The following is a 121896-nucleotide window of genomic DNA, read 5'->3' as shown; positions in this document are numbered from 1 at the left end:
GATGGTATTTGGGGAGGAAAACTGTCAGAGGAAGAGAAGACTAAAGATGGGCCTCAGAGTTGCTTAGCTCGTACCCATTTTCATGGAAAAGTACCTTGTTCTTAATTGCTGGCAACCAGGACACTCTCTTGGTTAAAAATAAATAGCACCAAGTGTGAGGAAACCTACTAAGGGGAAAAAAGTGAGCAGACTAGCTGGAAACCAGAGCGGAGCTATGCCAGAGGCCAGGTCATTACACCAGAGTCTGCCCTCAGACCAGGACGGCAGCCAGGGTTGGCCAGCCTGCCATCACTGGGGCTCAAGGTCAGGACAGTGCTCAGCCATGGGTTCCAAAGTCTCTGTGCTGTTTAGAGTGTCCAGCTGGCTTTGAACCCTGATATTTCTCCCCATAGTCATCCTAGTCTATCTAAACAGATGTGGTCTAATACAATGTTCTTTTTCCTCCTGCCAGCCGGGACTGTGAACCATGGAGCTGTATTTTGGTGAATACCAACACGTGCAACAGGAATATGGAGTCCACCTGAGACTCGCCAGTGACGACACCCCAAAGCCAAGGAATTCCCAGCCCTCAAAGGCAGGCTCCTATGGTGTCAGTATTAGGGTCCAGGGAATTGATGGCCACCCCTATATAGTCCTGAACAACACTGAAAGGTGTCTAGCAGGTATGCCTTTCCCAGAAGATGGGCCAGCGTTTCCATCTTCAATGATAAATAATTTGTCCTTACATCCAAGCAACGGGACGGGGTTGAAGGAGAACCGTCCAGAGGAACTGCAGCTTCCAGAAAACCCATACCTGCAGACCAGCCCGATTAGAAACCAGAAACAGTCCTCGCTCCATGAGGGCAGGAATGGAGTTGTAGAACGCAAAGATGGGCCCCCGAAACTACCCCACGTGCTCAACTTTCAGAAGCACCCCGAGCTTCTGCAACCCTATGACCCTGAAAAGAATGAGATGAACTCGGAAAAGCATCACCCCGCGGAGAGTCCCTGGCTGAGAAATGCACCGGAAGAAGGGACCAACCACAAGAAGCCCCGGAATTACTTTCCCAAACCTTGCAGTTCCCAGCCCAACAGCCCTACTTTGGAAGATCTAGCCAAGACCAACACGACGGCGATCCGTCTCTGCAGCTCCGTGGTCATAGAGGACCCCCAAAAGCAGACCTCAGTGTGCGTGAATGTTCAGAGGTGCGCCAAGGAGGGGGCGGGAGAGGAGGCCCTTTCCCCTCGACGGAAATCCCCAACCGCCCCCAGCCCACAGGCCTACCCTGAAACCAAGAAAAGTAGGCCAGATGTACTACCCTTCCGGCGACAAGATTCCGCAGGACCCATTCTGGATGGGGCTCGGTCACGGAGGTCATCTTCGTCATCCACGACTCCCACCTCAGCCACTTCCTTGTACAGATTTTTACTTGATGATCAGGAATGTGCCATCCATGCTGACAATGTCAACCGCCACGAAAACAGAAGGTATATCCCCTTCTTGCCAGGAACTGGGCGGGATATCGACACCTGCTCCATTCCCGGGGTGGACCAGTTAATCGAAAAATTTGACCAAAAGCCTGGGCTTCAGAGAAGAGGACGGTCTGGGAAGAGAAACAGGATCAATCCAGATGACAGGAAAAGATCTCGAAGCGTAGATAGTGCCTTTCCGTTCGGTCTCCAGGGAAATACAGAGTACCTCACGGAGTTCAGCAGGAACCTGGGCAAGTCCAGCGAACACCTCCTCCGGCCGTCCCAGGTCTTCCCGCAGAGGTCGCAGGCCCCGGAGCACCGTGGGAAACACAGTCCCAGCTCTACCCTTGCAAAGCTGCAGGGTACCACTCAGGGTGCCCACCCCAAGCCTCCCCTCCAGAACAAAGACGGGAAAGCTCTGAACAAAGGAGGTCAGGAAAGTGTGGTGGCTTGTGCCTCCTCCCTTCCAGCACCGAATAAAAAAGAGGAAGAAATCAAAATAGCCACCGCCACGCTGATGTTACAGAACCGGGCCGTGGCCGCCACACCTGATTCTGGGGCCAAGAAAATTTCAGTGAAGACATTTCCTTCGGACTCTAATACACAGGTAACCCTTGTGTTTTGCCTTTTCAAAGTGGCCTAGGCAATGTGCCTTCGGAATGAGTGCCCTAAGTCTTGAATCAGTAATGGCACATTTGATGATTGTGTGTGTGTGTGTGTGTGTGTGTGTGTGTATGTATAAGCGCACGCGCACATGTGCATACACGTGCACATACATAGGTGTGCAGGTGCATATGTGTGTGTGGAGGCCACGGGTTGTCGTCTGGTGTCTCTCTCCACCTTTCTTTTTGAGGTGGGATCTTTCACTGAACCTGGAGCTCACTGATGGAGCCACACCTCCCCAGGGCTGGGATGACAGGCAGGTACAATGCATGGCCTTTTCACGGGTGCTGGGATCGAACTCGGATCCTCGTGCTTTAGAACAAACACCTTCCCAAACTGAGCCGTCTCTCCAGCTCTTGCACATTTTGTTTTATTTTGTTTATCTAATTTTTTTTTTTTATTTATTTGGGTTTTTGAGACAGGGTTTCTCTGTGTAGACCTCCTGCCTCTGCCTCCTGAGTGCTGGGATTAAAGGCATGCACCACCATGGCCCAGCTGTCTTATTATTATTATTATTATTATTATTATTATTATTATTATTATTTATCAGATTATGTCCTACTGTCAACTGTATAGTTTTCTAGATTATTCTGAGTGCTGCCAGGTTCACTTTTTATGAACTTCTCTGTCAAATAGTACACAGAGAGACTTCATTTCTCTTCACGTGTATGAAGTCTGGATGTATACAGAATGAGTTTTAACACACAGGTTCTGAGGTTAGGTTTGCATCTGTATACTTTTATTTTTATTTTATTTTATTTTATCTTTGGTTTTTTGAGACAGGGTTTCTCTGTGTAGTTTTGGTGCCTGCCCTGGAACTCACTCTGTAGACCTCAAACTCACAGAGATCTGTCTGGCTCTGCCTCCCGATTGCTGGGATTAAACGCGTGCACCACCACCACCCGGCTACTTTTATTCTTGAAATTAGGTGGCTAGGTTGGTTTCTGGTCTGAGAAATCAGGTTAATCTTAATTTAGGTTAATTGCAAAGTTATAGAGTCTAAGTGGCACATTGAGTGTTTTGATAGTAACAGTTAAAAAAATAATAACAGTAATAAAAACAATGATAAGGCTGGTATCGTTCCAGGGGTTATGGAATGATAACATTGCACCAGCTGTGTGCAGCTTTGCTATTAACCTTCATTTACCATTGAGAAAACCCAGGGGAATGAGAAGTCGCTCGCCCAAGGGTCCACAGCTCACGGATGTTGGGATGAGGAGGCTGGCCAGATGGATTGATTTTGGAAAGGAGTGTGCTGGCCGCTTCTGCTTCAGGGTCACTGCCATCTTCCTGGGGTGTCACCGTCTTGGTCTAATAACAAACTTCATTATCTTCCAGGCCACACCAGATCTGTTAAAGGGCCAGCAGGAGCTCACACAACAAACCAACGAAGAGACGGCCAAGCAGATCCTTTACAATTACCTCAAAGAAGGGTGCGTGGTTTTCCTTGGAGAACAGAGTCATTGCCGTGTCTGGTGGGGCTCTAGACTTGTATTTGAGGCTTTGTATTGAACTTTTCTTTCCTGTTCTACCTGAACCAGGTTCGTCTCTATGGAGGCAGTTTCCTACTAGGTATAGCGGGTAGGGAAGGATGTTCTTTGTAAGTCAATTAAAAACATATAGAGTTTATATTTGTGTATGTGTGTGTCCGTGAGAAATGCATATGTGTGCATAAGTGTGTACAGGTGCACTTGACGTTCATGCTCATGTGGGGGTCAGAGGTCAAAGTCAGGTATCCTTCTCTACCGTCCTCCACTTGATTTTCTTTCTTTCTTTTTTTCTTTTCTTTTCTTTTCTTTTCTTTTCTTTTCTTTTCTTTTCTTTTTTTTTTTTTTTTTTGAGACAAGATCCCTCACTGAACTTGGAACTCCCAGTTTCAACTAGCCTGGCTAGCCAGCAAGCCCTTGGGATCTGCCTGTCTCTGCCTCCAACCCCCGGGGCTACAGATGTGTGCCACCATGCCCAGCTTTTGTGTATTTAGGGTCCTCACTCAGCGTTTACTCTCCCCTGCTTTAAATCAATGTTTTAAAAAAGGACCTTTACTGCATCAAAACAAGTTCAGGGATGGGAGGTCTATTGGTCAGCCCCACTTGAGGTCTCCATCAATCCTTACTGGAAATCACAAATGAAAGCTCTTCCTTTCTCCCAGAGGGAGGCCTGGCCGGAACCCAGGCTTCCATGATTGTCAAGCACTCAGGAGGCATCTGAGAGCAATGTTTGCCCTGCTTATCTTGGAAATTCAGTTCCAGCCACTTGGGTTCTTCTCCTCCATGCCGCCATGCTGAGATTCTGGAGCAGGAATCTGAAGCTTCTACCGCTTTCCTCTTATGGAATGGTTAGAAGAAAGGCTTCCAAGTATGATGTGAATGGAAGTCAACGCTGGTGTTTGTGTTCTGTGATTTGTGATTGACTTGTCAGCCTCACAGAGCTGGCCACGTGGGTTCAGAACACAACACAGGGCCTTAAAAATGGCCGCAGAGTTTTTACAGGCTTCCCCCTGTGAAATTAAGGTAGAAGACTATGGTTTTTAAATTCTCTTTCCTTCCTCTCCCCCTCCTCTGAGCCTTCTCTCTCTCCCACCCCTCCCCTCCTCCCCCTCTCTTTCCTGTCTTTCTCACTTGATTTGTTGAGAGACAGGTGAGACCAAAGTTAATAGTAGGTGCCTGTTTAAGGAATTTTATTTTAAATCCCTTAATTGCCAGGGGTGTGGTAAAAGGAGCTGATTAACCGTGGCAGTCGAGACAAAGGGCTGCTGTTGGACCGTCTTGATATTGGGGCTTCTTTTTCTTAAACAGGGGCTAAATCAGTTAAAAGTCCTTGAACGTTTCAGTAGCTTGAGATTGAAAAGCATGAGTGCGTGTGTTTAATTCCCTCTGGGACAAATGTGAGCATTGAGTTGAGCGACAGCTTACCGCATTTTCACTGTGCGTGATCCAGATTGCGTCTGTCATGCTCAGATACTCAGGAATGAACACCGCTGTCCGAGATGGAGTGGCAATGTCCTTCCATCCTGCCCATCAAACACGGGTTTTGTCTGCAGCCTGGACTCACTCAGTCCGCTTTCAGTCTGTCTTCAAGGGCTCTCGCTGTGAGCGTAAGGGCGTGCAGAAGATCTTGCGGCCGATGGCTTCGTCCTGTAATGCCTTCTCCGCTGCTGTTTTGCAGAAGCACAGACAACGAGGATGCCACCAAAAGGAAAGTCAACCTGGTCTTTGAGAAAATCCAGACTTTAAAGTCTCGCGCAGCAGGGAGTGCGCAAGGAAGTAATCAAGTAAGCTGTGGTGTTTGTGTTCTGGAGAGCGTGTTTAACGTGAAATGTGGAGAGGGACCGGTTTCTTCAGCTGCTGCTGGCAGCAGCAAGTGGGATGTCCCCCTCAAGGAGAAAGCAGTGCCTCAGATGACCAGCCTGGCTTTAAACACAGGTTAAACAACCTAATCCAAAACACCTTAAAAACCCCAAACTTCTTGAGTGTTGACACGGCATGTGTGGAAAATTCAACACCTGACCACATACAGGAACATGAACACAAACTCCTTTTCATGCAGAAAGTTGTTAAAACCATCAGATCAAATCACGTCTGAGCTCTGTGTATTAGAAATTTATGTGATTTAAATGAATTTTGCATTTCTTTTCTTTTCTTTTTTTTTTTTTTGGTTTTTCGAGACAGGGTTTCTCTGTGTAGCTTTGCGCCTGTCCTGGATCTCGCTCTGTAGACCAGGCTGGTCTACACAAAGATCCGCCTGCCTCTGCCTCCTGAGTGCTGGGATTAAAGACGTGTGCCACCACCGCCCGGCTGAATTTTGCATTTCTACTCGTGTTTATAGCATATCTCATTATATTCGTGCAGATATTCCAACCCCAAAGTAATGACCCCAAATCTGAAATACTTCTAGAGCCAACCATCTTGGAGTTGACCAGCTGAAACAGAGAATGTTTTTATTCATCAGCTGAATGATTGGCTAGAAGAGCACTTGTGGCTATGACTGTGACTATGCTGTGAGTGTGACGGTGTGGTGGAGGGTGCACGTGTGTATGTGTGTGTGCAAGTTTGCACAAGTGTGCAAGCACTCAGCATGCCCGCAACTATGCAGTCAGTGTGAGTGAGGGTGGTGGTGGATTGTGTGTATGTGAGTGTGTGTGCAAGTTTGCACATGTGTGCAAATACTCAGCATGCCTGTGACTATGCTGTGAGTGTGAGGGTGGTGGAGTGTGTGTATGTGTGTGTGTGTGTGTGTTGTGTGTGCGGTATGTATACAGGACTGTAATTCTGATTTGGGAACTTAAAACTATAATTTGCTTGTACACAGCTTTCAGGAGCTGTACCTAATACTCCTTTCCATTAAAAAAATTTGTTGGCAATTTCATATGCGTATATAATAAATTTTAGTTGTTTTCACAACCAATCCTCCTCTCTGATAGTTCTTGTTTTGAGACAGGGTCTCACTATGTAGACCAGGCTGGCCTAAAACTTACAGATACATCTGTCTGTGCCTCCAGAGTGCGCTGGGATCAAATCTCTCATATTTCTTAACATTAATTTAGTATTTTTTAAATTTAAATCACAACTACTATTTTTGCTTTTTATTTACTTGCATGTTCTGGGGAGAAGACAGCCTTTGGACTTGATATTAAGATTGTCATTATGGATTATGGACTTGGAGCAATCAGCCAGAACTGAGGAAGTCCATGTGTCCCTTCTGCAAATAGGATGTCTAAGGTCAGAGCGGTCTTTGTGAGGAGGCAGGGAGGCAGGATATTCTAGGTTGGAAGAATGGCACAGACACTATTAAGAACTGTGAGTCTGCCATGTTTGTGTTTCTTGAAGTAATTTTATGTAGTTGCTACACGAAACCAGGATGTGGAGAGAGCTAGATAGGACGTTTCCATTCTAGGCTACTATGAAAGGCATTTTTATTTTCTTTTGAGACAGGATCTCATGTAGCTAAAAGCTGGCCTTGAACTTGTGATTCTCTTGCCTCCAGCTCACGAGTGCTGGGTTTACGGGTGTGTACTGCCACACCCGTTTATATGGTTCAGGGATGGAACCCGGGCTTCCTGTGTGCCTGGCAAGTGGTCTCGACAGACACAAATGCTGTTATTGTATTGCAACAGTTCGTTCCTTTTGCTGCCTTTAGAGAGAGGTAAGATTAGAGAGAGGCCAGTTAAGAAGCCCGGCTGGCTTGAGAAAGGCAGGATGAGATCTCTGGCACCATGCACAGTGTCCCCCTTCTCCTTCTTATGTTCTGAATCTGATCCTTTGCTGGCAAAATTTTAGACTTTTATCTTTTGGTGTGTGTGTGTGTGTGTGTGTGTGTGTGTGTGTGTGTGTGTGTGTGTGTGTGTTATGTGATTCCCTAGGGGAGAACGTTAGAGTGTTTTCGTTATGGACTGAGACCATCTTGGAAAGTGCAAAGGGATAGAGTTTTGTTTTCCTTTCGTCTCTCCTCCCTGCCTTCTTCCCCAGCTCTCTCCCCTTCCTTCCCCTTTTCCTCTTTTGTATGTGATTTCTCCCACTGGGTTGGATTTAGGTTCTAAGATGGACTGCCTTCATTCCGTGGGGAAAACTTGGCACTCCTGCACTTTTGCCGCGGGGCTCTCCTGCCGGTCCCCACAGCCCATGAGAAGCGCCTCTTGCAGGTTTATGATACACAACCCTCACCCGGATCAGTGACTTGTGAGCCTTGACTCTGCCTCTTCTAGCTTAGATTTCTGCTTTTATCGCTTCGCCTGCCACTTAACTGCAGGATTTTAGCCAATTCCTCTTGAGAGCTTCATCCTGTTATCATTTCCATGGTAGAGAGGAAACAGGAGCCCTTGATATTCACACTCAGATGAGACCCCAGACCTCCTAACGGACTATTTTATCTGGCCCCTCTCCTTGGTGGGAACGCAACGACTGGAAGGAGAGCCAGTTTGGCCCTAATGTGTTTATTTGCCCTTGCTGACAGGCCTATGCTGAGCATGGGGGATGAAAGTCTGCCTGGCCATAGGGAGTATTATCCCCCAGGGCAAGGGAGGTTTGGAAATGGAAGGGCTGACTGCTCAGACACACAGGTTTCTGGAGAATGTCACGCAGCAGGTGTTTCTTCAACAAAGACTTTTATGCTGGTTTATTGGAGTTGAACTTAAAGTAAATAGTGCGGATCCTAACTGTGTAGTTCGCTGTGTTTTTAACACAGATTTGCATCTGTGCAAATCCTACTCGGACAGGGTGTGCCCTTCACCCAGAACTTTCCTGAATGTTCTTTCCCTGTCAGCCATGTCCCTTCTTTCTTAAGGTAATCCTATTGTGACACCCATCACCTGGGTGAGTTTTACTTAAATTTCATATAAATAGTCACCTGATTAGCTGTCTGTCCCGCTTTATTTCTTCAATAGTGTATCAGCAAAGTTCATTAATATTATACTTATCAGTAACTATTTTTTATTACATATTGATTTGTGTGTGTGTGAGTGAATGTGTGTGTGTGTGTGTGTGTGTGTGTGTGTGTGTGTACACACTTGTGTATTTCTGGTGACTATTTCCAGCTTGGGACTCTTAACAATAAAGCTACAGAGGACATTGGACATTATTTTTTGCGCCCTTTTTCAGTGGACACACACTCATTTCTCTGGCATAGAGGCAGGAGCGAACTCCAGGTCGTACATTAGGCAGAGGTTTTGCTGTGCATTCTGTGAATGGTTCCAGAAAGTGGTGGGACAATTAACACTCCTACCAGTGGTGTACATGAGGCCCCAGTGTTACACCCATGCTAGGACCCTCTGTTCTGTTGCATGGATTCTGCATCTCTTCCTCTGCATCAGCTCCGTGCAGATGTGTCCTGGATCTTCACAGTAGGCTCTGACATCTGGTAATGTCTGCCTTCCACTTTATCCCTTTCTTCTTTTCTTCAAGTTGGCTGCTCTAAGTCTCTCACCTTTCCATACAGATGCTGAACTCCCAGAGGTGGGGGTGAGGTGGACAGAGCTGGAGAGAGGGCTCAAGGGTGAAGGGTGGGCTCAGGGAGAGGACCCGAGCTTTGTTCTTAGCACCCATGTCGTGTGGTTCCCACTGTGACTCCAGCTCCAGGGGATCAGACACCTGTGGCCTCCGTAAGCACCTGCACACACTTGCGCACGTGTGTATCATACATACACATACACATAATTAAAAAAAATAATAACTCTTTAAGAAAAAGGAGAGGGGAGAGAACAGCAAGGACTGTTGTCTGGGGCTGACACTGGCTGTGCATATCACTTTGTGCAGGTCTTCATGGGTCTGGTCCCCTTCAGAAGCGTGGCCCTTCTCCCCGTTCATTCGTTCGTGCCCTCTGTTTCTCCTTGTTTTGGTTTATTCCGGTTGCAGCCTTTCCTCCCGTGCTTCTGTGTTTCCCGTCTTGGGCTGTGTTCTTCCGTCCCAGGGCACTGTTCTGTTCTGTCCTGCCGTCTGTTCAGCTGGCAGTGAGCTCTCTCCCAGTTTGCTCAGATCATCCTTTGTCCACTCCCATGTCTGAGGCTCTTTAGTTCAGGGAGCATTGTTTGATCTGATCACTTTAGAGACAGACACGTTTGTCTTCTGGCCCCCGTGGCTCCCCTGGAAGGCAGGCAGCGTTCTTAGTATTGTTCTGCTGAAAGCCGCACATCGGTTCTCTGTAGCTGCTCTGAACATTCCATCTTCCGGTTTTTGGAAGTTTGAGTGTAATGGGCCTGAACGTGCTTTTCTTGGGTTTAACCTGAATTCTTGACTTTGTCGTTTTCTGGCGCTCAGCAGATCTGAAACACCTTGGTCATTTGTTTTGAATATTTCTTTCACATTCTGTTCTCCTTACATTCCAGTTACATGTATTTTACTTTTTTTTATGGTCTCCCTTGTTCTGTGTGTGTCTGCATGTGTGTCTATGTGAGTGTTCGTGTGCCTCTCTGTGTATCTGTGTGTGTGTGTGTGGGGGGGGGTTTCATTTGGCGTATCGTATACTCTGGATATTCTTCTCTCTCCCTCTCTCTCTCCCCCCTTCCCCCCCCACTCTCTGTAACAGCTCTGGCTGTCCTGGAACTTACTCTGTAGACCAGGCTGGCCTGGAACTCACAGAGATCCGCCTGCCTCTGCCTATTGAGTGCTGGGATTAGAGGTGTGCACCACCACTGCCCGCCCCGCCCCCTCTCTCTTTAAGACAGGGTCTCACTGTGTAGCTCTGACAGTTTAGGACCTCGCTTTTTAGATCAGGCTGGCCTTGAACTCACTGGGATCCACCTGCCTCTGCCTCCTGAGCACTGGGATTAAAGGTGTGAGCTTTTCTCTTAATGTTTCAAATTCATTAATTTTGTTTGCTGGCTCTGTCTTTTTTTTTTTTAAAGGTTAAAGGTTTATTTTTTTTTTAATGTCCTGAAAACAACCCCTCCATCATTCTTTGAGAATGATTCTTTTTCCTCTCATATGTGTGTTTGTGGTGTGCCTGTGCACACGAGCGCATGTGTGTGGAGGCCTGAAATTGATGTAGAGAGTCTTCCTGGATCCCTCTGGAGCAGGGTCTCTCATCAAACCCAGAACTTACTTGCTACGGCTCATTTTACTAGTTAGCTTGCTCCAGGCACCTAGTCACTTTCCCAGGCTGGGATTACAGGTGAGCCACCACACTGACCGGGTACCTGTGTGGGTTCTGGGGATCTACGCTTGGTCCTCTTGGACCCAGGCAAGCATTAACTCCTGAACCATCTCCCCAGCCCCCAGGGACCAGTGTTTTAAGAGCCACATAACGAGTTCTTCAATTTCAAGTATCATGCTGCCGTTCTAAAACGTCCATTTGACCATATTTCTAGATTCTAACTCGCTGGCCAGCGGCTTACCCTATTGAGTCATTCCCAGGCCAGTGAGAGGTGGTGGTTTTTCTGTTTGTGTTTAAGGTTCCTCAGGAACAACACCTGAGGTTGTCCTTGGGCTCCCACATGCACACACAGGCAGGTGTTCTAAATTTAGTACCTTCATATTTCATGACATGTTTGCAAGCTGTCCCAGAAGTCTACCACCTCCCTCAAGTGTCAGTCATGTTGGAAGTCTGGTGAAACAGTCCCTGGACTGTGGCGGGAGATGTAAAATGCATCGTGAGGAGCATCCCCGTTATCTCTGGGGGAGGGTTCTGCTTGGTGGAGTCTTAAGATGGTCGGTCTGTGTTGCATCTGTGACATCCCCAATCTTACTGTGGGGGAGGAGAATCCAAGCATCTCAAGCATTTAACTGAGGATACCTTTGTAATTAATCGCAGGCTTCAAATTTTTCCTCCGAAGTCAAAGACCTATTGGAGCAGAAGAACAAACTGATCTTAGAAGTGTCAGAACTCCAGAGGCAGCTGCAGCTGGAGACGAAGGTATCTGGCTTTCTTATATTTTCCCATTTCCGTCTCGGCGGATTAAGGAGTTTTAGAACACATTGGGATGTCCAGGTGAGGTGAAAGTCAAAAAAATTTTCCCTCCTAAAAGAAACATTCCTCTCAGCCCTGAGCACATTCCTTTGGATTTGGTGGCTGCTAGCCAAAGAATTTCTTAAAGCAACCAGAGCACACAGAAACTGTTTGCTTTGAGCAAAAGAACTCCTGTTAGAGACGGGCAGACCAATGGGAACCAAGGTGTACTGCAGCTGCATAAAGCATTTAAACTGAAGTAATAGAAACAGCAAAATGAGGTCTAGCTGTGTTTGTGTTTTTCTTTTAGAAGTGTCCAATTCACTAAATCTGCATAGTTCATATTCTTTCTGGAACTTCTGAACCTTAATTACATGATTTGATTAAGTTGTTTAATAATGAAGGAACAGTGCATTAGTGTTCACAAGTGGGCTTCAGAGCTGGGGATGTCGCTCATTTGGTAAAGGGCTTGCTCAGTATACATAAAACCCTGGGTTCCAGCCCCAACCTCATAACCCAGGCATGGTAGTGCACCCCTGCTTTGCCAGCACTTGGGAGGTGAAGGCAAAAGATCAGGAGTTCATTGTCCTCCTTGGCTACCACAGCCAGTTTGCTGTTAGCCTGGGCTATGTGAGACCCTCTTATAGACGGACAGACAGATGGATATATAGAGGGTAGGGGTGGTGTTTCAGTATTGATAGACAGCAGAGTGTTTTAAAATCACACTTCGGGGCTGGAGAGATGGCTCAGAGGTTGAGAGCACTGGCTGCTCTTCCAAAGGTCCTGAGTTCAATTCCCAGCAACCACATGGTGGCTCACAACCATCTGAAATGAGATCTGGTGCCCTCTTCTGGCCTGCAGGGATGTGTGCAGGCAGAACACTGTATACATAATAAATAAATAAATAAATCTTAAAAAAAAAAATAAATAAAATCACGCTTCTTCCTGTTAGAACCATCAGAACATTAAGGAGGAGAGAGAGAGGATGAGAAAGGACTTAGAAGAGCTACGAGGCCGGCACCAGAGCCAGGTGGAGGAGACGGCCGCCCTGCAGCGACGGCTGGGCGAAACCGAAGACGAGCTGCGGAAGAACTTGGAAGAGTGAGCGCCCGCCCGGAGCCCCTGCCCTCCCTGACTTCTGGAGTCATATGTTACCAGAACCTCCTGTCCTTGTCACACCTCCTAGCCCTCCAAGTGTTTATCAAGGCCGCTCACCTTTCTGTCCCGCTTACAAAATCATGCAGTTAGAGTTATAAGCAGGGAGGTTAATAATTATTAAAAACTCTTTGCATACCTTAAGTGTGCCTTATATAGCTTTAGCCCCAACAGGGGATATTCTGGCAGGTAAGTGAGAAGCAGGGGGCCCTGAGGGAAGATATCTAATGACTAAGGTTTCCAGAAGCCTGGGTCCAGCCTCCAAAGTGCATTAGCCTGTGGGGTTCACAGCCTGAGCACTTTCTCCTCCATGGGTTGGTCTCTGTGATGTAGACTCACACTTCTGCTCAGCCCGTAGAGAGGAAAAGTAACTCTAAGACCTCATCTGCCTTGTTATCCTGTGAAACTTGGAGGCAAAGGAATCTAAAATCAAGGTCTGGTTTCCTTTCTAGAAACAGCTTTGCAAACACACCCAGAGATGTATTTTTCTAATCCCCTAGGTGCTTCTCAGTTTAATCAAACTGACAATCAAGATTGACCACAGACATTAACTTGACGGTGCTCCTGTTTTATAGTCCTGACTGACGGGTTCTCCTTGGTTTTAGGCATTTCCTCATATTCTATGTCCAAGTTCTAGTACTTCATGGCCTCTTTCTGATAGAAAACTTCCCTGCAAATCTGTCCCATTTGGTTGGTTTGAGTTCTCATCTAACATCTTGGCCAAATTAGACCATAGTCCTGAGGAGGCTTCTTGGGGCTGCAGATGACCATGTGACAGCCCGAAAGTGGGGACTGGGGATCTCAGGGGCCTCTCTGATGGACCTCCCCTGTTCCCCCCATTAGGCTGTTCCAGGTGAAGATGGAGCGCGAACAGCACCAGACAGAGATCCGAGACCTGCAGGACCAACTGTCGGAAATGCACGATGAACTGGACAGTACCAAGCGGTCCGAGGACAGGGAGAAGGGAGCCTTGATCGAGGTAAGGGGCTGGGAGCCAGGGGTCACCCCACCCGCTTGGGAGGATGGAGCTTCGGGAGCTGGGTGCCACAAGCCGCTTTCTGTTGTGTGCATTCATTCCACTGGTTTCTGCATTTAGATTCTCGGAGTCCATCATTGTCTTAGGAAAACTTTTGACCGTTATGAACAACAAGTATAGGAAGAATAGCATGTTAGGGACTAGGGAGATGGCTCAATCGATAAAGTGTTGGCTGGGCAAACATGAGCAACTGAGGTTAATCCCCAGAACCCATGTTAAAAAAAAAAAACAGAAGCTGGACTCATAATCCTACTGTGGGAGAAGTCAAGATGGACAGGTCTCAGGGGTGCACTGGTCAGCCAGCGTGGCCTACTCAGTGAGCCCCTAGCCCAGAGACCTTGTGTCACAAAACAAGGTAGATGGTGTCCGAGGAGCGACATCAGAGATGACGTCTGGGCTGTACTCCTGCCTCACCCCCAACACTACACACGCTCACGTGAATTCTCTCTCACACATATAAACACACACTCTTTCATGCTCACAGATGCTCTCACACACATGTTCACACTCATACACTCACATATAAATACACACTCTTACACACTCACACATGCTTTCATAGACACACACATGTTCACACTCATACTCACACACTCATATGTAGAGAATAGCTTATTAGCACTCATCAATTCTCAACACAGATCAAGGAGTTGTCAATGTTTTGTCATATTTCTGCATTAGTTTTTCTGTTCATCTACTCATCTTTTTGTGTGGCTGAACTATTTTGAATTAAATTACAGATAAGATTAAACTTTTTTTTTTTTTAATTTAGTGAACTTTCTGATGAAGTTACCGTACCGTTGTAGTAATTAACACGTTTATGGTTTCTATAATATAAATACAATGAGTCTGAATACTTAACCCTTATTATCTCTGAGTCTATTTACAATTGATGTAGTGAGTTCAAGGCCAGCCTGGGATGGATGAGCCCCTCCTTAAAAGAGTTTTTCCTAAGGATAAATTCCCAGCAAAAAAATGATGTCAGTGGATAATTTAGGCTTTCAGAGGCACTGCACCTTGAAGCCCAGAGGACAGAAGATGTTCCTGAAGTCCCTGCTACCATGCCCTGGTTGTGAAGTCCCTGCTGCGATGCCCTGGGTTGTGTGGTCCCTGCTGTGATGCCCTGGGTTGTGTGGTCCCTGCCGATGCCCTGGTTGTGTGGTCCCTGCTGTGATGCCCTGGGTTGTGTGGTCCCTGCTGATGTGCCCTGGGTTGTGTGGTCCCTGCCGCGATGCCCTGGACTGTATCCATCCTCTCTTCTCTCCATCCACTCCACCTTGCTCTAGTTTTGCATATTTTCCTTCGACACAGTCAAGTGTCACCTGGCATCTTTCCTTTCTCCCCCATTTCATGTGCAGCGCAGTTCTGAGTGACAGAGCAAAAGAATACTTTCCACAATTTAAATTATTTTGAAAAGTTACCACATTTTTGTAAAAATCAAGCAATTCTAAGATGACCTGCCTGCTATTTTATTTTATTTTATTTTATTTTATTTTATTTTATTTGAGATAGGGTCTCATGTAGTTCAGACTGGACTCAAACTTGCTATGGAGCCAAGGATGACTTTGTGCTTCTGACCCTCCTGTCTCCACCTCCTGAGTGGGGGGATTTCGGGCGGGTCCTGCCACTCCTGGTTTAAGCTGTGCAGAGGATTAAGCCCGGGGCTTCCTGCAGCTAGACAAGCACTCTATCAGCCGAGCCACACCCCCAGCCCACATCTTTAACTCCTTAAGCACAGCCTATTGACTGTTTATTCTGAACTTGATTCAGTGATAGATCTGTAGCTTTGTTTGTACTGGTGGGAGATGAGGACATAGACTCAGGCCGCAGCTGGAATGGGAACAGAGCACATCTCCTCATAATCATCCTGCAGTTGGGGTCCTAGCTGCTTGTCACTCTCCTGACATGACCCGTGTCATCGCAGAAGGAGGCGGGTGGAGAGGCACTGTTAGCAATTACGCCTATTACGTTTTGCCTGCCCCGGGAAATCCCTTCCCGCTTTCCTTTGACTTTCTAGCAACTTTTTACAATTCCATCTACAGTTTCCACAGCACTAATAAAGAAGATCCCATCTCCTAGTCACTTTCAATTCATTCTTTGTATCTTAATAAGAAGTAGCCTGGAGAAATCTGATAGCAGATTAGAATTGGGGCCAAGTTTTCCATGACTTTTGCCTGAGAACAGACTCTTAAAACACAATGGACATTGAATCTATGAGCTTTTGAATGTTGGAAAACTGTTGACGCCTGGATCTCGGTGAGCCTGTGGATCAGTTCAGATTTATCATGAAACCTCTCTCTTCTTACCAAGGTGCTGGAGACTGAAACCAAGGCTCTGTGGCACTGGCTTCATCCCAGCCCAGAAATCTATCACTTTTTGTTAAAGAGCATCAGACCTCTACATGGAATCTATAAGATAACATTGGGGGATGGGGAGCTGGATATACTGGCGCACGCTTCAAATGCCAGCACTTAGGAGGTGGATCTTTGTGAGTTAGAGGGTAGCCTGGTCTACATAGTGAGTTCTAGAGTAGTCAGAGTTACATACTGAGACTCTATTAAAAAAAAACTAGTTTGAAGGAAAGCATAGTAGAGAATTTTGTTTTTCTTAGCTTAAGCACTGAACAATAGGAAAGAGCTGTTATTTGTTGAACTCCTGGGTCTGTGAACCTTTTTTTTTTTTTAAGTCAGGGTCTCTCTTTTGTAATTCAGGCTGGATTCAAACACTCTAACTCACTATGTGGCCAAGAGTGGCCTTGAACACCTGATCCTCCTGCCTCCACCTCCTACATGCTGGCATTGTAGATGTGTACTCTGCCTGTCTTTTTTTTTTTAAATGTGAGGCTGAGGATAGAACCCAGGGTCTCATGCATGCAAGTAAGAACTCTATCAAATGAACTACATCCCCAGGACCCGAGAACTACATATTTTTTTAATTAAAAAAATTGTGTGTGAGTGTGTGTGTGTGTGTGTGTGTGTGTGTGTGTGTGTGTGTGTTGTAACATGTGGGGTCTAGAGGGGAACTTCAGTTGTTATTTCTCAAATGTCAGCCCTACCTTGATATCTGAGATGAACCTAGAACTTGCCAAGCAGATTAGCAAGGTGTCAGGCCAGGGATCCCCAGGAATACTTGTCTCTGTCTCCCCAGAGCTGGGACCGAATGTACCTGCCACCAGGCCTGACTTTCACTTTTTAAGTATTTGTGTTCTGGGAATTGAGCTAGGGTCTTGGTGGTAGCAAGGCAGATGTTTTACTCATTGAGCCGGCTCCCCATACCCAGATGTGTGATCTTGGAGGTGTGTCAGCATCTCAGAACGCCTGACTTTCTCATTTATGAATGGATCTTGGTCTCTTTGAATCGTCACTTGCTTGGATCTTTAGAAACAGCATTATTCTCATGCAATAAGTGCCACACATAATGAACATTTTTAGCTCTTCCCTAACTTGCTCCCCATCTACAGTACTGCTTTTTTGTTTTATTTAGAATGTTTTATTGCATTTATTTGTTTCTTTTGTGGGTGTGGGTATGGGGTGCCCTTGCCACTGCATACTGTGTGGAGGTCAGCGGACAACTTGTGGGAGTCAGTTCTCTGCTTCCACCGCATGGGTCCTGAGGACCAGACTCAGTGCTTAGGCTTGGGAGCTGGGGCCTTCACCTGCTGACCCAGCTCACGGGCCCCACACTAGGCATCCATTGGCTGCTTCCTTGTCACATGGGGCCTATCTGGACTGCATGAAGGTTTGGGAATCAGTGACTCTAAGTAGCCAGACTTCCCCTCGTTTCCTTTGATTGTAGTTTCTAGAGAGGTCTCTACTGTAGATTTGCTTATGTTTTGAAGTTTTCCTACTTTCCTCTCTCTTCATTTGATATAATTAAGCCTTCATATTGAAGTGTAGTTTTTGGAAACTCTATGTGCTCGTTGGTCTCCCTTCTGGAAACTGCTGTGTGATATGGCAAGGTGTAATCTGATTGGATTTGTGCGGCACGGTCCACTTAAGTGACAGCCCCAGCCGGAGATAACACCCTGTCAGTGTAGAATGGACTGCAAAATCCTCGGTCCTTGACCCGCCGTGGCGTCAGCACAAACACAAGTATATCCTGCAGGAGCTAGGGGAGGGGGAGGAACTGCCCTATCTAAAGACAACTGGAAACTGTGGGAGAATAAAAGCAGGAAGGGGCCGCTCTGGAGTCCCTGGCAGGAGACGCTGTCAAGTCCCAGAGAGGTTGCCAATGGCAACAGTGATTGGTGAGCTCTGCTCTTCTTCAAAGAGAGATGAGCAGGGACACCCAGGTGGTCCCTTTACTGACTGTTAGGACAAGCATTCTTAGATCTCAGGGATGGGTCCCCAGGCTTCCTCGGAGCTCATTGGTGCCTGCTGGTGGCATTCTGGCAGGGCTGGAGTTTGGCCTGTGCCATGACCTCTCACCTATTTGCCTGATCTGCTCATCCTGGAGGAAAGGAAAGACATCCTCGTCAGTTGTTTTTAAATGAAACTCATTATTTAGTATGCTAACCTGAAAAAATAATTTAGGGTTGCTGATATGGCTTCATGGGTGAAGGCCCCACTGGGTAGCCTGCTAGTCTGAGGTCATGGAATGAATATAAAGATGGAAGGAGAGAACTGACTCCACAAATTGTCCTCTGATTTTCACATGTGCCACAGCACCCCCCTGGCACATCACACACACACACACACACACATCTATATCTATATCTATATCTATATCTATATCTATATCTATATCTATATCTATATCTATATCTATATCTATATCGCACGCACACCCCATTAATTTAAAATAAGTGATCGAAAGATTTCTCTTCCCCCAGCAGTGACACACCTCTTCAATGCCAAGTAGCCTGTTCTCTCAGAGATCTTGGGGCCCAGTGGCAGTTACTGCTCTGAATACCCCAGGGGCTCAGGAAAATGGACTAGGGTGTGTCTGTAGTCAGAAGGCAGGGTGAAGGGAGAGCTGGTAGAATCCTGGCCTCTTGAGGCTCCTGCTGTAAGGAGCAAGGTCACTTATTCACACCCAGAATAGACAGTACCGCTAGTGCTCTTGATCCAGTCAAAAATGTCAAAAATCAGATCTATGCTTTTCTAGAAGCTTCTTCTCTCACTAAGGATATATGATATACTATATCAAGATATAAGAAAGAGCACAGGGCACAGTTTGGGGTGGTGGCTTAGTTGGTAGGGTGCTTCCTTAACATGCACATAAGCCCTGGCTTCCACCCCAGCACTGTATAAAATGGCTGTGGTGGCACGTGCCTTTAATCCCAGCACCCAGAAGCCTGAGGCAGGAGGATTGGAAGAAGTTCAAGGCCACGCTGTATTGGGAGTTTGAGGCTAACCTGGGATATGTGAAACCTTGCCTGAGACAAACTCACAGCACACAGATTACAGAGTTAAAAGTGCAAACGGTGAGAGGCAGGGTGGAGGTGACTGTTCAAGAAGGGGATCCCAGGAAGACTTCTCAGGACAGGGGAGGACCAGGGATAGGGGGATGAGGGGCTATGGTGGTTAATTTTAACTGTCAATGAGACAAACTTAGAATGACCTGGGAAAGATCTCAACTGAGGAACTGTCTAGATCAGGTTGTCCTGTGGGCATGCTTTGTCGGGGATTACCTTGATTTTCAAATTGAGGTGGGAGGATCCACCATGGATTGGGGAGCACCATTTCATGGGCTGGGCCCTGAATTTTATGATAATGAAGAAAGCTGACCAAGAAAGCAAGCAAGCGAGCAGGCAGCATGGGGCATTCATCTCTCTCTGCTGTCCACTGAAGATGTGATGTGACAAGTTACTTTGATTTCCTGCCTCGCCTTCCCCTCATTGATGGGCTGTGACTGGGAATCGGAAGTCAATCAACCCTTCCCTCTTCCAAGTGGCTTTGGGCAGGGTGTTTTATCACAGCACCAGACATGGAACCAGGAGAGGAGGACGCTGTACGCTCTTGTCTTGTTAGGGGAGCCACAGAAGCCACACAGCAAGTGACTAAGGAGAGGTGTGAGCTGGTGAGCTGAGATCATGCTTTGAAGAAGTTTGGTGGGAAAGGTTACAGGTAGCCAAGACCCCAGGAAATGGGAAGGAATGAGGTCTGAAAACGTAGGGCGGCTGGCAGGACTTCAGTGGAGTACTTCGTGGTAGGGGGAAAGCCTGGTGCAGAGTGAGCATCTGAGGTGTGGGAAGTCCTGGTTATCAAGGCATCCAGGACAAAAGAAGGCCGAGCCTTCGGCAGGACACCCTTGGGCTTAGGGAATGTGGTTTGAAATGGAAGCTTGGGCCTCAGTTTTGTGACTCTTAGTGAGCTCTTGACAGTGAAGGAGAGGAAAATGTGAATGCCATGCCCTCCTCGGGCAAGAAAGATCGGCAAAAAGTTGTCCTGAGCACTAGGAACCCGGATGGGGTTGGCCCATGTGCAGCATCCTCGAGGCTGGGTACCAGATGAGGCAGCGAGGCTTCAGAGCAACAGCAGCACATAAGGGCTTAGCAGGGACACTGGGTCATGGCACAGATGTGACATGAGTCACGAGAACAGGTCAGGCTGGGGGTGCTCATTGGGTAGACTGCTTGCCTAACATGTCCGAGGCCTTGGGTTCGAGCCCCAGAACCACATCCACCAGTTGGTGGGGGTGCATGACTGTGACCCAGCACTTGGAGGGTGGAGGCAGGAGGGCTAGAAGGTGAGGATCATCCTTAGCTTCATAGCAAGTTTGGGGCCAGCCTAGGCTACATGAGACCCTGTCAAATAAACAAGAAACGACTTTCTCCCAAAGCCATGACAGTGAACCCAGTCACATTAAATCTCAAACTAAGTTAGGAAGCCCCAAAGGAATGATGGCCTCTGAGAAGTACAATTTGTTTCCAAAGGTGTGTGGTATGGGAAGGGGAGAGTAGGCAGGACAGGTTAGGTGGTGGTAAACCTGCTGGTCAATCTTGAGGGGCCATGCTGGGCCACGGGCAAAGATGTCTGTTCCTCACCTCTGTGATTATGTCTCCCCTAGGAGCTCCTGCAGGCCAAACGCGACCTTCAGGATCTGCTCATTGCCAAAGAGGAGCAGGAAGATCTCTTGAGAAAGCGGGAGCGTGAACTGACCGCCTTGAAGGGCGCCTTGAAGGAGGAGGTTTCCAGTCATGACCAGGAGATGGACAGGCTGAAGGAACAGTATGATGCTGAGCTGCAGGCCCTCAGGGAGAGCGTGGAGGAGGCAACCAAGGTGAGCTCACCATCCATAGAGGGTGTCAAGATGTGACCAGATGAGATGCCATGCCGACTCTCCCATGCCAACTCCCCTTGGCTTCATCTCTGATGATGGTGATGAGCTTGTTGACAAGGGGTGACTTGATGCTCTAGCTTCTGTACTTGAGTCTATCAGCTTGAACATCAGTAAAGACTAAATGCTTTTTGCAAGAGGTGCAATTTTAAAGCCCCGAGTGTACTCAGCTTCTGCAGGCTTTACGGAGTAAAGAGCTGTACCCCCCTGGGGGTATCCTCAAGGCTCAATTCCTAAGGTACCGTGTGACTTTTCTCATGCTCAGAATTGCAGATAGGACCTACATTTCTGGAAGCCTTTATCCCCTCCCAGCTGCTTCCTTTGGGCTTTGTTCAGTCTTCCATTAGATAATTCATGTTCTTTTCTCAGCAGAGCTGAAAAAGGGCTAATTGGCCAAATCACCCCAACTCTTCCAAGATACATTTTCCTCTTAATTGAATTCTTGGCTCTTACAAATAGATTGTAAGTTATGTGGCAGTCTCTGGGTGCCGGGTGCACGCTGGCCGTTGAAGGGAAAAATGCTTTGAAACACCACGCCATCTTTAGGGAAGGGGGATTACAGAGTGGACATTTTTCAGTGTCTGAAACAAAGGGTGGAAATGCTGGAGAGAGAGTTCTTCATACCGCTCAGTGTCTGCTGTGATGACAGAGGCGGCTCCCCACCCCCACCCCGCTAAGCCCCGTGGTGGTTCACTGATTTTCAATGATGTCATGATAATTGCTAATGACAGGAAGTGAAAGATAGGTTTGTTTGTTGTTCCAACAGGGAACTCTGGGAAACTGGTTGTTTGGGGTGGGGGGTGGTTATTATAACTGTGAGATACTTAAAAGGCATCTTGTTGGTCTGCCCTCCCACCCTCACCCCACCCCACCTTTTAGATTTGAGTTAACTGAGGGGCACAAGTAGAACTGACTTGGCCGTCCCCTGAGTTGAGGGGAAATATCTTTTGTGTGTGTGTGTGTCTTTGTATGTGGCCAATAGCCCAGTGTCCTTGCTGTTCTCTCAACAGGTCCAGACAGACTCAGGTGATGTGTCTCTGAACACGGTTTCTTTATCACTCTTACAGCTAGCATCAAAGTACAAGTTTAATGTGGAGTGTGCTGGGAGACTCATGTAGGGGTACCTAGGCAGCAATTTGGGCTTAAGTTTGTGGCTGTGTGATTAGAAGATGAATCAAACTTGAACCATGTGTGGAATGGAAACTATTCAAGCTTCTAGGTCTCCTGGCACAGATGTGTGGATGGGGGAGGGAAACATGGTGGGTGGAAGGCTCTATTTGGTTATATGGAGTTGAGGGTCACCGGCAGGGACCTGGGCTATTGCATTGTGACTTTCCTGCTCACAGAATTTTTTTTTTTGCACAAATTCACAAATAACTAGGGAGTGGGGATATGGCTCAGCGATGCAGAGCACATGTTGCTCTTGTAGAGGATCTGAGTGTGACTCCAAGCACCTCCATGTGGCTTATAATCATCCACAACTCTATTTCCAGGGAGTCCAGTGACCCCTTCTGACCTCCACAGGCACCAGGCATGTCCTTGGTGCATACACGCAAAGACACAACATTCATACACATAAAATAAAATAAATCTTTAGAAAAGATAACTAGGTGAGCTCATGTCAGCCTGTGAAATAAAGAAAGGGAAAGTTAGTTGAGACTTGTCATCTCTACCAGAGAATGTAGGAAGCCGACCCAAAGGAGCATTCCTCCACACCTTATGTGGGTTAGCCTGAGCTCTTTGCCCCAGACCATATTCTATATCACCACCAGTATCTTTGCCCAAAAAAATAATAATTTCCAACTGGTCTTTGCTTAAATATTTGCCTGGCACTCGCTCGTCCCAGACTCAAGTTCACATTGTTTACATGGTGGGCGTCAGGTTCCTTCTCAGGAATCTATCCTGCTAACGTCACTTCCTTGCACATGAGGAACGACTGACAGCCGCTTCCCCGCCCTGCCCAGTATCCTCTCACCTGTGAGCTGCCTTTGCTGCCTCTGTATCCACGTCCCCATGCCCTCTCCTACCCCTAGACACACACCTAAGAGTGAGTCACATCTTTGGGTTTCCACTAAACCCTGGGCTCCCATCATGCCCTGCTGTAATGCATGCTTTTGCCTCCTTCTCCTTTAGGATAGTTTCTTTTTTTCCTTTTTTATTAAAAAAATTTTCTATTCACTTTACATACCAAGCACAGATACCTCCTTCCCTCTTCCCACCCCCCATCCTTCCCCCTCACCCCTACCCCCCATCCCCACATTTCCCAAGTCAAGGTCTCCCATGGGGAGTCAGCAGAGCCTGGCACACCCAGCGGATGAGGCAGGTCCAAGCCCCTCCCCCTGCACCAAGGCCATGCAAGGTGTCACACCCTAGGCACTGGGCTCCAAAAAGCCCACCCATGCACTAGGGATGGATCCTAATCCCCCTGCCTGGGGGCCCCCCCAAACAGTTCAAGCTAAACAACTGTCTCCCATATCCAGAGGGCCTAGTCTAGTCCTATGGGGGCTCCACAGTTACTAGTCCACAGTTCATGGGTTTCCATTAGTGTGGCTGGTCACCTCTGCACGTCTTCCTGGAGAGATGACTCAGCTGTTAAAGGCTAGGCTCACAACCAAAAATATAAGTTGGTTTCTTAGGCACAAGGGCTGTTTTTAGCTAGACCTTTTCTTTCTGTTGAGATGAGGAGCAGCAGACTCAAGTGTTTCTGGAGCCAACCAGGAAGCACTGATGAGTGGAGCTGAGTGCCGCCCGCGATGGTGACAGGAGAGGCTGATGGGGAATATGGCAAGCTGGAGAGTGTGCCCTCTGGTCTAGTGGCCAGCTGCATCTCTGACCCAGCCAAAGTAGCTAGTGAAGGAAGGCTGGGTCCATGTTGTTAGAGCTCCCAGCTTTTTATCTTATTTTTATTTTTTGAGAATTTTGTATCTGAGCGCATGATATGGACATAATTTCCACTCCTCTCTCCCTTCCAACTTGTCCTGTGTTCCCCTCTTGAATCCATGACCTCATCTTCTATAATTATTATTGTTACATGTATGCGCATACACACAACATACTAAGTTCAGTTAGTGTCGCCCTATGTACATGTGTTTAGCGCTGACCACTTGGGAATGGAAATCTATTAGGAGGCTGTTTCTGGAGAAAACCGATCCTCCTCACCTAGTAGCTATTAACTGTCTGTAGCTTTTCACCCAGGAACAGGCCCTAGTGAGATTTTCCCCTTCCACAATGGTACATTGACTGGTACGGTCTTGTGCAGGTGACCTTATTGCTGAAAGGTCATGGGTGACGCTTCCTTATCATGTCGAGAAGGCACTACCTACAGCAGTCATCTCTCACAATCTTTCTGTCCCCCACCCCCAATATGTTCCATGAGCCTTAGGAGTCGAGGTGTTGTTACAGATGTCCCCATTGGAGCTGGGACACAGTCACTTATTCTTTGTCTTTTGACTAGTTATGGGCCCTGGTGTAGCCTCCACCTGCTGCAAAAGGAAACTTCTTTCTTGAGCAGCGAGAGCTGCGCTCATCCATGGGTAGGAACTTTGGTATTTATAATACTGCTGGAGGCTGGATTAATTTAGGAAAGGGCAACAGCAGATTCTCCTATTTCAACTTTTAAGGATGAGTTGGATGTCTGCATATTGATGTCAGATCTCTAGACTTTTAAGTGTTGTTTAAAAACAACAGCAACAACCAGCCAGGTGGCGGTGGTGCACGCCTTTAATCCCAGCACTCAGGAGGCAGAGCCAGGTGGATCTCTGTGGGTTCGAGGCCAGCCTGGTCTCAGAGTGAGATCCAGGACAGGCACCAAAAACTACACAGAGAAACTGTGTCTCAAAAAACCAAAAAAACAAAACAAAAACAAAACAAAACAAAACAAACAAACAAACAAAACCCCAAACAACAACTCCTCCAACCCCACCTCAAATTACAAAAGACGTACAGTCCAAGCATAACCCATCTGCGGGTTTTAGTCCCTGAGCTCCGCACAGTGCCCGAAAGTCACAACTGTGGTATCTTCAGAGTCGGAGATGGCAGAGGACGAACTCCCTCCCAACTTGGGTCATGTCCTTGCTGCTGGGTTCCCTGGGGTTTCCCCAGTGGCAGTGAAGGAGATCTTCGTGAGGGTTCCACCGCTGTGTGAATTCCTCTGCAATTTCTGAAAGAGGTTTAGGAGTTTGTTTGCATTTCTTGGTAATTTTGCTTCTAAAGTGTCTGCTGAACAAATGTGACCCAATCCTTTTTTATCAAAATGTATGCCATCTATTTGTGTGTGAAGAGGGGGTTGATGCCTGCTTGACAAGAGTGTAGAGGCCAGAGGACCACTTCTGGGAAATCGTTCTCTCCTTCCTCCATGTCTAGGATGGAACTTAGGTCCTCAGGCTTGGCAGCAAATGCCCTTACCCACTGAACCATCTTCCTTGCCTGCCCCAGCCCTCTTGTTATAAATGTAAACTTAGTAACAGATAATATCGTTCTGTTAGATTATTTAGAACATGCTTTACAGAGAAGATTTGTAAGAATATTCTATTAAGTGTTTGGATATGAGGGGATTAAATATAACCTTTTAATCTGGTAAAGTGTATTGTTCACTAGTGTTCAGCCTTTTGTGGGCCCCAAGGGAAGCCCTCATCCTGGACGGTGACTGAAAGCTGACATTTCTGTAAGAAGTAGACTGCATGACGGAGTTCATTTCCTTGGAAGGTCTTAGGAGAGAGCACAACCTTCTCCCATCAGTTTTTCTAACTTTTGCCACTGCCTCAAGCCAAAAACCTCTGAAAGGCTGTTTTATACTGCCAAGTACCAGGCACCCTATCCGGCCTGAGCCCAGGCACAGAATGTCTTAAATTACTGGAACACTTGGTGAAAACTGGCAAATTACATTAAGAACCTTTCACTGATATTCCAAACAGATCCTTGGTAATCTATTTTTTTTTTTTCATAGACACCAACAGCCATGTGGCTCAGCAGACAGGAATTCACCAATGCCTTGGTTGTGTGGGGCTTCCTGGCTCAGCAGAGTGAGCTGGACCTCCCCTGCAGAACTGTGGAGTGTCCCTGGTCCTGATGGAGAGGGGTCTGCAGAGGTGGTTAGCAAGGGCTTTCTTTCAGTCTTCTACAGAGCGCCCCAGGTCTTCGCCTCCTGATTTCTCTACAGTTTTCTCTGATAGTTCCTTTATAGTTTTTCCATCTTTAAAAAGGAAATGCCTCTTTCTATTTGATTTGGTGTGATGGAGATTGTCAGGGGGATATGAGTCACGGCCATCACGGGATTACAATGAGGACTGTCCCCTGGTGACGGTGTTGGCTTCTCTTTCTCATCTCTAACCCTTCCCTTCTCTATTGAGAATGCAGAAGGGAAACAGCATCTTAAGTTTTCTTGGAGCATAGGGTCAGCTCAAACCCAGCTCCCCCAGGGAGACTCTCTGGGGCTGGAGAGGCGGCTCAGTGTGTAAAGTGCTTGTTGTGTGCAAGAGTGAGGACCTGTTGGCTGTCAGAACCCTGTAAAAAAGTTGGGCATGGTAGTGTGTGCTTGGAATCCCAGTGCTGGTGGGATAGAAATAGACAGATCCCTGGGGCTTCCAGGCCAGGAAGGATACCTACTTGGTGAGTTTAAGACCCATGAGAGACAAAGAAGTTAGCTCCCAGGGAATGACACCTGCGCTTGACATCTGGCTTCCATGTTACATACATGTGTGCTGCTATGCACTTCAGCACGCGTGTACATGCGTGCGCACACACACAGACATAGACACAGACACACACACACACACACACACACACACAGAGTTCCTGTGTTGCCTCCTGGTCTTCACAGTATGCAAAGAGCTGGCACTGTTGGAGATTTAATTCTTGGTTTTATCTTTCCTGACATCTTAGAGACGCTCTTGTTTTCCACTTACTGTCCCCACAGGTTAAATACTGTGGGTTGGAGGGATGGACCCACTAAGGGAAAGGTCAGCCCTTGACTATCCCAAAGTGGCATTGAACTGTTTGGGGATTCCATTTACGTAGAAAGATTATTCCTTATGAGAACAAATCTTGTCTACTAGCATTATCATGTTAGTAGTTCATCTTGACTAACAGCATCTAAGTGCTTCAGGTATTTTGAGGATGGTAAAGAGACATTTTATGTTTGGGTCAGGGAACATGATTTCTTTGGTCATTAGACTCTTTCTGAATGCTTAACACTTAGCAGGGAGGCGAGTGAATGGACAAGGGGGAGGAAGGACTGAGTTGAGTGAACGTGCCCTTGGCATTCCCGTTATTTTTAGTTATGCTATTTTTAAATAGGGAACTTGATCTTTATATTGACATATTTTTAAAGATTTATTTATTATTTTGTCTATGAATGTTTTGCCTACATGTATGTATGTGTACCATGTGCCTGTCTATGTGCCCATGGAGGTCAGAAGAGGCCATCAGATTCCCTGGAACTGGAGTTCTGGATGGTTATGAGCTGTCACGTGGATTTTAGGAATCTAACCTGGGTCCTCTGCAAGAATGACCAATGCTCTTAACCTCTGAGCCACTTTTCCAGCTCCTATTTGTATTGTTTTTAAATACAAGATGGACATATTGATTTACTGAACAAGGGCAGACAATGGTGCTTGGTTCTGTGATGGCTGTAAAGACTCTATTCTACTGGGAGACTGGAGTTGAGAGGGTAACACTCAGGCCAATCTAGGAAAGAGTCAACATCCGGGTAAGGTGGAGACAAAACACTATAGAAGATGGTGTGAGACCCAGAGCTTGTGCTGGGAAGGGGGAAGGTTGCAGTTGAGAAGATTTCACGACAGGACAACGTCCAAGCTGTGTTCTGTGGAATGGAGTGACAGACACCAGGCCATGGAGGCTGAGAACATACTGGTGCTGAACAGAACATCAACAATGTGTGTGGAAAGGGAGGTGCGTGTCTGGACTGGGCCTGGGAGAAGTGGCGGAGGCTATGGGTTAAGAGTGACTTAAGAGCCGGGGGGTGGTGGTGGTGTTGGCACACGTCTTTAATCCCAGCACTCGGGAGGCAGAGCCAGGCGGATCTCTGAGTTCGAGGCCAGTCTGGGCTACAGAGTGAGTTCCAGGACAGGCACCAAAACCACACAGGGAAACTCTGTCTCAAAAAAATCCCCCCCCCCCAAAAAAAAGAGTGACTTAAGAGGTAGGGACCATTCTAATGCAAGAACTGGGTTTGGATCCCAGTTCAGTGGAACCAACCATCAAAAGCACACAGCATGTCTGAAATCACCAGAACTGTTTAAATGAGGTCTCCATCTTCACAATATTAAGAAGTGGTTCAAATAGTCATAGAGGTGATAGCGCTGATATTAATTACTTACACCCTGTACTTACGTTCGTTACTTTTGTGTACTTAAGAGAATGACTTAGATGAGGAAAGAATTCTTGTGGTTTGGTCCATGGGCCCCACGTGCTTGGGGAGAACATTGCGCCTGTGGAATGGATGAGTGACCAGGGAACTTCTTCACGTCCTGGCAGACGGGAAGAGGAGGAAACAAGGAGGAGTCAGATATGAGGTCCCTCCAAGGACCGGCTCTCAGTGACTGACTTCCTCTGGCTAGGCACCCCCTACCGTTTCGGGATCTCCCCAAATAGTGCCACCAGCTGATGGCCTGAGCTTTACCAAACAAGCCTGCAGGGGAGATCTATTCCAACCACAGCAGAAGTGTCATGGTGCTTCTGTGCCCTGGTTTCTCCCACTGCAGCTTGGGGGGGAAAGGGTTTACTTGGCTTTTGTGTCCTGGTCACAGTCTACTATTGAGGGGAGGCAGGAACTCAGGGTAGGAACCTGGAGAAATGAACTGCTGCAGAGGCCCTGGAGGAACCCTGCTTACTCTCCTGGCTCTGCTCAGCTAGCGTCTTATATAATCCAGGACCACCTGCCTGGGGGTAGCATCATCACAGTGGGCGGGCTCTCCCACATCAATCAACAACCTAAAAAGTGGCCCACAGACTTGTGTACAGGCCAGTCTGACAGAGGCGTCTTCTCGATTGAGGTCCCTTCTTCCCAGATGACCCCAGCTTGTGTCAAGCTGACAGAAAACACATTATTACACTCTGCTTCTTTTAAAGAAATACACCAAAGAGTTTATGGATGAACTAGTAGGTTGTCTGGGATGTACTTATTTAAAAAAAAAGTATTTAAACTATCTTTTATTATCTATTTTTGTTGAATGTGCTTTGATTCATTCGGGGGATAAATGAGTGGCATGTGGGTAAACAGTCAGCCATGTGTTAGAAAGGACTGAAGCTGGGTAATGGGTCTGTAAGAGATACTTAGGGGAGTCTCTCTACTTACGTAGTGTTTGAAGTCTTCTGTAATAAAAAGCTGTGTGCTGAGGCTGGGGGAGGGCGAGGCTGGGGAGAGCTTTCTGTCAGTCAAGTGCTTGCCTTGTAAGTATGTGGATCCTAGTTAGTCTCCACAACAGAAAAGCGTGGTAGCGTGTGCTTACACTCCCACTGCTGGGGAGGAGGGCACAGGGGGCTCCCTGGGCTTCAGAGTACTTTAGGGCCCTTTTCCATATTGCTTCTAGATGTTTCCTTTCCCTCTTTCCTACCGGCCTCTGAGCAGGTTCTTTCAAAGCGGCGGGTCAGCCAAGGGTCACGTGGGAAATCTCGTGCTAATCTTGGGATCAGTGGACTGGCCTCCCTTCAGATATGACTACAGTTTAGTGTAAAAATTTCGCTGCTTCCTTCTCCAAGAGAGCCAGGTTAGCCAGGGGGAGCCATGAGAACTAATTTCCTTCACATTTTAACTCCAAAAAGATTTAATTTATGTTGAATGACAGTTTTTGAGCGGTGGATGCTGTGGAGTTTCTAAACAAGTGCCCGGAAAAGAGAAATCTCTCTTTACAGACGCAAGAGTGCCTAGGGCAGCTGTTCTCAACCTGTGGGCTGTGACCCCTCTGGGAGTCGAATGACCCTTTCACAGGAGTCACATATCAGTTATCCTGCATATCAGATACTTACATTATGATTTATAATAGCAACAAAATTACAGCTATGAAGTAACAACAAAATAATTTTGTGGTTGGGGGTCACCACAGCATGAGGAACTGTACTAAAGGGTCACAGCATTAGGAAGGTTGAGAACCACTGGCCTAGAGAGACACAGGAGCAGCCCTTAGCAGAAGTAGGAGGGTAAGATTCTTGTTCAAAGGCATCTTTGGTAAACTGAGCGTGGTGGTGCATGTCTTTAGTCCCTGCGCTTGAGAGACATAGGCACTTGGAGTTCTAGGCCAGCCTGGTCTACATAGTGAGTTGCAGAACAGCCAGTACTACATAATGAGACTGTCTCAGCAAATAGTCTCTAGAGTTCTCACTTTCTTTTTCTCTGAATCTTTGAATACTTATACTGGCTTTCTGCCTCTTGTATTGATTAAAAGGTACATAAATAAGGCACCTATATGGATTTCAAAAGCCTTGTTCTGGGCCTTTGATCCTGGGTAATCATTGTATCCTGAAGTTCATGCCCATCACAAGGAAACCCCTGAATCTGCTCATTGACGTGTCTCAGTACATGGTTCCTGTGAGTCACTCTGGTATATTGACTGAGATGCCCAGGTCATGGGCTGTGGATTCTAGAAGACAGTGTAAGGAAGTCCCAGATGTGGGTATCGTGTGTGTGTGTGTGTGTGTGTGTGTGTGTGTGTGTGTGTGTGAGACTGCCAGTGTGGGATCATATGAAAGTCAGAGGACAAACCAAGTATCTTCCTCAATCACTTCAGCACATTTTTTCTTTTGAGGCATCCCTTACTGAACCCAGAGGCCACCATTTTCTCTAGGCTTGTTGGCCAGTGAGTCCCCAGGAGCCTCCCGTTCCTGCCTCCCTAGTGCCAAGGTTACAGGTATAGATGGCCATGTCCAGCCTCTGTGTGGGTGCTGGGGGGTCAGACCCAGGTCCTCATGCTTGTTCAGCAAGCCCTGCCCCCGCTGAGCCGTCTTTGGCCCCATGTCCTCTTCTGAGGTACCGATTCATCTGTCATCAAACATCTGGGTGTGTTTCATGTGTAGGCATGGTGCTGGTTCTCAAGGCTAAGGCAGCAAGCCATAGTCTGGAGCTCGAGGATCTTCTGTGGTCTTGTGGGAAGGGGAACGTGTAGATAAAAATGACCTCAACATTATAGGTGCTGCTGCTGCTGCGGTCTTAGCTGGGTAGGAGATTAAGACAGGAGGATTGTTCTTGACAGCAAAGTTCCAGAAGCAGAGGAGTCCGCTCTGTAATTTGGTACCTAACGTGCCTCACTGGATACATCTCAGAAAGTAGAAGTAAACAGGAATTGTCCTCTCTGTGAGTCTGCGCTGTGTGCTCAGCTCCTTCAGTGAAACAGAGTCATGGGAAACATTGCCACAAAGTTTAAATCATCTCAGCATATGATGGAGAAAATATATTGGCCAGGGAAATGAGTTAAAATATATTTTATTATGTAAAAAAATAAATTGAGGACCTGGGAATGTAGATCAGTTGGTGGAGTGTTTGCCTAGCATGCATAAAATCCTGGGGTTAAATCTCCAGTCCTGCATTAACCCAGAGCATGCCTATAATCCCAGTACTTAGGAGGTGGAGGCAGAGGATTGTGAATTCAAGGTCATCCTTGGCTTTGTAGTGTGTTGAGGCCAGATTAGGCTAAATGAGACCTTGTGTCCAAGAAAAAAAGAACAAAAATTCAAAACTCAGTAGTTTCCTCTCCCAGTTAAGATTGTATGAGGTGGGCCCTCAGAGAATGAAGTATTTCTGAAGATGTCTAGGAAGACACATAAAGGGGTGTCCTCTAGGTCTATTGTTGAGACTTTGGGGGTTCATTGCTGCTGCTGTGTGGGGATGATGTTGGCCTGGGTGTCACAGTGCAGGAGGAAGAGCTGATGAAGTGTTTCATCAAGAGGACCTGTCCAGATGGAGGTGGGACATTTGATCCCTTCTAGTGTCTGTACTGAAGCATCATGAATGTGGCTCAGGTCAGCTAGCATTTGACAGAAGCTCCAATGGGGTCCTGGGGACAGGGCTCTCAGGACACACAGCCTTCAGCTGACCCAGAAAACCATGACAAATTCCTATGCAGTGTGAAGAGAAAGTGTGGAGACTTAATTAGATAGGGAAGGAGGTCAAAATCCAGAGCTGGCCTCAGAAGAACAACAGAGCAGGCTGGTCTCAAAACACATGGTGTGTCCCTCACTTTACCCTTACACTTGCTGGGTGGGGAGGTGAGTGTTTGCCTACTTCTCCTTTTGATGGGAGGGCTGAGGAGGTCAGGACTGAACAACACAGCTGGTTTGATGTTAAAAAGTTCATGTCAATTTCTAACCCCGTATCTGTTCAATTAATAATCCACTTATAATCATTAATTTGTTCCAGACACTGTGCTGGGTTGTAGGGATAAAGTGAACTAAAGCGATGAGACAGTCACTGATTATAAAATCATACACGCAAATATGTAATTCCATTATAGTAAATGCTTTGCAGTTGATGGAGAGAAGGGAGGAAAATGTCCAGAGGAAAAATGATGGGCATCTAAAGGGCAGGACAGGAGTTAAATGGATGAAAATCAGAAATTACAGAATGGCCCCACCAAAGAAAGTAGCGTGTGCAAAGGCCGGCCTGAGGAGGGATGCGGGCTGCTAGGATGTTCAGTGAAGTCACTGAGGCTGGGATCGGGCCAGTGGCAAGTCTGGGGTGAGATGGAGTGGGGGTCAGGTCATCCAGGTCCTAGCGTGCATCTTACTGATTCCTTCCTTATAGTTAGTGGGAAACATTAAAGATGGGAAGGAGGAGAGAGAGAACACTGAGCTGAGTGGGGAGATGGGGGAAAGAAGAGAATGAGGAGAAAAGGGGAGATGAGAAGAGAGGGAGAGAGAAAGGAGAGAAGAGGTAGAAGGAGGAGGAAGAGAGAGAAAAGGAAAGGGAGACAGAGACAGAGACAGACAGGTAGATGCGGAGGGACAGAGAAGCCGAGACTCTTGGATGGATTTGGGTATATTTTTTTGGAGCAGCAGGAGCCTGCTTTATCTTTCCAAGTGGCAGTGTTGAGACACGGCTGTTCGTGCTGCCACCTCACACAGAGGCCTGCACGAGTCCCTTCAGCTCGGTTTTTAGTAGGATTATTATCCATTTCCTCTCCAAACAGAATCAGGGAGGGTTCCATTCTGCTTGGGAGGCTTTGCACTCTTTTTTTAATGGTCATGCTGGCTTTGTAAAATGTGGGTGCATGAGAGTTTGCAGGGTTCAAGCATGAAGGGAAAGCTTTGGTATGTAGGCGATGGAGGCTTATGGAGGTGAGCTGTTGTTTACTTAGCGTCTGTTAAGTCCGTAGTAGTGGATCTGTGAGGAAGTCCTGATCCTCCAGCTTCCATCTCTGGAGCAGCTGGGATTACAGGCCTGTGTAATCCACCGCTCCATTTGAGGTGCTGCTGGGGGACTGAACCCAGGGCTTCTGGTATAGCTAGGCTGACCCTCTACCTACCGAACTACATCCCCAGTGGATCTATATTTAAATCCTTCCAATATTTCAAAGTCTTCCCAAGTGGGATGGGCATTCTGAGATCTCTGGATTATCACAAATACTGCCTGGAGTCCAGGAGCGTGAGTGAGGCAGAAGCCACGGCCACTCATGGGAGTTGTCATGTATTTCCAGGTGTGGGAATGGTCAAACCACAGGAACTGGGCAGCCCGGTGAGAGGGCGTGTTTAAACAACTGAGGACCCTGAGGACCATCACAGCCATCTGAACAACACTGCTGTAGAATCCTTAACATCTAGGAGGGAAAAACTTTATCAGAACACTTGCTTAATTTGCCTTATGCCCTCTCTGACCCTCTAAACCCTGCCTGGTCATTGTTTTTCTGAAGCCTTGCCAAGATCATTAATTAGGTTCCTATTTGGTGGAAGAATTTGGAATCATTATTTGATCATTTTAAGTGGAAAATGGAACCTGTCATAGAGTCTAAACCCATTATGTGGGAAAAAGCACGGGCATAGGAATGGTCAGCAGCAGAGGCAATCAGGCTACAGTGGCCTCACGGGATCCCACTTCTGGGCTGGCCTCCAATGGTGGCGCTTTGGTGATCTTGCTCTTTGGAGGCCCCTTCACACTGAGGGCTGTTCTGGGTGACCAGTGGATGTGACAGCAGGAACAGTGTGGCTTCCTAGTAGATCTTGGAAGACATGGTGGCTTTTCCCCTTGATTTCTCTCTGCTCTCTTGCTCTGTGGAAAGTCAGTTCCTATTGTTTCAAGGCTATTCAAACAGCCTGTGAAAAGACCCAAGCTGTAAGAGACTGAGGCCGCCTGTCAGCAGTCACGTGACTGTGCCTTCTTGGAGGCAGAGCCTCTAGCTCTGGTCAGTATCCCTACCCCGTTTCGTGGTGGGTGGGAGAATACTACAGACTTAACCCAGGGCCTTGTGTATGCTAGGCAGATTCTACCACTGAGCTACGTCCTCAGCTCCTCCCCCCTTCCTTTTCGAGACAGGGTCTCACTAAGTTGCACAGGCAGGCATTGAACCCACTGTAGCCTAGGCTGACTTTGAGTTTTCAGTCCTCCCACCTTAGCCTCCTGAGGAGTTGGGATGACAGGCCTGTGTCACCAGGCTCAAGTTGGCCAACATCCCGGCTCCTGTCTCATCTGAAACTTTGAGCCGGCACTACCCAGCTTCATCACTTCTACTACCTCAGAAACTCAAGGAGGCAACTAATGGTTGTTGTTTGGGGCTGAATTTTGAGGAAATCAGTTCTGTAGCAATAGATAATTACTACAACATTTTGACTTCTCCTTGACAATTATGGTTTTGTTTATATTTATGTATTAATCCAAAAGATTGTATGTGTGTGTGTATATGTGTGAGTGTGTGTATGTGTGTGTGAGTGTGCATGTGCATATGTAGTGTATATATAGAGGTGCCTGTGCCAAGCCCAGAGGAGGACACTGAGTACTCTGCTCTAGTACCCTCTGCTTTATTCTTCTCTTAAGACAGGCTGGCATCCAGCAAGTCCCAGCAATCCTCCAGATTCTGCACACACACACACACACACACACACACTGCTAGGGTTACAGACGCAGACAGCTATGCATGCCTGACTTCTTATGTAGGATCTGGGGATTTGAACTCAGTTCCTCTTGCTTGCTCAGTGAATGTTCTTTTTTTTTTTTTTTAATATTTATTTATTATATACACAGAAGAGGGCACCAGATCTCATTACAGATGGTTGTGAGCCACCATGTGGGTGCTGGGAATGGAACTCAGGACCTCTGGAAGAACAGTCAGTGCTCTTAACCTCTGAGCCATCTCTCCAGCCCCTCAGTGAATGTTCTTATCCCCCAAGCCTCCTCCCCAGTCCTGACAGATAATGTTGAGTGCTTGGAACTGGACTGATAGGAATTATTTAGGTGCATTATCGGTGGTGGACAGATCTCAGTGGCAATCATTACCACGGTAAGTAGGTGCCCTGAGAAGTGCTTAGATGTGCTTTAGTGAGTTTGGAAGTGCAGAGTGAGTCATGTGTTCAGGATTCTGGAAATGTGTAAGAACAAGTTACTGTCACACACAGTGGAAAACTCCTTCTGCCCTGGTCACCTCTGGACAAGGGAACTTGTTTGAACCAGCATCGTTCAGCTAGTTCAAAAGAGACAAACTAGAGGGCAGGTTGTTGGTTGCATTATTGGTGACTGGACAGAGACCCAGCTGCACACCGTCGCCCTCAGCAGCTAGAGGAGTTCCCCTCATCTTTTAGGGTCCTCTGCTTAGGCTTTGGTGCTGAAAAAAAATCAGCCAATAGGATGAAGCAGAGCTGGAGACTTCATTAAAGATGCTTTCAATACAGGCCTAGCGCTAAGAGAAAGAGGTGCTCAGGGAGTAAGGCTCATGCTAATGTGAAGGGAGAGTCATAGTTGGCTTGCATTAGCCATTATTATTATTAGTCTTACATTATTATATTATGTATACACACACACACACGTGTACACACACACATACACAGTCAATTGGTGGCTCTAGAGAAACTTCCCCCCCCCCCCTTTTAAAAATATTTCATTAATAGTTTGAGAATTTCACACGTGGATATGGTCTGATAATCTTCACCCCCCTCCTCTCCCAACTTGTCCCTGATCTACCCCACAGCCCCTTTTTTAATCCTCTTTAAAATAACCTTTGAGTCCGGTTTGTGCCGTCCATAAACTCATTGGCGTGGGCCATCCGCTGGAGCATGGTTGGCCTACCAGGGACCACACCCTCAAGGAAAATGCATTCCTCTCCCTCTGCCGCCATCACTTCCCCATGGCTCTTCAGCTCGGGGTGGGGGCTCATGAGCTCCTTCCCACTCCATGCTGGAGTGTTACCTGGCTGCATCCCTTGCAGGCCGCCGCCGCCGCCGTGAGTTCGTGAGTCCTGTGGTGTCCAGAAGACACTGTCTTGTTTTGGTCCTCTCCAACCTCTGGCTCTTGCCATCTTCCCACACCTCTTCCACAGTGGCCCCTGAGCCTAGGGAGGGGGTGATATCATTGTCCAGTTTGTGTTTGAGCATTCCACAGACACGTCTTCTCTGCACTCTGACCAGTTGTACTTTTCTGTATCTATCCACCGTGCAGAGAGACTTCTTTGATAAGGTCTGAGAGCTTCGCTCATCTGTGCTTACAGGGTTGGAGTTTAGGAGGTGTTTTTTCTTTTTTCCTTTTGTACCACAACCCTTTAACAAGATAGTAGGAGGAGGCTCATCCCTGGGGCTGATCTTTCACTTTTGATAATTGAGGTAAGTGAGGTGGCTCTGGAGATGAGTTGCGTGGAATTATAGCCTGATGAGGTGAAGCCAGGGCCACCGGAGTTGCCCAAGGAGTTTAGTGCACACTCTTTCCTCATAAATGGGATTCGGGTGAGCATCTTCAAAGCCTGCAGGTATACATCTGGGAAGGGAGAAAGGCCTTCCATGGTGGTTCTATGGTTGGATTCTTATTCCAACTAGGGCTACCATCTCTTCTCAGGCTCGCCAATTTTCCTCTGTTTTTCTGCCCTGCCTCAGTTTCCCAAGGGGACTACAGAAGCTTCCAGAGCAGCAAATAAAGTTAAGTTGGGCCTTTTAGTCGGCCAGTGAGTGGGAGTGGGAAGGCTAGGGAGTGTTCCTTTCCTCCGGAAATTCCAGAGCTGTGGATGGGCCTTTTCCTTGGGGAGACAGATGCTGCGGAGAACAGGGCCAACTACACATATTTTTGCCTTTGAACATTTCCCTTCCTTTATTTTATTTGGTAGATTTCTGTCCATGTTTCTCAAGTGTGTGGTCTAGAGGGAAGAAATCCTGGCTGTGTCTGGATTTAGGGAAACTCTGAGTCCGTTTACACTTAGCGGGAGGAAAAAGCCTGGATTTGCTTCAAAGACTCTCTCTTTCTACAGAACTGAGTATAAAGAAGTCAAACAAAGGACAGGACCAGCAAAGGTGGCATTGAAGAGGGTCTGAGCACATCTGGGATAGGGAAGGACATTAAACCCTGGTCTTTCCCACCCCAGGTTGTCCAAGAACCTGGAGACATCTACTTGAGCAGGCATTACTGGGGAGAGGACAGTGTAGGGAAGACCAAGAGGTGGTGAGGTGAGATGGGAACACTGAGTCCACTCTTTGTAGCAAGAAGCAAGGCTCTGGAAACTGGCAGTGGGCTGATTCAGTAAAGCCCACATAGGAGAATCTTCTGAGGCAGGTAGGCTTATAAACATGACCCTGAACTTGAGTGTAGCCTGGGTCCCATTTGAAGGAACCCATGCTTGGAGCCCTTCACCTGCTCTCCAGTCTGCAAGGACTCCTACCTGGTCTAGACGTCTTCCTTCCAGTTCTCTAAGCCATGACCTTGGGTGAGAGGGTTCCATTCCCTTGTGATACTTGGTTCCCGAGACCCCAGAGTGTTGAGTCCCTGCCCCATGCTCTGCTCTTTCTTCTTCCCATCCTGGTATCTGGTGTCCTCGAGGGCCCCCCCATGCTGCTTCCGACTTAGTCACCTGACTTAGTCAGCCTGGATGTAAGCGCCATCACTGTGGACGTTGCCCTTCCTGGATGAGACAGAAACCAGAGCGGGCAGGCAGGGAGCTCCGTGGCCGGTGTCTGGCTCGGTGGAGATCCGGAGTTAATGATTTACTCCTGCCCACTGTGGCCACTGGTAATGACCTTGACAAATGCTGGTAAGATCTGGGAGTCTGGCCTGGTGTTTAACTAACATCACACTGGCCCAGAGAGAACTTCTGGTTAATGCCCCGAGTTTACACTGGACGTTTTTATATACCCATCCGGTCCTGTTTGCATCTGGTGTCGGAGTGGTTTCCTCATTGTGTCTAATGTCCAGAGATGTCACACAAGCGCAGAGCCTAGCTGACATGGAGCTGCTCCCCAAGGCAGGAGGACAGGGGCACAGTGGTAAAGACATGCTATATGAAGGGCGGGATAATAGCATTTGGGCCCGGGATGTGCAGCAAAAAGGCTCCTTTGTCCCTGTGGCCCTATTATTTTTAAATATATCTTTCTTTCCTTCCCTTTCATTTCCTCTTCTCCCTCTTTCTGTCTCTGTCTCTTTGTCCCTTCCTAGATTGCCACAAACTCACTGAGTATAAATAACCTTGTAGCTGAGCATGACCTTGAACCTCTGATCTTCCGCCTCCACTTTCTGTGAGCTGTGATTATAGACATTATAGACACGCTGGGCCGAGAATTGAACCCAGGACACACATGTGTATGGTGTATGTGGTATGTGGATGTAGACGTGGGTATGTGTGCAAGCGCGTGAGACCCGAGGCTGATGTCTGGAATCATCCTCGAGCACTCTTCCACTGTATTTGTTGAAACAGGGTATCTCAATCAAACTCAGAGCTAGTCGCACTAGACAGCTGGCTCCTGGGATGCCCCGTCTCTGCTTTCTGAAGCTGGAATTGCGGTGGCCTGCCTGATCCGGGCACTTCCGTGTGGGGATGTTAAGTGAGCACTCTCTCAGCTGAACTACACTCCCTACGCATCGAATCCTTTACTTCTCTGAGCAGTTCTCAGTGTTTACCTGGAGTGTAAGCTGCTAACCCTTCCTGTGTAATGTCCACAGAGCCACTCTTTCCAGAAGGTACGTTAGGTGGAAGTGACCCTTTCATGATAGACATCATCCACCCCTTTCTCTGAAATGCCTTCAGCCCCAGGGCAATCTCCACTACGGAGATTGTGGACCCAGGCAGGCTACACTTAAGTTCAAGGTCATGTTTATAAGCCTACCTGCCTCAGAAGGTTTTCCTATGTGGGCTTGGACTGCTATGCTATAGGATGCTTGGGGACCTTACCTTACTAGGAAGTCACTTGAGTTTGTGAGAGCCCTCAAACATCATAGCTGCCTCTTTTCCTCAGGCTCCAAGAAAGTGTTTCCCCATTCTGTTGCTTTTTCTGGTATACCAACGGAGACTTTCATCTAGCCAGTGTGCACATACTCCATATACGCACATGTGCTTAGGGAGCAGGCAGTTAGCCCAAGACGAGAGGCTGCAGTGGAAGGTAGTGGAAGAGAGCGAGCCAGAAAAGGGGAGACGTGGAAGAGGAAGACGGAGCTGGAAGGGAGATGCTTGCAATCGAACAGTCCTCAGGGGCAGGAGCAGCGTCAGAAGTAGGTGGGGAGGGCCGGGGAACTGGCTCAGTGGCTAACGCCCTTGCCACATAGCATGAGGACCAGTGTTCAGATCCCCAGAACCCTCTAAATGCTGGGTGGGAGTGGAGGTCTGTATGTAACTCCAGCCTTGAAAGGAGACAGGGGGTCCCCAGAGCAGCAAGCTGGCTAGCGAGATTTGTTGGTGCCAGAGCTGTGTGTTCTGTGTTCGAGTGAGACACCGGGCTTACTGAGGAAGGTGCAGAGCTGGCCAGGAAGATTCTCGACATCAACCTGAGGTGCACCTGCGTGTGCAGCCGCACACGCACACAAACACAAGGGCACACATGCGTGAACATAGGAAAAGAAGTGGGTGGGACGGATGGGAGCAGTTGGCTCTGCCGGGAGTGATGAGGTAGTTGGAGGCAGGAGGAGAAGAGGGCCAGAGGGGTGGAGGTTGATAGGTAGCTTGAAAACTGGTAGCACTGGGAGGTAAAAGACAGGAGTTGGGGTTGGAGCCAAATACCTACTGAGCCAGGGACAAAAAGATACCCCGGAAAGGTGCAAGAGGCCAGTGAAGATGGAGAGGAAGGTCACGGCCTGCCAGGGGGGACTTCTTCAGAGACGCTGGAGAGCTTTGACGGGCAGGGTTTGTTCTGTTAAGAGATTGGAAATGCGTTGTTCCTGGGTAAAGGCTTAACAAGTGTGAGGGTCTAGAACAGGACAAATGAATCTTTGCCACCTCAGAGGGGTGGTCTTTGTGGTTCTCATTTTAAAAGTCTCTATCTATGACATTAAACACACTGTTTATCGGCCTATGGAGAAAAGGGCCAATGTAGTGGTTCTCAACCTTCCTCATGCTGCGACCCTTTAATACAGCTCCCCATGCTGTGGTGACACCCGCCATAAACATTGCTATGCTACTTCATAACTGTCATTTTGCTGCTGTTATTAATTGTAATGTAAATATTTTTGGAGAGGGGCTTGCCAAAGGGGTCATGACCCACAGATTGAGAACCACTGGTTCAATGTCTTGTGGCTGTGACTTCTAGACATCGGGCAGGAATTTGAGGAGAAACCATTAGAAAGACATCAAGGAAATTAAGTAGAGCAAACCCCGCCCTTGGCTTACAAATGTTTTCCCCGGCCAACAGTTTGCTTTTTTTCCCTTAAGTGTCTTTGAAGAGTGAAATCGTGCAGAGTATAACTTATTAATTTCTCTTTCTAGATTGTGATTTTGGTGTCCTTTAGGAACTCTTATTATATTGACTTATATCCCAAAGATTTTCTTCTTACATTTACATTCCAGTTTGGGGGGGGGGGCTGGAGAGATGGCGCAGCTGGAGGTGATTAAGAGCACTTGTCCTTGCAGAGTTTATTTTCAGCACCCACATCAGCTCCCCACTGCCAGCAACACCAGCTCCAGGGGATCGGACGCTGTCTGGCCTCTGCAGCTACCTGCATGCACATAACGTGGCACACATACATATAAAGTTCACGGTTCATTTTGAGTTGAATTTGATATAAGGTAAAAGTTTGTGGATTTTGCTATGGACTTCTAATTCCCCTGGCACTACATACTGAAAAGCTATTTATTCTTTTAATATCGAATGCTTTAGAACATTTGTCCCAGTGAGTTGGGCAGCACCTTTGTTTGGACCTGTCTCTGGGTTCTCTGATCTGTTTCACTCACATGCAAATGCCGTAGTCCTGGTTATTGATGTCTTCATTCTGGTAGATGGATTCCTTCTATTTTACTTTTCCTTGAAATTCTGGTTACTTTATCTTTTCACATAACTGATAGAGTTAGTACTATACATATTAATTTTCACTCAGGTAGGTGTATTTAAAATCTTTTCCATGAAGCATCTGCTGTTTGACCCTTGAGTTACTTAGAGAGTTCTCAAAAGAACTAACAACAATGGCTGAGAAGTAGCTGAAAAAGTGTTCAACATCCTGAGCAGTTATGGAAAGGCATATTAGCTGCCTTGAGATTTCACCGTACTCCAGTCAGAACAGCCACAAAACAATTGTCGGCAAGTGCTGAGGAGGACATGGAGCCCCTCATTCATTGTTAGTGTCAATGCAAACTGGTCCGGCTGCTCTGGAAATCAGTGTGGAGAATTCTGAAAGAGCTAGAAATAAATCCATGGTGTGACCTAGCTATACTGTTCCTTGGTATTTGCCCAAAGAACCCCACATCCTACTCCACAGATGTGTGCTTAGTCATGTTCATAATAGCTTTATTCACAATAGCTAGGAGATGGGAACAACTTAAATACCCTTCAACAGATGAATGAATGAAAACATGCTATTTATACACTATGGAATACTATTCAGCTGTGAAGAAAAACAAAATCATGAACTTTGCAGATAGATGGATGGAACTAGAAAAAAAATCAGATTGAGTGAGGTAACCTAGACCCAGAAAGACAGATGTCACCTGTTCTCTGTCATCTGCAGTTCCTAGTTCCCAGCAACTGAAGAATTAATTTCTAAATGCTTGAGTGTTTTACTATTTCTAGTCTGGTTATATTTTGGCTACAGAACACATGGTTTCAATTTTTAAAAAACTTTTGTAGAGATTTGTTTTACTGTTCAGCATTTAGTTTATGTTGGTTCAGATTTCCTGAGCTCTTGAAAACAATGTGGATTTTGCTAAAGAGAGATTTAAAAAGCACTAACTGTGGGTGTACTTCCGTGATGGAGATAAGGATTTTCTTTTTCTCCACATGGTAGAGATGTCGTTACTGGCTGGACAGGTGATCTTTCACTATTCCCAGCCTCAGTGCTCCATATAGAAAGTGGGGCTGCACCCTTTTTATGCCTTATCAATCCAGTTATATTTCACAACGAAAGAAATTGGTTGGAGATATGTGAAGTGTCATATTTGCTGATGAGAGTTTTCCTACTCAACTTGTAATTTTGGGCAGTTTTCTGTCTTATATCACTTTATTAAAAACAAAACCGTGAGGAGAGAATTACAAAAAGAACAACCCTATCTAAAACAAACTGTTCAATGCGTGATCACCTAAGGTGAAAAAAAAGTTCATAGTTTGGTGATGTATTTCCCCTCCCCCCAATATATAAAGGATCTTTTTAGATGAACATGTAAATGTCCCCGTGCCCTTCAGTCATTAAGCGTGTGCAGAGGTCATTTACGAGTTTAGCCACCTGTGAGCTCCTTTTGTCCCAGTTTCATTGAGCATGCCTTATAGTCTAGGTTTTGCCTTCTAGAGAAAAAAAAAAAAGAAAAGAAAAAAAAATTGAAGATCTGCCAAAGGAAGTTTGCAAAGTAGGTCAGAGCCAGGAGGGTTAAGAATTCAGGAATTCATGAGCAGCTGAGTCAGGGGACTGGACGCAATAGGGAGAGTCAGAACCAGAGCCCTGGGTGACTCAGACAACCGAGGTGGTGACCTCCTGGAATCAGCTGTCTGCCTCCTGCTCTGAATCAGGCCAGGGCTCCTTCAGCTACCCCAGGGCTCCTTCAGCTGCCCCAGGGCTCCTTCAGCTACCCCAGGGCTCCTTCAGCTACCCCAGGGCTCCTTCAGCTACCCCAGGGCTCCTTCAGCTACCCCAGGGCTCCTTCAGCTACCCCAGGGCTCCTTCAGCTGCCCCAGGGCTCCTTCAGCTACCCCAGGGCTCCTTCAGCTACCCCAGGGCTCCTTCAGCTGCCCCAGGGCTCCTTCAGCTACCCCAGGGCTCCTTCAACTCCTAGAGCTCAGGCTAATCGGCTTGGCCAAATAATTTGGCCTCATTTGATGTTAAGTTATCTGTCAGAAACAGGTAAAGCAATTTTGGGGTCCAGTGACTTTGTTTCTCTGAATGACCATGAGAATGACAGCAGTCCAGGAGGTTGGGGAGGATTCTGCGGACCAAAACGAAGAAGGAGCTGACTGAGGTGGAGAGCGAGCTTTCGTAAGACAAACAGGACAGCCTGGTGTGGTGGTGTCCACCTTTAATCCCAGCCTTCAGAAGGCAGGGGCAGGCGAATAATATCTGTGAGTTCAGAGCCAGCCTGGTCTACATAGAGAGCTGTAGGACAGCCAGGGCTATATAGAGAGACCTTGTCTTAAAAAAAAAAAAAAAAAAAAAGCCAGGACTGGGGCTCTTCACAAAGAAACGAGCGGTTCTTATCAGAAGCCTGGTTGATTTTGTCTCCGGCATGTCTGTCCACTCTTTCCTGTCTCATTCCTCACCATTGTAGTCTTTTAGCTGAAGATCCTGTGATGTCATAGGTGTGACTTTTATCTTTTACACCGAGTGATTGCAGAGGCGAGCCATGGGGCAGTGGGGTGATGGTGACTTCCATTTTGTCCATATTGAGGGTGTTGAGTTTGAGAGGGCACTAAGGATGGGCACCTAGAATCGGAGAGGGTCTGGGCTGGAGCTTCAGTTTGGCCAGCCCCAGTGGGCACGGGCAACAGTTGAATGATCCTAAAGAAGAGCCTGGCCCCTCCCAAGCCCCTTGCTTTCTCTCTGGCTCGGTGGCCTTTTATCTCTCTTGCACATACTCCTTCCATGTGATCCTGTCTTCAGTGAGGCCATCAGAAGCCAAGGCTTACAAGGCAGTCCTGGATGCAGAACGGCACATGTGAGCCAAGCCAACCTTTCCTTTAAAAAGCATCTAGTCTCAAGTATTTTGTTATAGAAACATCAAATTGACTAAACTGAATTCCTTGATGTGGTAAAAGAGGGAGATGCCTACTCTGTCTGCAGGAAGCCCACCATGAAATGATGCCAGCAACAGTGCCATAAAATGGTCTGCCCTGGAGTGGGCTTTGGACCAGCTTCCCCTTCTCTGGTCTCCATTGTGTGCTTCCTGGTGTCTCTAACCTCATGAGAAGCTTCCAGTCTTTGGAATCCTCACTTAATGGGGGCTAATTTAGAGAGTACAGTTTCTAGCTAACCCTTGGGTTCCTTAGACCCATGAAGATGGACCTAAAGACCTTCAGTGAACATGGTGCCTCTGCATGGGGACAGTGGGAGAATCTCATCTACCCCACTGCCTCAGAAAATGAGATTGAAAAGATGAGGTGCTCTGACTGGATCGTTCTTCACATGTCACATATATTTCAGAATGGATACCACAGTCCCATCAGACAGTACCGTGTGGAGAGCAAGGAATGTCAGTTCCCATTTCGGGGGATAGGTTTTATGACTTTGTTTAGTACATTGATGTTTTTAATAGGTTGGATCTGAAGCTACTCACAAAAACATGTGTTGCAATAAAAATACGTATAATTACGAAAGATCTTGGAAAACAAACTGTAATAGACTCAACTTGTAGTCTAGCAAAGACAAAATACAGCACAAAGATCCTGAAGGTATCTAGAAATACATATTGCTCCTGGCAGCCCCAGTGAAACGGAAATCATGGTTATGGCTTCTCTTGTTTAGAGACAAACAAAAGCCAAACTCAAACCATTTACTCCAAGAAAGCTCTGCTGGACATGGAAGTTTAGAAATACACCCAATTCTCGTTCTGGTATGAGAGTGTGAGTCCCTACAAGCAGAGAGAGTTCAGGAAGATGCTGGGATCCCGTGTCGCTTGCATGTGCTTGAGGCACACATGTCACCAGAGGAAAGCAGATTGTTGTCCCAGAGAGTTGAACTGCTGCTGAGTACAGCTGTTTCACTTCCAAATCTTACACACAGGAGTTAGTCCCGAGTTCTGAATGTGACTGAAGTCAGATTTGACAATATTAGCAAGGCAGGGGGGGATAAATATATGAGACCAGAAGTAATGCTTGAGGGGGGGGGAGGGAGGGAGAAAGAGAATGAACATGTACACGAGGAGGTCAGAGGTGGATAATCTCAGTCTGTCTTACTTTATTAAAAAGTGATTTTTACGTGTAGCATGTGTGTGTGTGTGAGTTTGTGCCCACCACATGTAGGTGCCCACTGAAGCCAGAAAGAGTTGGATCTGCTGGAACTGGTGGCTGTGAGCTACCTAATCTGTGGGCTCCTCTGGAAGAATGCTCTCCACTACTGAGCCATGTCTCCAGCCCTTCCCCCTTATTTTGTGAGACAGGGTCTCCCCGGCTGGCTAGGCTCCTCCTGTCCCTGGGATTACAGAGGCACCCCATCGCTCCTGGCTTTCTATGTGGGTGTTGGGGATCTGAACTCAGGTCCCCACGCTCATGCAGCTAGGGCTCTACCGACCAAGCCATCTCCCCAGGCCTCAGTCTAATGTGATTAATGATAAGTGCGTGATCTCAAGTGTATTGTGATATCAGAAGTGACGGCGTTCTGTATCGTACTATTCTTTCTTTTAAAATATAAATCATTCAAGTGAGAGCCGAAGAACAGATGGTCCATAAATGTCAGCAGAGCCTGTTGAGAACTGCTCAGATTGTGCTCTCCTCCTCTGGCAGAGCTGCTAGGGAAGGAGTTGGGGGTATGGACAGCTGTGGATGGAACTTTGCTGTGATGTGTGGCTGGACACTGGGTCCTGTCCTGGTAACTTGTTTCTCATGACAGAAAGATATAGAGAGCAGAGTCATCAAGGCTGCCGGTGACCCAAAGCAGCTGGAGACAGACCAAGTATGAAATGGCACACCAAGATTCAAAATGATCCCAGAGGGTGGAACGTGGATTAAAAAGTCTACATGTTAAACAAAACAAGAGAAGAAACACCTGCTGTTTTCCTTAAAAACTTTTTATTACATGAAACTTTTATTTAGTGTATATATGTATGTATATATGTGTGTGCACATGCTACGGCATACATGTAGAGATCAGAGTGCAAATCAGCACTTTGTAGGGGTTGGTGTTTTCCTCCCCCGGGTGGGTCTCAGGAATCGCACTCTGCTCATCAGGTTTAGTGGCAAGTGCCTTTACCCCGGAACCATGTCTGCCTTTATGTTTTCAGGGGTTAAATACAGTCTGAGAACCGTAGTCACGCACAATTCGGAAGGGAACCTTAAGCCTCACTCTCTGGCAGGAGCATTTGTGTGCATAAACAAGCATGCTGCCAGGTTTTAGACTCCTCCAAGGTACCACTTAGTGGATTTAATGGGGTGCCACGATCTTCAATCCTGGTCTTTGTTCCAGCGGCCGTGCTTGTGGTCGGTACTTGGTAAATTCCCAGGGGCGTTCGGCAGATGGCTGCTATCTACCGAGCTCCAACTACATGCATATTATCTGTCCAAGTAAGAAGCTAATGGAGACCTACACTTCTCTCCCATGTGTCTGGACCAGGGACAGAGTCACGTGCCACTGTTGCAGCCTGCAGTCATTGGGAGTGTGGGGTGAACACCCTCACTTAGAGCTGTGTGCAAACACTGACTGGCATTTCCAAATCCAACTCTCCGAAGCCAGGGTGGAGGTTCCAGAGCCCATCATTCCCACATGTCTGTGCTCTTTCCATTTCAAAATGGCACATTTACAGCAGGCTCATCTAGAGACACGTTGTTTGGAAGGCATAGCCATCCAATGAGTATTTGTAACTGGATAGTGTGGGAAGGCCGTGGAGGTGGCTGGGAGGCAGAGTGGGGCCCGGGAAGCCTTCCTCACAGTGAACAGAGGTGTGGAATTCTCTCTCCCTTCTTCTGGTCTCTAGGCCCTGCTACGGTCCTCTTAAATTCCTGGGTGTGACGGAGTCCACCTCTGCCACTGCCCCCTTGCTTGCTTCTTGCCCTCTGTACCTGGAATCAGCATCTCCCCTCCTCCCCACCGTGAGTCTCTGAGACTGTACCACTCCTGTGTCGTTAGGCCATTAAAATGGGAACAGGTCATGCAAAGGCATGAAGGGGGGGGTGGATTTTATTTGGGGAAAGGACGTACTCCTGTGGACTTTCTGTTCTTTCTCTTGTAGGTTAAGTGGTTCTCTTTCTTCATCCTAGGCTAACTGCAAGCGGGTGTCTTGCATTTTCCATTCCATTACAACTGGCCCACGCACCCCTCCTCATTCCTGAACTCCAGCCACGTGCGATGGCGCACAGTGTTCAGCTGGCATCATCCCATCCCACGGATCTTGGCCAAGGGTGTTCCCTGGAAACTTGAGTTGTCTAGGCATGAGCTCAGACGCTGGCGTGTTTGCCACCCCTCAGAATAGCTCCATGTGCTTCCTATAAAATGCTGAATGTAAAGCCAGAAGGTAGCTCTTCCCGGTCTCTGCATGCCACAGCTTTCCTTTGTTTCTTTCGAGCCTTAACACCCGTTCTTTGTGCAGCAACAGCTGCCATTACTTCTCAGCATGGCTGGAAGGCAAGTCTTCCTTCCATAGATTTCATTTCCTTCCAGGGGCCCTGGAGGGTGGAGAATCAACTTCACGCGATCCAGCCAGTTCCTCTGGGTCCTTAAGCCAGGAATGTTTCCAGTAGTTTCTGTAGGAAGAGTCTCCTGCTCCATCCACGAAATAACTTGCATGCATGACTCCCATCAGCTGTCAGCACTTACATGGCTTCATCTCTTCCTTGCCTCTCCGACTGGCCGTTTGCCACCAGACCTTCCAGTCAGGGCTGGTGTCATCACCAGCTTCCACAGGGACTGTGAGATGCAGTGACTGAGAAGCCACTGCCACGCCTCACCCCTCCAGGGTGCTCTGACCTCTCCTGTGGGAAAGGTGTCCCTTCTGGGTTGAATTTCTCAGGCTTGTTTCTTTCGTGTCCAACCTCTTGTAAAACCTGAACTTCTGGTTTCATATCTGTGATGACTCAAAAACACAGCCTTCGTTCGCCTGTTTGACCCAGCGAGCATCCCAGGGGAGAGAAAGGGGGAAGGGAAGACGTGGTCACCCCAGGACTCTGTCCAGGAAAATACAAAAGCACAGCTACCCTTCTCTTCTCAGGTTTTACGTGGTGAGGGTGAACTACTGAGGGACGTGGTTCAAAACCCCAAGAAAGGGCGAGGGCTGTCACTCAGTGGTAGAGCACTTACCTAGCATGTGTGAGGCCCCTAGTTCAAGTCCCAGTTCCACAAAAGTGACATCATCAACCCAAAACCAAAGCCTGAGAAAGCACTGGACCAGTTCCCTCATCCTGGGAGGTAATTGCCAGGATTTGGGTAATGATCAGCATGTATTCCCAGGATTGATGAAGACGGCCTGCAATGAAATGTTACTGTCTGTGCTGGATAGTTTTATGTCAACTTGACACAACTAGAGTTATCTGAAAGGAGGGAACCTCAACTGAGAAAATGGCTTCATAAGATTTGGCTGTAGGGCATTTTTTAAAATTAGTGATTGATGAGGGAGGGCTGAGCCCATTGTGGGTGGTGCCATCCCTGAGCTGGTGGTCCTGGGTTCTATAAGAAAGCAGGCTGAGCAAACCAGAAAGCAGCCCTTCTCCATGGTCTCTGCATCAGCTCCTGCCTCCAGGTTCCTGCTCTTTTTGAGCTGCTGTCCTGACTTCCTTCAGTGATGGACTACAATGTAGAAGTGTAAGCCGAATAAACCCTTTCCTCCCCAACTTGCTTTTGGTCATGGTGTTTTATCGCAGCACTAGAAACTCTAAAACACTGCCCTATATCCATTTTAATCTAGGATGCCACGTGGATTGGGGGAATTGGAAAGCATCCATTTTCATATGAAAGCATAACTTTTTGGAAGCACATTAAGGGACTAATTGATGAGGAAAACGAAGGCTTCCCCCCCCCCCCCAGAAGTCCAGGAATGTCTTAGCAGGGCAGATAAGCATTGCTTCTTAAAGCAGAACTGATAACCAGGAGGACTGTGGAGCGCAGCCTCCTGAACTCTGGGGAGCAATGATAAGATAAACAGAGAAAGAGCCCAGGAAGAAAGCTGTCATCGAGAGCAATGGGGTGGGCTCAGAAAGCAGCAAGCATATTCAATAAAAACAAACCCCGGGCAGCTTTCTCTTTTTCTCCTTGTCAAGTCTTGAAACCCAAGTGTGACTCTTTCCAAGGAAACCATTACAGTTATTAACAGTTATGTGTATCAGAGATTGAGAGCTGTGCTTGGCCTGGTAGGAGGAGCAGGACGTTTTTCCTTTAACCCAAGTCTGTTACAGAAAAGAATTGTCAACAGCCTTCAAGAAAGAGACCAGTTGTCTTGTGTAATCGGCCCGGAATTTAGTGTTGCAGTGGATTTGGAGTCGCAGTGGATTTGGAGTCATAGCGGACGAGAGGCCTGTGCTCTGTGGCAGAGTAGACACGGCTTGAAGCCTGGCTATCTGATTTGAAGCAGACCACTGAGGATTGCCACTTTCCCGATAAGGAATCTAACAGAGCCCACCCCACCAGGCTTCCCTTAGGATAAAAAGCAAGGAATCTAACAGAGCCCACCCCACCAGGCTTCCCTTAGGATAAAAAGCAAGGTGGGTACATTCCCACCTGGGGAGATAGGTCAGATAGAAATGCTTGCTGAGTTTAAAACTGAGAACCCCCCCCCCCAAAAAAAAAATACGGTGTGTGAAGCATTCCTGTAAACCCAGAGTTGGGAGGTGGGGACAGGTGGGTCTCTGGGGCTCACTGGCCAGTCAGCCCAGCTACTTGATGACTTCCAGGCCAGCAAGAGGGCCTGTCTTTAAAAACAAAGGGGGATGGTGTCTGAGAAAAAACACTGAGCCTGTCTTCTGGCTTCCATATTGACACACACACACACACACACACACACACACACACACACACACACGTTCACATGTGTGCATGTACACACACTTCCTTTTGCACATCTCTGCATGCAAACAGAGTGCTGTCTGGCAGCATGTCCCTGCCACTGTGGTCATGCGTAGGTAGCTGCCCCAGAGATCAGAGAGGAGGGAGAGCGAGGGCCACCCACAGCTGCTCTCTGTAACTTCCACGCTTCTCAGGTCTGAGAGGATTGGGGGAGTGCGGTGTACATTCTTGGGACTCGGCAAACAGAACAAAGCAGCACACCCAACCCCTAGAATGGGAAGTCCTGTGACGCCCTCTGCCTCCCCTTGGGCCCACATCCCGCTGTGTTTGCTGGTGTGGGGGTGACACTGGAACCAGAAGGCTTAGAAGTGATTTTTGCAGCCAGTGCAGGCCTAAGGATCATCTGGCAATGCCCTATGGGTGCCTGGTGCATCTAGTAACTTGAAACAAAGGGCACCCGTGACATCAGTGCAACAGGAAAGCGTGCCCTTGGCAAGAGGCCTCTGTTTGCTCGTGTGTGTGTGTGTGTGTGTGTGTGTGTGTGTGTGTGTGTGTGTGCGCTCACCTTGTCTGCCATGGCAGGCGGAACTGGCTGTTTGCTTTGTGGAACAAAGAGCAGGCTTATTTGGGCTGGAGGGGGCCAGCAGGAGGTGGGGATGATGGGAGGCCTGACAAGGTTCCTCTTGGTTAAAACATACTCGAGGAGGAGCGTCTGGCATCCGTCTGTCTCCCTTTTTCAGATGGGAAAAAGAATGAAGCCACAGTCACAAGCTTAGACTTTGATCCAGCAAACAAAAGCCCACACAAAAGGGTCACGGGAGACCTGACCCTCTTAACCTTAGGCTTGTTGGGTGTCTGAAATAGGAAACAGACCGGGGACAGCAGCTAATCAGAGTGTTAGAAAAGGGTCTGCAGGTTGTAGAAGTGGGGTAGTTCTACAAGCGTGGACACAGGGGTGGGCCACACACGGAGAGGGGGAACATAGACCCTCATAACATGTAGCCCAGGTTGGCCTAGAATGCCCTAGGTAGCCACAGATGACTTTTAACTTCTGACATCTCCTGAGTGCCTTGTGCACGCTAGGCAGGCAACTCTACCAACTGAGCTACATCTCCAGCGTCTCACATGGTTTTAAGATTAAGGTCACGACCAGCCAAGCATGTATGCCAGGCCATGAAGATGTGGGTCAGTGCACAAGTATGCGTGGAGATGGTGACCTCCCCTGTTGAGGAGAAACATATCAGTAAAGAGAGGTGCCTCTCGGTACAGGGCACTTCTAGGGTGCCATTAGCAGAATGCCAGAAAGAACATGAGTGGCATTGTACTAGTTAGCTTTCTCTTGGCTGTGAGTAAATACCGAGAAGAGCAGCTTAAGGAAGGAACTCACAGGTTGAGGGTGGGGGTCCATCATGGTGGGGAAGACGCGGTGGTGGGAGTGTGAGGCGGCCGGTCACATCACATCCAGTTAGGAAAGCAGGGAACAATGGACACTTGGGCTTAGCACATCTTCTCATTTTATTCAGCCGATGACCCTACCCCAAGGGATGGTACCATCCCACAGATAGGGCTAGCTTTCCCACCTCACTGAACCCGATCTAGAAACTCTCTCCCAGACATTCCAGGAGATCTATCTACTAAGTGGCTCTGGATCCTGTCACGCTGACAGTATTAACCACCGTAGCATGCCCCCTGCCATTGAGGGTGAGAGACAGACAACAGAATGAAAAGAAAGGAACTGGCCTTCCCAAGCCCTGGGCTGTTCTCACAAGAACCATTTTCATCAACCTGTACTACCTCCTGTGCCTGGCTAACCCATCTCCCCTAAACAGAGTGAAGACTTCTTGCCTGGGGGACGCCTCTCCACCGTCAATACCGTGTGAGTTGCTAGATTTTTCCCACCACAGTCTCTCAGCTCTAGAGACGAGCACAGCAGTCTTGTAGGTGGTGGTTTGCTTGCTTGCTTGTTGTTGTTTTTAAGTATTTATGTGGGTTCAGACGAATGAGTAAACACTGACAAGCACTGTCTGTTTTCAAAAGGCTGAGTGTAGTGTATAGGTAATATAGCCCATCTGGTGGACATCCACAGAAGTCAGTGGACCTGCATCTGTGGCAGAGTCATGGAAGAGAGAGGCTGGATGGTCAGGGACTGTCTCCTTGAGATGACAATGGGCTGAACAGGAGCTAATGAGGTAGGGAAGGTGACAGGATCCTCTAGGCAGGTGTGCAGAGTCCCTGTGCTAGGAACAAGTGTGACGTACCAGAGACTGTAAAAAGGAGATGATAAAGGAGAGAGTGGAGGGCAGCGTGAGTGGTGAGGAAGAGCGAGAGGTGATGTGGGCTGACAGGTAAGTAGGTCACCGAGGGCCTGTGGACCGAGGGAAGTGAAGGAAGGCTTGCAAGCCGTTATCCTGTCAGCGTGAGGACGTTGGTGAAACAGCTAAGGCGTTGGATTAAAAATCATCCCTTAGGCCAGTGTGCTGGCTCAGCAGGTAAAGATGCTGTGTGAGCCTGAAGATTGGAGCTCAGTCCCTGGGACCCGTGTGAAAGCGGCGGGAACTGACTCCATAGAGTTGTCCTCCGACTTACACACTGTGGTTTATGTGCCCACACTTAACAACCACCACCACACACACATACAGTGTACATTAGTTATTACTTTTCTGTGTTTTCTCCTCCTGTTTCTGCAATGAAACGCCATTACCAAGACAACCTGTAGAAGAGTTTATTTGGGTTTATGGTGCTAGAGGAAGCTTCCAGAATGGCAGGGGAGGCATGGCACTGGGCCACTTGAGCAGGAAGTTGAGAGATCACATCTTCAACCACAGACAGAAAGCTGAGAGGGTGGACTAGTAGTGGGGTGAGGAGGAATATCCTCAGTGACATACTTCCTCCAGCAAAGCCACACCTGCCCTAACAGTGCCTCAGTTGGGGATTTAGTGTTCAAATCTGTTAGCTAATGGGGAGCAGTCTCAATCAAACTACCACATTAATAATAATAATAATAATAATAATAATAATAATAATAATAATAAATCCTTTGCTCTACTGTATGGGGATGGATTCTAGAGGGGAAAAAAAGGCTAGAGAGAGACTAGCAAGGAGCTCATGCTTTTGTCTAGGAAGAAAAAGTTCGTAGCTCAAACTGTCATGCAGGTAGCAGAAGGTAATCAGATGACTGGAATAACATTAAATGATTTTTTGTTACTAGGCTCTCAAAGCCTTTAATACATGGACAACAGTCAGGTTTCATTCTCTAAGGAAGAATTCCAACATGAGAATTTTTCAGAATTATATGAACCGATCACAAACTTTTTTTTTTTTTTTTTAAAGAAAGGGTTTCTCTATGTAGACCTGGCTGTCCTGGAACTCACTCTGTAGACCAGACTAGCCCCGAACTCACAGAGATACACCTGCCTCTGCCTCCTGAGTACTGAGATTAAAGGCATGTGCCATCACTGCCTGGATCACAAAAATTTTAAAAGAATCATTTATGTGTATGAGTGTTTGCCTGTATGTGTATGTGTATGTGCACCACATGCATGCAGTACCCATGGAGGCCATAAGAGGGCATCAGATTCCCTGGAACTGGAATTACATGTGGTGCTGGAGAACTGAACCTGGGTCCTCTGAAAGAGTAGCAAGTGTTCTTAAACATTGCACCCTGGCAAACTTTTTTTTCCCCCAAAGAATCTTCCACAGTATCTGTGGTCTGTGAAACACTTCTGGGGAAATCTGTTACATAATTCCTGGGTGTTTTCTACAGGGGGTACTACAAAGATGTGCAGTTGAAGATGAGCCCAGTACACTGGATAGGCTGCATTTGATACAGGGCTTGAACTGAAGACTTGGGTGGTGTTAGGTGAATGGGTAGGATGAATAGATAGACAATGTTAGGGTGAATAGGTAGACAATGTTAGGGTGAATAGATAGACAATGTTAGGGTGAATAGGTAGACAATGTTAGGTGAATAGGTAGACAATGTTAGGTGAACAGATAGACAATGTTAGGTGAATAGGTAGACAATGTTAGGGTGAATAGGTAGACAGTGTTAGGTGAATAGGTAGACAATGTTAGGGTGAATAGGTAGACAATGTTAGGTGAATAGGTAGACAATGTTAGGTGAATAGGTAGACTGGAGTCATTTTGGGAAGGCTGTAGAGGCCAAACTAGTTGGTGTTTTGATTCTACTTGATATATGCTGAGAGTGACCCTGGGCTTAGAGCTAAGGCTTGTCATGGTAGATGTTTAATTCCAGCAAGATTGTTCTGAAAGACCAGTGCTGATGTGTGTTAGAATTGAGAAGTTGAGCTTTTAGAGATGGTGGGAAGCTAGACTTGGTGGTGGTGGTGGTGTGTGTGTGTGGTGTGGTGTGAGTGTACACACACACCACACACACACACAAACACACGCGCGCGTGCGCGCGCCTCTTTCAGGTTGAGAAGGAAGCATTATGTGTTTTTCTTCATACCCATTCCCATTGGTGGTTAGCCTCTGCAGCGAGCCTGTAGCTCAGTTGGTAGAGTGCTCACCCCAGTATGCAGGAAGCCCTGGGTTCAATTCCTAGCACAACATAAATTGGACATTGTAGTCACACCTGTAATCCCATCACTGAAGAGAGAGAGTCACAAGAGTCAGAAGTTCAAGGTCATCCTGGGTTACATAGCAAGTTCAAGGCCAGCCTGGATGACATGTGACCTTGTTTCAAAAACAAAACAAAAACCAAAAAAGAGTATTTTTGTGTTTCTGGGGTCTGATAAGTTGAGCCTGGGTTCACAATCAGGGATGGTAGAGAAGGTGCTTTGACCAGAGGGTTATGGAGCAGGACAGGCCTCACCCCCCACCCCACCCCACCCTGCCCTGATACAAGAGTTAAGTTGGGGGTAAGGCCCTTAAGATCTCACTGTAGTTTAAATTGTGTCACTGTGAACAAGCCATTTCCTCTCTCTCTAGACCCTGGCTTGCTCATCTGGAAAATGAGTGACTCTGTAAGCTGTAAACTCTGAGAGCTGTGGAGTCATTAACTGGGGCAATCACTTCTCAGTTAAGTGAGACCATAAGCCTCCCAGCAAACTACTGATTTGCCAGAAGTCTCTAAGGGAAGGAAGCCTTTGGGGGCGGGGGCGGGGGGGGGGGAGAAAGAAAGAAAGAAAAGTGCAGAGTGTTTGATTCACACATTCCTCTGAAATTCAGGCGTCCTTTCTGAGGTGACAAGACAATCAGGCAAGAGCCCTTTCAGTGTATGGGGGACTGATTAGCGATGCCAAGGTAAACAGCACCCTAATGAAGGGATCTGCTAATTGAGACCTCCATTTAGGAGTGAAGTTTATTTTTATAGAGGGCATTTAGAAGTTGAAAGAGTTTTCTCATAGAGACAGTATTACAAATTGAGGTTAGGTTCTCAGCTCAGCTTAGCCAAAGGAGCTTTAGCTCATGACACAGCAAAAATAGTGCTTCTTACCCAAGCATAGTGAAGCCCACAGGCCTGCCATCCCAGGGAGGTAGAGGCAAGAGAATCGGGAGTTCGAGGCAGGCCATCTGAGACCCTGTGCTGCATAGTTTCATATCAACTTGACACAAGCTAAAGTCTTCTGAGAGGAGGGAATCTTAATTAAGAAATTGTCTCCATAAGATCAGGCTGTAGGCAAGCCTGTAGGGGATTTTCTTAATTAGCGTTTGATGTGGGGAGGGCCGAGCCCATTGTGGGTGGTGCCATGCGTGGGCTAGTGGTCCTGAGTTCTAGAAAACAGGCCAAGTAAGCCAGGGGAAGCAAGCCAGTAAGCAGCACCCCTCTATGGCCTCTGCATCAGCTCCTGCCTTCAGGTTCCTTCCCTGTTTGAGTCCCTGTCCTGGCATCCTTCAATGATGGATTACAATGTGGATGTGTAAGCCAAATAAACCATTTCTCCCCAATTCCTTTTGGTCATGGTGCTTCATTGCAGCAATAGGAGCCCTAGCTAAGACAGACCCTGTCTCAAAAGACAAACAACAACAACAACAACAACAACAACAACAAAAAAAAAAAAAAAAAAAAAACAGGACTAGGGATAGCTCAGCCAATAATGTGCTTGCCTGAAAAGATAAGGGCCTGAGTTTGATCCCAGCACCCATGTAAAAAGCCAGATGTGGTGGCATTTGCTTAAAATCCCAGTGTCAGGAAGATAGAGACAGGAGGATCTTTGGGGCTCTCTGGGCAGCCAGCCTACTAGAATCAGCACGTTCCAGGTCAGTGAGAGATCCTCCAAAGATAAGATGGATGACTCCTGAGAAGTGACAGCCCAGGTGGTCCTCTATGTACACATGATCACTCCTAACAAAAACAAAACAACCAAAACATCGGAAGTAATGTATCACACACACACACACACACACACACACACACAGACACAGACAGAAAGACAGACAGACACACACACACACAGAGTGTGGTGAGGGAATGTGTTTGCTGGATGAAGGTGATGCATCTAGATAGACCTTTATAGACTTCTATCATGACGATTAATTCCCTGAACCTAGACTATGGGTGATCAGTGTACCAGTCACTGGACAAGCTTGGATGTGGTCAGATCCCAACCTTGCTCTGGACTCAGAGTCTAGTTTCCATTTTGTTGACTCTCGGTCAGGCTGCCTGGGGTTGTATATTTGTGCCTTGGCTAGTCAGTTTGGCAACTGATTAAGTGATTTAATCTCTCAGAGCCTCCATTTCCTTTCTCAAAAGTCAAGACATACTGTGCAAGCATAGAGACCTGAGTTTAAATCCCCAGCGCTTACATAAAAGGTGAACATGGCCATGCGTGCCCACAACTCAAGGCTTGGGAGTAGAGACAGTGGATCCCAGGAGCTCTGGCTGGCCAGCCTAGCCAGAACATGGGGTCTCAGGGTCAGTGAGAAATCCTGTCTCAAGGGAATGAAACCAAGAACAGAGGAAGACATAACCTCCCCTGACTTCTTCATATACATACATGAGTGTGTGCACCCCTACACATACATGTGCACAGACACACATATACCACTTACATACACCACACAGAAGGGGGGAAACACAGAGACTATTAATAGTTCATAATATACCTCTCTTGGTGGCACTCTGGGAGCTACAGGCAGTGTGACCTGAGCATCATGCCCGGCTCAGAGCTTTGCCCTTCGGTAGTGCAATCAGCAGCTCATCCTGGGCTTGTGGGGAGCTAGGACCCTCATTTAGATTCCCCAACACAGGGTGGGGTGGTTGATGAAGGGCATATAAGGAGGGAAGATGTGTAGCGGGATTTCAGGTGCAAGGATGGCATCTTATTTGTCCCTAGAAGTCAAGTTTAACTTAACTGCAAAGGGGCTGTGGTGGGACTTCCAGGAGCTCTATGAAAGGTATTTGAGGGCCAGAGGGGTCTTGGAGAAGAAGGAAGGAGAGAAGACTGACCTGGGAGGCAAAGGGGGATTGGGAATAGTGGTGAGATGCTATAGGGATGTCCTGATTGTCCCCACAGCTTCTGCAAGACTGTTTACAGAAGTCTGCATGCAAGAGGTAGATGTAGCTTTTAGTTTGGACTTCAGTTCAAGCTCCAAATTTGATTTTTTTTGGCTTCACTTACGTCTATGAGGGATTGGACTGTTTTGTTGATGGAAAGATTGTCTCATGGGAGTTAGTTGGCAGTCAGGATGACAAACCACACTCTTTCAATTGTTTTGGTTTGGGGATAGATGGTTGTTTTTGTTTGTTTGTTTGTTTGTTTGTTTGTTTAGGCAGAGTCTCCCTAAGGTTCCTGGCTGGTCTCAAAGTCACTGTGGAGATCAAGAAGACCTTGAATTTGGGATTCTCCTGCTTCAGCCTCCTAAGTTTTATAGGGATAACAGGCTTGAGCCCTACACTTTGAGAAATAGTTAGTACCGCACTCTCGTGAAGGAAAAGGCACCTTGGAAAGTTTAGATAAAGATGGTGTGATAGAGTGACCTGAGGGAGTCTCAGGGTGGGCTTCTAAAGTTAGAATCCCCCTTCTTAGTTCCCAGTGGCACAGCAGGGTGCAGATGTTGGCTCAGCATGGAGGCATTTCTCTGGTAGAGAGGGACAGAAACAGGAAGGTTTGTTTTCAAAGGCTGTCTGTATGTCCAGCCCCTGGAAGCAGAGGCCAAGTAGCTGTTTGTTCATCTGTCAGAGGTACGGCAGGACGTAGGCACATATTAGAAATTCCAATTAGGGCTTGAACTTGAGAAATTAGGCAGCTCAGATAACTGACATTTTCTGATTTTGAGATGAATGCATGGCTCTCTAGATCTGGCTTAATGGACCTGCAGAAACAGAAACTTTGGTAGGTCAGAGAGAGGGAATAACCTTTATCTGCCGTCGTCTTAAGTAGGGTTTCTATTTGCCGTGAAGAGACACCATGACCTTATAAAGAAAACATTTAATTGAGGGGCTCACTTACAGTTTTAGAGGTTCAGTCCATTGTTATCATGCAGGGAGGGGGAGCATGGTGGTGTGCAGGCAGACATGGTGCTAGAGAAGTAGCTGAGAGTCCTACATCTTTCCAGCAGCAGGAAGTCTATTGAGACACTGGGCAGTATCCTGAACATAGGAAACTTCAAAGCCTGCCCCCACAGTGATACACTTCCTCCAATAAGACCATACCCACTCCAGCTGGGCAGTGGTGGTGCACGCCTTTAATCCCAGCACTTGGGAGGCAGAGCCAGGCAGATCTCTGTGAGTTTGAGGCCAGCCTGGTCTACAGAGCAAGATCCAGGACAGGCACCAAAACAACACGGAAGAAACCCTGTCTTGAAAAACAAACAAATAAAAAGACCAGGGGGTTGGGGATTTAGCTCAGTGGTAGAATGCTTGCTTAGCAAGCACAAGGCCCTGGGCTTGGCCTATACCCACTCCAACAAAGCCACACCTCCTGATAGTGCCACTCCTATCAGATTATAGGGGGCCAATTACATTCAAATGACCACAGCCAGGTTGATGCCATCTTCTCTATCATATAGCCATGACCTTGATATTGTTAGACAGTGGTAACCATATTTAAATTTAAAAAAATGTATAGTTTATTTGTGTGAGTGTTTGTTTTCGCTTATACCTCACAGCACACATGTGGAAGTCAGAGGAAAGCTTTCAGGAGTCAGTTCTCTCCTTCCACCATATTGGTCCCAGAAGTGGAACTCTGGTTGTCAGGCTTGGCAGTTAGGGCCTTAACTTGCTGAGCCATCTCACTGGTCCATGTTTAATTTTCTTGTGTGAGTTTATGGTCTTCAAGAATGGTTCTGGGGGTTGGAGAGATGGCTCAGAGGTTTAAAGCACTGTCTGGTCTTCCCGAGGTCCTGAGTTCAATTCCCAACATCCATATGGTAGCTCACAACCATCTGTAATGAGATCTGGTGCTCTCTTCTGGTGTGCAGACAGAACATTGTATACTTAATAGATAAATCTTTTAAAAAAAGATTCTGTGTGTTGTTCAACTTTAGTTTTCAGTATGTGTAGAGAGACACTCAGTGGCGGGCACTCGAGTCCCTTCTCTCACATTCTGTGATTGCACTAATGAGGCTGCTTGCTTCAGGTCAGTCAGTCCCAGAGGCCACCTAGGACCAGGCTAAGGGGGCTCACTGAGCCTCCAGTGCTCCTTGAGGTCACCTCCAGAGGCATGCTTGGGTGGCCTTAGGGCAGAGATAACCCTTGTTAAGCTGCTACCTCAGGACTCAGCTGGAATTGCTTTACACTTTGACCAGGGATTCTGTGACCAGGGATTCTTGGTAAAGGGCAGATGATCCTGTTTGGTCTCTGTCTCCTCAGAGCCCCGCTGTGACACAGTCATTTTCAAGGCTGGGGCCCAGAGGGGCTGCCAGGCTCTTGGGTCCTCAATAGTAAGTCAGTTCAAGTTTACTTGAATAAGGACTATCTCACCAACTGGCCTCAGGGATGGGCTAGGTCCCTGCATATGATATCTAAGAGGTCTCCTCAAGCAACAGCTTACCTTCTAGCTACTATGAGGGTCTCTGAGGTTATGCATTATGCTGATGTTCAGTGTCCCCGAGGAGGAGTGATGTGGCCTGGGACATCACAGAGGACCCCTGTCAGATGAACCTAAGGCAGAGGGTCATCACAGTCTGGTCCCTCCATGCTTCTTTGGGACATCACAGAGGATCCCTGTCAGATGAACCTAAGGCAGAGGGTCATCACAGTCTGGTCCCTCCATGCTTCTTTGGCCCTTGAGTGTTCTAGGACTGGCTAGGACAGACTGGACACAGAGCTCTAAGCGGAACAGTGGAGTGTGTGCTTACTAAGCAGCCCCCTCTGCCTGGCCATGTTCTGGGTGCCTCCATGGACCCTAACATGGAACATTTGAATCCACTCTGCGAATAGACGTTGTTCCCTGTTATGTAGAGTGAGAAAAACAGCCTGTTTTCCTACAGCTGGCACAGGACAAAAGTGGGGTGCTGACAGTGACAGGGGTGGGGGGAGCCATAGCCACGCTGTTCATGTGTGCGTGCTGCACAGCTGTTCACTGCTTCATCCTTAAAGCACATCCTTAAAGCACATACTTAAAGCTCATCCTCACGGGACTCTGCTGGCAGGTGATGTCAGAGTCACTTCAGGGTGGCAGTGGTGACTCAGTGAAGGAGAGATGACTGACTAGTTCCAGGTCACGTGGCTCTGCTAAGTGACAGAGGCTTCGAACCCAAGCAGGACTCCAGAAGCCCATGCTTTCTCCTTGTTCTGTTCCTCTGGCTCTGGGGGATGAAGCTTGTAAGGGACTTGAGTTTTATTCTCTGTCAACCTGGGACAGGCAGGCTGAGCCTGGGTGCAGAAGGTCTTGGCATGGCTCCATAAGCTAGATTATCCTGCAGTAACAAATGGCCCCACGCCTCAGCAGTTTAAGTAAGAAACACAGCTTGCTCTTGTGCCACATTTCCAGTGTGTGTCAAAGTGGGTGGGGGAGGAGCTCTTTTGCTCGTTAGAGTCCCTGGGAGACCCACGTGTCTGTGATCTCTGCTGTAGTGGGAGGGAATATTGCACTAATGGGATCTTGGAGTCTGCACCAGGGTATGATGTATGCCACTTCTCATGTGTTCGTGTGTGTGTGTGTGTGTGTGTGTGTGTATGGGGGCGGTATGTGTGTGGGAGGTAGATATGTGATGTGTGTGTGAAGTGCATATGAAGATGCATGCGTGTGTGTGTGTGTGTGTGTGTGTGTGTGTGTGTGTGTGTGAAGTGCAAGAGTGTGGGTATATGTATGTGTGAGAAGTGTGCTGTGGGATGTCTTTCTGTATGCTGTGAATATGCATTGCTCTGATTGGTTGACAAATAAAGCCATTTGGCCTATGGCAAGTCAGATTATAGCTAGGCAGGAAATTGAAGAGAGAGATAGGAAGAAGAAAGGCAGAGGAGGAGGGGACACCATCCCACCATCCAGGGAGCAGCATGTAATGGCACACAAGTAAAGCTACGGAACATGTGGTGACATATAGATTAATAGAAATGGGCTGAGTTTAGTTATAAGAGCTAGCTAGCAAGAAGCTTGAGCCATAGGCCATACAGTTTGTAATTAATATAAGCCTCTGTGTGTTTATTTGGGTCTGAGCTGCTGCGGGACCAGGCAGGACACAGGAAAACTTCCAGCTGCAGAGGTGCATATGGGTTGTGTATGGAAGTACATGTGTGAATGGGACTGTGCGTATGCATGCATGAATGTATGTAGGAGATGCTGTGTGTGTGTGTGTGTGTGTGTGTGTGTGTGCGTGCATGTGTGTGTAATTGCTTGTGTACATGTATATGTGTGCATGCATGTGTGGGTATGTGTGTGGATGCACATGTATGGAAGCCAGAGGCCAAACTTGTATTCCTTGGGTACTGTCTTCTTTTCATTTGAGACTTACTGGTCTGGAGCTCACCAGCTAGGCTGGTTTGCCCGGGAGCCCCCAGCGATCCTCCTGCCTCCACCTTCCCAGTGCTGGGATTAGGGTTAGAAGCACTAGCATCACATCCAGCTTTAACATTTTTTCATTTATTTTTAAGACTTTTTATTTTTTAAATTCACATTTAAATCCACAAGTTAGTGGATGTTATTTTGGTATTTAGGAACAGTGTGTGTTTCACTGACTCTCCGAAGATCCCCTGGAGCTAGAGTTTCACGTGGTTGTGAGCCACCTGATGTAAGTGCTGGGAACAGAATTCATGTCCTCTGGAAGACACACAAGTCTTCCTTAACCACTGAACCATCTCTCCAACCCTGGTTTCCTTTATTTTAACTGGTTTGGGGGACCAGACTCAGGGCCTCATATTTGGACAATAAGCACTTTATACTGACTGAGCTGTCCTCTCAGGCCCACTTTTATGTTCGGGGCCAAAGCTAATCCCATGGTCACCCCTGACTTCCAGAGGACAGGTGTTGCACCCAAAGTCCGATGTCCCAAAGACCACCAAGAGACCAAAACTGATGCAAAAGCAAAGAGTCTTCTTATTTACGAGTTAACCCAGGTCTCTCCTTCTATCTGATGCAGCAGCTGAGCAGGAGAGACCCTAAGTAGCAATCAAGCAGGGTTTTTATAATGGTTAGGGTAGGGGATCTGGAGGAATTCCAACTCTATATAGTCACAAACTCAGGATTGGTGCTTAATTCAGGTTAGAGATGCTTGGTTTGAACTGGTTGGAGAGTTGCAGCTACAAGGAAATGCCCATCTCCTCTAGCAGTTTATGTCATCGCATCCATATCATCAGCAGACCCATCTTCTCTGACAGGAAGACATCCCATTTGTTATCTGCAGGAAACTTGCTCCCTCTGACACTATGGTATATAATCTATCATGTCCTTTAGGTTATGGCAGGAAATGTCTGGAACTCTTTTCTATGTGGCTCTTATTTGTCTGGGCCTAGGGGCAGCCCATCCTCTGGTGGGTTTCCCAGGGCCTGCTGCCCCCAGTCTGACCCCTCTCTAAGATGGCTGCAGCCCTGTCATCCTCTCAGTCCCCCCTCTAGAAGTAACTCAAGAAGGACCCAATCATGGGCTTTCTCTGAAGGTCTTTAACAGGTGATATTGGGACCTCAGTACCATCAACTGCACCATATTTATTCTTTCTTTAACAAAATTAATTATCCTGTTTAGGAAGCATGGACCAAAGGTAAGGATCAGCATTAAAATGATTAAGGGGCCGAGTAGAGTGTAAATCACAGTAGTCAGCCAGGGGGTCCTGGTGAACAATGATTCAAACCATCCTTCTTGTTCTTTTTTATGCTTTGCGAGACCCTCTTTGACCTTTGCCATGGATTCTCTAACCACCCCAGAGTGGTCTACATGAAAACAGCCTTCTTCTCCCAGAGCAGCACATATCCCTCCTTGCTGTAAGAATAGGAGGTCTAGCCCTTGCTTATTCTGTAATACAACCTCAGAAGGGGAGGTGAGGGATTCTTGCTGGTAAGAGATAGACGTTTCTATTCTTTCAATGTCTATATCTATCGCAGCTCTTAGGTTAGAGTAGTACTCGTTTTGCAGTGCAAAGGGCGGAGATCCCTGATCCTGCCCCTCGATAGACCTAATCCAACAAGAGTGGCGATGCTAAGAGCCGTCAGAGGCTCTCTCTTTGCTCGGATGGAGGGGGGGTAGATAGATAGATCTCTTCTTCAGGGTGGTAAATGAGTTTAGGGAAAAGCTGTACCATCGCACAGAAACTCCAGGTATTATTAAGTGCATCCCCATAAACGCAGGGTGCGAGCCCACCATCCTTCAGCTGGTGAGAGATAGTACATCTGACTTATGGTGACTTCAGTCCGATTACAGAGATGTCTACACGGCTTGGAACATGTCCTAGACATATCCCTTGTCCTGTGATGGACTGCATGGTCAATCGAACAGCTCCCTTCTGCTGCCAATGGCACTGACTGACATCTGTGGATGTACTGAAAGGTTTTATCATAGCTATGCCTTCATGGTAATAAAGCAGGATTGAGTGTATTCTGGTCTGGAAGCATTTAACATTGACCAACGAAGCCCAGAGGGGATCCTTAGTCCCCAAGGGAGCAGGTGTGGTGGGAATAAGTGAAGGAGAGAGGGGAGCTGAAGTGGAGTTGGCGGATGGCATGTGAGTAGGCGTGGGTCTAGGCTTGCTTAGTTTGATTGGAGGCCGGACAAGTCTACTGGGTTTGGCTGGGGGCCGGACAACTCTACTGGGTTTGACTATATAATTGCCGCTATCAGGAGGTCATCCACGTATTGCAGAAAGGTAATGTGTGGGTGTTCAGCACGATAGGCCCCCAAATCATCATGAAGGGCTTCATCGAATAATGTGGGTGAATTTTTAATCCCTGGAGCAATCGTGTCCAGGTTAATTGTCCATTGAAACCTTTCTCCGGGTCATGCCGTTTGAATGTGAAATAGGCTTGACTCTGAGGGGCTAAAGGCGGGGTGAAAAAAGCATCTTTCAGATCAGGCACAGTATACCACTATTGGTCAGGTGGCAGGGAACTTAAGAGAGTATACAGATTTGGGACAGTGGGGTGTATGTCCATGACTCTTTCATTGACTTCCCTTAGGTTCTGGACTGGCCGATATTCAATGGAGTGTGGCCTTTTGACAGGGAGCAAGGGAGTATTCCAGACCGCCTGGCAGGGTTTTAGGATCCCCTGATTGAGTAGGTTTCAGATGTGTGGGGCAATGCCTGTCCATGCTTCCACTGCCATGGGATACTGGCGGACCCGTGCTGGGGTGGCTCCTGGTTTTAATTCTACTAATATGGTGGGGGTGGCAATGCTTAGCAAACCCAGGCCCCCTTGTTTCTACAAAGACTTCTGGGTATTTATCCAGCCGGGGGCCTATTTCTTGGGGCCTAAGGGGGTGGTCTGAGAAGTCTATATTCATCCTCTAATCGCACTGTTAAGACCTGTATTGGCTTCTCTTCTGGGTCTGTCACAGCAATTTTGTCCTTTTCAAAGGACATTTGGGCTCTAATTTTTGTAAATCTCTCCCCCAAAGAGGATAAGGACAACTGGGCATGATCAGAAAAGAGTGGGATACCCGCCCAATCCGAGATCCTCTTGTCTTCAGGTAGTGCTAGTGGCTCCTTGTACACAAACTTTTTTCTTTGAGACTGGCCCCAAGGGCTCTGTCAGAACTGAGTGTTGGGCGCCCACATCTACCCCGAATTGAACAGGTTTCCCCTCCAGCCCTGAAGTTACCCTAGGTTCGGGGAGGGGCTCCGAACTCCGTCTCCTTCAGTCACTTTCTTCCGCATTCCCTCACCATGACATGGTGGGACTTGCCGCCTCCCTCCTTGGGGCATTCTTTTGTCCAGTGACCTGTCTTCTTGCAATGCACACATTGGTCTTTTTGAAGATGGGGTCTACTGGGTCTCTTTCCACCTTGGGGATCCTTACCTTGGTCCTGAGCCAAGCGGTGCAGCTGCCTGCATTTTTCCTCTGGGTCTGAGGCTGTGGCGCCAAGAGAATGGGGGCCACGTTACTGGTCTGTTTCTCAGTCACAGCAATCATTGCCTTCCATTGTTTCTCGTTCTCCTCAGCTCTCTGCCTAGCCTGTCTGTCTTCTGACATTTCTCTACTGTTATAAACCCCATTGGCAACCTCCATCAGTCAGTGATTGACTTGCCTGCCAAGTCATCTACCTTTTGAAGCTTCTTTCAGATGTCTGCTGCTGCCTGGTTTACGAATGTTAGGACTACAGCTGACCTATTCTCTGTGCCTCAGGGTCCATAGGGGAATATGCCCTGTAGACTTCCATCAGTCTCTCTAGAAAGGCTGATGGCAACTTGTTTGTCTCCTCTTGAACATAAATTTTAGCCATGTTGGTTGGGCGCCTGGCAGCTGCCTTTCCTTAGACCCTTCCTCACCTGGTGACAGATTTTGAGGCTTTCCCTACCTTCTGGCAAGTTGACATCCCAGGTGGGTGGAGTCAGGAGAAATCCTTGGTTGATGCCTGCCTGGTCATTTGTAGGGTTCCCATCTACTCCCAGGACCAATTTCCAGGCCTCAACCAGGATTTGCTCTTTCTCCTCTGTTGTAAAGAGGATGTCTCCTGGGCCTTGTGCCTTAGATCTCCCAGCATGTCTGCCTACATCACCTTGGGCTAACAGAATGAGCTCAACAGAAGCAGATCGAGACAGATAGTTACCTGGTTGCTGGCTTGTAGTCAGACTCACCAGAGGGTGGTCATGGTGGGCTCGGGGATCTCAGTGGAACCTCCAAATATTGCACCCAAAGTCCAATGTCCCAAAGACGACCAAGCAGCCGAGCAGGAGAGACCCTGAGTAGCAATCAAGCAGGGTTTTTTATAATGATTAGGGTAGGAGATCTGGAGGAATTCCAACTCTATATAGTCACAAACTCAGGATTGGTGCTTAATTCAGGTTAGAGACGCTTGGTTTGAACTGATTGGAGAGTTGCAGCTACAAGGAAATGCCCATCTCCTCTAGCAGTTTATGTCATCGCATCCATATCATCAGCAGACCCATCTTCTCTGACAGTAAGACGTCCCATTTGTTATCTGCAGGAAACTTGCTCCCTCTGACACTATGGTATATAATCTATCATGTCCTTTAGGTTATGGCAGGAAATGTCTGGAACTCTTTCCTATGTGGCTCTTAATTGTCTGGGCCTAGGGGCAGCCCATCCTCTGGTGGGTTTCCCAGGGCCTGCTGCCCCCAGTCTGACCCCTCTCTAAGATGGCTGCAACCCTGTCATCCTCAAACAGGGAACAGGGATTTACATGTACCTGGTGAGCAGGAAAGAGCTGGAAATGGTTGTGGGGATAGCACATTTATGGGGTCTCTCTGATCAACTTTCAAGGTGGCTTTCTGGAGAGTGGCCCTGGGGGGGGGGGCTGCCCTAGAAAGGTCTTGCAGAGCCACACTAGAGTGACCCTGGGTGCTTTGCCTGCCCTCTGTCACTGCACCCCTCTGGGAGGGAAGGTGGCATTTTGTTCCCCATTGAGAAGCAAGGGGACAGGATAAGAATCATGCCTATTGCCTGGGTGAGAACAGTTGATCCAAGGGGCCAGAAGCCAGAGAGTCACCTGCCTCCTACAAGGCCTGCCTAACAGGAAGTTTGTGATTCATGCTCCATAGCTTTGGGTGTGCACAGTAATTCCTTCCTGGACACTGTGGGTTGTTTACACAGTGACTAGTGGTTTGACACTTGGCACTCTTATCTTCCATTTCTCTTGATCCACACAGGGAATAGAATGCCACCTGGGTTTTTAAGGAAACCAAACTGTGACTCTGAGGCATTGACATGTAGCCCAAAACCTCAGAGTGAGCCGGTGGCCTTCCCTGGGCCAGGAGAGTCCTATTGCTGGCCCTGTTTTCCAGGCTGGTCAGCCAGAGTGGGCTGTTGCCCCCTGCAGGTTGGCTTGCAAGGAGTTCAGAGAACCTCTTTAGGCTCGTTGGCTTTCTCTTCTCCCAGGGAACAGTCACTTTAAATTAAAGGAGGAAATAAGTAAAGGTCACTCCAGTGTGTTAACCCCAGGCATTGTAGGACTCAGCCTTCAGGCTTGCTAACAGCCTTGGTCTAGCCTCTTGATTCACGATGACTTCGGTCAGTTCCTTTCCTCCAGCCTTGGAGGTTAAAAGACAATTTCGTAGTTTCCTGAACAGTCATTTGTCCTAATTTGACAATGCTAAGAAGCCCTCATAAAAAGTGAGGTCATTGGTTTAAGAGCTCTTGGTGCAAGCACTTTAGATTTAGATTTTAGTGGTGGGGGGAGTGCTCCCATGCAGCCCAAGCTGATCTTAAACTTCTGACCATCTTGCCTCCAACCTCCTGAGTGATGGGATTAAAGGCATGCACCACTATATCCAGTTTAGAAAGTTCTGGGGATGGAACCCAGAGTTCGTCAGGCAGGCACTCTATCAACTGAGCTACAATCCCAGCCCCGCATTTAAAATGTTAACAGTTCTAAGATTTCTACCACTTTGAGTTGGCTCTCAGCGTTTGTGGACATCTGGTAGCAACAGAATAAGAAGGCAGAAGCTGCATTTTCCCAAGTAATAGATATTTGGGGAGGGAGATGTGTAAGTGGTAGCTTTGGAGACCTGTATGGTTCCTGGCTGAACCTTCAGTTTATTTTGGAGGGGTATCCACATCAGTATGGGGACAATGTGCTTGCTTATCCTCTTCAAAAATCCTGTTCGACTTGTCCAGCCTGGGCGCTGACAGCAAGACGTTTTGTGATCTTCTGTAAGGTCCTGTGGAACGTCAGTGACCAAGCTAATCTCAACCGGGAGTCTACCCCGTTTTATTTTCCTGGTGACGCAAGCTCAGGAGCAGGGTTGTCTGGGTGGAGTCTCTTCCGCAGGCAGCTCCTTGAAGCTAACAGCAGGGGATGTTGGATTCTATAAACAGATATTTCAGATGCGGGTCATAGGTTAGCTTAGGGAGATGGTGTCTTGTAAATATGATGTGAGGCTCTTTTTATCTTCAGGAAACTGAGAGAACCCAGAGAAACTGGAGAACATTCAGCAAGTGTTTCTTTTTAAAGAGGTGATGTTAAAAATATTAAATCTGGGAGCACAGAAAGAGTACTTTCACGTTAGTAAAGTGCTTTGTCTGCAAGCGTGGGCACCTGAGTTAGATCCTTTGGAGACCACACCAAAAAATGGCAGGGTCCCTTCCCTTACTTTTATTGAGATGCCTTTCACATAACACAGATCCACCATTTTAACTAGTTGAAAATGTGTAGTTCAGGGTTTTTATGTGATCACAATGAGAGTACTCAATGCCACACTTCACAATAAGAGCGTCCAATGCCACACCACCAGCTTAATGCTGAAGCATCTGCTCTTCGTCTCTCCTCTCTCCAGCCTCTGTCAGCCACCAGCCTGCCTTATATCTCTATGGGGTTTTCTCATCTGGAAATCTCACATGAACAGAATCATATGTCTAGGCATGAACTCCTGAGCACATGGCGTTGGGGGAAAATCAGTGTCTTCCCTTTTTAGTTGAGAGAGTTTTTATGGGAGTTATTCTTGGGTATCTGAATATCTTTATTATGTTGTTTCAATGACAGCCCGTGTCAAGCACACTCTGTGAGCAGGTGTTGGGATACATATATATTGTACAGGGTGTTTGCCTGCATGAATATATGTGTATCACATGCATGCAGTTCCTGTAGAAGACAGCATCAATTGGAACTGGAGTCACAGACAGCTATGCGCCTCCATGTGGGCCCTGAGAACCAAACCTGGGTTCTTTGCAAGAACAACCAGTGCTTTTAACTGCGGAGCCATCTCTCTAGCCCAAATATTAGGATTTTATTATCATAGTTTTTGTCTGGATCTGTGTCATAATTATGGGCCTCTCTGAGAATGAATCTTGTAGTTTCTTAACCTCTTAAAGTAAAACATGACTTATTTATTTTACAAGGAAACTATGAAGGAAATGAATTGTGTATGCATATGTGTGTGTATATATTCATTTATCATTTTATGTATATGTGTGTTTATTATGTGCATGTGGGGTGTCTGTGTGTCATGGTGTGTGCATGGAGGTCAGAGGATAACATGGTATTGGTTCTCTCCTTCACCCTTTACATAGGTTCTGAGGTTGAACTCAGGTTGTTGACACTGAACCATCTTGCCAGCCCCAGGAGACAACTTACATTTTTACGCTACATAATCACTGAGTTACTATGGGGGAAAAACAGATTAATTAGTAGGCTCTAAAGAAGGAGCAGGAAGTATCTTCTAGGTAATTCTGTATGCAAGAAAATGACCACTTCAGCAACAAACACACAGAATGGAAATGTTTTTTTTCTGGAAGCTTTGTCTATTTAGCCTGAGGTGTGGTGAATTAGTAACAGGATGAAGGAAATGGACTCACCCCTTTATTCTACTTTAGTGGCAAGAGGTAGCCTGCCTGCTGTCTGCTGCTCTGTGGCAAGGACTCTGAGACCTGGCAGCAGGTGGAAATAACATGTGACCAGGGCATGACAGGAGTGAAAGCCTTAGAAGTTTAACTTCAGCTCCACGATTGCCCAATACTGCCTGGCTTCCTCAGGTTCGAGCTAGGCCCTTAGACTGTTAGAACTGGCAGAAACACCGAAACTCGCCAGACTAGCCTTGTGTGTTACGGAGGAAACTAAAGGCAGATGTGAGCTCGAGAACTACCCAGAGTCATCATAAAAAGACTAGCGGAGGCCAGTCTAGAAGCCACATCTAACAAAAGGAAACTAGAGGGGAGTCAACTCTCCTTTGAAACATCTGGGACTTTGTAAGCAGAAAGGACTGGACCAGGAGATCTCAAGCCCAAGTGGGCCCCACAGGCAGCTGGAGAGCAGGAGAAGCCAGTGAGATGGGGTGTCATCAGTCTGACCCAGGGCTTCTTAGAGACAGCATCTCAGGCCCTGCTCTAGAACTTGAGAGAGAATGAGCCTATATTGGGTGACTCCTGTGCTCATGAGGAAAAAGTACCACAAACTAGAGACCTATGACATCCACAGAGAACTAGGAAGAGAGGGGTGGAGAGAGCCTTAAGACTAAAACAAGCTTTTTATCTACCTGAATAGCTCACTGTCACTTGGGTGGTGGGACCCTGAAGATAGTATAAGGGGCATGACTTCCTCCATCTTAGAGTGAGCAAGAGATTCACTATTGGTCCAAGCTGTCATTAGGCCAAGGAGAGCAACCATGATGCTGTGTTGTGAAGAGACAGCAACCCTCCAGCAGGTGAGCTGGGGGGTGGGAGGCTGCGGGGGTGGGGATGCACTGGGCACCTCTCAGCTCAGCTCTTGCAGTCTCCGCACACTGGAGTGGGGGGTGGCCAGTGGTAGGGAGCTGACAAGCCAGCATTCCATCCCCTGGCCTCCTGGCCTCCACGCCTCAGCTGTTTGCCCTCATTCAGCAGAAAAGGGAGACAGAGAGGGAACAAAAGCTGGCTGTGGCAGAAGCCTTGTTAATTAGTAAAGCCCGAAAGGTCTGTGTATTGGCTCCGCACTAAGACAAGCCCTGGCCGTGTCCGCCGGTTGGCCATCAGGAGTGAGGCTGGCCAAGGTGTCAGACCCGACCTCTGGAAGGAAAGGTGGTCAGCCCCTTGGTTAGGCAGAGCACTCGAGACAGCCACTGGTGTGCTGCGCTGGGGTTCTGTGCTTGTCATAAAAGAACACATCCTCCTGTGTCAGGGGCCAGTGAGAAGATTATGAAGCGCAGACTAACCCGTGGAAGGGTGGTGTGTGCCAGCGGTCGTTACTTGCGACGCATGGTGACATCAGGCAAAGACCTGGGTTTGGTCTTTCTGTGTTGTGGTATTGGCACACCTCCCCCAACTCTCCACCCCTCACCCCTGCCACCGCCTTTTAGATTAGTAACCAGAGCACATGGTTGAAAGGGAAGGGTTTTAAAAGTAGTGTAAACTCAGCAGGTCAGTACATTAAAATATGTTGTTTGTCCCCTAAGTCACCCTCAGTTTACCAGACTGACACTGGATAATGGGTCTAAAGTGTTCATGAATGAGCCAGCCAGAAAACCTGACTGGCCTTTTAAATACTACAGGCTCATCTCTGCCCTGCACAGAGTTGCTCTGGGAAGGTGAGGCAAAGATCTCCATTGTTTCTTCCAAGAAGTGTAGGTTTGGGAGCTGGAGAAATGGCTGGGAGGTTAAGCGTGCTTGCTGCTCTCCCAGAGGACCAGAATTCTGTTCCGAGCACCGACACACTGGTCATTCACAAGTGCTCGTGAGCGTAGCTCTAAAGCAGTGGCCCTCACCCTTCCTAATGCTGTGACCCTATAACACAGTTCCTCATGTTGTGGTGACCCCCAACCATAACATTATTTTCATTACTACTTCATAACTGTAATTTTGCTACTGTTATGAATTGTAAATATCTGATAATGCAGGATATGTGATTATGTGACCCCCAAAGGGGTCGCGACCCCGAGGTTTAGAACCACTGCTCTAAGGGCTCTGTCTTCACTGACATGAATGCATGTGCAGGCACACACACACACACACACACACACACACACACACACACACACACAAATCTTTTTTTTTTTTAAGTGTAGGTTTGAGGGGCTGGCAAGATGTTTCAGTGGGTAAGGGCCCTTGCCACCAAGACTGGGATCCTGAATTCGATCCCTGGACTCAGGTGGTGGAAGGAGAGCCCTGACTACTACCTTGTTAGACTACTCAGTTGTCTTCTGACTGTCATACACATGCCACGGCACAGGCACCACACCAACACACACAATAAAGAACACATAAATGTAAAAAGAAGTGTAGGTTTGACCTGTGGCTGGTGAACATGGCTAGCTATGGCTTGAAGCTAAGGCTGATAAACCCCAGTGTGTAAGCCAGGTGGACTTCTTCTCTTTGGGGAAACACAGGCAGGTATAGTTGGAGTGGTAATAATGGCACCACCCACCCCCTTCCCTCGCACCTCTCTCTACCCTGTCCGGCATTTTCCCAAAGGTGGGAATCCCGTTCTGCAGGTGCTTTCTGACCATGCGTCCCAGGCTGGGGTGTGTGTTCCTGTGGTAAGGGGGTGAGGGAGAGGGTGCTTGGCAAAGATCATAAGGTTTGAATGGTATGTTCCTTGGGTGCCAAACATACATGATCATTAATATAAACAGATACATGGCGGGGCTGGGGAGATGCCTTGCCTGACAAGCGAGCGCTTGGATGTGAGTTTGATCCACAGAACCAACATGAAAAATCTGTGTGGTATCAGGTACTTATAATCCTAGTGCCTGAGAGATGGAGACAGGCAGATCTCTGGGATTGGCTGGCCAGCTACTCTATCCTACTACTTGGTGAGTTCCAGGATAACATGAGATCCTGTTCCCTGCCCATCCCGCCCTCCAAAGAGTGCTTGAGGAATGGCAATGAGGTTGATCTCTGGCTTCCAGATGCACACATGTGCACCTGCACTCCCCCATCTCCCACCCCAGAATGCCATGGCATATAGTTAAAATGTTACAGTGGGAAAGGCACAATTTGTAAAGGAGAAACCTGAACCCCGAGAGGTGATGTCCACAGCCCCTGGGCTTTCTCTCTCCACCCCACAATGGGCTTCTCCACCTCCGAGCTGGTTGTTGTAAATGCTGGAGAACCACTCATGCGATTGCTAAGTGTGGGGCTGCCTGTGCCTGTTCCCCCTCCTAACTGTCGGTGGTGAGAAGAAATCGCTTCGCTGTGTAAACCAGCGTGAGGGAGCTGCCTATGCTCTGTTTGGACAGCTGCGGCTGGGCTCCGCTATCTCTTACTGTGCAGAAGGGCCTGTGAACAGGCTAGGGAAGTGTTTCCAGAGGCTGGAGGAGGTGAGAACTTGCCTGATTGTCCTCCAGGTGCCTGTGGCCAGAATGGTCGAACTTTTAAAAGAAAATGCACATTTATTTTATAAATGTAAATCCACATTGCATTTCTGTGGCTCAGAATAAAAATGTTCTAAGAGAGTTTGCAATGGATAAACTTGCCTCAACTTTTCCCACAGCACCATGCCCCTTGCTCCCAGCCAATCAGCACTGCCAGTACCTAGTGAAGCCAAGCAGACATGTGACCCCCGATCCTGTCCACGGAGTTTGTTCTTCATTCTTACATCCTCACTCCCCACTGAGAACTCCACTGAACTGTCACAATACTGAATGACATTCAGTGTGATTGCAGGCTTTTAGGGTACAGCGCCTCGTTTTGCTTTGTTTTACAGAGACTTGCTTTGTAGCCCTGGACCAGAACTCATTATGTAAGCTAGGCTGGCCTCGAACACACAGAGATTCCCTTGTTTTCTGAGTCCTGGGATTAAAGGTGTGGGCCACACCTGGCCATTTGGCTCATTTTTGTACCATTTTGCACGTGCGTAGGCTGTGGTACTCGGAGAGAAGGGGTTGTGTGAAGAGAACGTCCACGGTAACTTCAATCGCTACGACCACATTGCCTTCTAGGCCCTCCAGCCGGTTTTTAACCCCACCAGCCAAGTTTTCTGACTCTGCCCAAACACTGTTACCAAAACTTTTTACATTGGCTGCCGGATCAATGGAAAAACTATCTTCATGCAGCCTTTAGTCATGGTCCAGGCTTGGAAAACAATGGTGGAAAATGGCCCGTTTGCTCTGTGGCCATGATATAAAGTGTAGGGATTTCAAGTTGCTGGAGTGACAGAGAGCTGGAGTTGATTTTTGTTAAGTGTGACTGCCCGGGTGAGTGAATAAAGATAAAATGCTGAATGACAAGCACAGCTGTGTGAATCAGAAGTGTGTGCGTGTCTTTGGTCTTCTTTCTTGCTAATCTTGCTGTGACATCTGGGATGTAAGGTCAGTGAGTCACAGAAATGCCCCCAGCACTGTGACTATGGCTTCTGTGTCTGTACAGTGACCTTCTGGGTCAGCAGAGCTTTGCCAGCATCTGACATGAACTGAACCCAGCCATTACTAAGAAGCTGGAAAAGTTGATGTGGGAATTGAGGCATTTGGGAGTTGGGAAGCCTTGGAGAACTTTTCTACACCAACTTTCTTTGCTTGGGTCTCGAGTAGGAGAACTTTCATATGGCACTTGCCTTGAACAAAAGAGTATGGGCTTTGTTTGTTTTTAGATGCCAGGACTGTTGTTGAATTAGGTATGGTTCCAGGAAAGGGGAAGTTTGTTTTATGGTCTTTTTATAAAATAGAGAACTAGGGGTGGTGGGGGAACAGGGGCCAGAGAAGGTTTCTGGAGAGACTTGCCAACAAAGGCTTATGTTAAATGTTAAACTATTTGTAAACACAGTGCGGTTTACCACACTGTGAACACAGAGAAAGGCAAATTAGCACTTTGCAAATAATCAAAACAGTACTGTGTCAGGATATACACATGCTCCCCCAGAGCCAAACACAGCCTGTGCCACTGTGGAGGCTTAGGCTGGGGTGACCCTGCCAGCTGTGAACATACAGACCAAGTGCCCTTCTCTAGTAAGCCAAGGTCTGAATTAGTCCAAACCCAGGTTCAATCAGGCCTGGTTTCCAGCATCCTCCTTTTCCTGAGACTTCAGTGGGGAGGCTGACCACGTGTGCAAGTGTTCTTTCCTTCACTGAAAGGTTTGGGCAGACATCAGGGTTCTCTCTCCTCTCGCTTCTGTAAACCCTGTGCCTTGGTCTGGAGAGATGCTCAGAGGTTAAGAGCCCTGGCTGCTCTTGCAGAGTCCAGTTTGGTACCCAGCACCCACATGGCAGCTCACCTGTAACTCCAGGGGATCAAGCACCCTCTTCTGACCTCCTCAAGCACTGCATGCATGTGATACACAGACATACATGCAGACAAACACTCATGCACATTAAATAAAAATAAATCTTTAGAGCAACTAGACCTGTGCTCAGGGGTAAACGAACTATCTCTGTCCATCATCCCTGCTCTGCCCTCCAGGTCTTCCTTGTGTCGGTCAATCTAAAAGAAAAGAAAGACAGCTACATTAATCTAAAATTCACATAATAGAAAACTCTGTGGTTTATAGTGTATTTACAGGATTGTGTAGATTATAGTCAACAGTACAATGTTTTCATTAAGTCTCAAATGAAGATGCCCGTGAGCAGACCCTCCCCACCTCTTCCTCAGCCCTTCCTCTAGCCCTGGCCAACCATTAAGCTATTTTTCCATCTCTCTTAGATTTACTATTCTAGACCTTTCCTTCAGCATCAATATAGGCTCTTTGGTAACATGCATCTTTCACTTGGTATCTTTCACTTGCAGCATACATCAGTATTTCATTTCTCTTTATGACCAGCTAATATTCCATTGTATGGATGTACCACATTTTATTTATGCATTTGTTTGTTGATGGGAATGTAAGTTGTTTCCACTTTGGGGATGAATAATGATGCCCTGAGCATGTGTATATATTTTTTATATAAATGGAAGTTTTTATTTCTCTTAGTCATATAGAAAAGAGTGAAGTAGCCAGGCGGTGGTGGCGCACGCCTTTAATCCCAGTACTCATGAGGCAGAGCCAGGCGGATTTCTGTGAGTTCGAGGCCAGCCTGGGCTACCAAGTGAGTTCCAGGAAAGGCGCAAAGCTACACAGAGAAACCCTGTCTTGAAAAACAAAACAAAACAAAACAAAACAAAAAAAAACAAAAAAAAAAAAAAAAAGAGTGAAGTAGCTGGTCATGGGGAAAGTTGGTTTAACATTGTTTTGAGAAGCAGATAACTTTCCTGCATGGCTACACAATTTTGTATTTTCTCAGCGATACATGAAGGTTTTCATTTTTCTATATCCTCCCTAGCACTAAGTGTGTGTGAATATGGCTCTGATTTGCTCTTCCCTAGTGACTAACAGTATTGAGCCACTCTTCCTGTGCCCATTCCTGTATCATCTTTGAAAACAAATCTATTCCTATCCATTGCCCTCATCAAGCATGGGTGGTTTGCTGGACATTGAGGCACATACCTTTAATTCTAGAACTTGGGAGGCAGAGGCAGGTGGATCTCCGTGAGTCTGAGGCCAGTCTGGGCTACAGAGTGAGTTCCAGGACAGTCAAAACTATGTGAGAGACCCTGTTTCAAAAAAAAAAAAAAAAAAAAAGTGGCTTATCTTTTTATTATGAAGGTGAAGAATTCTTTATATATTTATTTGTAAATATTTCCTCTTGTTCTGTGGACCCTCTCATCACCTTGATGGGATCCCCAGCATTGTAAAAGTTTCTTACTTCTCACAGGCTACTCTCATGGTGAGTTACAGGCTCACAATCACCTGTAACTCCAGTCCTAGGGGGATATAGTGCCCTCTTCTGGATGCCTTGGGTACTTCACACACACAGTACACATAATACATGCAGACACACACACACACACACACACACACACACACACGGATGTCTATCTGTCTGTTCTTTGTCATCTGTGCTTCTGGTATTGTAGCTGAGGAACCTCTGCCTAAACCAAAATCACAGCTATGCACTCCTGTGTCTTCTAAGAGCTTTAATGGTTTTAGGTTTAGAATTTGGGTCCAGGACCCAAATTTGAGTTCACTTTGTGAAGGGGTGCTGTCTTCATTTGCTTGTTTGCTTTCGTTTGTGACAAGGTCATGTGTAGCCCAGGCTAGCCGTAAATTCACTGTGTAGCAGAAGATGGCCTTGACCTCTTCTTTCTCTTGCTTGTACCACCCTAGTGCTGGAGAGGGTGGCCACCGCACCCAGTGTATGTGATGCTAGGGATCAAACCCAGGGCTTCAAGTATGCCAGGCAAGCATTCTACTAACAACGGCTGTGCCCCGAGCCTACCCATTTTCCCATCATTAGGATGGGATGAGGATAGCTCCTAGAGTCCTTAACAAGGTGGAGAGCTCACAGAGGGCTGAGCACAGCCGAGGGCTGGCAGGCTTTCTATGGAGACCGCCCCAGATAATCTTCCAGTGTGTGGGTGTGCTCTCATGGCACTTCACCTTTTCACTTCTTTTTCATGGTTTTTGTATTGCACATCTCATTTAAGAGCAGATGACAGGCACCACGTGGCCTGTAGGCTGTCACTCACCCTGTCTTCTTCCCCTGACATTCAGCATTATTTTTTTTTCCTCAGTACTGGGTATTGAAATGAATCCCGATGCTGGGTGTGATGGCACACGCCTTTAGTCCCAGCCATCAAGAGACAGAAGCAGGATGATCTCTAGTTCAAGGCTAGCCTGGTCTACAAAGCGAGTTCCAGGAGAGTCAGAGCTGTTACACAGAGAAACCTTCTCTGGGATTGTGGGGGAGAGAAAGAAATGAGTCCTTCAGACATGCTAGGCAAGTCTACTGCCACGAACCTACATCTCCAGCTTTTAAAAAATATATTTTGAGACAGGGTTTCCCTAAATTGACTGGGCTAGCTTCAAACTCATCAAATATCCCAGGCTAGCCTGGAACTTCCAGTCATCCTGCCTCCTCCTCCTCCTCCTCCTCCTCCTCCTCCTCCTCCTCCTCCTCCTGTTGCCGGGATGACAGAGGAATGCTAGAAGGTCCCAGCTACAGTACCTTTCCGAAGCCAGCTCCCCTCACGAGTTGGGGACCACCAGTGAACACTCCGTCCTTTGTTCTTGTTTTTAGAATGTGGAGGTCCTGGCCAGCAGGCGCAGTTTGTCAGAGCAGAACCAAGCAGACGCGGACCTGCGTGAGAAAGTGCTGAAGGAGGAGAATGAGAAGCTGCAGGAAAGGATTGTAGAGCTGGAGCGCAGAGTGGCCCAGCTGCAGAGGCAGGTGGAGGACGTGAAACGTGACGAGGCCCAAGCCAAGGAGACACTCCGCAAGAGTGAGGTGAGGCTCCCCGGGCCTTGGCTGAGGTTTGGCAGCATGTGGCCCTCTTTCCTATAGTGACTTCAGAGCTGAGGAAGGGACTGTCGGGATTTATTTAGGATGTCAAGGTGACGGGCAAGCATACCTAAGAGTGACGGGATCAGGGGTAATAAAACCCGGTGGAAAACACAGGCCTGGCCGCACGGTACTGAGGGACTCCTGCATCAGACATACACATCTTTCTGAGGCTCCAAACACCTCTAAACACCTTCAGAGGCCATCTTCACACCACCATTAGGCTGACTCACTAAAGGCATTCTTTCTTTAACACATAGCTGCTATTTTTGGAGATGTTAGCAAACCAGTTATCCAATTTACCAGAGCTTTGTTTGGAAGCTGTTAAGGAAGGAGGCGGTGAGCAACAGTGGTGGAATGACAGAGGGACACACCGGGCACCCATCAGGACACCTGCACACTTTTACAGCAGTGCCTTCCCTCAGTCTATCCCCTACCTGGAGTTTCTGAATCTCCAGGGGACATGGGACTGCAGAGGTGCACACACCCAAGAACCCAGCTGTTCCTTACGTTGATCCTATGCCAGGTACACTGTGACCATGGCCATCTTTTGTCCATGGACACAGAAGGCATCAGAGCACATTGGAGTGTGTCTCTGTGTTTCTTGACTATCTATCTCTCCTTGTAGAGTGAAGTCCAGCAGCTAGAGGGAGCCCTTGTGCACGCCAGACAGGAAGAAAAGGAAGCCACCTCAGCCAGAAGGGCCTTGGAGAAGGAGCTGGAGAGTGCCCAGGTAAGCTCTGAGTCCTGCCTTCCTCAACCATGTAGGTAGACATGGCCACTGGGCCCGTCCTTCCAGGAAATGGCTTCCATCTGTGGAGCCACCCTGAGTTTCAGACTCCCCATCTAGACTGGTGAAGTCGGGTACAGTGGTGCTATCTGGAGGTGTTTCAATTGTCACACTGGGCAGATACTGCAGGCGTGTGGTGAATGGAGTCAGGATTGCTGATGAGCATCCTACCAAACAGGCCAGCTCCACACCATGAGCTTTCTGGCCCAAATGCCACCGTGGCGCAGTTGAGAAGGCCTTGCCCTTGATGTGGAAGTTTTGCAGAGATAAAATACAAATAGTATGTGAAGGCAGGCTCAACCTGTCCCCGAGGCGGCATGGAGTCGTCTCTCTGCAGAAGCCAATTTTCCTCCTCCTCTGGGCAAACATGCTCCACACCGTGCAGTCCTTCAAGGCGGCTATTAAAAGAAGCAGGAAGAAGTCATTTCCTTGAGACCAGATAGCTATCTCCCTTCAAAAGCAGGAGGTTCCTAGAAAATGAGATTTTCCCATTTGGATGTCAGGAAGATTATTTGAAGTCCGCTGTAGTCAAAGCCAGTGCTGAAGTTGTAAATTGACTTTTGCACAGGGGCCTCAGCGGGATCCAGGTTTGTCTTCAGTTCACCTTCCACCCTTAGGTTTTACAATGAAGTCCAAATATCCCTGGGCTGAGTTTCTGGGAAGGTGAGGGCTGAGGGGCTGGCTTAAACTCAAGACGGTTGAAGATTCGCAGTGGGGACCCACTAGTCTGCAGGGTCAGATGGGACAGCACACAGGAAAAGATTCAAACCCGGAGCCATGCTTCAGAGCTCTGAGTGCACGAGGCTAGCTCCCTTAGCCAGTTAGCTCCTGTGGTGTTGAGCAGGATTCACACTGGGACTTTTGCCTGGGTGCTAGGGATCTGCGCTCAGGTCCTCATGCTTGTGAGGCGAGAACATCGCCCACTGAGCCAGCTTCTGGAGTCCCTTTGCAGCACCCCCCGCCCCATCCCCGGGCAATGCTGAGTGAGGTACTTCGTAGCCACTGAGATGATGCCACTAAGGCTAACAATATAAACCCACAGACTGATAGTGGGACAAAATTTGCACATGCACCAGATGGGTCGTTCTAAGATGCCGACTTGGAGGGTGTACAATGGCGTCCTTGAGCTTGGGGACCATTACCTGTTACTGGCTGCGGAGCCTTTGACTATATGACTAAAGTTGGTAACCAATGGTCACCAGGTCCTGGATAAAGGACAGGAGGAAGGTGGCTTCTCAGAGGCCTTGGAGCACAGTAACTATGAGCCAGCTGGGGAAGCGACAGAGCTTTCCCCTGCTGCTGTCTCGATATGCAAAAGCCCACTAGGACAGGAGGGGGAGGGACAGAGGATGAGCACCGAGAGCCTTCCTTTAAATATATATTTTAAGAAAATGAACGCCTATCTGACTGCCTCTTATGTCGGACTCAGGGGACAATAGTGGGATGGAGACCCCTTACACAGAATGCAAATTCTAGCCCTTTTTAGTGGACTCACGGTTTTTGGAACAGATTAAAATCCTTAAACTTGAATTTCAGAGTTATTCCAGATAATTTAAAAATGTCCCACAATTTAGAAACGTCACCTAGAACGATGTTCTGCCAACTCAGTTATCTAAGAAATATGTTCTAGAGCCTGAGGGTGTAGCTCAGTGGTGTGGAGACTTGCTTATCATGCACAGGACCCTGGATTTGATCCCTAGCAAAAAGAAAACACAACATTTACACACACACACACACACACACACACACACACACACACACACACACACGGGAGGCAGTATTGAGAGATTTTTCTAAAAGTCACTGCTGCAAAAACTATGTCTCATTTACCCAAAAAGAAGAAAGCTTGGGACCTTTGGGGTGTGTGTGTACATGGGAGCACACAGGACACGCAGGCATCTGTGAAAGCCAGGTGTTGACATTGGGGTGTCTTCTTCTATTGATTTCCACCTCATTATTTGAGACAGGGTCTCCCATCAATCCTGTAGCTCCCCATTTCAGCTAAACTGCTGGCCAGTGAGCCTCCCCCTCTGCCACCCCCCCCCCCAGATCCTCCTGGTTTCTATCTCTTCCTCACAGGGGTTACAGGTACCCAAGGTATGAGGTATCTTATGGCATTTTCCAGTGTTAGTTGTAGTAAGTATCTCAGGTAGAGAATCCACTCTTTTCCTGTGTGGACTTTACGATCTGCTGTAGTTAGCACACGAGAGAGAGTATAAAGATACAGAAATCGCCTAGCTGAAATGACTGTCCTGAGAAGTCTGCAGATGTTGGGTGGGGTCCTGTGGTCCAGCCACGGAGTGGGTGAAACTGAGGTGCTTGGGTGGCAAAGAAGAAGGGCCTAGGCATAGAGTGAGGCATAACGTGGGGACCATGGGAGGCTGTGGAGCCCCGACTGACATGTCTGCTGGCCTGGAGTCTCTGGATTGGGATCCAGGGGAAGGAGTGAGGTGACGGGATCTCCAGAGGTGGAGCTGAGCTGGATCCCAAAGGTTTTAACAGGGACCCATTGCTAGACCCTCATATTGTTGGTTTGCATGAATTCATATTTTTCTTTTATATTATATATTTTATATAGCCTCAACTATATTATTCTATCATATTGTTACTGAAAATACATTTGGTTGAATTTAGCATGATTTTCTTTGGCAATTTCACACATCTATACAGTGGACTATGATCATATTCACACTCCCTTACTTTTTTTGTCCCCCTCCTGGGCCTGGTGACCCTCTCTACTTTCATGTCTCCTTTCCCCCTGACTTTAATTAAGGTTGCTTGTGTGAGCATGAGTGAGGAGTTTCTCACTAAGCAAGGGCAACTTACCAGTGGCTACACCACTGAAGAAAATGATTCTCCCTCCCAGGCAGGCAGCCATTAACTGCCTTTAGTTCCTCAGGGAGGGTAGGGCCTGCTGAGTCCCCTCCCTGATCCATGATGAGGTGTTGAAAGGGAATTCACTTTTTGTTTTGTTTTATTTGTTTTTGAGCAGTATTTGTGTGTGTGTGTGTGTGTGTGTGTGTGTGTGTGTGTGTGTGTGTGTGTAGCCCTGGCTGTCTTGGAACTCATTCTGTAGACAAGGCTGACCTCAAACTCACAGAGATCCGCCTGCCTCTGCCTCCCAGTGCTGGGATTAAACGTGTGTACTGCCACTACCTGTGGGTAATTCACATCTTTGAGATGTAGTTCTTTAGAGTTCCCTCCACAGGATGGAATCAACCTCACTGGGTGGTAACAACTCCTCCCTAAACCAGAAAACAAACTCCAAACAGCAGCCCCAGGGTTTCAGCCTTCTGTGTGTGAGCCAGGTGTGTGTCCAGCTGTGGCTGCAGTGGGCCGATTACTCCCACACTTGCCTTGGAGTACCTTCCTTTGCTCTCTTTTCCCCAACAGCTTTTCTTGACGTTGGTTCCCTGTGGGGGTGAACTTTAGCAGCCGGGCAATGTTTCTGCTTCCTAAAGCACAGCCACCCCACCAGAATTCAGGAAGAGGAGGACTTCCCCAGGGTTTTTCACGCCCATGCAGTCTGCTTGGCAAGCATACCTAGAGTATACTCTGCAAACTGGGAGTGCCTGGGATGATTCAGAAATAGCTGCAAGATGTATGACTTACTACATACATGACCTACTGCATGTGGCAGCAGGTTATAGACTGCTAAGCACTGTCCCAAGGTCAACCATTGTTCTATACAGCGTCTTGCAAGGACACAGTCTAAGCAGGCCTTAGGAGTTCCTGTGGCACACACCTTTAATCCCAGCACTCAGGAGGCAGAGGAGGGCAGATCTCTAAGTTTGAGGTCAGCCTGGTCTACAGAGCGAGTTCTGAGACAGCCAGGGCTACACAGAGGAACCCTGTCTTGAAGTGTTCCTGAACTAGGCTGGAGACTGAGTCCAGCTGGTAGAGTGCTGGTTGAGTTGGTTTTGGTTGGTGTACGCTATCATTGTCCTGTTTTGAGAACATTCAGATTTAAGGGTCTAGCCTGAGCCACACTGGTCACTGAGGCTGCTTGATGTACTTCCCTAATGTATTCTTCTACCTCTGTTCCTGTGGAGGTTGCTGGTTTAGTCAGTTTTGGTCTCTCTTTTTTTTGGGGGGGGTCCCTGATTCCCTTGATTCTCTCTCTTCTCTGCCCCCCCTCCCCCATTGCATAGAGGTAACAGGTTTCCCTACTTTTACTACTTTTGTGGTGTGGCTGTGAAATTCCCCTTGCCACCTGTGGCAGAGAGCGACCAGGCAGACAAGTGACCCAGCTGTATTTTTCCTCCTGTCTGCAGAGAGCACTGAGCCAGACCTCCCAGGAGCAGAAGGAACTATTAGAGAAACTCCAGGATGAGACCGAGCAGAAGGAGCAGCTGAGAAAGCTCAAGAACGAGATGGAGAGTGAGCGGTGGCACCTGGACAAGACCATTGAAAAGCTGCAGAAGGAGGTGAGGGGGCGGGAGGTGGGGCAAGGGTCAAGCGGGCCCGGGAGAACCCAGCACTTTCTCCCGGGAAGGCTCAGGAAACCCACAGTTCCCCGAAGCACAGACGCACCTGGACCTTGCAAAGCCCCTGCAGCCGTTCTTTGGGCTTGCTGAAAATTCCAGAGACGGAGAAACTTGTCTGAAAATTAAATGCCGAAAGCCTCGGCTCTGAGCACCTGGTCACTTGCTAACAGGAAACAGAGATGGCCTGGCGTGGAGACACACTTAACCAGTGTTCACTGAACTGGAGTTGAGGCTGTAGACAGTCAGTCTGCATAGTCACGTCTCTCTGACATACCGGAGAGTGCCAAAGGCCGTTTCTAAACCCTGAGACTTCTGTCCCTCAGCTCACCTCTGCCCCAAAACACTCACAGGGAAAGGCCCAGAGCTGACAAGCCCCTGCCTTCCAGGAGTGCACACAGGAGGCTGCCATCTTCTGACGCCTACCCTGTACAAGGTATTTTGCTAGTGACCTCTTTAGCTCTAACTTGAATTCTATGTCTGGTATTATCTTAACTCTGGAAGGTAGGTATGATTTCAGTGTTTCCAAAAAGGACGGTGCCAAGGCCCTTAGTGGCTAAGGATGTGCCGCAATCACACTGGTTAGTGAAGAGCAAAGCTCTGACCTCAGGATTACCTGTCCAGCCCCTATTCACTCCTCCATGCTGTCACCAAGGCAGGGTGAGCCAGATCCAGACAGTCCAGGGCCTGGCAGCCTCAGAGAAGGCTTCAAAGGTAGGGAGCAGAGAAGGTGCTTTCCATGTTGGAAGGGGCTCCAGATGGAGCAGGGCTGGGCCATCTCATACCACACTACTTTCTCTAGATGGCGGACATTGCCGAGGCCTCCCGAACATCCTCTCTGGAGCTGCAGAAGCAGCTGGGTGAGTATAAGGAGAAGAACCGTCGGGAGCTCGCAGAAATGCAGACTCAACTGAAAGAGAAAAGCCTGGAGGTGGAAAAGGCCAGATTGGCAGCTGTGAAAATGCAAGATGAGGTAATGCCTGCCGGGTGATCCTCTCCTTTATCTCTCCCTTCAGCTTGCTTTGCGAGGCTTCTCTTGATGGGGCGTGGTGGGGGCAGTGCTTAGGGTAGCTTTGGGGCTTGCATTATTCTCCATTCTCTAGTGATTACAAGCAGATGGCATCCTAAGGCACAAAATGCCCACCATCGGCTCCGAAGTGAAACAGACACATCTTTAATTGGGCCATATTCTGGTTTGGTCCAAAGTTTTCTGGCTGAAAAGATGAACCACTTTTTATGGAGCAAGAATGTTGTGTCCATCTGTGTCCAAACATGTCATCCACATCCGTGTTTTCCTTTATCCCTAGAACAAGATGGCAGGGAATGACTTGATTCTAGTAACAAACATTTATGTGTGAAAGTGTTTTTCCTTGTGTATGTGTCTGAGTGTTTGCACACACGGATGTACGGGTACCCATGGAGGCCAGAAGAGGGTGTTGGATCTTCTGGAGCTGCCTGACTTCAGGTGTAGGTGCTGGGATCCAAACTCTGATCATCATCATTGAGCAGCAAGTGCTCTTAACTACTGAGCCTTCTCTGCAGTCCTGATAATCATCTTTGGACTTTTCTTGGGATGGTCTGGCAGATAAGAATTTGATAGCCACAGTAAAACAGACTAAAAGATGTCCTCGGGGACTGGGCATGTGGCTCAGTAGGAGAGTGCTCTGAAGCACCATGGTTGCCTATTTCTGTCTGTCTGACTGTCATGTCCGTTCTCCTGCCCCATGCTTCCAAGTGCTAGGATTACAGGTGTGAGCCACCACACCTGACTGTTATTCTAGCCTGTGGTAACTGAAGGATGTTATTCTAGCCTGTGCCAACTGAAGGACCCTGAACAGCTGTCTCTGTTTTCTCAGCCTCTCTCTCTACATTAGCGGCCTTATGATAAACGAGATAATGCATGAATGACATGGTGACATCTCCTAGGTCCTGGACACTGGATACACGTTGCTCTCTCTCTTTCTCAAAGCTTCCCCCTCACACACGCAGTGTGAGGAACCCACAGGTTCCACAGAAAAACAAGTTTTCTTTAAAAACAAAAAACTTGTGATTTCTTTGATGATCAAAGAAAGGTTTCCCCTGAGTCAGGGCTGAACCCATCAAAGAACAATGGATATTTATTACATATTTCCAGAACGCTTCTGAAAGGACCCTGATAGCAGATCCTCTTTGCTTCAGGGTTACATGATACAGGACTCCAAGAAAACTGAACTTGGCACATTGGCATCTCAGTTCTCTTTGCTATGAAAAAAATATTTTCATTTTTACAGCAGATGGGTGGAGGGGTTCAACATTTGCCAGAACACAACAAATAACCTGGTCTGTTTTAACTTCAGAAGACCACAGTGTCACTGTGACCCTGCACAGGGAGGGATCCACATGACTGTTTGTATAAAGGTTGTTAGGCTAGACACTTTGGGGGAGAAGGAAACATGAAGATTCTCGAGACAGATAAAGAAGCAGCAGGCCACAAAGATTAAGTAAGGCCAGATGGAGACCAGGGCTCTTTATTTAAGAGAGAGAGAGAGAAAGAGAGCATACTGGGGCTGGAGAGATGGCTCAGCAGTTCAGAGTACTTCCTACTCCTGCAATCCCAGCATCCATGTCAGGAGGCTCACAACCACCTATCATATCAGTCTAGGTCCCAGAGATCTAGTGCCCTCTTCTGGCCACCATAGGCACCTGCCTGTGTACATGCACATACACATACATATTATATATATATATATACACACACACCTCTGTTCCTTTATTTATTTATTTATTTATTTTTTACAGGAAGGTTGTTTTTTATTTTATTTTTTCTTAACATTTATTTTACAGTGTTCTGTCTGCCAGAAGAGGGCATCAGATGTCATTATAGATGGTTGTGAGCCACCACGTGGTTGCTGGGAATTGAACTCAGGACCTCTGGAAGTGCAGCCAGTGCTCTTAACCTCTGAGCCATCTCTCCAGCCCACATATAATAATTTTTAAGCAGAGCACACATATGTGTGTGAATATATATGTATGTGTGTGTGTGTGTGTGTGTGTGTGTGTGTGTGTGTGTATATATATATATATATATATATATATATATATATATATATATATATTTCATCTTCTTAAAAAAAGATTTATTTATTTTATGTGGTATGAGCACTCTATCTGTAGGTATGCCTGCATGCCAGAAGAGGGCATCAGACCCCATTATAGATGGTTGTGAGCCACCATGTGGTTACTAGGAATTGAACTCAGGTCCTCTGGAAGAGCAGCAAGTGCTCTTAACCTCTGAGCCATCTCTTTAGTCGTCTCCTCCTCCTCCTCCTTCTCCTCCTCCTCCTCCTCCTCCTCCTCCTCCTCCTCCTCCTCCTCCTCCTCTTCTTCTTCTTCTTCTTCTTCTTCTTCTTCTTCTGCTTCTGCTTCTGCTTCTTTTTAAGAAGGTGTTTGCTATGTGAAAGCAGAGATACTTTTGAATTTGAATGGCAGACAGAGATTCCTCATCTCTCTGAAGGGAAAGGAGGCAGATGCCACCCTTCTAATACTGAGGTCAGAATGTTTAGAAATGAATTCATACGTCAAGATCCCTCCAGACCCTTGAATGAATCGTTTATCTCTGCTCCTCTCCCTGAGTGAAACTCTAGCTGAAAATTGCTAAGGGGTTGCACAGCGCTGACTACCTGCTGCCTCTGCCTTGAGAGCAGTGGCCTGGGTACCCTTCTGCTGCTGAAGTGAGACACGGAGGTTCTGATGGGGGTGACCGACCTTTAAGGAAGCAAGGCTTAAAGTTCACCATCTCTGGTTCATTTTCGAAATCCTGTACAACTACATAAAGGTGGCACTGACCGGTTAAAAAGTTACTTGCTTACTTTCATTTTCCTTGGCAGATAACAATTACATACAGCAATGGGTCTCATTGTGACATTTCATAGACGTAGCTGATGTCTTTTGATCCTCGTCACCTCACCACTCTCGTCCCCTCCCTCCTGCTGACCCCCTTCTCTCCCCACCCGGCCTCCCCTCTGCTTTCACATCTGTGCGCCCCTGTCAGTTTAGGGGTGCTTTTAGGAAGGGGGTGCGGAGTTATCTACAGGAGCATGGGCTGTACCACTGAAGAAGGTGTCTTTCTCTCCACAAGCAACCGTCGACTATAAATCAGGTGGGGTGGGGCTGTGTGAGCCCCTCAGTGATGGAGTGTTGGTGCGTCAGTCTCGTGAAGCTTAATTCCAGCTGCCGAGTGCAACGGCCATGTCATGCCTGTGACAGTGTTCACGGCACTCCGCTCCTTCCTCTGGCTCATCCATTTTTTTTTTCTGTCTCCTCTTCTGTGATGTCCCCAAGTGTGGGAAGGGAGGATGCAGATATCCCACGTAGGACTGTCTTGCTTACTTTTGGTTCTTGGCAAGTTTCTCTGAGATGCTTGGTGGGATGAGTAGTCCTTATCTGACATGCTTGAAATACTAGAAATACATCTAGCATTTCTGAATTCAGAGATTTTGGAATATTTGTCAAGATTTTATTTGTCATTTCCAGTTCAAAACAAAAAAAAACAAAAAACCTCACAATCCAAATGGCTTTTAGTTTTGGATTTGGAGTATTTGAGTTTTGGCTTTTTTTTTGTTTTTGTTTTGTTTTGGTTTGGTTTGGTTTTGGTTTTTCAAGATAAGGTTTCTCTGTGTTGTTTTAGAGCCTGTCCTACATCTCACTCTGTAGACCAGGCTGGCCTCGAACTCACAGAGCTCCGCCTGCCTCTGCCTCCCGGGTGCTGGGATTAAAGGCGTGGCTGGACATACAGCAGTTGTCTCCTTCCAAGTGGGGCTGTGCTAGAACTGGCTGGGGTTCTGCCAGCCTCCAGTAGAATGCAATGCTGGAGTCCCCCGTCCTCAGGCCAGATTTTCCGTGAACCTGCTGAAGGAGTAAACCTCCTCTTCTCCATCTGCAGGAGGGTTTGATATTGGCAACCAACGAGTCCGAGGTGAGCCTCCCTGAGTCAGCCTACCGGGTTGGGCTGTTTGAGGCTTTCCCACTGGCCAGTGAGGCTCCTGGGACCCAAACTGCGGTTGTACATTCCTCAAAACTATTAGATGAGTGCCACCTTGTGGACGAAAAGAGCACTGTAGCTGTCGCTGATGATTTTCTGCACAGCAATGAGTGTGATTATGTTCTTGGATTTTGTACCTGCTGGTTGCTTAGAGACCATTAATTTAGTTTTTATTTTAAACCTCTCTTGAGATGGCGCCAATACAAGAACACTTAGCTACTTTAGTGACTTTCAAGTAAGTGGTTTTGACCCCAGCCCATAATAAGAAAGGTGTCATTCATGCAACCTAGTGACACATACATCCATACAAATATGTTAATATCTGATACAAAAACATCATAATACTTGTTCATACTCTGATTTTTTTATGTGTTCTGTATAATTGAAAGAGTAGTCAACATCTAATCGGTTGACTTTATAATTTAGCAGTTTACAGCTTACAACTGAAAAACTCTGTTTTATAAAATGGAAAGCCGAAGCCTAAAGAGAGGTGGAATTTGCTCCTCTCTGCTTTGGAGTGGGCCTGTGCACTCTGTCTTCTGGCCTCCTTGAGGCAGGCATGTACCTGGTGTGCAGACATGTATGCAGATATGTGTTATGTATCGAACTCTCTCTCCTTCTAGTTACGCCTCAAGGAGGAAGAGTTGCGGGACTACCAACGAGCTGAGGATGAAGCGCTCACGAAAAGGCAACTTCTGGAGCAGTCGCTGAAGGACCTGGAGTATGAGCTGGAGGCCAAGAGCCACCTCAGGGATGACCGCAGCCGACTCCTTAAGCAGATGGAGGTGTGTGGGTACACATCTGGGCCACCAGGGAAAGGTCTCCTATGTAGGAAGTCTTGGGTTTTCACTCTTTCTAGCTTGATGATTTAAGATCTTTTCTTGTTGGGGCAGGGCGGGGGGGGGGGGCAGTTTATCATGTTGTAGTGTCAAAGCTGGAGGGAGTGAAGGGTACAATTTAGTCTAATGGTTCATTGCTTTGAAGAAGATATAAGCTCATCCCCAAAGAACTTAGCCGATGGTGTTATGTCCCTTCAGCAATGTTTCCCCTACCGAGGCTGCAAGACTCCTGATTGTCCAGTCAGGATGCACACTGTGCCTCAGACCCCAAACCACCCATCCCCAAACCACACAGTCCATTCTTATTCCTGGCCCATCTTCCTGCGTGTGTATGTACCGTTGCTAGAGTTATCGGCAAATTATGGTCCAATTCATTGCTGTTTCTGAAACTGCCCAAAGCAGTCACCAGCTGGGGGTGAGTATTCACAAGCTAATACATAATGCTTGAGGAAAAAAAAAATATAAATAAAATACCAGAAGCCCAGTGTTCATGGTCCTCTGAGATGATGGGAAGAACCTGAATTGCTAAAAAGGAATGACCCTAAACCAGAAACATATGCATGCCCCCCACTCTGGTGGAATTTAGAGAGTAAGAAAGAGACTGAAAAACAAGCCTCAGACTTTTGGGGAGACATTAACATTGTCAGGGTTTGGATAAAAGACAGGCGTGGTGCTCAAGGCCAGCAAGAGATGGCGTTCCTCATTCAGCTTTTTAAATAAACAGAAATAGCTTTTTAAAGTCTCCAGGGTGCTTTGCAGTTTGTATCTGGGAAGTGAAGTTTGAGCCAGTGGAGATTTTATTAGATGGACCTCTCTCTGAGACCAGAGTAGCCTGACGGCAATTTTACTGCTTTGTTTACGAGGCTGCTATATTTTTCTAATATTTTCTTTCTGATCTCTTTAGGGAGCCATTTTCAGATAAGCTAAGGTCAACCTAGTTAACTAGAAATGGATTGTTCTAGGGCCTAGATACCCTGGTTAAAAGCAACCGGATGGGTTAGGGAGCTGGCTCAGGGGGTAAAGCATATGCCTATAAGCATGAGGACCTCTGTTCAGATTCCTAGCACACATGTAAAAAGCCGCTCATGTCAGTGTGTCTCTGTAATCCCAGTTCCAGGGAGGCAGAGACAGGAGGATCCCTGGGGTTGGCCAGGCAGTCTACCCTACTTGGTGAGTCCCAGGCCAATAAGAGACCCTTGTCTCAAAAAATAGGATGGAGAGTGACTGAGGGAGACAACTGACACTGACCTCTGTGGTCCACTTGTCTGTTGTCTGCTTGTCTACACACACACACACACACCAAGTGGAAACCTATCAAGCAGTGAATAAGGAGCTTTGGTATGATGGGCTCTGGCTTAGACCTCATATGTTATCTGAATAGTATGGATTGGGGGCAGAAAAAGAGCCTAAGAACCAATTTTTGGGGCTCTGGAGAGATGGCTCAGCAGTTAAGAGCACATACAACTCTTGCAGAAGGCCTGAGTTCAATTCCCAGCACTCATGTTGGGTGGCTCACAGCTTCCTGCAACTCCAACTCCAACAAATCCAATGAGCGCCCTCTGCTGGTCTCTTCTGGCACCTGCACTCACATGCACATACCCTCACACAGACACCTAACTAAAAATAAAAACTAAGTCTTTTAAATACAAGTGATTTCAGCTGAAATCAGATTGGGTTGTCAGAGCTTCTCCTTTGAGTCCAGGATATTCTGACTAACAAGGCATTTCCTCTGGGCAGCTTCAGGTCTTGAAACAGTAGTGCAGCTTAATACCACTGGAGGTATTTCTCCACTTGTTCTACAGTGATAGCTTCTAGCGGTCCTGCCACCATGAAAGGCACCTGAGGGGAGTTGCTCTAAGAGGTGGCTGCCATGGCCATGTTGCTATGACTCATGCCTTTCCCATTCCTTCATTAAAACGTAACTAATTTTCAAGAACTCACCCATAATGAACATTTTTTTATTTTAATTCAGCCCCAGGTGGCTGAAGCTCTGTGGATATGTTGTGATTTCTGAGTGATCTGGATGGATAGGAAACTTCAGGCAGGGGCCAGCCATGTCCTGAGTTGGTTTCTGGGATCTTCTGCTCCCAGGAGAGAGCTTTGGGGTTTCTTTATAGGTTTTTCAATTATTGTATTTATTATTGTGTGTATGTGCATGCAAGTGCATGCCACAGCATGAGTATGAGGGACAGAGGACACCTTTATTATGTTAGTCCTCTTCATTTTTATGTAGGCTCTGGAGTTTGAACTCTAGTCTGTCTTTGCAATAAGTGCTTTTAATTTTTCAGCCATCTTGCTGGCCCTCCCTGAGGGTTTGATCACTCCCCGACAAGGCCGTTCATTCACCGACGGTTCATCATTCACAGAAGTTATGAGAGTTTCATTTCTATTATTTATGGAACCATTCTTGGTTGTCAGTCAATTCTGGCGGTTTCATAGATCATACATACTTACACACAAGGGCTGCCTTTGAAAACTCAAAAGGTTGGTTTTTAAAAGCATCTGTTGGGGCTAGAGAGATGGCGCAGTGGTTAAGAGTGGGTGGCCGCTCTTCCAGAGGACCCATATGGTGGCTCACAACCCCGCCCGTAACTCCAGTCCAAGGAAACCAATGTCCCTCTTCTGGCCTCCACGGGTATTATACACATGTGGTACACAGACATGCAGACAAAACACCCATATACATAAAATAAAAAAGAATGAAAAAATGTTTTAGAAATATACATTTAAAAAGCATCTATGGCTCCAAGTTTACCCAGACCTGTGACAAATCTTGGAGATAAGAAACACAGGCTCAAGTCCCCCAGCCCCCAGGGTCAGAGCATTCTGAGGTCTGAGTGGGGAAACCTCTTTCTCTCATACATAAAACTACCTTGAAATGCTTCTTTCTTAACTGTCAGTGATATGAGACAGAGACCAGAGGGACAGATGGTTATTCCTCTGTGATGGTGAATTTCCCAGAATTGACCACCACTGTCCTGGGTAATCAATCGGTGTAGGTTTAGGACTGTCCACCACACAGTTGCTCATGGGCACTCTGAAGAAGAGGCAGGCCAGAAGCATGTGCTTGCGCTCCCAGGAGCCATCCTCTTGAGCATGAAGTATTTGAAGGAGTGTTCAGGATGGCTTCTCAGATCTTATGTTGACTTTAATAGGGACCGCTTTAAGATACCAATATAATACATACTAACACAACTTTAGTGTTCATTGGGGCTTAGGGTAATGCCCTTTCTCCTTTTATATATTTTATACATGCCCAATTATATCACAAAAGCAACAAAACACATGTTTTTGAAAATACCTGCTTTGGACAGTACAAGAAATCTATGTATGAGGACTGGGGGTGTCGCTCAGCTGGTAGAGTGTTTGCCTAGCATAAATGAAGCTCTGGGTTCAGTCTCTAGTACCCAACATACAGGCACACTCTTGTAATGCCAGCACTTGGGGGGGCGGTAGAAGCAGGAAGGTCAGGTCATCCTGGACTACATAGCAAGTTCGAGGCTAACCTGGGATACATGAGAAAAGTTCTTGCCATACAGCTCAGGATGAAACCTTTAGGAAGGAAGAAAGGGAGGTGAAGGAGAAAAGAAAGGGATGTCTTGTGTTCCCAAGCCCTAACAATAATCAGCTCTCATTTGCCTTTGGGTTTTTCTTCCATGGGCCCCCCTTGCTCCTAATCCTGTGTAAGTGAAGAGACCTGTTTATGTGTCCCTTTCTCAGGACAAGGTGGCCCAGCTGGAGATTGAATTGGAAGAAGAAAGAACCAGTGCTGATTTGCTGTCTGAGAGGATCACTTGGAGCAGGGAACAGGTACGAGGGAGCTATCGAGGGTGATGCCTGGTATTATGGAGAAAGGATGCAGGAGAGGCTAAACCTGAGGATTCCTTAGAGCAAGGGGGAAACGTTCTTGCCATACAGATCACGATGGGAGATCCAGTAGTCTTTACCATAACAAGCCACTAGGAGGCTTAGCATTGTCTGTTCAACTCAGAGTGACTAGGCTGGAGGTTTGGGGGCAAAGTGCTGTTATCACTGGGCTGGCAGCCCCTGTTCAGAGCTGAAGCTGAAATACTCTCTGGCTTCTTTGCCACCCACCCTTCTGATGTGCGCAGGCTTCCTTGGAAAGCGTGGTACTCAGGGGCTATGGGATGGGTCAGTGCAGGGATTTCTAAACCAGGCTCCTGGACTCTAGTTCTGGTTCCTAAACTATTCTGATGGTGGAATAGCATGCAGAAGCCCAAGCAGCAGAGGTTGAGAGAGAGAGAGAGAGAGAGAGAGAGAGAGAGAGAGAGAGAGAGAGAGAGAGAGAGAGAGAGACTTCCCTGAATGCCAAGATACAGACAGATACCTCAACTTTGACCTTGGCTCCCCAAAGCTCTTACTGTGTTTCTTAAATTCTCTTCCTGGACTTAGAGTTGTTTTGTTAGGTGTTCCTGCCGGTTTGGCTAAGGATCCCGCGTCACTCTGGGGCATTGCAGAACCTGCTAAGCATGCATAATGACAGAAGTGCCTGTGGCTTTGTTTTGTCAACCTTCCTTGTGACACAGGCACAGTGGGAGGAATGGTGAGAACTGTGTCACCTTACCAATATCCAGGCAGTTAAAACCAGTTTCCAGTTCCCCGATTTACACCCAAAACAAAACATAGGCACGCTGAACCAGAACACAGTGCCTCCATAGCTCAGCCCAGGACCACGAGGTATCTGGCCCCAGAATGACTTTGGTCTTTTCCTTTTCTTCTCACTGAACATGGTCACGGGGATGTGACTGCTTGCCTCAATGGTCAATGTTGAAAATTTTCCACTGAGTCAAGAACTTGAGGTCCATACAGGAGGAAGATAAGGACACTAGCCTGGGGGCTGCTGGGAAGGGCACTCCGTGGGCAGTTGCGGGCTTTTCCTGTGCTGCCTCCCATGGAGCTCTGGGAAATTCCCAGATTATTGAGTCTATGAAAATGAGGCTGGGACTGGAGATATAGCTCAGCTGGTAGAGTACTTGCCCATCAAGCACAAAGCCCTGGGTTCAATCCCCAACACTGCATAAACTGGCATGGTAATGTATGGCTGGGATCCTAGGAATGTAGGCAGGAGGATCAGAAGTTCAAACTCATCCATCCTTGGCTACACATGGAGTTCTAGACCAGCCTGGGCTACATGAGACCATTTCTCACACATAAAAGCAAAATGAAGCTATCTGGGTAGAAGGTTCTGAAGGCTCCCCTTTCCCAGCCTGCCAACGTTAGCTCTATTGTCCTCTCTAACACTGTGTCTGTGAGGTAGAGGGTAAGGCCCAAGTTTGCTGTAAATGGAGGAGCTGAAAACCAAGTTTAAACTGATGTAGAAACTGATGAAAAACAAAAGCCCCAAGATAGATGGATGCTTCTCCTTCCTTCCGCTCATGGTTTTTGGTTATAGGGTCTTGCTATGAAGCCCAAGCTAGCCTCAAACTCTCCATCCTCCTGCCTCAGCCTCTGAGTGCTGGGGTTACGGGTGTGTGCCACCATGGCTGGTGAGTGAAACCCACAGATTGAGTTCTTTGACCTTTGATGCCTCCCGATTTGAGAGGGACATTTGAAGGGATGCCCTCCGCCTCTCCAACAAACATTCTTCTCAAAGTGGAGGTTGAGCCAAGGCTGATTTTTCTGCCTTTAAAATAAAGGCCATGTGGAGAGAGCTTTGGGTATAGACAGACAGGCCCTGGCCAGTGGGGACCTTCCAGGGCCATGCACCTGTGGCTGCCTGCCATTCTCACCGCAAGAAGAGGGACACTCAAAAGACACCCTTTCTCCTCTCCCTTGTCAGTTCTGAACTTCTGGTACCCCTAGCAAGGGCGGCCACTAAAGGATAGAAAGTGGCGTCTGTCCCCTTGAGTCCTATGAACAGTGTTTGCCCTGGGTCCCCAGCAGACTGCTACTGGGCACTGATAAGAGAAAGCCTGGGCAAAGATTCTTTTTAACTCTTGCTCTCTTTAAAAAGTTAAAGTTTTCTGTTCTCTACTTAAAACTCATTATTTCTAAGTTCTTCCGAATTTTTGCTTCCTAGCAATATCTCAGACTTTCTCCTAGTCCCAGTGATAGGTAAACAGGCTAGATGAAAGGATTCCAGCAATATTAGATCTGACAAGGACGTCAGAGGTCAAATCTCCTGAACTGTGTAATGGGTGAAAGATTTGAGGCCCACAGCCAGAAAGGACTTTGGCCAGAGGTGTGTGGCAGCTGGCTGTAGAGGCAGCTCAAGCTTCCTCTTTCCAAAGGCAGTGTTTTAACTACCAGGGCCTGCAGAATACAGCAAACAGGACCGCATGCACGGCAGAGCGGTACATCTGCAGATGTCCGACACGAGGTCAGCCTGGCGAAGGAGGTGAACATGTAACAAGTGGTTAGCTAACTATAAAATGGCACAGATACGAAACACCAAGTGGAGGACCCCAGCAGCCAGTGAGGGCAAGGCCACCACGGCAAGAGGGACCAAGGAAGGGTTTTGAGAGGGGTCTCAGCCTGGAGTCAGCTTTGAAGAAATGATCTGGCTGAGAGTAGCCCAGCAGAGTGGGCACGGCCTCCGAGCCAGAGCAGATTGGCAGGTAAGCACGGGATGTTGAGAAACCATGAATGCTCGCACACACTTCCGGTTTCCGTGAGGAAAGCAGAGGCGGCACCTTTGGAGAGGCAGACTGAGGCTTTTGAATGGTGGTATCCTCAAGGCGGTGGCAGGTATGGAAAGTTGTTCAGTATAACAGTAAAGCACATACAGTGTTCTATAAGGTCAATACCAGAGCTGGGGGTAAGGAAAGGTACCCCGAGAAGACCTTAACTGGGCTGCTCCTAGGGGCGGAGAAGGCAGCTGTGAGAACACTCTATTCTATGCCTCTGGCTTTGCTCATTATCCCCCCTCCCCCATACTTGCTGGCCCCATTATTTACTTTCCGAGTCTTGGGGGTTTTCTTCCATACATACTCAGGATAATAAATAAACTCAGAGAATCCTAATCAAGATAAATGTTTTCCACACCTTTGGAGGCTTAGACTGGCTTTCAAACGTGGCTGATATTGAGAAGGAATAGATTTGCTTTGGCAGAAGGCCATATTTATAAAAGGGGCGGAGTGTCTGTCTGTTTTCCCACACACAGAACAGAAAGGCTTCCATCTGACTTGTGTGTGAGCTGAAGAAAGACTCTCTGAGGAACTGTTTTATGGGCTTTGGGTCTGTTTAAAGCCCAGAGAAGCCTTTTTACCTTTCTTTCTCCAAAAACTATGTTTCTCTGCTGGATCCAGTAGCAGAGACCTATAAACCTAGCTACTCAGGAGGCTGAGGCAGGAGGATTGTCATTTCAAGGCCGGCCTGAGTTACAGAGTGAGTATAAGGTCAGCCTGGGCAGATTACTAGTGAAATTCTGTCTCAGAACAAGAGCCCTGTGACACTACACTTTCCTACATCCGGGAGGCCCAGATTCAACTCCCAGTACCATAAAACCAAACTCAACATTTCCATCCATGACTCCTGCCCACCACACTGAGGACTTTGAAGGATTTTCTTGCATGCTTTCTTGGCTGTTTTCATGGCTTGGAAGGTATAGTCACTGCCTACAGTCACCTAACTTGTAAGAAGTAGGGCCACAGTGTGACTCTATCCTTGAATCAGATTCTAAAGGTCTTCACGTTAAGAGTAATATTACCCGGGTTGGGGATGTGGCTCAGTTGGCAGGGTGCTTGCTTAGCACACACAAAGCCCCGAGTTCATTCCCCAGCACCTCATAAACTGGATGTAGTGGTGTCTGCTGGTCATCCAGGTGTGGGTGAGGGGGTGAAGGCAAGGAGTTCATGGCCATCCTAGTTACATAGCAAGTTTGAGGCCAGCCTGGGCTACAGGAGATCTTATATCAAACAACAACAACAATAATAGTAATAGCACTTAAAAAAAATAACCCTTGTGTATCTTATTTTTTTTAACCTCTGTCTCTTCTGACTCTCATTTGTGTAAAGGGCTCAGGTAGGCAGAAAGAGATCTAGCCTGTTGAGTTTTTAAACGTGCTTGATAGGCTAGTATCCTGGCTCAGTGGGCATCACTGCGTATACTGCTGTTGGTAGCTGAATGCACGCAGCAAGGCTGGGCTTACCCAAAGGCATCCGCTCAGCCTTGAAAGCCAGGATGACACAGCACGGTGGTAGGTTGACTCATCCCATGCCACAGCTGGCGGGCAGGGGGAAAATACCAACTTCAAAAATTGGGAAGCATCACCGTCTTTGCAGGGGCCTTGTTGCCTTGGAAACCGCCACACACATCCCAGTGGGTAAAGCTGGAGGCATGAACAGTCCCTTTCAGAAACTGCTCCTTTGTGGCTGGCCCACACCTGCTCCTCAGTTAGTACCTGGGGACACAGGAATGAGTGAATGAGACTCCAAATAGTCCCTTTTCAGGAGCAAAGTGACAGACCACAGTGGCGTTTCCTCTTTTAAAGAGACTTCAGGCTCAGAAAGGCCTCTTACCATATCAGCTACTCAAAACTCCACTGTGCAAGCTGGCTGATGATAATTCTTAGGATATAATTTCTAATCCCAGTCCAGGAGCATAGGCTTGCCAACCTCTTCACAGACCATTGACAAACCCAGTCCAGGAGGCTGCTATTATTAGCAATCATAAATATCTCTGGCTTTTCATTAGCCCAAAAGACTACAGCTTCTAATCCTGAGAGCGAGCTCGGGTCATGGGTATTCCAACGCTGCAGGCTGCTAAAATCAATCATATCTGCTGTTTCCCATCAAAATGCTCCATGGTTAGCTTTCATCCAATCCAGCTGCCATAGGCTGCTGCCTTCCGTTCCTGTTGGTTTTAATTTGGCTGCAGAGTTTTGGTTCCGTCTAGTTAATAGAGCATGTAAAACACTAAGCTTACATGAAGTATTTCTCCACCCTCACAATTACTTCCCTGGGTCCAAACAAGGATAAGAATGTGACCTCAGGCCTTGGGCGCGGTTCTGAAGATCTGGGTGCTGAGTTGAGTCTCTGAAGCGGTGACTCCTGGCACTCGCCCGGGTTTGTGGTGAAACCAATCCTCTTGGGACCTTTTCTGTAACGCCACGCAGAACTCCTTGAGGTTCCTTCCCCAAGGTGGATTTATTTTAGAGTATAGTGTCAGGCTGTTGTTTGGAAGCATGGAGAGGAATCTGTCCTGTTTTCCAGGGCTCAAGAAACACAGCATGCCTGGCTACTGTCACTGTTGAGATTTTTATGGCTGTGTTTTATTCTTTCCTGTTCTTCTGATTTATTTTACACTTCCATTTTAATAGCCCTCTTTTGAGGGGACATGGTGGGGTATGAGGAGTTACTATTTTATTTTTTTCATTTGCCTGCAGCTCTCTGGGAAGAGGGGACTTGAACTTGCAGAGACCTTCAGAGATGTCCGTGTTTGCCCATGCCCACCCTGTCCTCCCCTGCCCCGGTCCCATCTTAGAGCTCTGCCATATGGGAGGTCTGTTTTCTGGCAGATGCCCCGCCTGAGGCTGGTGGCTGCTGCTGTCATCTATGCTCGCAGCTGGGACCCAGCACTGGGACGTGGCAGTCCCCATGCCCTCCATGCCCTCTCCACTCACTCCCCTGTAGACATTTCCTTTGGAACTCTACAGAATTCCCCACCGACACTCTGCTTCCTGTAGGGTTTTTCCATACATCAAGAACTGAGGGATTTTTGTCAGAAGCCTGAGGGTAAAATCCCCAAGCTGCTTCCATCCAGATCTGATCCAGGCATGGTCCTGACTCTCCCATCAGAAAAGCAGGGAGATGGCACCTGCGTGGGAGTTTCCAGAAGGCTTAACAGGCTGAAGCAGGGCCGTTCCAATTACCCTAGTTACCTGCACAGCTACAGGGAGAGGCTGTCCTCTGCCTTTGATACATTTTTATTACTTCTGCTCTTCTCAACCTGGGACCCCACAGCAACTTGATTTCTCTACTAGTATCTGGGTCTTCTGTATCCCTGCAATTTGGGGGACCAATTTCTCTTTTCTGCAGGATAGGGCAGGGACCTCTGGCTTCCTTGGAAGGCTCCCTGAACATCCTAAAGGATAGGGCAATCACCAAACACCTACTGTTCCAGGCAACTGAAAGGGCCCTTGGGGGCTGCTTTGCTCAGGTACATGAACCTGCAGCCCCAGTTCTGTGAGCAAGGGCCCAAGCGGGAGAAGCTGGGCCAGGCTGCTGGTCTGTGGAGTTCCCTCCCACACAGTGTCCCTTAAGTGCAGGTCTGTGCCCCAGGGTGTGAACAGTATGGCTTCCCCTAGGAGGCACACCTGTCCCCCTGTGTCCAGAGCAGCTGTGAGCCTGCATTCATTACCCAGCAGTCACAGGAGTAAACCCAGGGCCTTTCAGTGGCATGTGACTCTTGAGGGCTCTGGGGTAAGAGGAAGGAATGGCCAGTGAGTGGCCCGTGTTCTCTGCTTGCCCCTGTGGTGTTGGCATTTTTACTTGGCTCTGTACAAGGATGACCTAAGGGAACTGGACTTGAGTGTTTTGGTTTTGGTCTTAATATTTGAATACCTTTAGAGGGCACATTGTGGTCACTTGACACATGTGTACAAGTGGGTTATTTTCTAGTTAAGGCAATAAGTACTACCATCTCTTCAACAACTAATAATTTTTAATGCAATACTACTTATTCTTTGAGAATTTTATACATGCATACGTTTTTTCACCCCACACTTTCTCCTAACTTTATAGTTTGTTTTAATTTTTATTCTGATAAAATTGCATACAGTATATTTTGATAATATTCATTTCCCTTCCTCAACTCTTCCCAGATCCTCCCCCATATCCCTATCCCACCCAACTTAATGTTCCCTCCCTCCCTCCTTCTCTCTTTGGTTTCTCTGTGTAGCTTTGGCTGTCCTGGAACTAGCTCTGTAGACTAGGCTGGACTCAAACTCAGAGATCTGCCTGCCTCTGCCTCCTGAGTGCTGAGATTAAAGTCGTCTGCCACCACTGCCCGGCCAATGATGTTCTCTTTAAAAAAAAAAAAACACACACACACATAATAAAACACAGAGTCCTGTTTGTGCTGGCCAACTACTCCTGGGCATTGGGCCTCTCTGGTGTGTGGTCAGTATACCAGTTATCATGCCACTGAAGAAAACTGACTTGCCCTCAGCCAGCAGCAATTAAATGCCAATAATAGCTCCTTAGCTAGGGTGGGATTTTATGCCCACCTCTGCTCCTGCATGCTGGGATTTTATCTGAGCTTGTGGAGGTTTGTTTTGTTTTTGTTTTTTTTTTCGAGACAGGGTTTCTCTGTGTAGCTTTGGCACCTTTCCTGGATCTCGCTCTGTAGACCAGGCTGGCCTCGAACTCACAGAGATCCACCTGCCTCTGCCTCCTGAGTGCTGGGATTAAAGGCGTGTGCCACCACCGCCCGGCTTGTGGAGGTCTTATACATGCTGTCTCAGCGAGTCTGTGTGTGCATCTGCCCTGTTGTATCTGAAAAACACAATTTTCTTGAAGTTATCGACCACCTCTGGTTCTTACAATCAATCGTTCTATCTTCCTCTTCCACATAGATCCCTGGGCTTTGAGAGGAGGGGTGTGCTATATCCCATTTAGGGTTGAGCATTCCGAAGTCTTTTGTTCTGTGTGCACTGACCAGTTGTGGGTTTGTGTGTTAAGTGCCCCCTTTTTATTAATACCCTATTGAGTCCGATTAGTGCTGCCCATGTATGCATGGGTGTGTGGTCAACCTACCAGGGACTATAAACCCCCAAAGCAAACCAATGCTCCTTCCCCAGGAGCGGTCACCATGCAATGGTGTCTCAGCTAGGAGTGAGGCATTAATCATTTCTATGTGTTGGGAACTTCATATTTACCTAGTCATTTTAAAATGGACCGTTTTTTATTTTTTGGTCTCTTTGAGATGCTCTTGCCATGGAGCTCAAGTGGGCCTTGAACTCGTAACAGTCCTCCTGCCTCAGCTTTCCAGGTGCTGAGATTACAGATGTTTTGATTGATAGTCACTATATGTGCCAAAGAAGAACCAGAAGTAGCGACTGCATTTTTGTGGTTTTGATGTGTCTCATTGACTTTTTCATCCTCTTTGCCCACCGTCCTTCCCAGAGTCTGACCACTTTTCCATTCAGTTCTACAGACGTCGCCACAAAAGTGATAACCTGGTGTTTGTCTTTCTGGCACCGGCTTGTTTCAGTTAGCAGCATGAAGTCCAGGTCCTCCATTACAAAGGCATAATGAATCTTATCAAATGTTTTGCCCCTATCTATAGAAATGACCTTATGGTCCTTGTCCACCCATGTGTCCTGTCATGCTGATCATATGGTCTTGGGCCAATCATTCTGTGCATCCTGTCAGGTTTATACTGGTTGCAATGTCTTGCTTCCTTTGCATGTATCTTGCTCGTGGTATATGACCTTTGTGATGTGCCGTTGAGTTCTGTCTGCTGGTATTCAGTGGAGAGTTTTTGCCTCATGTTCTGTGGAGGTATTCAGGATTTTTTAGAGGTTATCTCTTTGTCTGGTTTTCTACAATGCTGCCTTCATGAAAGGGCTTGTTCTGTAGAATACAGTGACAAAGCCTGAAGGCCCAGGATGTTTTTAGATGGGAGATGTTTCATTATTGCTTTGAGCTATTTCCCGTGTATTTGGTTTGCATGTATAATCTGTATGTGGGTGTCAGGTACCCTGGAACTGGGGTTACAGTTATGAGCTGCCATGCATGTCTTGGGAATTGAACCCGAGGCCTCTGGAAGAGCAGCCAGTGCTCTTAACCACTGAGCCATCTCTCCAGCCCCAGTTTAGATTTCCTAGTTCTTCTTGATTCAGTTTTTATGTGTTTAAGAATTCTAGGTTTTCCAATGTTTTAGTATGTAATTATTCATAATGAGCTACGATCGTTTGTATTTATGTGATGTTTCTTTTTTCATATCTGATTTATTTGAGTCATCTCTTTTTCTCAGTTAATCTAGTTAAGGTTTGTCAATTCTATTCTTTAAGACTTATTTTATGTGTATGAGTGCTTGCCTGTATATGAGTGTACATGTGATGCCCACAGAGGCATCAGATCCACTGTGGCACTGGAGTTAACAGACCACTGTGAGCTGCTGTGTGGGTGCTGGGAACCGAACCCAAGTCCTCTACAAGAGCAGTCAGTGCTCTTAACTGCTGAGCCATCTCTCTAGCCTTGTGGATTTGTCAGTTAAAAAAATTATTGGCCATTTGTATTATATATATTTATTGTGGGTGAGGTTGTGGGTGCCATGGCATGTGTGTAGAAGTCAGTTCACTCCTTCCGCCATGTGGATCCAGACAGACAGTGAACCTGTCAGGACTGATGGCAATCCATTTACCTGCTGAGTCATCTCACAGGTTTGTCATTTTATTTCTGATCTTATTTTCCTCCGGCTAATTTAGGGTTTGTTGTTGCTGTTCTGTATTTGAGGTGCATTGTTAGGTAGATATCCAATTTATTTAAAGATCGTATTTGTGTACAGGTGCCCAGAGGCTAGAGGAGAGCATCGAATTCCTTGGAGCTGAAGTTGCAAGAGGTTGTGGACTGCCCGACATGGGTGCTCCGGAGTCCTAATGACCGATCAGCCTCCCTCTCCAGCCCCATTGTTTTAGTTTTTCAGACAGGGTCTTATGTAACCCAGGCTAATAATGGCCTTCAACTCCCAACTTTCCTACCTCCACCCCCCAGTGCTGGGCTGGCCTGTGCACCCACCCAGATTATGATCTATTTTCACGTATACGTCTATTGCTATCAACTCACCTTCAGTGCTGCTTTCGCGTTAGTCCACAGATTTTGGGGTGGCTTTCATTTTCGTTTGTAAAACTTTAGGAATTTCCTTTTCAGTTACCATGGGTTGTTTAGGAGTGTTATCTACTTTGTGTTTGTATACTTTCCATTCTCTTTCTCGGCTTGTAATTTTATTCCATTATCATCTGTCTTAGCTTAGGGCTTTATTGCTGTGAAGAGACACCATGACCATGGCAACTCTTACAAAGGAAAACATTTGATTGGAGCTGGCTTATAGTTCAGAGGTTTAGTCCATTATCAACATGGCAGGAAGCATGGCGGCATGCAGGCAGACATGGTGGCATGCAGGCAGACATGGTGCTAGAGAGGTATCTGAGAGTTCTACATCTGGATCAGCAGGCAGCAGGAAGAGAGTATGCTACTGGGCCTTCTGAAACACCAAAGCCCACCCCTAGTGACACACTTCCTCCAACAAGGCCACAATTCCCAATAGTGCTGCTCCCTAAGAGGACACATAATATAATTTCAAAACTTTCAGTCCCTTGGGATCTCATATATGGGCTAATGTGAGTTACTGTTACCCTAGAGCGGGTGGCTCTCAAATCAGGTATTTACACTACGATTCATAACAGTAGCAAAATTACAGTTATGAAGTAGCAACAAAATTTTATGGTTGGGGGTCACTACAACACAAGGAACTGTATTAAAGCAGCATTAAGCCGGGCGGTGGTGGCGCACGCCTTTAATTCCAGCACTTGGGAGGCAGAGCCAGGTGGATCTCTGTGAGTTCGAGGCCAGCCTGGTCTCCCAAGCGAGTTCCAGGAAAGGCGCAAAGCTACACAGAGAAACCCTGTCTCAAAAAACCAAAAAAAAAAAAAAAAAAAAAAAAAAGCAGCATTAAGAAGGTTGAGAACCACTGCCCTAGAGGGTGTCCCATATGGTGATACGAATATATATTCTGTGACTGCTGATGAAATGCTCAGTAAGTGTCCATGGGGTTCTGTCTTAGTTAGGGTTTCTATAGAGCTGTGGTAACTCTCATAAAGGAAAACACTTAATTGTGGTGGCTCGCTTATAGCTCAGAGGTTTAGTCCATTATTGTCATGGTAGGACATGGGGGCATGCAGGTAGACATGGTGCTGGAGAAGGTGCTGAGAATTCTTACATCTTACATCTTGATTTGAAGGCAACAGGAAATGAACTGAGACAGTGGGCATGGCTTGAGCATATATGAGACCTCAAAGCCTGCCCTCATAGTGACATACTTCCTCCAACAAAGCCACACCTTCCTGTGCCACTCCCTATGAGCTTATGGGGCCCAGTTACATTCCAACTACCACAGGGTCCTTCTCTATGTAGTGCAGCTCAACTCAGGTGTTTGTTGGTTTTCTCTCTGGATGATCTGTTGAATTCCTACTACTTTTGTCTGAGAGCTCTCTTTAGAACTGATGATATTTGAATCTACATGTTGGGTACATACGTATTTACACTGGTTAGATCTTGCTGAACTGGGCCTTTATCAACATTCCGTTTAAAATCTGTTTCATTTTTATATCATGTATTAAATGGATAATACATGATATAATACTAATGAGTTTCATGACACTTCATACATGTGTATGCTTTGATCATCTGCAATCTCCTATTATCATATCCAGCCCCACATTGTTCTTCCTCTACCCTCAAATCATTCTACTTTCATGTTTTCTATAATTGTTAAGTGTATACATACATGAGTCCATTTAATGTTGCATGGATGTGTATATTTTTAGGGCTGGCCACTTGGTTGCTTCATGTTTAATTGCATGATAAATCTCATCTAAGCTCTTTATTCAATATCCCTCTATCAGTGAAGTCAGTTTCTTGTAGGCAGTATACAGTTGGGATTTTATTTCTTTCTCCATTTGGCTAATCTTTTGATTGGTGAATTTATCATATTCACATTTGAGGCTGTTATTGATATACATTCCCATCTGTCAACTACATTCTGCTTATTTTATATGTATTTGTTCTTTCCTACCTCTTATTATTTTTGTGATTTGTTTTTCTCATCTGTGTATGTTAGAGTCCCCTTCTCTTTTGCATATCTGTTCTTCTACTGGGTTTTATAGATGTTTTCAGGATGATAGTTATCTTTTCATTTCTAGTGTTGGCCTCCTTGAATATTTCTTGTAGGGCTGATCTGGTTCTGATGAATTCTGTTTTTGCTTATCTGGGAAATACTTTTACTTTCAGTTATTAAGACTACTTGTGGGTATAGTACTGGGTGTCTGTTATTCCTTTCAGTATTTTTGAATATAGTCTCTAGCCTATAAGATTTCTGTTAAGAAATATGCTTTAAGATTAGTGGACCCTCACTTACAGGTGACTTGACACTTTCTTCTAGCTACTTTTATGATTATGTCTTTGTACAATGTTCTGTCTGCATGTATGCCTGCATGCCAGAAGAGGGCACCAGATCTCATTACAGATGGTTGTGAGCCATCATGTGGTTGCTGGGAATTGAACTCAGGACCACTGGAAGGACAGTCAGTGCTCTTAACCACTGAGCCATCTCTCCAGCCCCCCTATCTTTGTCTTATACTTGTGACATGTTGACTACAATAGCTCTGGTGATCTGTTTTGAGTGAATCTGTTGGGATACTTTGAGCATCTTGAATCTCTTCAGATTGGGAAATCTGGGGCTATATTCTGTGAAATAGGGTTGTTCGTGGTGGTCTAGCCTGTGGTGGTGTCATCTTCTTTCATGTCAGCAGTGTCTCTGTGCTGTAGTAGACTTCGGTGGTTCCTGAAGGAAGCCACAAGACTGTGCAGCATACATGGGCTTGCAGAGCTGCACCGAGGCAAGCCCTCATGGAGTGGGGCTTGAACAGCTGCCAATCTGTGGTGCAGATAAAGAAAGGACTGTCCCTACATTCCTCAGATCAGGCAGAGCTGACAAATCTTGTGGTCCCTGAGTCATAGGACATCCCTGGGACCCACAAGATGAATATGGAAAGAGAGCAATTCAGTATGTAGTAGCAGGTTTGGCTACAGTGACTATTGTTATTTTTAGTTAACTATTATTACAATTGTCAAGGGATCAAGAGTAGCTAAGAAAACGATCTTATACCCAAGAGCAAGCAGCACGGTGGGCACCCCTGCGTAGGCCTCCTTCATGAAAACCATGCCAGTACAAAGAACATGAGAACCAAGTTTTAATCCTGTGGTTTTTGCTCTGCTTGTTATAGATGGAGCAGATGAGGAACGAGCTACTTCAGGAGAGAGCTGCCAAGCAAGACTTAGAGTGTGACAAGATTTCCCTAGAGAGACAGGTGAGGACAACCACTCCATGAGTTCCTGCCTCCTCGTCCTTTATGCTGGGCTTCCTGGTATTCTCCTATAGGGATGAGGTAGAGGCTTTCCCCACCCCAGGGTCAGTACGTGGGACACTGAGGTGAGGGACTGGATGAAGTTCACGTTCACCCACAGCATCAGCCTTTCTTGGAGGTTGACTCTGAGGTTCTCTGCTGAAGGGCCAGGTCTTTCTCATGAATGGACAGAAGGCTCCAGTTCAGTGACACTCCTAACTGACAAGGTGACTCACTGAGAAACTGGCCCCAAGTAGGGTGCAACATTTAAGGAGGACTCAGCATCAAAAGATTTTTAACACAATATTTTAAATGACTGACAATAATCAGTGATGAGAAAGCCATTAACATGGGAGGGCACAAGTCCAGCCTAAAGGGGATGGAAAGTAATCATACCCTTAAAAAAGTAAAGAGCTAAGAAGGATCAATAAGACCAGTTCTTCCACACACTATTCATGTCAGTCTGTCATTGAGAAAACTGGTAAAGGGGATGCCCATCCCTCCATGCTCGGGAGTCTTGACACATGCCAGTCCTTTCATCCAGGCTCAAAAGGCAACATCTTAGAGACTCTCCTTTGACCCGTAAGACCTGAGTTCAAAGTGGTTTCCTGGTACAATCTCTGGGATTCCCCTGGTGTCTAGGCACTGACCAAATCCCTGACTCCACTCAGTGTGCTTCTGCCTGAAAAGCATGCCCAACTGAGTCCCTCACAGGCCCCCTGTCTGATTCCAGAACAAAGACTTAAAAAGCCGGATTATCCACCTGGAAGGTTCCTACAGGTCCAGCAAAGAGGGCCTAGTGGTGCAGATGGAGGCCAGGATTGCAGAGCTGGAGGACCGACTAGAGAGCGAGGAGAGGTGAGACCAGCCTGGTGTGGGGTAGGGGGCCAGACAGGCACTGGTCATTCATTAGGGCTGGCGGGTTGGGGGTGTGTGTGTCTCCTCCCAGCCTTACAGTCACTTCCATTTCTCAGATGAAAATGGTGAGCTCCATCAAGGTAAGCCATAAGGTGGCCTGGCTGGGCACTGTGCCTGGGCTGAAATTTAGGAGTGGATTGCAGCTGGCTACTGTCTGTCTGCATCCTATTGAAGAAAGTGGGATGCATTGTAAGCTGTTGAGTTTGAGCCAGATTGGAGGCAGGGGGCTGCTGTGGCCCTGAGAGCAGGTGCATTCAAAGAGAAGTTGCCAACTATATACTAGGTCCTTCCCCAGTGGGTAGGGAAGATGTGGGACCCCTTCCCAACAAAATGATTTTTAGATAACAACATAGCCCAAGGATCAGCACCACAGTGAACTTGATCAGCCCCTCCCCAACCTTCCTTGAAGGTTCCCTGCATATATGTGCATAGTTTCAGTAAGATTTCTAGGTCCGGCTGGCACAGACCCCAACTACTGGTGGTCTGTGGTTCTTTGCTTCAGAAGTTAAGCTCAGTAGTGGAAGAACTCAGGACACTTCTGAGTTCTGGTCTTGCCACCTTGGGAGAGTCTTGCCCTTCTTGGGGCCCCATTTCTCCTCCTGTGACACCAGCAGCCCTCTCTTTTCACATAGGTGCTTTTCTCTGACCCTGAGCAGACCAGGCACCCGTGGCTGGGGAGTCCCATCTCCTCCTTGCAGCCTGGGCTTCCTGCGGAGCCGAGCATAAGAGGTGGTGTTCTGTTCTGCTTTCTCTACTCCCAGGGATCGGGCCAACCTGCAGCTCAACAACCGAAGGCTGGAGAGGAAGGTGAAGGAGCTGGTGATGCAGGTGGATGACGAGCATCTGTCACTGACTGACCAGAAAGACCAGGTAAGAGAGCCTCTGCCTCCTCTCAGCTGAGAGCCCGTGTGCCGGGCTGGGACAAGTGGAGTGTGTATGCCAAGTCCCCGGCTCCGCTCCTCCCACAGGATGCTCCCACTTTTTCTGTGAGGCAGGGTGTCTGGGGAAGTAGCCAGGTCCCTGGCATCTCCTGCTCTGGCTTTTCCAGCTCAGCTGGACCTTCAGTCAACACTCAACCTCCACCTTTCCTCACGCAGCTGAGCCTGCGCCTGAAAGCCATGAAGCGCCAGGTGGAGGAGGCTGAAGAGGAGATCGACAGACTGGAGAGTTCGAAGAAGAAGCTGCAGAGGGAGCTGGAGGATCAGATAGGTGTGAACGAGCAGCTGCAGGGGCAGCTTAACTCCATGAAGAAGGGCTTGAGGTGGGTAAAGGTGGTGGCCCACCCACAGCCTCCCCGACAATGGTGGAGTGCTTTCAGAGTATTCTTACTCCTATGGCCTCAAGACAGGTTTCCATTGTTGTCCTGTGGTGTTGTCCCATCCTTTGAGGTGAAAGCGGCTGTGTCTACCGAGTCACATGTCACCCCACATGTTCAATAAGGTCTCACATAAGTCATCCTCACACCGGTGCTCAGCAGAACCCGAGGCACAGAGCGGGTCAGGGTATCCCTGCCATGGAGGGACATCTCCTATCTGACTGGAGAGTAAAGTTCTCATTTATATATATATTTATTATACCCTTCTAAAAATGAGGATCTTCTAAGCTGCTATGAGGAAAACTGAAGGATGGGGCTAGAGGGGTGTTTTCCTACCCCAGGACCAATGTGGGGGATATTGTGGTGAGGGGTGAGCACAAGTTTATGCTCACCCAGAACACCAGCCTTTGGGGGAGGCTGCCTATGCCGCTGATCCAGGTCACTCTCACAAGCTGACAGATGGCTCCAGCTCACTGAGAATCCTACCACCTAGGACTGGGAACTGGCTGCAAGGTCGGCTGGAGGATGCAACAGTTAAGACAGACTCAGTGGGCAAAAGATAATGTTTTGCCCAACTGTTAAGACATTATTGTGTGAGGATATGGCTCAGTTGGTAGAGTGCTTGTCTCCCATGCAGAAGGCCCTGACTTCCAACCCTAGCAACCCATAAGGTAGGTGTGCTGACACATGCCTGTGATCTCAGCACTTAAGAGGCAGAGGCAAGAGGACTCAAACTTCAAGGCCACTCTTGGCTGCATGCTTAGCTTGAGGCCAACATGGGCTACATAAGACCCGGTCTCAGAAATAAAAAAGTGTTTGAGATTCATAGTGAATAAGAAGCACCCTGACCAGCCATATTGGAGTTAGGAAAAAGGAGAAATCAGTTATACTGTCCATGGCTCACCCCATCAACACTGATCAGGAGTAATAGACAGTTTACATCTGTTGCTAAGAAAAACATCTGGTGTTTTTCATGTATATGCATGCAGTGGGGTGGAGGTCAGGAGTCCGACAACCCTCTCCCCCATCTCCAACTCAGAGACAAGCCCCAGCCAGGGTCAAGAAACATGTCCTTTGTGCTTTTGCAGACTGAAGACGCTGCCTAGTAAAGTTCTGGATGACTCTGACGACGATGACCTCAGCAGTGATGGCGGAAGCCTCTATGAAGCGCCACTGAGCTATTCTTTCCCCAAAGATAGCACCATCACCAGCCAGATCTGAGTCCGCTTCCAGGCCTGCTGATCCTGACAGGGCTCTGCAGCCATCCAGAGCAGGAGGCACCAAAGGGGGCTTGTGAAAGGCGTCAGATCCACCTCACATTCCTCCCCAGGGCCTCCGTCATGTGGCTGAGCGACCTTGGATCTTAGCTAGGGAGCCATTGGAGTTTGAAAGGACCTAACTGGGACATTTTGGAAAATGCAGCTAAGATGAAGCCCTGTGTGCACCGCTGTCTGCCGTCACCCCTCCTCCTGTCCCGAGAAAGGTCCCCAAATGCCAGCTGTAATGAGATAGCCTCAGTAGGGATGGAATGGATAGACTGTACATATTCTAGACCAGACCTTCTCAAGGACTGCTGCTGTTCTACTTTAGAATGTTCCAGAGCCTTTGGAGTTCACACACTGATAGGGATTAGCTTTTAAAATATGAAGGTACCAGATCTCAAGTATTAAAAAGCCGAGGCAAAGCAGGGAAGAGGGAGGGATACTCTGGAAATCAGAGGGGGTCAGACAGGAAAGTCAGCCCTGGGAATCGATACTTTGGTCGTATGGGAAAACCACTCATTGATGGTGGTGGTGGTGTGTGTGTGTGTGGGGGGGACTTTAACCTAGGGCTTAGTCTGTGGCCTTGGTTGCTTATTTTATCTAAACCATGCTAAGAGCACTTGCACTCCCCAGTTCCTTTCAAGCAGGGGGAATGGGGGTACAGATGGGATTTTTAACAAGTGCTGTTTCTCTCAAAGGACAAGAGCCATGCTATTGCGTCTCGTTGGCCCTTTTTCTCCACAGCAGGCCTCCAAGGGATGCTCGCTCAGGCCTGGAATTGGAGGGGTAGGAGGGAGGGGCTGTGAGATGAGGTTTATGAGCTTAGATGTAGGATGAGGTGGGAGGCAGCCAGTAAGTTCATAGGGAAAGGGATAAAGGGAGTCGTGGGTGTGGAGCTGGTGTAAGAAGAAATACGGAGAAGTTCCTGAAAGCTGGGGGATGTGCAAGGGTGGGTGAGGGGTGTTGAGTTGGAGCTTGGAATGATGGGAAGAAAAGAATTGGGGGTGCTGGCCATCTGAAGGTCTTTTCCAGGAACGAGGTGACATGAATGATATCCTAGTGCAAGCACGTGATGCCAAGGTGGCCTTGGGAGGATGCTGGGCATCCCTGCCTATCTCCTGGCCTACCCATGTCACCCACTAATGAAAGACCCTTGTAAGTTGGCTATGTGTGTAAGGCAGAGGTGACAGGACACTGAGGCAGGGTCCCCAAGCTTCCCAACCTGGGGGTCAGGTTGCCATGACCTGCCCAGTGCAGGTCACAGAGTTCACCCAACCAGATTTAAGGTGAAGGGAGCTGAAAGATGAGCATTGGCTACTAAAGAACTAAGCCCTAGTACACCTCATGAGGGTCACTGTCCCCTTGGACACAGCCTGGCATGGCCCTTGCCTGGTTCCTCACTGGGTATGGAGAGCTTTCTCCTTCAGCCATTCCTCCATTTAACAAGTACTATCCATCAGTGTGTGTCAGGCCCAGACTGTGGCACTGGAAACATAGGGAGTGGAAGGAATAACATCAGTCGGGCTGGGACGTGGCTCCACCGGAAGAGTGCTTGCCTAGCATGCATGACGTCCTGTGTTTAATCATCAGCTCTGTAAACAAGGTCTGATGCCACATGCCTATAGTCCCAACACTCAGGAAGTGGAGGCAGGAGAATCGAGGTCAAGGTCACCCTTGGATACATTCAGTCCCAAGCTAGCCTGGGATATAGGAGTCCATAGGAGACCCTGTCTCAGAAAACCCCCTCTGACCTCCCGTAATCCAGGAGAGAGTGGCAGATAGATTGACTTACAGGCAGATCCCCCTCCATCCCCAGCCTTTGAGCCCGCTGTCCTCTTGGGAACTGGATAGCCTGCAGTTGCTTGGCTAGCCCCCCAGAACTCACAGGAATTCTGTGGCTCCTGGAATTTCCCCATGCCTGCCTTAGATACTTGCAATAAGCCTAGAAATGCCACAGCCTGCTTACCCCAGAGACTCAGGTGAGAAACGTCGAGACATTGAGGAAAGGGTGTTTGCTTTCGGGTTTGACAAAGTCAGCCAACCCCCCATTTCTGGTAGCCATGGGGCTAGCTACATGAAGGAAAACAGCCCCTGGAAACACAGAGACACCCCCAAAACAGGGAGGCTGGGCAGGGTCAGGCACCTGTTCTCCTGTGTTGTACTGGAGTGGGCAGCAAGTGGGGTGTGTGACACCAGACAGATTCAGAGAGATGTTTGTAAGTCCCACGCTCCTCTCTTCCCTGTGGTCTTGACAGATGCATCCTGGGACAAGGTGAGGAATAGGGTCCCAGGTCCTTCTCAGCTTCACCCTGTGACCGTTCCTTGGTTTTCTTATGTATACATGTTTTTTCTGTTTATTGCTTTAAGAACTAATCCTGCTCAAGAGTATTTTCTTTAGCTAGCTTACAAATACTTTGTGTAAACACATGTTGCCAATGCAATGCTGAGAAGACAATCACTGTATGGCTTTTATAATTTTTTTTCTGCTTCAGAGTGTCATTCCACCATGACAATTGGTATATTCTGTTGGTTTTTTTTTTTTTTTTCCAAGGAGGGTTTGGTTACTATATGTTGTCATGGGGGAAGAGACATTTTTATCACAGCTACCTCCATGCGAGTGACTTCCTGGATAAAGCAATATTTCCTTTCAATAAACTGACAGGAATCTTGGCTCTTGTATTTATTTTCTACCCCTTGATTTCTATCCCTTGTTTGGATGTTGTGTGGCTCACTTGCTGTGTAAGCATGAGGCCCTGAGTTCGATTCCCAGAACCCACATGAAAAACACAAGTGTAGCGGCACACACCTGTAATCCCTCGGGCAGGCGATGGAGGTAGGTGAATCTGGGGGCTTGCTGGCCAGCCAGCTGAGCCGAATTAGTGAGTTACAGGCCAGAGAGAAACTACCAGTGTGAATGCTGGCAACTACAGTGGTTGTCCAGAGCCACTTTGTGAGACAGAAGGGTGTGGGGTGGTCAGCAGTGAATGTTGGTGAAACATTAGCCATGGATGACTGTGAGGCTCTGAGATCTCCAAACGGTTCATTCTAGAAAAATCACAAAGGGAAATGACTGCAGCTTGACAACTGAGAATCAGATACTCCCTTCCCTACAGTTGGCTAGCTCCCCTCAACCACAGTTTGTGTGGTTCCTCTTGCTCTCACAATAGGCCTCCCATGGTCCCCGTTTCACATGGAGCTCAGGCCACTTCTCCCTAGAAGGGACTCACCGATCACATGTCAACTCTCCTCCACGCTGGCTTCAGGGAGCTGATCTCTAGACTCCAGCTTCCTGAGATGATTGGTTTGGCTGGGCTGCAGGTGGAACTCTGGGCATTTCTCTGTATGCAGCAATCTTGGGTGTGCTCCCTGGGCCTCGGGTGACCCACCTTTTCTAAAGGTAGCCATGGCTCTCTGGAGTCCTCAGTGTCCTTCCTGAGTTTTCTGGTACTGCCTGCACTCTGTAGCTGCCCACTGTTGAACCCTCCATCGTCACGGCTGGTCCCCATGGATGTGAACAGGTCCTTCTAGCTAGTCCGCAGGACTGCTCCCCCTCATTCAAAGCAGGAGCGACTCCAAATGTGAGGTGCTTGCATTTTGTAAGTTCCTAAAGCCTTCACCTAAGTTATATCTGATTTTGCGAAGTCAGATATTGAGACATAGTTTTATAATTTGTAAATGAAGTCTTCCTGCCAGCGTCTAACTTTCAGGCTGGATGTAGACCTCTTTCTCTGCCGCCTCCTCTCAGTAGCCCCTGGGTGGGAGTAAGACTCTGTGCCTCCTGTCGGGAGCTGTCGGGAGGAACTTGTTCAGGAGGCCCAGAGTGAAGGGGAGAAGTCCTCCCAGAACCCACTGCCCTGCCTCCCTCCACGCTCTTCACATTCCACCCTTGACCTTGTGGATATTACCAGTAATCCCGTCTCTCTTGGACAACTCCGGAGAATTTTTTTTTTTCTCTAATTAAAACAAAACAAAGAAAAATCCCAACTTAATAGCAAATTCTTTTTAGGGGCTTAACAGTTCCCAATTCAGAAATGCCTGGCTTTCCAGAAGACTCCACACACCTGGCCCCTGTTCTCAGCCCAGCTAAACATGCCCTGCTAAAGTCTCCACTAAAGTTCTTGTTTGTTGACCCAAGACCTGGCCCAAGTCTCCATCAAGCAACAACAATGAGAGGGAAAGAGGGGGAGAAAAGAGGGGAGGGGGGGAGGAGAGAGAGGGAGGGGGAGAGAGGGGGGGGGGAGAGAGAGAGGGAGGGAGGGAGAGAGAGAGAGGGAGGGAGAGAGAGAGGGAGGGAGGGAGAGAGGAGGAGGGAGGGAGAGAGGGAGGGAGGGAGGGAGAGAGAGAGAGAGAGAGGGAGGGAGGGAGAGAGGGAGGGGGAGAGAGAGAGAGAGAGAGAGAGAGAGAGAGAGAGAGAGAGAGAGAGAGAGAATAACAAATGTGTGTCCTGGGTTTATAAGGATGAAGGAACATGTTCTGAAAGTCAGCCAACGCCAACAGCTACACTATACAGGAAGGGCACAAGTTGCCCATAGGCAGACTCTGTCACTCGGTCTCACCACAGACGGTCAACATCTTGTCAGAATGACTGGACCTTTGCTGTATAAACACAGCCCTTTTAGGAGGATGGGAGAGACTTGGGAAAGTTGGGAATCCTGATCTGGGGGAGGTTGTGCATTTTGCTGCTAGTGCACTTGGAAGCAGCAGCTGGTGCACCCACAGGACCTGCCAGCAGAGGACAGGCATCAGGGCTAAACAGTCTGTCTGGGGCCCCGGGAGCTTACTTACTGGGTAATTAAAAAGGGGGGGGGGTAGAAGTTAGACAGTCATTTGTTACACTTATGTCATGCGGAATGCCTCTTTATTCTTTGCTAAGCCCTCTGCTCAGCACCCAGTTTTCCCCAAGTCTGGGTGCTGTGCAGGGACTGGTGTATGCCTGGCTTACCCGCCATTCTGTGCCTACTCACCTACAACCACCCTGGAGTGTGTCCTGGTGGGGCAAGTGAGATGACCTAGACAGAGGCACACAACCTTGCCAAAGGCACAGGGCAGGATGTGGACACTTAGGACCAGATCTGGGTCAGGCTCTGGAGTACCCTCTGCTCATTCACCAACATCACAGGCCTGAGAAGACAGAGGCCATTCATGTCATTCCTGTAGTAAGGGCTCCCATGCCCTTCCAATCCACCTGCACCTCAGTCACCCCTACACCCTTTGGATCTCTTGGCCACCTGCTGCCTGCTTCCACTTAGCACAGCCACCAGAGGCCGCCAGAGATCACAATGAACCGTTGACCTGTTTTTTTAACTGTTCTAACTAGAAGTCTGGGGTGGTTGACAGCTGCCATCTTTGGAGTTATCGTTTTATTGAGATAGTCCCTGCTGAAGCCCTAACCTGGCTTCTCTGAGCCTGATCTGGGTGGCAGGGTCACTCTGGGTTGTCACCGGACCCCTTATCATCTCACTGGTGGTCTTTAGGCAACCTCAGCAAGTCCGTGAATGTGGGTGGCTCTTGCAGAACTTCACAGTGTATCTCTAGAGTGACATAGGACAGTGAGCACGATGTTGCAGCCTGACATGCACAACTGCACTTGCAAATTAAAGCCAGGACACAATCCTCACAGATCATTTCCTGTCCACTGAGGTCAGAGTCCAACCTCTCCCTGCAGGCTGCAGTCTCTGCTAAGCTGGGGGAGTAGTCACGCGGGGGAGCTCTGGCTCCCTGAGAAGGTGGGGACTGACCTGTGTAGAGAAAGGCTGAATTCTGCAGAGCACAGAGAAAGCATGGGAATTTCGGAATGCCTATGGCAGCTCATCTTGGGTGGAAATGCCTCTGCCCTCAGCCTTTCCCAAGGGTAGTGAGACTCCACCTGTGGAAATAGGATTCTGGCCTCAGTGTAGCGTGCTGTGGACAAGGAAGTGAGCATTGTGTGTAGAGTTTGGGAAAATGACAGGCGCACCTCTACCGTGACTTACAAAGTAGAAGGGACCCCTTTGGAACCCCACAGTCTGATCAACTTTGCCACAGTAGTATTTTGGGGCAGTGAGACTAATTTTTTTTTTTTCTAGCCAGGATCTCATGTGGCCCAGGCTGGTCTTGAACTTGCAATATAGCCAAGGATGACCTTGAACTTCTGATCCTCCTACCTCTACTTTCCAGGTGCTAGGATTATAGATACGTGCCATGGTGTCCTGTTATTATGTGACACTAGATAGAAGCCATGATCTTGTAATGCTCTACCAACTGAGCGGCCTTACCATTCTGGGAATGATTATTGACAACTAAACTCTCTGAACAGGGACGAAGCTGCAGTTAGGCAAAGCCTAGATTCCCGTTCACAAGCCTGGGAACAGGCCCAGAGAGAAAGTTCGCCCACAGTCAACTAGTGCACAATGGGTGAAATCACAGGGCTGTCGCTCTTACCAGCCTAGAACGTCCCTGTACAGGGCCTGTGCTCCTTTTATTACCCCTCCTTCCCCAGTGGTACTGCTAACTTTCCTTCCTGGGCACAAAGGCTGGGTGGTTTGTCTGAGATCTCCAGCCCCTGACCTCTGAATAGAAGTCTGTATTTGGAGCCTGAGGCCTTTGAGTGCAAGGCAGACAGCCTGCTCTCTCTCTCTCTGAAAATCTCCTCCCTACACCCCTGCATGCTTCCCTCCCTGCACCCCTGCATGCTCCCCTCCCCGCACCCCTGCATGCTCCTCTCCCCGCACCCCTGCATGCTCCTCTCCCCGCACCCCTGCATGCTCCTCTCCCCGCACCCCTGCATGCTCCTCTCCCCGCACCCCTGCATGCTCCTCTCCCCGCACCCCTGCATGCTCCTCTCCCCGCACCCCTGCATGCTCCTCTCCCTGCACTCCTGCATGCTCCTCTCCCTGAACTCCTGCATGCTCCCAGCCTGCCTTACTATGTTCTGTTTGGCCTGTCTAGGCCAGGCTTGTTTTCTAGAAATGGGCTTGGAGAGTGAGATAAACTTGAAGCCTCTAATTAAATCTTCTCCTGTTTGAGGGGACTGGCTGATAAAATGGCCAATCCAGCTCTTCGGTCAGCTTTGTTTTATCTTGGTGGCTTAGGTTACCTCAGGTTTCATCTGTCCCTTTCCATCACTGAGCATGCATCCTGCAAATCTTTGGAGACAGGCATGAAGTTCCACGAAAAGCCAGGGGAGAGCTCTGTGACACCAGCCATGCTCCCTCTGGGACTCTTGGCTCCTCCTGTCCCTGTCTTCTCTTTCCAGAGAGGATTCTCCAGGCTTCTCAGAAACTAGAAAACAACTCTACTGTCGTCTTTAGCCCCCGCTTTGGTACAAGAACAGTGTCAACCCCTGAATACTAGTTCCTGATTTACACAGGGAGAGCTCGTTAAACGTCATGCCCTTTCTGAAGTTGCGTGTAGAGGAATCAATCACTCCACTGTCTCTCAGAGTTCAGAACAACCTGATACCTTATATCTCCATGCTTCGTTGCTTCTGAATTCTTTGGTGCTTACTAAAGTCCAGTGACTTTCTCAAGGTCGTGTGAAAAGGTCTAGCACGTTCAAGGTAAATATCAGGGCTTTCATCACTTGTAAGAGTCAGTGATGAGGAGGCTGGAAGCCTCACAGCTCCCCAGTTGTCACCTGGGGCGTGTGCTTTTGAGGGGTGCCAGTGGGTACCTAGAGCTTGTTTTTTGCACATTAAGAATCCCAGGAACTTTGCCCTAACTGCAGGAACAGACTTTTAGGGCTCCAAATACGAAGACGACAAAAATAGGTACCATAACAGGGTTACATCAGATCACTGGGCATTTTTAAGGAAGGGTTTTGGGTTCATTCTGTTGAGGTATCAACCACTAACTACACTCAACAGCCGCTAAGCTGGGGAAGGTGGCAGGGACCCGAAATCCCAGCACTTCAAAAGCTGGGGCTTCCAAATCACGTATAAGCCAGGTCCAAGCAGAAGCAATGACCTTCTGAAGTATGCAAACATTGGAATCACTCATCACTAGGTTCATCCTACAAGAAATGGTTAAAGAAGTCCTACATCTGGAAGCTACCATTATAAAATAAGGCACAAGAGACTAAAAGTGACTGGGCAGGACACATACACAACTGAAAGAGAAAGGGATCAAACTGCATCACTACAGACACAAAATATAAAATATTTATATATAATATAATCCAAAGCACAAAAATACAATAGTGCAAAAAAAATCTACAAAACAACCAGCAGACAATCAAATTTGCAGAAACAAATACTTACATGTTATAATAACCTTGGAGGTACATGGATTAAATTCCCTGATCCAAAGCTGCTGAACAACTAAATAGATTTAAGAAGCAAAACCCACCTATATGCTGCCTACAAGAAAATTGTTTCGGGCTGGAGAGGTGGCTCAGAGGTTAAGAGCACTGCTTGCTCTTCCAAAGGTCCTGAGTTCAATTCCCAGCAACCACATGGTGGCTCACAACCATCTGTAATGAGATCTGGTGCCCTCTTCTGGCCTGCAGAGATATGTGCAGACAGAATACTGTATACATAATAAATAAATAAATCTTTTTTTTTTTTTAAAAAAAAAAAAGAAAGAAACTTGTTTCACTGTGGAAGACACACAAACTGAAAGTGCAGGGTCGGGCAAAGCCGGCACGTGAAAATGAAAACCCGCAGTGAACAGGGTAGGTCTACTCTTATCAGATAACACAGACTAAGTAAAAAGCTGTTTTTAAAAAGAAGACAAAGAAGGCTGCTATGTAACAATAAAGGGATCAGTTTGACAAGGGGGAAATCATAAAGACATATGCATGTAGTTCTGAAGCACTAAATTATATACAGCAAACTGTATTAGATCTGGAAAGAGAATCTAATACAATAGATAGTTCAACACCCCAGTTTATCAATGGAGATCAGCAGGCCATATAAATAAGTAAATAAATAATAGATTAGGCTATGGAACAAATGGATCGAACAGTGATTACAAACAATTCAACCAACAGCTTCAGAATTTCTTTTTCTTTTTGGTGTTTTGAGGCAGAGTTTCTTTGTGAAACAGTCCTGGCTGTCCTGGAACTCCCTCTGTAGACCAGGCTGGTCTTGAACTCACAGAGATCCTCCTGCATCTGCCTCCAGAGTGCTGAGGTTAAAGGCATGTGCCATCGCCACCTGGCCAGAATTTCTCTATTTAGAAATTATATATTTTATTTTTAATTTTAAGTGTATGGATCTGTGGGCATGTGTGTGTGTTTGAATGTGCATATGAGTTCAGTGCTAGCAGAGGCCAAAAGGGGGCCTAGGATCATGTGGAATGGTAGTTACAGTTGGTTGTAAGCTGCCTGATGTGGGTGCTGGAAGCTAAACTCTAGGTCTCTGCAAGATCATCATATATTCTCAACCATTGAGCCATCCCTCCAGCCCCAGGATTTCCATTCTTTATTCTCAGTCCATGCAATAGTCTTAGGCTACAATCCAACTCTCAACAAATTCAAAAAAGTCAAAAATCATACCAGGCCTATTTCTATGAGCACAATGGAATAAAACTAGAAAAATCAAGAAGAGAAATATCAGAAATTTTGTAAATAAAGGGAAATGAAATATACTCCTAAATTACCATCAGGCCACTGAAGGAAAAAAAAGTTTAAAATTCTCTTGAAAGAAATTAAAATGAAAATATGGTATAGAGAAACTTCTGGGTAAGTAAAGCAGTAGTAAGAAGAAGTTTATAGCAATAGTGTCTAAATTAGAACATGGGAATAAACAGCCTAATGATGCCGCTCAAAGAACAAAGCAAATGCCATAGCAGAAGGAATGGAATAATGAAGATCAGAGCAGGTGAACAAAACAGAAACTATGAAAAATAACACAAGAGAGCCAGAAAAATGGCTCAGTCAGTAAAGGCACTTGCTGCCAAACCTGATGACCCCGAGTTTGATCCACAGGACCCACATGGTAGGAGAGAACCAATTCTTACAAGTTGCTCTCTGACTTACACACACACACACACACACACACACACACACGCATACACGCATACACGCATACATGCACATACACAGTGACATGTGTATGCCTACACATGTGAACACACACTCATACACAAATAAGTGAATGGAAATTTTAGAAAGTACAAAGGGTCAATGAAACCAAGAGTTGGTTTTCTGAAAGAATAAACAAAATAGTCCAAAAATTCTAGCATATAATCAAGAGACCACTCCTAAAAACCCAAGAGATAGGAGTTGAGATCAACACTAAAGGCACAGAGCAATTACTTGAGGAAATTATAGCAGAAAATCTCCCAAATCCAGAGAAATAGACATTCAACCGTAAGAGACATTTAGAACCCAGACAGACATCACGGAACTTCTCCATGATATATTATGGTCAAGATGTCTGCCGGAGTCAAAAGGCTACAGGAAAAACGCCAACTCAACTTCAAGAGGCAGAAACACCAAACGACAGCAGATCTTTCACAGGCAAAGCTCTCCAAGCTAGGAAAGCACATACTGATAGATTTCAAGCCCTGGAAAGGAAATAACTGCCAATCATGATTGCTACACCCAGCAAAGCTAGCTTTTAAAAAATAATGGAGAAGCCTGGTGGTGGTGGTGGCGCATGCCTTTAATCCCAGCACTCGGGAAGCAGACGCAAGTGGATCTCTGAGAGTTCGAAGGCCAGCCTGGTCCACAGAGTGAGTTCTAGGACAGGCTCCAAAGCTACAAAGAGAAACCCTGTCTTAAAAAAAACAAAACAAAACAAAAAAGTAGTGGAGAAATCAAGACAGTTAAGACAAACCAAGGCAGTTCATGACCACCAAAGCCAGCATTGCAGAAGATACTTAAAGGAATATTATACGCAGAGGAGGGGTAAGGACAGTCTCAATCACAAATGTGACTCTGTACATTCGCCAGATTGTCCTTCAGAAGGTCTCCCCCAGGTGCACAGACCCAGCACACACAGACGCCAGGCTCTCTGTTTCCCTCCACCCCTCAGGATGGATGATTAGCTTTTCTTTTTTGGGGTATCCTTCTGTCATGCCTGTTGCTGTTATGGAATACCCTGATAAAAAGAAGCTTAGGAGAGAACGGGGCTTGTTTCAGTTTACAGTTCCAGGTTATAATCCATTATTGTGGGGAAGTCAAGACAGGAATTCCCAACAGCCACTGCTCCCATCATGCCCACAGTCAAGAGCAGAGAGAATGAATGCATACATCATACATACTCACGTACTGGATTGCTCGTGCCCAGTTTGATTTCTTGACTCTTACACAGTTCAGGACTCCATGCCTAGGGAATGGTGCCACCCACATTGGCCTGAGTCTTCCCACATGAATTAATTCAAATGATCCCTCACAGACATCCTCATAGGCCAACCCAAAGTAGACAAATCCTCACTGAGACACTTTCTAGGTGGTTCCAGGCTGTGTCAAGTTGACAAAGCCAATCATCACATAGGACAGTCTCCTTTATATGCTGTTGTGGGGGTATATTTTATAAAGAGTGATTTGTCTATTCTGTATCTTTTAATTTCATACATTAAGTCTGTGTAATTTTAAAGTGGCATCTTACAGAACATGTAACTAGCACAATATGTTAAACAGTGAAAAACCAGTCTCCTGTTCTTGGCCCAAATGTTCCCAGTTTCTATGTCTTCCAAGTTGGCTTTTTTATGTCCCCAGAGTTTCTAGGTGGCCCACAGAAAAGTAAAGGCAGGGGCTGCAGAGATGGCTCAGGAGGTAAGAGCAATGGCGCTCATTCAGAGCCACGTTCAGGTCTCAGCATCCACATGGCAGCTCACAACCGTCTAGAACTGTAGTCTGAGGGGATCCAATACCCACTTCTGGCCTCCATAG

The 121896-nt window shown here is 47.4% G+C and overlaps 1 protein-coding gene across 1 annotated transcript; it reads left to right on the top strand.

The window, feature by feature from the left end:
* Positions 1 to 457: 457 nt before the first annotated feature.
* On the top strand, positions 458 to 110284 carry Cgnl1 (cingulin like 1). Its single transcript, XM_059268211.1, has 18 exons — positions 458 to 2059; positions 3454 to 3548; positions 5281 to 5386; positions 11356 to 11457; positions 12443 to 12591; positions 13489 to 13624; positions 20693 to 20905; positions 78102 to 78308; positions 78991 to 79095; positions 83427 to 83579; positions 84439 to 84609; positions 89280 to 89441; positions 93216 to 93305; positions 106465 to 106548; positions 107318 to 107442; positions 108264 to 108372; positions 108600 to 108763; positions 109906 to 110284. The coding sequence occupies exons 1-18, from the start codon at positions 467 to 469 to the stop codon at positions 110036 to 110038; spliced, it is 3897 nt and encodes a 1298-aa protein (XP_059124194.1). The 5' UTR covers positions 458 to 466; the 3' UTR covers positions 110039 to 110284.
* The last annotated feature ends 11612 nt before the right edge of the window (positions 110285 to 121896 follow it).

This window comes from Peromyscus eremicus, chromosome 7 (assembly GCF_949786415.1).
Source record: "Peromyscus eremicus chromosome 7, PerEre_H2_v1, whole genome shotgun sequence".
Classification (NCBI taxonomy): domain Eukaryota; kingdom Metazoa; phylum Chordata; class Mammalia; order Rodentia; family Cricetidae; genus Peromyscus; species Peromyscus eremicus.
The sequence above is the reverse complement of the archived record's forward strand: the minus strand, read 5'-3'. Positions and strand labels throughout refer to the sequence as shown.

Excerpts from the sequence above, each read along its gene's own strand:
- Cgnl1 (XM_059268211.1), top strand. The coding sequence starts at position 467 with ATGGAGCTGTATTTTGGTGAATACCAACACGTGCAACAGGAATATGGA. Across the intron at positions 78,309-78,990 it reads AGACACTCCGCAAGAGTGAG|AGTGAAGTCCAGCAGCTAGA; the intron begins GTGAGGCTCCCC and ends CTCTCCTTGTAG. Across the intron at positions 107,443-108,263 it reads CGACTAGAGAGCGAGGAGAG|GGATCGGGCCAACCTGCAGC; the intron begins GTGAGACCAGCC and ends CTCTACTCCCAG.